Source organism: Macaca nemestrina, chromosome 2 (assembly GCF_043159975.1).
Source record: "Macaca nemestrina isolate mMacNem1 chromosome 2, mMacNem.hap1, whole genome shotgun sequence".
Taxonomy (NCBI): Eukaryota; Metazoa; Chordata; class Mammalia; order Primates; family Cercopithecidae; genus Macaca; species Macaca nemestrina.
The window spans coordinates 101,748,062-101,892,240 of NC_092126.1; the positions used below are offsets into that span (position 1 = coordinate 101,748,062).

General features: G+C 48.5%; 1 protein-coding gene across 5 annotated transcripts; it reads right to left on the minus strand.

Annotated features, from left to right (window-relative positions):
• Positions 1-3,676: 3,676 nt before the first annotated feature.
• On the minus strand, positions 3,677-106,383 carry LOC105480210 (sodium voltage-gated channel alpha subunit 5). 5 transcript variants are annotated; one of them, XM_011738775.2, is made up of 28 exons: positions 106,228-106,383; positions 89,725-90,049; positions 87,000-87,118; positions 79,071-79,160; positions 77,536-77,664; positions 70,418-70,509; positions 66,415-66,645; positions 64,831-64,894; positions 63,366-63,507; positions 62,651-62,848; positions 61,515-61,694; positions 60,497-60,868; positions 55,886-56,018; positions 54,698-54,936; positions 43,908-44,081; positions 42,187-42,537; positions 37,401-37,841; positions 35,854-36,015; positions 32,667-32,787; positions 31,333-31,487; positions 22,123-22,296; positions 18,146-18,268; positions 15,914-16,195; positions 13,318-13,371; positions 12,529-12,666; positions 11,743-11,847; positions 10,413-10,683; positions 3,677-7,703 (listed from the first exon to the last, which is right to left on the minus strand). In XM_011738775.2, exons 2-28 carry the CDS (start codon positions 89,995-89,997, stop codon positions 6,466-6,468), a joined length of 6,051 nt encoding a protein of 2,016 aa, XP_011737077.2. In that variant the 5' UTR covers positions 89,998-90,049; positions 106,228-106,383; the 3' UTR covers positions 3,677-6,465. The 5 variants fall into 5 exon arrangements, with proteins under 5 accessions (XP_011737077.2, XP_011737075.2, XP_070947559.1 ...); XM_011738773.3 differs by having other exon boundaries at positions 35,854-36,018; XM_071091458.1 differs by having other exon boundaries at positions 11,743-11,843; positions 12,525-12,666; positions 35,854-36,018.
• Positions 106,384-144,179: the final 37,796 nt, after the last annotated feature.

Here is a 144,179-nt window from a genome sequence, read left to right on the forward strand (position 1 = left end):
GAAGCTTCCCGCTGGCCCAGACCAAGGCGGTAGTTAGGATCCCTGGAGCTTGTGAGAAAGACCTGACTCCCCCACAGCCTCACGGTGGGGTCGTAGTCTCCAGCTTCCCTCCTCTCCTCACACACGCAATAGTCATTGAGTTACCACCATGTGCCAGCCACTGAGCTAGTCCCAGGATGCAGTGCTGAGTAAAGCAGACATAGACTCTGTTCTTGTGCTGCTTTTAAGTTCTTTTCACTGAGATTCCTAGTAAAAAGTTTATTCTCTGTCACTCACCAGGACACACACATGGGCACTCACCCAACTTTTATATAGAGCTGAATCAACAGTTTCGCCAAACAACACTCACTCTTACCACATGAGATACACCGCTATTTTAAATTCTGATATTCTTTAAAAAACAAAAAAACCCAAAAAACTGGACACAGTCTGCCATTTGAAAAAGTTCTTGTGTGGCTGGAGAAAGATGGTTAACCCAGTGGTGAATGGACTATCCCTGTCCCAGTTTGGACCAAGGAACCAGTATCGGAGGTTTCAGGGCACTGAACCACATGCCTCTCCTATGAAGTTGGTTTGCAAGGGAAATAAATGGTGCCACCCACTTGGGCCCCTAGGCACATCAAGGATATAAAAAGGGGTCTGAGAGAGTGGAGAGCTGCGGGACCCTGGGAGCCAGTTTCTTCGGAGAGAGCTGCTGCTGTGCTGTTTCCAGGACCCGAGCCTTCCTTTGCAGGAGGTTCTGGCAAGGCTTGTGGCAGGTACACACCACCTTCTAACTCCGGGCAGGCCAAGGGGCCTCCAGAGCTTCTCAGAGAGCTTTGAGGTGTTGGAGACACAGAGAACTGGGCCTGCAGGATCCAAGAAAGCTCAACTGGATGAGTGAGTGTGGCCTGACTCCTGCCCTGAGAACCCAGAGGAAGGGTTGTGGGCCAGCAGTGCTGGGGCTGGCTGCAGAAGGCACTGCTGTCAGGGCATGGCCACTACCCAGAGTAGGTGGGCAAGTGCTCCAAGTGTTTCTTATGGGCCAGAGGTGGGCAGATGGAGAGAGAGCCAGTGTGCACCACTGTGACAGGGCCACCTGGAGGGACAAGGGGCCTTGCCAGGAAGGGCTAGGCTCATGGTTCCCATGGGCAAAGGAAGAGATCATAAGGGGGCACCCAGAAGAGAGATCCCACAAACATGCCTTGTGTGACAGCATCCCTAACCATCTGCCTGGCCTGGGGAGGAGAAGCCACCAGCCACCCTGTCTCTGACAAGTCATGGGATCAAATGCTCTCTTGGCCCGGCTGAGTCTGTATTTACAACACAAACTGACTAATTAGGTAAAATAACCTAAGACTGAGCTGCAAAGCTACAGGATCTGCCCAGGTTTTCCCCAGGGTCAGGGAAGATGATCACCACTGAATGAAGCTGAAAGGGACAGGAAGGGATAGAGACCAAGCCTGGGTTCTATTACATCCGGGATCGTGTTTGTTCACACAATGGCTTTGCAGGGTTTGCACAGAGCGTGGAGGGCTGTTGCAGGGAAGCATCGAGAGTGGGCACATTGTGGGGAGGGGCCGGGCTGTGTCAGGGGAGGTTCCCAGAGGAAGGGACACGCAGGGAGGCGTGAAGGCCAAGTGGAAAGGAGAAGAGTGTTCTGGCAAGGCTGGGAGGAGGAAGAGTCTGGAGACTTTGAGGGGTTGGAAGAGATGCAGTTAGAGGTTGGCAGGGCTGGGAGGACCTCTGAGGGGGTTGCCTTGATCCTAAGGCAACAGAAAGCCACTGTGCAGTCTTCTCCAGGGGGTAATTATATCACTCTGGTAGCTGAGTGGAGAAGAGTTTGGAATGGATGAGGTTAGAGGAAGGAGCTTCCCTGGTGGCCTCCATGAGGTGAGATGCTGGCCTCACCCAAGGAAGGGACAATAAGATGGAGCTAAAAGGTGGGATTTGAAAGACACGAAGGAGGTGGAGCCAACGGGGCTTGGACCAGGTGAGGGGTGAGAGGTGAGGGCTGCATGTGGCTGAGGATGGATTTGTAGGAGCACCTTCACAGATAGGCTCAGGGTAAGGCAGAGGAGCTCAGAGTTGGCTGGGCTGGGCCTGAAAGCTCTGGAGATGTCCAAAGTAAGCAGCTGAATCTGCTGGCCTGGGGCTCCAGGGAGAGACCTGGCCTCAGGAAAAGATCAAGACTCTTCAAAGCCATGGGAAGGGAAAAGAATGTGTTTTCCAGTCTTTCTAGGATAGAGCACAGGGCCTAAAGAACTTGAACATTAGGGCCGGGCGCGGTGGCTCAAGCCTGTAATCCCAGCACTTTGGGTAGGCCGAGATGGGCGGATCACGAGGTCAGGAGATCGAGACCATCCTGGCTGACACGGTGAAACCCCGTCTCTACTTTAAAAATACAAAAAACTAGCCGGGCGAGGTGGCGGCGCCTGTAGTCCCAGCTACTCGGGAGGCTGAGGCAGGAGAATGGCGTGAACCCGGGAGGCGGAGCTTGCAGTGAGCTGAGATCCGGCCACTGCACTCCAGCCTGGGCGGCAGAGCGAGACTCCGTCTCAAAAAAAAAAAAAAAAAAAAAAAAGAACTTGAACATTAGACACCAGAGGATGTTCTGCCAAGGGAGGCTGAAAAAACAGTCAATAAGATGGGAAGAGGCACAGGCAACAAAGAAAAAATAGACAATGGAATTCATGAAAATTAAAGTTTTGTGCATCCAAAGACAGTATCAACAGAGTAAAAAGGCAGCCCACAGAATGGGGAAAAATATATGCAAATCATATATCTGATAAAGAATTAATATCCAGAATATATAGAGAACTTCTAAAAGTCAACAGTGACAAAGAAAACAACCACATTCAAAGGACCTGAATAGACATTTCTCCAAAGAAGAAATACAAATGACCAATAAGCACATGAAAATATATTCAGCATAACTGATCATTAGGGAAATGCAGATCAAAACTACAATGAGGTCGGGCACAGTGGCTCATGCCTGTAATTCCAGCACTTTGGGAGGCCAAGGCGGGTGGATCACCTGAGGTCAGGAGTTCGAGACCAGCCCGGCCAACATGGTGAAACCCCATCTCTACTAAAAACACAAAAATTAGCTGGTGGTGGCTGGTGCCTGTAGTTCCAGCTACTCAGGAAGCTGAGGCACGAGAATCACTTGAACCCGGGAGGCGGAGGTTGCAGTGAGCTGAGATCGTGTCATTGCACTCTAGCCTGGGTGACAGAGTTGGGACTCCATCTCAAAAAATAAAAAACAAACAAACAAACTACAATGAGATACCATCTCAGACAGATTAGGATGACTGCTCTTTGAACAAAACAGAAAATAACAAGAGTTGATGAGGATGTCGACAAACTGGAGCCCTTGTGCTGTGGGAGACAGTATGGCAGTTCCTTAAAAAATTAAAAATAAAATTGCCATATGAAACAGCAATTCCACTTCTGAGTACCTACCCGAAAGAATTGAAGGCAAGGTCTCAGAGAGTTGTGCACTCATGTTCACAGCAACATTATTTACAATAACTAAAATGTGGAAGCAACTCAAGTGTCCCTCAGTGGGTGACAGGGTAAGCAAAATACATACAATGGAATCTTCTTCAGCCTTAAAAAGGATGTAAATTCTGAAAATTTATGAAAAAAATTAAGAAAAAATTCTGAAAATTCTGAAAAAAAAATCCTAAAAGAGAAGGAAATATATTGTAACCTGGATGAACCTTGAGAACATTATGGTAAGTGAAATAAGCCAGTCACAAGAGGACAAATATTGCATGAGTCCACTTATATAAGGCACTTAGGATAGTCGAATTCATCAAATATTGTATGATTCCACTTATATAAGGCACTTAGGGTAGTCGAATTTGTAGGGATGGAAAGCAGAATGGCAGTTCCCCGGGCTGGGGGAAGGGAGGAGTGGGGAGTTAGTGTTTAATGGGTGCAGGGTTGTAATTTGGGCTGACACAAACGTTCCTGACATGGACGGTGGTGATTGTGGTACCACAGTATGCATGTGCTTACTGCCACAGAACTGTAGGCTTAAACCATGGTTATGATGGTCAGTGTTATGCTCTCTCAGCAAGTTCCCCAGACTTGCTCGGGATGAGGCCATCTCCCAGGCCCTCGGGCCTCTGCTACCACTCTTGTCAAATCTCAGCATAAGGACAGAGCCTAGACCAGGTCATGTAAGCCATTTATTGGTTTGTTTTAAAAATATGTATTTTATTTATACATGAAGTTTGGTGAGAAGTGCTCTATTAATTCAGACAATATCTGGCACTTGATGTCTGTCTTTCCCTCCTTTTTCCTACTCTCTTTTCCCCTCCTGCTGATCATCGTGCAGTTCTGGAAATCAAAAAAGTGACAGCCAGGCTAAAAGCTAAGGGTTGGGTCCGGCTCACCCCTGCCCCCAGCCACACCGTCTGCAGCCAGCCCCAGGCACCTGTCTCAAGGCTCACGGGCTGTCCACACACATAAAACCACAGTCTCCTTCCGGCCAGCTGGGCTGGCAGCCTGGCCTGCCTCCCAACCGCATTCTTGCCTGTGCAGCGGGCGGTGAGCGCCCAGCAGGGGCACACACCTCTCCAAACCTTGAGAGCAAAGCACAGAGATCTACAAAAATAGGATTTCCACTTGGAGAAACGTCGCTGGGACAGTTAAACCATGCCCCACACTGGACTCAAAGGGAACACAGGAGAAGAGAACTAGATCTGTCGGGGGCATGGGTCGGGTCTGGGGTTGCCACCAAGGGAACTGGGGTGACAAGAAGAAACATAATACTTTACTCGCCGGCAATGCCCCCCCTTCAGCACTGCCACAAATGTCCAGCCCTCCGACAGCTCGGCGAGGTAGGTTAGGAGCAGCCAGCCCAGAGCGGGCAGGTGAGACTGAGGTGGCCTGGGAGGCATGCGCCTGATGGAGGGGCTCTGTGGGAGAGCTGGAATGGGGCAGCCAAGCCCCTGCCTGCTCAGGCTCCGCCAGTTGACCCTGTCACCCCAGGGTGACAGTTCTCTATGTTAAAAGATTTGCATATGCTAAATAGGATTGTCAGCAGCTGAAGAGGTCCTAGGGGTGATTGGACTAGTAAAATATTTTTCCCTGAAAAAGCCTTTTCACAAGACCTATAGGACCACCTGGACCTTGTCCCAAATAGGTCCTGTGTGTGGGTGCCATCAGGATCCCGGGCTGAGCCAGAGAGTCTGGGCCTGACCACAGTGCCCCCTCTCTCAGAGGAGCCATGGTTCACTCCCCTCTCTGGACACGAGAGCTGGGCCTGACCATCCCTTTCCCTGCAGAGGGCACAGGGCCAAGCTCCCCTCCCCACTCCCACGTCTCCGTGTCTGGAGGGGAGCTGGGGGCCACACAGAAAACTCCTCCGCACATGGTCCAGAGAGCCCTGGGAGATGGCCAGTTTTCTCTCTTCAGGTAGGCTGAGGGGCCACCATGGCTCAGGGCTGGTGAACTTCTTAGCCCCAAACCCACATGGCTCAGCCTTCTCTTCCCTTGGCCTGTTGGGCAGGGCCTGCCAGGTTCCAGGAGCAAGGACAAGCTGTATGCCAGGCCGTGAGTGGGGCTGGCACCCTTGTGCCCTTTGGTTTTATGGTTAATACTCTTATGGGAGGGGAAGAAAAGGCAACTATCAGTGCCTAGGGCCAGCCCTGGGACCCAGGCCACTCTCCTCTGGAAGCCTTTTATTTTTGTAGGACTGACAATATGACCTGCGTGAAAATGCAGGGGGAAAATGGGACCTTGGAGACAACAGAAAGCCAGAGTGAGCCCCGTGGACAAGAGCCCCATCCTTGGGGGGCCGGCAGGGAAAGGCCTGTCTCCCTTAGAGTGGGAGTCTGGGTCCCATGGCCTGTGTCTGGCCTCCATGTGTGAGGACTGTGTGTGTGTGCTTGTGTGAGTGGGGGGTTCAGCCCTCCCAGCATCTCAGGTCACGTGGGAGGGGCCCTCATTCGACCCCTGGGCAATGAAGACCTGTGGGAGCCACACTGGATTCCACTTCTGCTTTGAGAACAGAGTTCCGGCTGCTCCACAGACACTCTTGTTCAGGGTTAAGAAGAGACAGCATGAATTGCTGCCCATGTCCATGGAAAAATCTTTAGCTCTTTGCTCAAGTAAAAAAATATCAAATATAATAAATTTATGAAAGCCCATTCACAACATATACAGTCTCAATTTTATATTTCGTCTCAGCAGCTGGGATGAAGTTGCTGTCCAGAGCCCCAGGGCATTGCCTGACCAGACCAGGTCACAGGTCTGTCTGAGGCCTCCAGGCACAGGCCAACTGCTCCGGCTGTCCACGCAGCACCACAGAACTCTGCCTGGTTGATCCACGGGGCTGAGGCCCATTTCTTACTCCCAAAGCCAGGAAGGCCCCAGGCTGTTTGTGACTGACTGCATTTGGGTTTGCCGCGGTGCAAAAGGCTGCTTTTTGGTGTGTCCTGGCCAGCTCACATGATGTGTCCAGGCCGAGGCTCACACGATGGACTCACGGTCCCTGTCTGGAGACGGGGGGAGGTCGGCGACATCTTCGCTGTGGCTGTAGTCAGAACCCGGCACCTGGATGTTATCGCTGGTGGCTCTAGTGACACTGTCATAGGAGGGTGGGAAGGAAGTGGAGGAGATGGAGGAGCTGGAGGGTGGGCCAAAGGGCCGGGAGAAGTTCTCATTCATCACATTGGCGATGAGGCCCTCTCGCTCAGGGGCATCCTCTTCGGAGAGGCTGCTGCCCGTCTGCTGACGGAAGAGGAAGGAGGCATGCTTCACAGAGCGTTGCAGCAGGTGCCTGCGGAAGGCCCTCTGGATAACCATGGCTGACACCTCCTCGTGCTTGCGCCGGAGTGTGGTGGTGATGGGCTCATAGGAGATCTTGGATGGGTTGGCTGCCATGAACTTCTCCTCCATCTGGATCTTCAGGGCGTCCATCTCCCCAGACTCCCCCAGAACCCTTTTGGTAAAGGCAAAGAGGATGTCCATGCAATGGATGCGGTCCCCACTCACCATGGGCAGGTCCATGTTGATGAGGCTCATCTGGTTGGGCTTGGCGATACGGAGTGGCTCAGACAAGGCATCGGCAAAGTCAGACAGGACTGAATACTCAATAAACTGAGTGGCCTCTGGGTCAAACTTCTCCCAGATCTCATAGAACATGTCGAAGTCGTCCTCACTTAGGGGCTCGGTGCTCTCCTCTGTGGCCACACTGAAGTTCTCCAGGATGATGGCAATGTACATGTTGACTACGATGAGGAAGGAGATGATGATGTAGGTGGTGAAGAAGAGGATGCCCACAGCTGGGCTCCCACAGTCCCCCCGAGAGCCATTGCTGTTTGGCAGAGTGGGGTCACAGTAGGGGGGCCCGGTGTTGAGGATGGGGCTGAGGAGGCCATCCCAGCCGGCTGACGTGGTGATCTGGAAGAGGCACAGCATGCTGTTGGCGAAGGTCTGGAAGTTGAACATGTCGTCGATGCCAGCCTCCCACTTGACATAAGCGAAGTTGGCCATGCCAAAGATGGAGTAGATGAACATGACGAGGAAGAGCAGCAGCCCGATGTTGAAGAGGGCAGGCAGGGACATCATGAGGGCAAAGAGCAGTGTGCGGATCCCCTTGGCCCCTCGGATAAGTCTGAGGATGCGGCCGATTCGGGCCAGGCGGATGACTCGGAAGAGCGTCGGGGAGAAGAAGTACTTCTGGATGATGTCCGAGAGCACAGTGCCTGTGGGAAACAACAGAGACTGTGGCTACTGGTGGTACCTCGGTCCTCTAGCCAGCATCACTGTGCAGGGGTGGGGGAGTCTCTGTAAGGCAAGGAGCCAAGGAGAGGTGGCCCTTCCAGGAGGATTGCGTCCACTGGGCATGCTAGGACTCTGCCTGCTCCTGCCTGTCTGAGTCTCCAGGTCTGCATCTGTCACCCAGAAAAATGGGTCCTTTGCAGGGTTCCTTCTCAGCCCCCTCATTCCTTAATCTTCAGTGTGTACCTGCACAATAGAGCTGTCCTAGGCCCATCTTCTGTATCTTGGGTTCTCAGGCCAGAGGGGCTCTGCTTAGCATCCTGCCCGCCCAGCTTGGACTAGCACTCAGGCCTTTTAGCTCCTTGCTATTCAAAGTGTGGTGTGAGGACCAGCAGCCTTGGGATCTCCTGGGTGCTTATCAGAAATGCAGAATCTCAGTTCCACCGCAGCCCGCTGCATCTTAATACACCCGGATGATTTATGTGCCCATCGAAGGGCATGAAACACTGGCCCAGAAGTCAGTGCTCCCTGATGCCACACCATGGCCAGTGTCTTCTCTCAGCCTCTCTGTGATGGTTCTTATCACCCTCCTAACTCTGCCACCTTTGAGGGCTTCACTACCCCTGGGTCTCCAGTGACTACCTGGGTTTGGAGTTTTAAGGGGCATGGATATAAATGACAGAATAAAGAGTGAAATAAACTTGTCTTATATGGCCCAAGTGCCCTTTCCAGACTCCTTATATAAAAATGTCACTGACTGACATGTGTCCAGGGTTTACGGTCAGTGGAGCAATGGGCCAAGCACTTTATAGCCATCATTTCATTTAGTCCTTCCCGTTGTCCTAGGAAGTGAGCAGATGCCATCATTCTCATCTTCCAGAAGAGGAAACAGAGGTGAGGTAACTTACCCAAGTTGCCACCTAGTGAGCGAGAAGCTGGGATTTGACTCAGACATTCGGGCTCCAAGTTCATCTCTTAACCACTCCTCTCTGGTACTGCCCAAACCCCGGGCCAGGAGATGATCCTAAAGTACATGCTGCACCTTCCAAAGCCTCTGAGACTGTCCCTCAATGGTTCCATTCCTGTTGCTCACATCCTGCATTCTCTAAAGTTCCTCTCCAGTCCCATGAGGCACGCTCTCACCCTCACCCTGCTTGAGACCCCCCAGAGATTCCTGACCCTACTCTGTGCTTCCATCTGCCCATCACTATAGCCACAACAGTGCCTGCCTTAGCCCCTGCATTATCCTTTGCATTTACCAGTGGCAGAGGTTGTATATGGCAGAAAGATGAAAGTTACAGTCACTGTAAGGCAGAGTCCCATGGGGGTGGAGTTAAGAGTTTGGGCTCTGAGCACAAGTGACAAAAGAAAAAATGTAAGTAAACTGGACTTGATTAACATTTAAAACTTTTGTCCTTTAATAGACACCACGAGGAAATGAAAAAACTCACAGACTCGGAGAAAATATTTGCAAGTCATATATCTGATAAGAGACTATGATCCAGAATATGTAAACTCTTACAACTCAACACTAAAAAGAGAAATAACCCAATTAAAAAATGAGCTAAGGATCTGAATAGAGATTTCTCCAAGGAAGATATATAAATGACCAACACACACATGGAAAGATGTCCTGCATCGTTAGTCATCAGTCATTTGGTTTTGCAAATCAAAACCTCAAGGAGATATCACTTCACACCCACTAGGAGGGCTCCCATAAAAAGAATGCAGGCAATAACAAGTGTTGGTGAGGGCGAAATAATCGGAATCCTCATACATTGACAGTAAGAATGTAAAAAGGTGCAGCCAAATTGAAAAACAGTTTGGTGGTCCCTCAAAATTTTAGATAAGAGGCTTTCAGGGGCTGAGGGAGAGGGGAAATGAATGGGGAGTGACTATTAAATGGGTAGAGTTTCCTTTGGGGAAAGGAAAATATTCTAAAATTAGATAGTGGTGATGGTTGCAAAGCTCTGTGCATATACTAAAAAACACTGAAATGTATACTTTAAAGTGACTTTAAAGTTAACCATGAATTTTATGGCATGTGCATTATGTCTCAGGAAAGCTGTTATATAAAAAAAAAGATCTGAGCTCTGAGGTCAAACAGACATGGGTCAGGATTGGGTCTCTGCTTCTCCCTAGCTGTACAATCTCCCTCCTTTAGTGCTGAATTGACTGGGTGAATTGCATGAGGCAGGTATGTCTGAAAGAGTCTGGCATACACCTTGGCGGTTAGCTCCAGAATTTTCCATCTTCAGGGATAACTTCTACTCTGGAGGGCCACCTACTCCCCATCCTTGGGGACCCACCTCATCCTTAGTGAGCTTCCTTCTCCTTCAACCTAAGTGCGGGCAGAACTAGCCTCCACAGCACCCACTCCCATTCCCAGACTCATCCTTGAAGCTATCTAAGCAGTTAGAGAACTGTGTTCCCAGGTCCTCTGGAGGGTGGGGCCAGGAGGGAGTGCTGGGTCCTCTGCCAGGTTGGTCTCCTTGACCCAAGTGGACCCTTCCAGATAAGTTCTCTCTGGAGAGGTGTGTGTGTGCATGTATGTATGAGGGGAGGGGGGTGAGAAATGCACTGAAAAAAGAATGAAAGAACCTAGGGTTGTACGTGGCATTCAGCAGAGACTCAGGGGCCGGACGAGAGGCCTGGCTGGGGAGGGCTTCTGTCCAGCTGACTTGTATACCCACCCACGATGGAGAGGATGACAACCACGAAGTCGAAGATATTCCAGCTGTTGGTGAAGTAATAGTGGCGCAGGGCAGCCAGCTTGACAATACACTCGCCTGTGAAGATGGCCACAAAGAGCAGGTTGATCTTGGCCAAGATGTTGATTTTCTCAGGACTTTGGTCATCTGTCTCCACCATCATGGTCACCATATTCAAGCAGATCAGAAACATGATGGTGACATCAAAGGCCTGCTTGGTCACAATGTCGAATATGAAGCCCTGGTACTTGTTCTGAAAGGAGAGGCAAATGGAAAGCGCTCAGCAGGGCGCTTGGGAGGCTGGCAAATGCCCGTTTCTGCCTCTCATCCCAGGCCACCCACCCTCCCACTCTACCCTCTAGTGAGCCCAAAACCCCTGCCACACTGCCACAGAGAGTGCAGAGGAAAAACTCCTGGAGGTTAAAGCCATTGGCTCTCCTGCTGAAATGCTTCCTGGGCTTCAAGGCCCAGCTCCAAGGCTCCATCTTCCATGAGGACTTCCATGATGGATCTTCAGGGGGAGATTTTTCCTGCCCTGAGCATCCTTAGCATACTGTTCACTGTGCTTCCCTTTCAGTTGCCACAGTCTGAAAGCTCAAGGGTAAATTTCAACTTCAACCCTAGTAATTATGTCAGTGCTTAGATTAATATATTTTCTCTACTTTTTAATGTAATTTATTTTATTTATTGTACTAACCATATTTACATGTGTCTTTAATTGTAAATCAGCCCAGATTATTTGGGGAAAGAAATAAGATTTTTTATATATATATATATACACATTTTTTTTTTCTGTTCTCCCACTTAGAAAATATTATAAACAAACACACACACACACACACACACACACATTTTTTTGGATAATGGCTTGATTGGGCCAAGGGAGTCAGTCTTTGAGAGGATCCCACTCTCCAGAGCTCTTGGCTCTCCCCACCAGCTAACTCAGGAATCCGGCTCCCTGACTGTTCTGGGGGTCCAAGGATGAGGCTCTGAGTGGGGCGGGGTGGGGCCGTGAAGGCTGCCCTGCTTTTCCCGAGGAAAGCCTGCATCCTTGAGGGGAAGGAGGAGACCTGCTCAGAGACAGAGGGTTCCTGTGGGAGGAGAGTGTCCCGGGATGCTACATCCTTCTCATACCTTCCTCCCTATCTGTATGAGGCTGGGACCTCTCTTCATGCTCAGACATCTGATAGCGTCCCTCAGGCTGGGCTGAAAGACTGTGAGGTGGCCCTGAGGGCTGGCCGTGCGGCATGAAAGCTTCCCAGGGACCCCAGAAGATCCTCCCCACTCCCACAGAACCAGGAGCTTAGCTCACCAGGGGCCGTGGGATGGGCTTCTGGGGCTTCTTGGAGCCCAGCTTCTTCATGGCATTGTAGTACTTCTTCTGCTCCTCTGTCATGAAGATGTCCTGGCCCCCTAAGTGCAGAGAGAAGGCACCAACCTCATTCTGGGGTTCTCAGAGGCCCCAGCATGGAGGGCACCAGGATCTTGCCTCCTTGATGAGGATGCCAGGGTCAACCACCTCCTGGCTTCCTCTCCTGGACAAAATATGTCCCTATTTTGCACCACAGATTCTTCCCCAAATCTATTTATCCAGGAGCCCTGTCCCCTTTCACCTTGAGATCTCTCTGGCTTTATGACCTGCAAATCCAGTATCCACCCCCCGCCCTTTCCCCCTCCTAGCTCAACCAGCCTTCATGTTCTCTCTGTTCACTTAGTTTGTCTACAACCCAGTTATAGCCGCTCTGATGAAGCTCTGGGAAGACCCAGGGCCTCTGCACAGGCTTTACCCATGACCTCTGATCATGGACCAGGTGAACAGATGCAGCTCTCACACCAGCTTCTCCCAGGAGTCTCATCTCTCAGGTGGATTAGGGCAGACATGGGGCCTCCCACCAAAGCCCCTTCTTATGTTCTTACAGGCCTAGACATGTTACATCCCTGGACACACCCTTCTCCCCACCTCATTCCAGCAGCAGCAAGAAGAGAACCATCCCCAGCAGGGAAGGTGAGATGGGGCCCGGAGCCCGAATGGCCCCTCAATCCCCTGGCACCCAGCCCTGCTCTGCCCAGCCCAGCGGGGAGCTGGTGCTCTACGTATCTTTTTCTTCTGTTGGTTGAAGTTGTCAATGATGACACCGATAAAGAGGTTCAGGGTGAAGAAAGACCCGAAGATGATGAAAATGACAAAATAGATGTACATGTAGAGGTTGTATTCCCACTGGGGCTGCTCTTCATACTGTGAGGGAGAAATCACACAGGGAGATCAGACAGGCTGGGGTCTCGGGGGTCACATGGGGAGGGGTGGGGGGTGGAGGCAGAGGGCTGGCTAGGGGCATCCATTCTGTGGGAGAGAGGATGTATCTAGAGGAAGGTCACTAGCCCAGTTATGTGAGTCTGTGGGCCAGAGGTGGGTGGCGATAGAGGTGAGAGGAGTGGATGGTGGCAGGTGAGGACAGCAGACATGCTGGGCTCAGGGCTGGCAGAGTATCAGTGCCTGGCTCTGGCCCTGGGTCAATGGGAGGCTGGAGTACATGGGGACCTCTTTCAGTCTTCACTGAACTGTCAGTGTGACCGGGTGGGGTGCTGGACAAAGAAGAAGCTTGATTTGCATCTCTGTTGCTTCCACCCCATCCTCCTGGGGGTAAAAGTCAGTAAACTACAGTGAGTTTAATTAAAGACATTTGAGAATTTTGGGACTTTTTAGGAGACCAAGCAACCTTGCCCCAGAGCCAGGCTTGGGCATTCCAGAGAGGTTGTACTCCAGAGTGACACGAGATCTTGCCCTTGTGGGCTGGGCTTTCAGATGCAGACGTTGATTCCCTGGTGGCCAAGCAACCAGAAGCCTCAGGTGCCTGACTTGGTGGAAGGGGCCACTGTGGCAACCTACCCCCCTGGAGTCCACAGCTGCATACATAATGTCCATCCAGCCTTTAAATGTTGCCTGGGAGGAAAAGACAAGATTAGGACAATCATTTAATTCTGCACCTCGCTTGAGTTACTTAGGGCTCTGGTCTGGACGGATGAAGCCAGAAGCAAGCTTCTTATGAAAAGCAAGCCACCCCACCTCACCCCTTCAGCAGCATCCAAATGCCCAGGTGGTCAGAGAAAGACCTTGTTTAGGGCTAGGGGTGGAGGGGAAGCAACTGAGCGGATGCCCCAAGAAGGCCATGCAGCAGGGAATAAGCTTCTTGATTGAGGCCAAGAGTCTGAGGGGGCTTGCAGGAGGTCTGTCCTTCAGATCCACACTCATTTCCATTTCTAAAACATCACAGAATCCTGCCAGCGATTCTGTCAGGGAGACAGAGGTGGAGCTTAAACTCTGTGTTCTAGACTCCAGGGCTGACCTGGTCCCTCTTGTCCTATGTCTCAGAGAACCATGTGGCTTCTGCTCCATGGACTTTCAAAGGAAGTTCCCGAAGAATCTCAACCTTCCCTTGTACTTAAGGGGGTTCTTTTGTCAACGGTGTATTGGTAAATAGTTAACAGCTGACTTCCCAGAAGAAAAGAAAAAACCCTGATTGTTGGTTTGCCAATTTCTCTTGTGTAAATATTCCCACCATGGTTGATTTCAGGTTACCAATGTGAAGTTACTCAATGGAGTTGAGAAGAGATGCATAGGAGCTTAGCATTATGGTACTCCCACTATACAGACAAACTAGATGTAAAAAACCTCAAAAGCATAGATGATAACACTAAAAAGTAATGATGAATCTTGAGTGTTTATTACCTTTGCTTTAATATCATTTAGTTAATTTTGTAAGTTTATAGAATTAATTTTTTTTAATGGCTATGTTTAATAAATAGCTTGCAAAATTTCTGAAAATGTAACGATGAGCTCTTGTGAGCTGGCACAAGCTGGCTCCAGCACACTACACCAAGGGAGCAAAGAGGGGGGATGAACCAGAGAGGGCCCTGGTGCTGGTGGCACCAGCCCTAGTCTGGGCTGCTATGCAGAAAGAGCCCAAGAGACATGCTTGGTGGTGAGACTGACTCCCCAGTGAAGTCTCATTTGTGTTTTTGGCCAAATCCAGTCCTGTCCTGCCCCAAGCCTCTTTTTTTTTTTTTTTTTGAGACAGAGTCTCACTCTGTCAAACAGGCTGGAGTACAATGGTGTGATCTCAGCTCACTACAACCTCTGCCTCCCGGGTTCAAGTGATTCTCCTGCCTCAGCCTCCTGAGTAGCTGGGATTACAGGCATACACCACCATGCCCAGCTAATTTTTGTGTTTTTAGTAGAGACGGGGGTTTCACCATGTTGGCCAGGCTGGTCTCGAACTCCTGACCTCAAATGATCCACCAACCTCAGACTCCCAATGTGCTGGGATTACAAGTGTGAGCCACCGTGGCCAGTCCCCAAGCCTCCTTTCTAAGCACAAGCTCAGTAACACAAACTTCCTGTGTCTAAGAATTCTTATGAGGCAGGTAAGGCAGAAGGGGAAGCTGAGGTCGCCCATATTAGGCAAGCTACTCCAGCTCCCTGTACCAACAGGCCCTTGCCTATAAAGATAGGCCCGGAAATACTTTGGAAACTGCTGGGGACCACCCAAGGGTATGAGATACTTATGACTGAATTCTTCCCAAACACCGAGCGGCTGTGTCTGGAAAGGTGAGCAGTTCTTAGTCTACAAAACGAGGCCTTTTATTCCAAAGTTCCAACATTCTGAGGGACAGTTGCAGGAATAGACAGATCCTTGGGTTTGGCACTAATCTACCGTTCTCCAGTAGGCAGTGCAGGTGAGTCTTTGTGGGACTACCACTGGGGCTTAAGGGATGGGTGGAGGTGTGAGTGGATGCCTCAAGTTTCCAGGTAAGAGTCTGCTGAGTTTTCCTCTGCTTTGGGAACCAGAGACAGGTGTCTGGGCTTAAGATTGGAATAGCAAGACAAGCAAGTTGTAGCTTTTTGCACTGTGGTTCTGCTGCATTAGTCAAGGCTAATGGTAGGTTAATTTTATGGAATGTGCTATAATCACGGAAGCCATCGTACTCACAAAATCAATGAAAACCCTAGAAGGATTGTGTGTGCTTAAACATTGCACATCAAAGATGGAAATATGTTCTTTTAAATAACACAAGAGCTAACACTATCTTTTATAACAGAGGGTGGCCACAGTCACAACTTTGCTAACAGTTCAGTTCCTGAGTAGTCTATGGTCTTTCATTTTTTAACCTGTGCCATCACACTGCCTAACTGATAGCCTGAAGAGGTCAACTTGACTACTGGCTGGGGAGTTGGTTCTATAGCACCACGGAGCCATCCCTATACTCTGCAATTTGGAGAATGTGGTATTGGTTCTAGAACTGAAAGTCTGGGGATTTCCCAAGGAGCCAAATCCCTGGAGAGTCCTGAGTCTCCTTTGGGCACTACGATCCTCCTGTGAAAATCCAGCATGGCCCCACTGCCCCACTCCTGCCCACATCATGGGTGATGGCCATGCTGCTTGACAGCTATTGGGAGGAAGGATGTCCCTCTCTCCAGGACTTACCACCTGCAGAAGGGCCAGGTACCCGGCCCCCACGTTGTCAAAGTTGACTTTCACCTTGGTCCAGTACAATTCTCCAGTCATGTTCAAGGACTCACACTGGCTCTTGTTGTTCACGATGGTGTAGTTCAAAGGCAAGTCTCCCTCTGTCTGGTTGATGCACCTCCCAAACTTCCCCGCGAAGAGGTTCACGCCCATGATGCTGAAGATGAGCCAGAAGATGAGGCAGACGAGGAGGACGTTCATGATGGACGGGATGGCGCCCACCAGGGCATTGACCACCACCTCAAGTGGACAGAGAAGTGGCTCAGTTCCTGGGGGGGCCCAAAGCGCATGCCTTTTTCAAGACCCTCCCCCATGAAAGAATGAACTCCCTGGCTGCAGGGGGCTGTGCAGGTGGGTGTGCAGATCCCACACTCATGGGAGAGGCCAGCTCCATGGCTGGAAGCCCTGGTGGGGAGTGAGGGGAGTACACACTAGAGTCTGGTGTGGCTTCAGAACATCTGCTTTCCCTTCTTGGCCCTGCCCTGATTCTGTGATCTTTAAAACCTGATTTTCACCACGGTGTGTGCTGGTTGAGGATGCCAGCAACTTGATGGGAAAGACCTCTCAAAACATGTCCCCAAGACTGGGTTTCCTAACAATCCCAAGAGTCCTTACATTTTTGGAGCTAAATTCTGGTTTATTTTAGGTTGTTGCTATTGGGATGGATGTGTGTTCTCCCCTGAAGTAACCCAGGGGACCTCAGTGCAGTGTCTAGAGGGTGTTGTGGCAGTTCTCCAGTGCTCCCATAAGAGCAGAGCCAGAGAGCAGGTGGCATGGGCACTCCCTGTGATACCCGCTCCCTAGTGAGGGGCTCTCAGATCCCATGGAGCCACAGCCTCATGTTCTGCATCTAAACTCAGAGCACCCTGTAGAAGATTCCCTAGTAGAGGCATTTGGGACCCTCCACCCCACTCATGGACCAAGTCCCCAGCTGTCCATGCACCAGGAACACGAGCGCCACACAGACTGGAGGTGAAGCTGGTGTGGACCGTGTGGTGTGGCCCAGATGCCAGGTTGGGGGATGCTGGTCCCCAGAAGGCATGCTGAACCCTGGAACCGGGTGGGAAACAAGCTCTTAGGGCACCGAACATCTGGGTGTAGAGTGAGGCGGGGAAGCCCTGGGAGTTTGCCCTTGGCTGGCTCTGTGGCCAACGGCCACCGCAGAGGCATCCCTGGCACCTAGTGTCTCCTTGCGTCCCTCTGGAATCAAATGTCCTTGCTCCCAAAGAGATATTTAACTCTGAATAATATCTTGTGGATGGTTTCCCACCAGGAATGAGCTCTGTGTGTCTCCATGGACTGGGGGCGTGGGCAAAGTTCAAAGCCATCAACCTGAGCTGTGTGTGGTGCCTGCTGGGTCAGTGAGAGACAAACAAACATGTCTTCTGAAGCCACACAGAACTGTGTATGTTTTGTTAAAAAAAAATACCCCACACAAGTACACACAAACACACACATGTGTATTTGTTTTCTTGCTATATATCACGGCTGATGTTTTTCTTGGTGGGTTTTCAAATCTGACTTATCTGTTCTTATTCTTCTGTAAAATGTGGTGACTTGAAAAATGCTTAGGGATCTGCACTAGGAAAATGGTGCACAGGAGATCACTAAGCACGTGGTCATTTCCTGTACATCCTCTGTCTGATGCTGGGAATGCAGCTTGCTCTATGCCTCTTCCCTCACCCTCCCGACCACAGCCCCACTGCCCATCACAGAGGGCTGGCAGCCTGTGTCTGCCAGGAGGCAGGGTATGCAGAGGGGCACACCGAGTGGGCACACAGAGATGCAGCCCCACGGGACAGCAGAAGCACAGGGGCCCTGGTGCCAGTGGCCTGGGGTACAGCTGAGACCCCTGTGCCCAGCAAGTCTCTTGCTTCCTCTCCTTTGTCCAGTGCTCTCTCAGCCCGCACAGGAGCTCACAGGGCTGGAGGGTGAGCCCTGGAGGTGGGTTCTCACAGCTGCCTACCCTCAGGGTGCCTCCATGTCCAGCTGTGCCTCTCTTGGAGGTTCTGGGCCATGCTCCTACCAAGTCAGCCTCAGTCACAGTCTCCGTGGCCACAGGACATCAGAAACACAGGGAGGGGCCCTGGGTAGCAGTGCGCTGGGCCTGTGGGTCAGCAAGCTGAGGCTGGGGGTCCCTCCGTGGGACCGCCTCCCACTCCCTGGTGGGAAGGCAGCCGCCTCTCTTACCCTCATGCCCTCAAATCGTGACAGAGCTCTCAGGGGGCGGAGTGCACGCAGCGTCCGCAGTGACTTGATGGGGCCCATCTCGGCAAAGCCCAGGGTGTTGGCCACCAGGCTGACCAGAGAGACCTGGGGGAGGCAAAGTAGAAATGGGGAGGATGGGAACAGCTCCCCACTGTTGGGGACAGACAGTAGGGCTCCTGGCCCTGCTAAGATGGCGCTGGGTGCCAGAGAGCCACAGGCCTCCCATGTCCACTCTTTATTAGTCCTGGGGTGGACTGTCATCACAGGCCAGCTCTGCACTGGGCCAGGCTTCCCAGAGCCCAAGCTGGGGCGAGCCCAAGAGTGTCCTGGCTTCTGGGCCTTTACTGAGAGGCTGCTATGTGCACTTCACATACATACTCTGTAATAACCCCACTAACCCTGCGATGTTGCGATGTGTCACCTCTGTTCTACAGATGGGAAAACTGAATTCCAAAGCCACTTCGCTGGTGTGGCGGAGCAGGGACACAAAGCCTAGGCTTTTGTTCTCCACATTCTTTCCTTCAATTCCAATTCTTGGACCTATCTCCTTCTTCGCCAAAGAAGCCTTTTTTGAGGAAGGAGAGACAGTCCTGGGTTGAGTAGGAGCAAATAGACAATTGCGGGGCATTTCCCCAAGGCCAGACTGTGCAGCATTTCAACATCTTCAAAGGAGGAAAGCAAAGGTGGGGACTTGGTGGCACCAGGAGCCTCAGCTCTCTGTTCCCTCTGGCCCACCCCTCCCAGGGCACTTCCACTCTGTGGATTTTGTCCTTCTAAAGCTCCGTGGGTATCCACTCCCTTCTTACTTCACCGCTGGCCTGTGATTACAGGCCAAAAATGGCCTCCTGCCTGACCTCCCCTGTAGTCACTATTCACACTGCCCTGGTGCTCAGGCCAGCCTGGGGTTCGGAGAGGCTAGGGGCAGGGGCCTGACTCCCACAGCCTCCTCCCAGGCTTGGCAGCACCACGTCGGAGGGAGCTGAGCAAAGAGGCCGAGGGGAGGAAGACACGCCAGACTGATTTCGGTGTTGTCCGCACTCACCCCTCAAGGATGCTGGGCTATGGGCCCTCAATCCTGGAGAGTCGGGGGGCATCTCTCAGGGACCTCTCCTTGAGGGCAGGACCTCCAGAGTGCCAGGTCCAGCTGGTCCATCTGCCCAGTTCCTAACAGGCTGCCTTGCGGTCTGTTCTTTGCAAAGCTTGCCCCATCTGCCCCGGTGATGGCCTCCCGTCTCAGGTGACGGCAACTCCATCCCTCTAGCTGTGCAGGCCACGATCCTTGGCGTCCTCCCTGCCTCCTCTCTATCTCTGACACCCTGTGTCTAACCCGTCAGGATTTCCTGTTGGCTCTGCCTTCAAAATACATCTGAAGTCCAAATATTTCTCACCACTTCTACTGCCACCATCCTGGCCCAGCCTCTATTGTCTCTCCCTGGATCATGGCCTGAGCCTCCTAACTCTTCTCCCTGCTTCTACTCATTCCTGTCTCCCCTGGCCTCCATGACCGAGTGAGCCCTAAAGAAAATCAGTCAGTTCACGGCACTCTTCTGTTCAGAGCCTTCTAATTCTGCCCCGCTACCGTCATTTCATTCTAAATCAAAGCCCATATTTTTTCAAAGGTGGCAATCTGGCTGCATTCCCTGCAATCTGGCCTCATCTCCTGCACTTCCTTCTGCTTAGTGGCTCTAGCCTCCCTGCATTTCCCCCAGTATGCCAGGCGTGCTCCCGACACACCGTCCTTGCACTGCTCTTCCAACCTCTGCTTGGAACGTCTGCCAGACACTGGCCTGGCTAACCCCAACTTCAAACCCGCTCAAATGTTACCAAAGTGGGCCTACCCGGATCGTCCTATTTAACGTGGTAACCTGCACCTTCCCCTCCACCCCACCCACTTCCCTTCCCGAGTTCTCTTTGCTCCATGATAGATACCACTTTTCCACATAATGTAAAAGTGGCTTGTTGGTTATGCTGATTGTTTGCAGCCACCTTCCTCCATGTGGGGAAGCGTTCTTGTTTTGTTCCCTAAGATCCCCAGCACCATAACCGTGCTTGCACACAGTAGAGACCCAATAGCATTTACTGAAAAATAATGCAGAATTCTTCTTGGAAATATCCTTCCCTAGACTCTGTCATGGGAGACAAACTTTCCCATGAAGCATGTGGATGGGGTAGAGGCACAGCAGTGTGGCCAGTGTCAGGAAAGCTGCATTCCATACCCACTTCCTTCTGCTCAGCCTTGGGCAAGGCCCCTCCCTGCTGTGAGCCTTGGTTGCCTTCTCCACAGGCTTCTTCTCCTCTCTTGGGCCTGAGCAGGGAAGCACTGCCAGTTCCCTTTCCCCTGCCTTGGCTCTGAGCTCCCCAAGGTGGCCAGCGGCTGGTGGATGGGCTTCTGCAGATGTCTGTGCAGATTCCCTCTGGCCTGCCTTGCTGGAGACCCTCAGCAGACCCAACTGCCCAAGATGCTTCAGGAACAGCGGGTCAGGGAGCCTCAGGGCTGAGCGGCCAGGATCCCAGGCCCTCCCATGTTCCCTCAACGGGAAGTCCTCAGGGGCCTCTCCTTCATCTCAGGGAGGCTCTGAGGGCTGGGCCAGGCAGCCCAGTGTGTCTAGAGCTCTCCTCGCCCCTCTTCCACCCACAACACACCCTCACCCCAGCATCAGCATCCTCTTGGCCACCTGGGGTGATAGGAAGAGGCCTGAACTGCAGGTTCAAGGACCTGGATCTGCATTTCTGCGCATCCCTCTAGCCCAAGGTGCCTCTGCCACCACGGCCACCCACACTTTGACTTCCCATCCAGCCTTGGTAGCCTCAACCTGGACTCTGACCAGGCTTATTGGGGACTGAGCCTCTGAGTGGGGTATGGAGACCGCACAGGCCTGAGTCTGTCCTGTAAGCACAGGAAGGATAGCTCCTGCTGGTGTGCAGAGCCCGATGTCAAGGCCAGAAGCCATCAACAAAGCCTTCTGGAAAGCCCTTTTCAGTCTGCAGATCCTGACCCCCATTCTGTTTTGTTTGATCCCCAGAGAGGTCCCTCTGCCTGCACCCTTTGCCTTCTCTTTCTTTGTCCTCAGTGAGTGCAGACCCAGAGCTGCCCTGCACCGACCTGTTTCTCCCTGCTTGGTTACTTTCCCTGTAACCCTGCATTCATGCTGCCTGGCACCCAGCAGTGTCTTGGGGCCTGGGTAGCTGTGGGGCAGGGGCTTCACACTCCATCTGCCAACCGAATGTTCAGAAGCCATGCTGACCTCCTGCCCCAGGCCCTCCTTGGACACAGACTGGGCAGGCAGACCTCACAGCTACCTGATCGTCTAGGGCAGCAACCCAGAGCCCCCGAGCCAGTGTTCACGGCTTCCTCCTCCTCTGGGGTGACTCCACCCCTCTCTCATCCTCCCCAGCCAGTACCTTCCCCCTGAGCTGGAGGCTCTCCCCTGCCTGCCCAGCATCCCTTCAGCAGCCTTCTCCCCCTGGCATGTGTGCATGGAGGCTCTGAACTGTGCCCCTCGTGTGTGCATGGAGGCTCTGAACTGGCCATCTGTCTAGTGGGCCCGATGGACACTTACAGTCTGCTGTGGTGTGTGCTAGAGCACAAGCTTGTCTGCTCACTTCCCTTTCTGGACCCTGAGCCCCCAGCCCCTGCCGTGGCTCACACCCCTACCTTGACTACTCTCGAACGATCTCCCCTAGAAGCAGGGGCCTAGGTCTCTGCCTGCTGTGGCTCCAAATTGGGGGCTCTAGAGGCAGGACCCGTCTCCTATTTCTTGTCTTCCTCTGAGCCTGGGAACCTGAGGACAAGGCCTGAGTCTCAGACTCACATCCTCCTTCCTTTCTGTCTGCGCTGCAGCACTGCCTCGTGCCTCCCCTTCAGCCTGCTGGCTCCCACCGGGCCCTCTACCTCACCTCCTTCTCCCACACCGGCAATGGGGTTCCCCTTCCTGTTCCCTTCGGGTGCCCACACTCACATCCACGATTAGGAAGTCGAGCCAGCACCAGGCATTGGTGAAGTACTTCTTGAAGCCGTAGGCCACCCACTTAAGCAGCATCTCCAGCACGAAGACATAGGTGAACATCTTGTCGGCATACTCAAGCAGAACCTTGATGGTCTTCCGCTCCTCCAGGTAGATGTCCTCGAAGGCCTGCAGACAAGGCCGGACAAGGCGGACATGAAGTCTGGACCACTGCCGATTCCACCCTGCACCAGACACTGTTTCGTTTCATTTCTTTTTTCTTTTTTTTTTTTTGAGACAGAGTCTTGCTCTTTTGCCCAGGCTGGAGTGCAGTGGTGCAATCTTGGCTTACTGCAACCTCTGCCTCCCGGGTTCAAGCGATTCTCCTGCTTCAGTCTCCTGAGTAGCTGGGATTACAGATGCCCACCACCACACCCAGCTAATTTTTTGTATTTTTAGTAGGGAAGGAGTTTCACCATGTTGGTCAGGCTGGTCTTGAGCTCCTGACCTCGTGATCCACCCACCTTGGCCTCCCAAAGTGTTGGGTTTATAGGCGTGAGCCAGCGCACCTGGCCTAGGCACTGTTTCTGACAATACCTCCTGCTGCCCAGGAGAGCAGGGAAGGGGTGAGGAATGCTGTGGACAGGGTTCCTCCTGGGCAGTGCTGGACTAGATGAGAATGCCCTCCAAGCGGGGCCTGTGCCACTGGCAGGCCATGAGATGGCCTTACATGGTAGATGGATAGTAAGGCGAATGAATGGTGTGATCCCCTCTCCCTGCGCAATAAAGATCAAGTCTGAGTTTTGGGCTAGGCCTTTCTAAAACTTGCCATTTTAACAAGGAGAGAGGGTGTGCAGGCTCAGCTCACAGCTTTCTGTTGGAAACAACATAAAATATTTTTTGTTTTCACTCCATTTTGCTTTAGCTTTGTTTATACGGTTACTTACTTTTCGTGGGAAAAATATTGGTTTCCAATTAATAATAATGATTAAGTTTCACTTTACAAAACATTTATTTAAATAAGCAAAAACCAATGAGAGTTGATGTAAAGCTGAATTTTAAAGAAATTAGAGTAAAAGTCATTTGTAGATATGATGTTTAGGAACCACAGGTGTAGATAAAGTCAAATCTGCAGTTCTCAGGCTCTAAGAGTCAGTTTCCAAAATCCTAGGAGTTGTAAGTCTTTCTCCACTTCCTCATTTCTGCCTCAACTCAAATTCCTGAGCTGACAGAAAAATTCCAGTGGCTCCCAGATGGCTTCTACCTCCAGCCTACTGATTTGTTCCTGTTTCTGTCTCTGTCCAGAGTGTGCTCTGAGGTTCCTGTCTAGGCAACTGAACGCGTCACTAGGGCTCTGGGGGAGCTGCCTCCACCTCCCACTCCTGGGCCTCCCTATCCGACTTCAGGGCCTCTGTGAGCGACAGTGACCCAAGAGACCAGTGCTGTTGGCACTGCCGAGGCATACATATGGCTCACTGGGTCACTGTAGACGGCACAACAGGATAATTCAGCTCCCAAAATGGATTTTGGGAGTTGTTCAAGATAAAAAAAAAAAAAAAAAGTAGGGGTATTGTATTTTTTTTTTTCTGAGTATAAAAATGGGTGCATCTTATAAAAATTAAATAATATGGAAATGATAAAAAAGAAAGTAAAAGGCATCTCTAATTTCATGACACCAAAGTAACCACTGCTAACATTTAGGTGAGTATTATTTTTGACAGTGTGTACATGTGTGCACACACAATCACCACAATTTTATGAGACACACTCAATATTTGCCTTGAAATTACTTTCTCCATCAAACAATATGTTATGAACATTTATCCACTCAATAATATGAATACATACAATAATATCTATCACTATTTTAAAGGGCTGCATATTTCATTATTTGCATACACTGCTATTTATTTAGCCAATAACCTTATTAATAACGCACATTTCGGTTATTTACAGTTTATCTCTAGTAGAAATAAAGTTGCATGGACAGGGGATTGTTGAGGATAAATTGGGTTGCCAGGCGAAAGGTGCGCTTTCGGTACAGTCTGGGAATGGACCTCTCTGAAGGCAACACCAATTGACACTCCATCTCTGGGCCAGGAAGGGGGCCGTTCTCCACCGCCCCACCGACATTGCTGTCACTTCTCCTTTTTCACTTTTCCCAGCCTCATGAAAGAAACTTGTATTTCGTTACATTTTCATTTATTTTATTAGGAGTGATGCTGACATCGCTTCTTTGGATATTTGCTGTGTTTTTTGGGGGAATTACCTCTTCATATCCTTTGCCTATTTTTGTACTTGGGTGTCTGGTTTATTTGGGAACATTAACTCTTTGTTTGGTAACACAAGCCTGGGTTGTGGCACCAACCTGCCTGTAAATCTCACTTGCTTTTGTTTACCATACTGAAGTTCTAGGTACTTCATTTTCAATTATTATATTATTTAATATTATCATATCATTTATTATAATTTTCATTTAGTAAAATTTTTGGTGCTGCATTTAGAAAGCCCTATTCTGAGGCTAGGAAAAACTGAGCTTCTGAAAACAATTTTTGTGGTTTCATTGTTTTACATTACCATTAAAAACATTAAATATAGTTTGCTAGGAAGTAAATATCCATTTAATACTTTTTTTCAGAATGTGGCTCATCAAATGCCCCAACACTTTATTAAATAATCCATTTAAAATCCACTGATTAAAAGTCAACTTTATCATATAGTACATTTCTCTATTTACTTAAATCTACTTCAGATCTCTTTATGTGGTTCTACTGTTCTCTGTCTATTCCTGAATTAGTATCACATGAATTTCCCTGGACATTTAAATGATTTTCAGGATAAACTTTACCAATGTTTTGTCAGATTTCCTCAGAAATGTTGCAAACTTGTTATTGCATTGAATCTACTAATTACTTTAGGAACTAATATGAAGTCTTCCTACCCAAGATGAAGGTATGTTTATCTATTTGTTCTGTTTTACACTGCTTGGCAAAGTTTTACAGTTTTCTTGATGCATCTCTTATACATTTATTATTATATTTATTCCCAGTTATTTTATGCTTGCAGTGCTTGGCATGTAAGAAATATTTGAGAGATGTTACTTGTGACTAAATGGTTTCTCTTAGGATAAAACAACAACAATAGTAATTCTTTGCATATTTATTTCATAACTGGCTATATAATGTTTTTAAAATAGGTTTAAATTCTTTTTTAGGCAATCATATTATCTATAAATAATGATATATTTCTATCATTTTTAACTCTTGCTTTTATACTTGACTGGATTAACTTCAATTATTTTATTACCCAACTTTTATATCATGTGTTCAATTTTCTTAATTAATTACACTGGCTATAATTCAATACTATTATTAAATAATGAGCAATAGCTAAAAAGGTAGTTAAATCATCCTTTTCTTATTCTTCACTTTAATGAAAACATTTCAAGTGGTTTTACTACTAATGATGATATAAGTTAATTTCAGAGTCAGTTTTTTACTAAATTGAGAAAACACGTTTTATTTCTTTTTTTTTGTTCTTTGGATTCAGTAGAATAAAATATATTTTATTTCTATTCTTACAAGAGTTTTGAAAATCAAGCATTCATTGAAATAATTATATGGTTTTTCATCTTTGTCCTATTAATATAGTTTTCTTAATATGGTACTATTTTCACATTTTAGGATATGATACATTTGTCATATGATGTACTCAATCTTTTTTTTTTTTGAGACGGAGTCTCGCTCTGTTGCCCAGGCTGGAGTGCAGTGGTGCCATCTCGGCTCACTGCAAGCTCCGCCTCCCGGGTTTATGCCATTCTCCTGCCTCAGCCTCCTGAGTAGCTGGGACTACAGGCGCCCACCACCACACCCGGTTAATTTTTTGTATTTTTAGTAGAGACGAGGTTTCACCGTGGTCTCGATCTCCTGACCTTGTGATCCGCCCGCCTCAGCCTCCCAAAGTGCTGGGATTACAGGCGTGAGCCACTGCACCCGGCCTAATCTTTTAAATATATTTCTAGATCCTATCTGCGTGTATTTTGTTTAAGATTTTTGCATCACTAATCAGAAGTATGGAGTATGAAGCATGAAAACTGGCCTAGGTTTTTCTTTTGGTATATGTGAGGTTTTAAAAATCAGCATTATTTAGCTGTTAAAAAAACAATTTCTAGGCCGAGCGCGGTGGCTCACATCTGTAATCCCAGCGCTTTGGGAGGCCGAGGTGGGCGGATCACCTGAGGTCGGGAGTTCGAAAACAGCCTGACAAACATGGAGAAACCCCATCTCTACTAAAAACGCAAAATTAGCCAGGTGTGGTGGCGCACATTTGTAATCCCAGCTACTCAGGAGGCTGAGGCAGGCGAATGGCTTGAACCCGGGAGGCAGAAGTTGCATTGAGCTGAGATCATGCCACTGTACTCCAGCCTGGGCAACAACAAGAGCAAAACTTCATCTCAAAAACAAACACACAAACACACACAAAAAACAATTTCTAGATTTTCTTTTTTCATGCACTAGAGTACTTTAAATAGCATTGGAATTATTTTCTTCCTTGAGAATGTGAAAGAATCTGTTTTTGGAGATGTGAGAAATTCGATGAGCTAGTGGTTATCAATTTGGTTGCTTTACATTTTCAAGGAATCAGCTTTGGAATTTCATGTCAATTTTACTATTTATTTTCTAATTCATTAATATATGTTTTTATTACTGCAGATCATATGGGGCAAAGAAAACATGTTTTTATTTTATTAATTACTTGCCTAGGTTTCTTTAAGATTATTTTGTTATATTTTTAATTTCTTGAGTTAAATAATTTATGTTCTTTCTATTTAATAATAAAAATATTTAAGTAATGAATTTTCCTTTTATTACAACTTTGGCTGTATTCCACATGCAGTATTCTCAATATTGTTATTTTCTAGTTTTTTTCTACCAGTCACAGCTTTTTCTCTACCTCTACACTTTTCTTATTTTTCCAGATCTCATGTGGACAGAATTAATGGAATCTCAATCTTTGATTTACAGCACACTATCACCTTTGGTGCATGAATGGCCTTCTTTTGTTAATTAGTTAATCAATCAATTGAACCCCCTTAAACTACCACCAAACTATTTTCTGTTTGATCCAGGTTTTACATTTTAGCTGCTTTTTTTCTTTTCTTTTTTTTTTTTTTTTGTGGGGGATGGAGTCTCGCTCTGTCGCCCAAGCTGGAGTGCAGTGGTGGAGTGCAGTAGCCCGATCTTGGCTCCCTGCAAGCTCCGCCTCCCGGGTTCACGCCATTCTCCCGCCTCAGCCTCCCGAGCAGCTGGGGCTACAGGCGCCCGCTCCCGCGCCCGGCTAATTTTTTGTATTTTTAGTAGAGACGGGGTTTCACCGTGTTAGCCAGGACAGTCTAGATCTCCTGACATCGTGATGGGATTACAGGCATGAGCCACCAGGCCTGGTCAGATGTTTGTTTTTATCCTCCTATTTTTTCCATTTCTAGTACTTTCCATATCTGTAAAATAGGATTAATAATAGTACCTATCTTATAGGGTTATTGTGAGAATTAAATGAATTAATGCTTATAAAATGCTTAAAACAGTATCTGGAATATAGCAAGTGCTATTTAAGAGTTAGCTATTGTCTTTATTATTATGATGTTAGGTCAAATTTATTATATATAAATATATATGTATTTAGATCTCTGATTGTCTTGTTCTTTCCACTGGAATGTCGAGAACTAATAGAAATATGGCAGTGTTTCCCAGTACTAGTGCACTGTTGTCACTTTTTCCTGTTTTTTTTCTCCAGTGGTTTTGGTTTTGTATATTGAAGTGCTATGCAATCCCAAGCAAATGTATACATAATAGCTATACCTATAATAATATATATGAACTTACATAGGTATACATGATTATATATTATAATATATACTTATATTTATATAGGTTTATATAATTGTATATAATTATATAAATATATATGTATATATAATTATATGTATAATTATATAAATATATATTTTTATAAAGATATATTCATATATTATATGAACATATTTATATAGATTATAGTTACATATTTAATACACAAATATATTTTATATATTTATATATTTCTACATATATTTATATATTTTGTATAATCTATATTTATATATTTTGTATAAAGCCATATTCTTTTATAGATATTTATATATTATATTTATGTGTGTAAATATATATGTATTTTATACACACACATACACACACATTTTTTTTTCTTTTTTTGAGACAGGGTTTTGCTCTGTCACCCAGGTTGGAATGCAGTGGCATGTTCATGGCTCACTACAGCTTTCACCTCCTGGGCTCAATCAATCCTCCCACCTCAGTCTCCTGAGAAACTGGGACTGCAGACATGTGCCATCATGCCTGGCTAATTTTTCTTTTTTGTAGAGATGGGGGTCTCACTATGTTGCCTAGGCTGGTCTTGAATTCCTGGCCTCAAGCGGTCCTCCTGTCTCAGCCTCCCAAAGTGTTAGGATTACAGGCATGAGCCACTGCACCCAGCCAATAGTTATATTTTCATTATAGGTTGGACCCTCTGTGTCTCATCTCAAGCTTTTAACCTTGAATTCAATAAACAAAAAGCACCCTGAATTTGTTGTCATTATTTGCATTTGCCTGATCTACTTTATTAGTTCACTATATATATAACATATATATGTTATATATATATATTATATATATATATAACATATATATGTTATATGTTTATAATATATAAACATATAAATATATATATGTTTTATATATATATATATATTTGTGTGTATGTGTGTATATATATATTTTAGACAAGGTCTTGCTCAGTCACCCAGGCTGGAAGGCATTGGTGTGAACAGGGCTCACTGCAGCCTTGACCTCTCAGGCTCAAGCGATCCTCTCCCCTCAGCCTCCTGAGTAGCTGGGACCACAGGCATATGCCACCATGCCCGGCTAATTTTTAAAAATCTTTTTGTGGAGGTGGGGTCTTACTATGTTGCTCAGGCTAGTCTTGAACTCCTGGGCTCAAGTCACCCTCCTGCCTTAGCCTCCCAAAGTGCTGAAATTACAGGCGTGAGCCACCATGCCTGGTGGCTTTTAATATTTCTGAGTCACATTGTTTTAGGTTTGTCATTTGAGAGCACATGGCTGAAGATTTTTTTTGATCCATTCTGAGTCCTTTCCTTTTAAAAGACGAATTTTATCCAGTTACATTTATTATTAAAACACATGTTTGATCTTGCCTCTATTATACTATTTTGTTTTCTGATTTTATGTTTTCTTGTTGCTTCTTTTTTCCTCTATCTTTTGCTGTGAGATCTCTGTTTTTCCTTTAAAAAAAAAAATCCCTCAGCAATTTGGAAAGGATATAGTTTGCTTTCTGTTAAACAAGTTTACAACTTTAAATAACACACTCAGATTTCTCTTTTTCTCAATATATCATTGACGTGGTTTTTTAACAACAGAGCTTGGCTGTCTACCCTGATTAGATTCACCAGATGCTTGCCAAAACTCCTCCTCACTTATGCCAAGCTGAGCTTTCCCTCCACAGCCCAGACGAAATGGCTCTGGCTGCCCTTGTTTGTGGCTGTTTAAAAACAAAACTCGTTAACATATTGTCAAACCATCTTTCTCTGAAGCCTACAGAGATTTGGCTCTAGCTGCCAATGGTAAAACAGCAGGCAGGCTGCAAGTCATGGCTCCAGGCCCATTCTGGAACAGGGGCGGGGCAGCACGGGGTCGGGTGGGAGGCCCAGAGGTTTCCAAGTGACAGCCACAGTGCTTCCCCATGGCCTAACCCCACAGGAGGAGGCAGCATGGAATGGAGGCACATAGCTTTGGATCAAAGTGCCCTTTCTCTCACTCTGTGGTCTAAAGCATTCTGTTAGTTGCTCATCTATGGGGTTCTCACCTCCCCAGCAATACAGGCTTTCCCTGGTCCAGCAAAGTTTCCACAGGCTCTTACTTCCCCTGGTCCAGCAAAGTTTCCATGTCTCTCTCTTTTTTTTTTTAGACTGAGTCTCGCTGTGTCCCCCAGGCTGGAGTACAGTGGCATGACCTCGGCTCACTGCAACCTCTGCCTCCTGAGTTCAAGTGATTCTCGTGCCTCAGTCTCCCCAGTAGCTGGGATTACAGGCACCCGCCACCACACTTGGCTAATTGTTGTATTTTTAGTAGAGATGGGGTTTTGCCATGTTGGCCAGGCTGGTCTCGAACTCCTGACCTCAGGTGATCCCTCGGCCTCCCAAAGTGCTGGGATTACAGGTGTGAGCTACCGCGCCTGGCCGTCTTCTGCCTTCTTAATCACCCCTCTCCCTGCTTCACCAGCATCTTTCAGAACCCCCTTCAGGGCTGTTCCATCTCTTCCTGGAAATGCTCTGAGAGATTAGAGCGGCGTGCCTAGGACCCAGATGGGGCAACCCTGGAGGGCCTCACTGCTCCTCCTGGCTTCAACACCTCCCTGCTCTCCACAGTCCAGCTCTATCTGCTCCCTCCAGGGAGACTACCCTGATTGCTCCACCTTCTCTGACCTCCCATCACCCTGATTGGGTGTTTCTGAGGCCAGGGCTGAGGCCTCCTCCTGTGGCTCCCACATGGCTGAATACACAGAACTAGATACAAAGAGAGCTTAGAAGACTGACCGAACAAATGAGAGGTCAAGACAAAGGACTCTGGAATCTGACTGCTTGGGTTCAAATACCAGATCTGTGGTTCCTGAGTGGTGGGACCTTGAGCAAGTTACTTAATGTTTCTACAAAGAGTTGTCATGGGGATTAAACATCACCATGTGTGAACTACAGGGCGCAGCCTCCAGCCTGAAGACATGGACTCAGTGGAGCCAGCACTGTACTATGAGCCAGCGTGGTTAACTGCACCGTGACAGCTTGACCGAACACTGATGCTGTGTGCAGGTGGGTGTGTCACCAGAGCTCTGGTGTAGGAGGCTGGTGATCTGGGGCAAATCATTTCCCTTTTGTGGAACAAAGACGAAGGCCTGGACACATGCCCTCTGCGAGCCCTTCCTGCTCTGGCTTCCATATGTGCCGTGGGTGTTGAGAGTTTGTGAGCTGTTCCCTGCTCTCGGGGGCTGGGGAGCACATTTTCAGCAGAGGCTCTGCCCCAGTTTCTGATCTGACTTTCCAGCTGGAGACCTCCTTTCCCTGCCCTCCCCTCCTCCTCCAGCCGTCCCTGCCCCAGCCCTGCATCCCCAGGAGGGTACCAGCGCTCCACTGCTGAGCAGGATCATGAAGATGATGAATGTCTCGAACCAGCTGTGCTCCACGATGTGGTAGCAGGTCTTGCGCAACCGCCACCAGACCTTCCCTGGGGCCTGCGAGGTGTCCACCGCACAGCAGGGACAGCGCCGGACACAGCCTATGGGAGAGGGTGAGGGTCAGGCCCAGCTCAGGACCTGTGAATGCCCACGTCTAATGGCAGAAGGTTGAATGGTTGAAGAGATGACTGACAGAAAGAGCTATGATGGTGGGGGTGGCGAACAGGGCAATATGGTGAGCAGGGCCGTGTGAGCGAGGGCCGTGGGCACCACCCAGGGGGGCTGCACACTCTGCAGACACCCTGTGAGGAGGATGGATGGACTGAGCATCCAGTGAGTGGGTGAATAGCCTGGCAGGCCTGGGCAGGGACAAGGCTGGGCTGGGATAGGTTCCAGCTTGTCTGCTGCTCATCTGGGAAACTGTCCCCCTGGGGAAATGATAGGAACTCCTGGGCATTCCCTGGGCCTTCTCCATGTTTGTAGTTCCTGAGCCTTGGGAAGGGCAGACCCCCCATGGAGGGCAAGCTCTCATTTTTTTTTTTTCTCTCTCTCTCTTTTTTTGAGATGTTTCACTCTTGTTGCCCAGGCTGGAGTGCAATGGTACAATTTTGGCTCACTGCAACCTCCGCCTCCTGGGTACAAGCGATTCTCCTGCCTCAGCCTCCCGAGTAGCTGGAATTGCAGGTGCCCGCCACCACGCCCAACTAATTTTTTGTTTTTTTAGTAGAGACAGGGTTTCACCATGTTGGCCAGGCTGGTTTTGAACTCCTGACCTCTGGTCATCCATCCACCTTGGCCTCCCATAGTGGGGATTACAAGCGTGAGCCACCACGCCCAGCCAAGCTCTCATTTTATCCCCAGTTACCCTCCAAATATACCACCAATCCATAAAAACTATAGATGCCAGTCAGCATGGCCACATGTCATACCTGCCTCAAGGATTTACAGAGGGCCTACTATGTGTCAGGCACTGTGCCAGGGCCTGGTGGTACAGGAGCGAATTAGACCCAGACCCTGCTGCTGTGGGGCACACAGTGATGCTAACACACCACAAACACAGTGTTTCCAGTCCTTGGTGCAGCTGTCCAGCCCAGCACTCCGTAGGCAGACACGTCAGGCAGATGGAGGAACCCCCAGGGTAGCAGAGGAATGGAGGAGGTGAGCAGATATCTAAGGCAGGGTGTTGGTGCCACGTGGCCCTGGGCTCCGAAGAGCTGCTGGTCCTCCTGTCCCTTCTGGGTGGAACTGAGACTGGGGCAGAGGGTTGCCCGGGCCGTTACCTTCGGTGAAGCAGTCCTCTGGATCCTTGACATCCTGGCCCAGGTCAGGGATCTGCTCCAGGAGCTCAGCGGTGTTGGTCATGTCTGCTGTGCTGCCCTCGGAGCCACTGTCCTCTTGGGTCTGTGGACAGGGGTGTGGGGCAGGGTGGGAAAGGGTGTGAGTGTGGGCTGAGTAGCAGCCTTTGGCCTCGAGCCCAGAGTCTGAAGGAGCTTGGGGCTCCCTGACGGGAGGCAGCATCTTCATGACGCACCCTGGGACCTGCCACAGAGCCACCATTGGCCGGTCAGGGCTGGGCCAAGGCTGGACCTGGGAGCTCCCGGGTCTGTGATTCTGGTCTGCTGGAGTCTGGGGCTAGGGTGTGGGGGCTGTGAAAGGGGTCTGAGAAGCCACTGGGGATGGGGACTGCATCTAGCTGGGAGCAAAACGGACATGGGGTAGCAACATGGACACACGGTGGGACATGGACACATCGTGGTGGCATGGCACACACAGTGGAAACAGGCATGCCACATCCAGAACAAGTCAAACCCGGATCCCGGGCAACACACAGGAAGCAAGGTCAGACTGCAGAGAACAGGCCAGCAACCCCACCCACACGTTTTGCCCAATTCCCACGGGTTCTGGTGTGCTGGGCAGAGCCTGGAGACTGGGAAGGTGATGGAGCCCTCCACTTCCTGCCCTTGTAAGTCTGCTGCCTTGACCTCAATAACTTGATTATAGGGAGGCTACAGAGAGGCATGTGCATGCAGGTGTGCCCTCGTGAGTGTCCGTGTGTGTCACTTGTGGGTGTGGGTGTGGAGGGGTGTTACAGGGGCCACTGTGGGTACCCTGCCCAATTCCATTGCATGAGACTAGTGCACCCATTCCCAGCCACTGTGAACACTAGCTGCTCAGCTGGCCCTCCTCCAGAAAATCATCTTCAGCTGGGGGCTGCCGTCCCAAGGGGTGGCCAGTGCCCAGCAGCCACTGATACAGGAATACAGAAGGCCAGCCCCTAGCCTTGAGCTGGGACAATGCTGTGGTGCAGTTCGTGCCCCAGAGCTCTACTTGGGACAGGATGAGGCTGACTCCAGCTGGAAAGCCCTTCCGTAGCTTCCTCCTTTGCCTCATCCTGTTTCTCTTACTTTCTCATGGGTTTCTCCTGAGAACACCCTCAACAAGTCATTTGCACAGGAATCCCTCTGCTTCTAGGGAACGGGACGTAAAGATGGGTATGTTGGGGGAAAATCCATCATTCCCTTCAGGTCAGGTCCAAAGCCCCCACCTTGGCTGCCGCCACCTCACATGAGCTCAGGCCCAGGCTCCATTTAGAGAGGGGCTTGTCTGAATTCCTGGGCATGGCTATGCTCCTACGGCTGCCTTCTTTCTTTTCTTTTCCTTTGATGAATCAATCTGCTGATGCCTCAGGGGCTTCTTTTCCATTTTTGAGATCTGTGATGGGAAAGGGATGGATTCTGGAGGGAAAACAGAGCCTACTGTTCAGTGCAGGTGGATCCTTGGCCAGAGATGGGGCTCAGCCTTTCGTGGTCCCCCGTGGCTTTGAGGGTTCCTTCCCCTCTCCTCCCAGCTCAGTTAGGGGATGAAAGGAGTTGGGGGATGAAAGAGGCAGGCCAGAGGAGAGCAGCATGCTTATTTTTTCTTTCCAAACACTGGAGCTGTCTGAAGTCCATGGGGCTGTCATGTGAGAGGAGTGAGAGGACATATTCTCAGGTCCTACTGCAGGTGAGACGAGGGAGTCCCTTTTCCAGGAAAACCCCAGCCTATCTCTCCCTTATATAGGCTCCCCCATGAACTGATTTGAAGAAAGGAAGACTTTTAAAATTCATTCAAAGGTTAGCATCCGTGTGAGAGCCTCTTCTCTCCCATGACATTCTGCCTCTCTCCTGTGTCTTCCTGTCCCCACGTGCCTTCACGGCTCAGACCATCAAGTGGAGAACCGTGATCTGCACAGTCAGGAAGATGACTCTAGTAGGCCCTTGTGCTCCAAAAACTGACCATGCTTGCAAAACTTACATGGGCCCATCTCACAAAAGAGGAAAAGGCACAAGTGCTGCACTGAGTGAGGTCGGGCTGCAGGACAGTGGCCACCAAGCATTCTGAACATGTGCCCTCCACCTTCTGTGGGCTAGATGTGAGTGAGGCTGGGCGGCTTAGTCAGCAATGCCACCAGCCTCTTGCTCAGGGGTTGCAAACTCCAGTGCTTACAGAATCAGGCAGGTAACAAAATGCAGTCAGGCAGGTGGCTCTGTGGCAAACTAGAGAACTCCAGCCAGCATCCAGGAGGTGGCTCTCACTTGCCTCTGGCAGGGTGGCACGTCTTCTGATTTTTCAAGAGAAGCCGGAAATGCAGATTTTTACATAAAAGCTCCCAATTTTTAAATAGTGGCAGCTATTTTAAAGTAAAACCTTTCTGTGACCAGATCAAAATGCAGTGGTAGGCTGGGTGGGCCTCCCACTTGTGGCCTCTGCTCTGGTGCGGATAAGAAGCTGCTGGTGGGCAATGTGCTCATTCTCAGAGCTCCCTGAAGTCTTCTTTGTTCTTTGTTTTTGTTTTTGAGACAGGATCTCCCTCTGTCACCCAGGCGGGAGTGCAGTGGTACAATCTTGGCTCACTGCAATCTCCACCTCCAGGGTTCAAGTGATTCTCAGGCCTCAGCTTCCTGAGTAGCTGGGATTACCAGGCGTGCACCACCATGCCCAGCTAATTTTGGTATTTTTAGCAGAGACGGGGTTTCACCGTGTTGGCCAGGCTGATCTTGAACTCCTGACCTCAAGTGATCCACCTGCCTTGGCCTCCCAAAGTATTAAAATTGCAGGTGCGAGCCACTGTGCCCAGCCTCCTGAAGTCTTTGGATGAGGAGATTCACAGGACAAACATTTGCCAAACAGGACCAAAACACAGGGATGGAGTGTGTGGAGAAGGTGAACACATGGAGGTAGTAGGTTAGTACTGCATCAGAGTTTGGGACCAGAATTTCCAGAATTTCCCCTTGGCCTTGGGCCCTGCACCATCTCTCCCCTGTCAGGAGAGGGATGCCCACTCTCCCCTCTGCAGATTGGTCTTCCACGCTGCCTGTGACAGTGGCTGTGGCTCCCAACAGCAAATGCAGGCGTGCACCTCTCACAGCCTGGCTCTGACCCAAGCAGCAGTGCCCTGCTGGCTTCATGGACAAAGGCATGCATTACCTCACCACACCCTGGGGCCTGGGGTTCCTCTTTCCGCTGCTGCTGCTGCCAGTCAGCCTGAGATACACTGGCCTCAGCCTCGGAGGAGGCAGTCGCTGACACCTGGCTCCAGGTCCTGGAATCCGGAGGGGCCTCTGGGCCAGCGGACACAGGCTGGGATTCCTGCTGAAAAGATCCCAGCCTATGAGCTGAGTCCACACACCCAGCCAGAAGGTCTCCAGGGCCCTGACCCTGGGGGTTTCAGACCCTGCCCGTGCATCTCGCTCACTGCCTCCAGCTCTCTTCATGGGGCCTCCATCTCACTGAAGACCCCTCCCTCAGGGGGCCTGAGCAGGCAGGTGGGAGGTTCCTGGTAGGTTCAGGCAAAGGGCCTAGAGCCAGACGAAGCCCCTGGCCAGCCTGGCGTAACTCCCCCTCCCCAGACTCCCTGGAAGGGTGCAGCTGGGCCGCGATGGCCAGCTCACAAATGCTGGCCACTGTAGGAAGGGCACATTGACTTCCCTCGTAAGTCCCCGTGGCACTCTCAGATGAGAACACACACACATCCCCCAGAGAGCCAGAGTCGACGGGCTCAAGAGAAGGAACGGAGAAGGGAAAGCAGAGGCAGCTGGAATTCCCCTCCTGTGCTAGAGATCATTGGAAACTGTGGTCTTGGCAACACCAACACGCCCCCTCCCTGAGCAGACATTGCCACTGCCCCACAACCTGACTGAAAGGGTGGCCTCTGGGACCACAGGGAGGCTGGAGGACGTGAAACCAAGCCCAGAGCCTTAGATCAAGTTCCACACATGGGGAGCCGCTGCTCTCCACAGCCAGGCCCACCCAGTGCAGCCCCAGAGGAAGCAGCCAAGATGGGCCGGACTCAACAGGGAGAACACTCCTGGGGGCTTGACCTAAAGCCCTAAGGAGAAGCCATCTGAGCCTGGCTCAGGCCAAGGGAAAATGGAGGGGAGGGGAGGGGAGGGGTGGGCCCTGCCTGCTTTGTGCAGACTCTGGTCCCCAGTGTTAAAAATAACAGGTTGGGAGATAAGATAGTGCTGTCCCTGACACCTCAGTCTTAGGGATGCTTATTTTTAAATCTCAGAATGAGCCCTGGCCGTGGGAGGAGGGGAAGGGGCAGTCTGGAGGTCAGAAAACTGTACTTCTCCTTCACCAAGACACTACCTTGCCAGTCCTGGAGGGGGACAATGGTCAGTGTGGGGACTGGGGGCTACAGGCTCTGTTCTAAACTCATGAGGAACACCTAGCAAGTCTCTCTTGCCATGCCTCAGTCTCCCTGTCGTACAATGAGCTCCCCATGCCCAGCCAGGGCGTGAGTGGTGGACAGCAGCGCCTCCCCAGGTCGGCTTCTGGACTGAGTTAGGAAGAGAGGGTTGAGGGCTGGTCTCAGCACCGCTCTGAGAGGCTGGCTGTTGTGCGGAGGGCCTGCCTTCTACCCCTACCCACTGCCAAGGCAGTCTGGCCGAGGCAGCCGCTTTGAGCGAGGCTGGGTGGCCCGGACAGCAGAGCTCTGGGCCCTGTATATACATGCAGGGGTGGGGGCCCACCTGCTTGCTGGACTCCTCCTCCGTGTCCAGGCTGTTCTCCTCATCCTCTTCCTGGTCATCTGTGTCTGACTCGGCCACAGCGATGGGCACACACACAGGCTCTGGATCCCTGGGGGTGCCCTGACCCGGCTGCTCGCCTTCCTCAAACCGTGTTTCCTTGCGGGTGGGAGGCACCTTCTCTGTCTCTGGGGGTGGTGCGGAGTAGGGGGTGGCAATGCAGCTGGGCAGCTGGCCCTGGGCGGCAAGGGCTGCGGGCTTTTGAGGCCGCTGCCGCAGGAGCCCACAGCAGAAGTCCCAGGTGGTCCGCTTGACAAAGCGCAGGCCCCGCTGGATGCGGGCCAGGGCCAGCTGGAGGTTGTTCATCTCTCTGTCCTCATCAGGGGCTGTGAGGTTGTCTGCACTGAAGGAGCTGAGCAGCAAGGCCAGGAAGAGATTCAGGACCTGTTGAGATAATGGGTCAGGCTCACCAAGGCACTGCGTCATGCCAAGCCATCCAGTCCCGGTTCTATGATGGGGAAACTGAGGGCTAGAGACCTTTAAGACTGCCTGTGACAAACAGCTCCGAGGCTCGAATCCAGGGCCCTGAGCCCTCATCCTAACCCCTCATTTTCTTGAATATGGAAGGTTTGGCTATAAAAGAAAATACAAACTCGAATTCTTCTTTCCAAGGGCTCAGACACAGTCTGAATTGAGGATGTCGTGTCCTGGCTCAGGTTCATGGGAGAACTATGCGTGCATTCAGTGTCAAAGTGAGGGGCTAGCCCAGTCACACACACTGAGCCCTGTCTTGGCACCAGTGGCTTCTACACACAAGCCTTCTTCTCCCTTTTCCTCTTCCTGCTGCCTTACGAGTAGTGAGGGGCAGTGGGGTTAGGATGGGCACAGGTCTCCTTTCTGGGAAGTGTGAGTCCAGGGACAAGACAGAATCCCACTGAGAAGCCACCCAGAGCTTTTGGGACTTTGTTGGAAAGAGGGGGAGCAGTGACCTGCCTCTGAGTTCCCCACTGAAGCCAGCTTGGTGCTCAGAGGCCTGGGGCTGCTGCTGTAGGGCACATGCCACCTGAGGCCCAGGTCTGCCACGCTTTCCAGGTGAGGGATGCTGGGACTGGGCAGAGAAAGGTGCAATTACTGGAAAAGAGGTCAGGAAGGCACACGCAGCCCTCAGGCACTTGGACTAACCATGGGGTCAGGCCACTGAGAGCTGACCGTATCTAGGCTGTGAGGGTAGGCTAGGAAGGGTAGTCTAGGCTAGGAAGGGTACTGTGTGAAGGTCAAGGCCTGCTATGCTGCAGGGAGCCAGGGGAGGGTGCAGTGTTGGAGGTTCCACAGGGTGCAGTATTTTATTGAGGTCTATCATCAGGGCTTAGGGACTTGAGACTTCTTAAGAGGGGTTGCATAACCCTCTGCCTTTGGATGGTTCTGGAGAATTGCTTGCCGTTAAGCCCTCCTACAAGAGTGAAGCTTTAGCTTTTGTTTAAAAAGAAGGCCTTTGCTGTGTGACAAGGGGCTGGGCTTGTGTCCATTTCCCAGTCTCATGGAGGGTCAGTTAAGATGGCGGTGGGCTGATTCCCACATGCATGGGTCAGACTGGCCCATGGCTCACCAGGCCGCCAGGCCACCATGGGCTTGGTGTCTCCTCCCTCCCAGCGCCTTTATGGCAGCGTGGTGTGTGAGGATGGGTGCACAGTTCTGTTTGGAAATCCACTCTGAGACTCTGTTCTGGTTTCTCAAGAGCCTCTAAAACACGCCACTACCAGGGACTTCATCCCTATCAGCAGGCTGGGAATGAGAATTCTGACAAAAGCAGCCTCAGAAACATGCCTTTGGCTTAAAAGTAATACATATTCATGCGGACAGTATGGAAGGTGAAGAGGTAGGCTCTCCCATACTCTCTCTACGGAGAGATGATCACTTTTGACACCTGGCAGCCTTCTTTATCATTACTACGGGGTAGAGCATGTGATGCAATTCTGAGCTGCTCTCTACACCAACCTCTGGCCTGGCCCCTGGCCTTTGTCCACAAGGACCCAGGCATGGCCGCCTCTATTCCCAGGAAGAATGCCCACTGGATCCTTCCCCCACAGCCCTCACTCACACCAGGCCCTGCATCCTCCAACCTCTAGGAGTCCTGGGCCTAGGCTGGGAGTAGGGTGGGGGGGCGGAGGGTGAGTACCTAGGCAGCCATGCCCACCCACACAGGAGTCTAGGGCCCTCCTTGTCGCTGGCTTCAGAAGTTCAGCTTCTTCCAGTGCTTTCCCCATCAATCGTGCTGCTGCTGCTCCCAGCCCTGCCTGATCATCACTTCCCATTTCAATGGCAATCTTGCTTCCTCCCACGCCCAGCAGAGGCCCAATTCCTCAGGCGGCCGGGGAGGGGGCTGCGTGGGCTGGCATTAGCTCCCTCCTCCAGCAGCCTCTAATTTTCTCATCCTCAGGCAGATCTGCTGGGAAATCGCAGGGCTCCGTGTGAGGGGTGGCTCAGCGTGGCCCTGGGCTGAGTGCTTGGCAACTCTCATTCTCCCTAGAATAGACAGCCTGGCAGGCCCTGGGGTTGGGATGGGCTGAGCAACCGTCCACCCCAAGGGATAGCTAGTTTGAGGGGACATAAGCGGGGGCTGGGGGCAGGGTTGTAGTGGCATTGTGCACTGAGCCCTGGCTCCGCTCTCTCTGGACTCCACATTCCTTTGGCCTCTGGGCTCATGGGCCGGCGGGGGAATGATCCCAAATTGGCTGGCCCTGTCCTGGCCTGGATAAGGCACATGGGAGAAGAAGTCAGACAGGTTTGGGGGAAGACTCTGGAATCTATAGCCGATAGTACTTGCCCCACAGCAGGCTGAAAAAGTGAATGTAAAACCTCTCTATGAGCTGATGTGACCGCACTGCCCACAACAGAGACATACAGCTATGGGTGGGAGCCAGACAACGAAGGTATGCTGCTTGAGCATGTGTGGGCCACCTGTGTACCCAGGAAGGTAGCTTCACATCCAAAGTGGACACTGATTGCTGCCTGAACCAGACTGACCCCAACCTTGCCTCTTCCTAAGGCACCTTCTCTGGTATTTAAATTTTGACCTTTTTCAGTTCCAGAATTCCCCACATTGTAAAGACACAAGACAAGATGCACCTGCCCAAGGACAGACAGGTACCCACAGGAGCAACGGTGTGGGCCCCTCATGATGGGACAGCAGAGACTCCTACCACACTACTCAGGATGACATATAAAGCTCCTATGGGCCCCACCTTACCTGGACCACCACCTGTCTGCACCTGTGCTTTGCTCATCCTGCTCCTTCCCTCTTCAGCATTGCCTGTTTATCAGATCAGCTCCAAAATCCCTTCCAGGAAGCTTTCCTTGATTTTCCTAGCTGAGTGGGAACAGTACCCACGGTCTCCTCCTTAATGGCTCTGATCACTCTGACCAGTCTGAGAGTTATTTCAGGCCTGTTTGAACTCTCCACCTCCCCAGTCATCTCTCAAGCTGGTGAGTGATGTCAGGGCTAGTGCTAGACCTCATTTGCCTCTGTATGCCCAACAGCATGTGGCACAATGTTTTCCATGCAACAATGGCTTAGCAAATGTTTAAGATAAATTGAAAAACCATGTGATAATTCATTGATAGTGTGTGACAGTAAAACAATGGGTAGATGAACAGATAAGTAAATGAATGAAAACAAAATGAGTAAATAATGAATAATAGGTAAGTAAGTGGGTAAATGCATGAATGAGCAAAATGCAGTGAAGAGGCCAGGCACAGTGGCTCACACGTGTAATCCCAGCACTTTGGGACCCCAAGGTAGGCGGATCACCTGAGGTCAGGAGTTTGAGACCAGCCTGGCCAACATGGTGAAACCCTGTCTCTACTAAAAATACAAAAAATTAGTCAGGTATGGTGGTGCATGCCTGTAATCCCAGCTACTTGGGAGGCTGAGGCAGGAGAATCACTTGAACCTGGGAGACAGAGGTTGTAGTGAGCCGAGATGATGCCATTGTGCTCCAGCCTGGGCAGCAGGAGTGAAACTCAGTCTCAAAAAAAAAAATGTGGTGAAGAGTGAGTGAATAGATGGATGGGTCAATGAGTGAGTAAGTAGACAACTAGATAGACGGATGAGTAGATAGAAGGAATTGGTGAATGAGTGAATGGTGAGTTCATAGATGGGGGTGGATGAATGAGTAGAGGAGTGAATGGTTGGGTGAGTGGACAGATGGGTGATGGATGAAGGAAGGGATGGATGGTTGTGTAAGTGAATGGATGGGTGGATAGATGAATGGGCATATGGATGCGTGTGTGAATGGGGGTTGATGAATGGATGACTGATAAGCAGATTAGTGAACGGATGAGTGAATGAGCAAAAGGGGGTTGATGGATGAATGACAAGGTGAATGAGTGGAAAATGGATGGGTGGCTTGGTAACTAGGGAAGGATCTGCTGATCCTTCTGATTGCTGGAGTGCTGAATAGATGGATGGGTGGGTTTGTTGGTGGGTGGGTGATTGAAAAGTGGATGATCAATAGGTAGACAGCTGTATGAGCATATAGGTGCAAGAATAAATGGGTACATTGAATAGATGGTTTGTTGATAAGTATATAGATGGATGAGTAAGTGAGTGCATGGCAGGTGGATGAAATAAATGAGTGAGTAGTTAGATGGAAATGTGGGTAAATGAATAGATGGATGGATGGATGGGTAGATGGAGTGATAGAAGGGTAAGTAAATGGATAATTGGATGGGTGGGTAGCTGTGTAGATGAGTGGATGGTGTGTGTGTGTGAGGCCCTTGGCCAACTTACCACAAGGTTGCCAATGACCATAACAAGCAAGAAGACCAGCAGGCACAATGACTGCCCAGACACCTCCATGCAGTCCCACATGGTCTCGATCCACTCTCCACAGAGGATGCGGAAGATGATGAGGAAGGCATGGAAGAAGTCCATCATGTGCCAGCGAGGCAGCAGGCCAGAGTCGCTGTCCCTCAGCTCTGAGTAGTTCTTGCCAAAGAGCTGCATGCCCACCACAGCAAAGATGAACACAATGATGGCTAGCACCAGCGTCAGGTTCCCCAGTGCCCCTACTGAGTTCCCGATGATCTTGATGAGTGTGTTCAGGGTGGGCCACGATTTGGCCAGCTTGAAGACCCGCAGCTGGGGAAGGAGGAAGAGCAGGGGACCTTGTGAGGGTCTCTGGCTCCTGCTGCCCACGGTCACCCTCACTCTCTCTAACTCCTGCCTGAAAGTCCAGGGAGTCCTTGGAGGGCACTGACACCTATTTTTCCCCCCATTTTTCCCAGAGCACCCACTACTGTTTGTCTCCACAGCCTGAGGGCAGCTTCACTGGGCACTGCTCTGGGAGTCAGGTCAACAGCTCCAGCCTCACCTCCCCAGCTCAGCCCTTCTCTTCGTCCCCACACCAGCCTCCTCTCTGCCTTGGCCTCACTTCCAGGGACTGCCCACTACATTCTCTCAACAGGGAGTGTCCTTGCTCTTTCATACCTGTCCTCATCAGGTATCCTCTGGGGCAGCTCAAACCATCTCTGAGTCGTCCAGTCACCTCTGCCTCTCAGTCATCACAGAGAAAGGGGGGAAGGTGCTTAACACTTACTGAATGTCTGCGTGCCAGGCCTTGTGCTTAGAATGGATGAACTCAGTCAGAACTCCCAATAACCACATGAGGTTGGCACTGGCATTACCTCATTTGACAGAAGAAGCTGCCAACCCTCACAGGTGGAGTAACTGAGGTCTAAGTCCCTCCCTTGGTTCATAGCAGTGGAGTCAGGACTAGAACCCACAGCCTTAGCTTTCCCTCCTGCCTCCACCATCCTGCCTTCCTACACACTCCCCGCTGCTCCACACCCATCCACTGTATGTGCAGCAACCCACAGTGCTCAGGACCTCCTCCAGGAAGCCTTCCCTGACTACACCTCCCTCCCCATGTCTGGACCTCTCAAGCATTTCAAGCTCCAAGTGTAGTCCACAGACCAGCAGCTTTGACATCACCTGAGACTCACTGAATCAGCATATGCATTTTAACAAGATCCCCAGGTGATGTGTGTGTGCATTAATATTTTAAAGATGCTGATTCAGAAACCAGCAGGCAGAACCTCGGATGAGCAGTTAGCAGCCCAGCTCCCTCTGTTATCTGCCATGTAGCTGTGGGAAATTTGTGTCATCTCTCTGAGTCTCCTCATCTGTGAAATGGAAATGTAGTAATACCAGCCCCACTCCTGGATCCTGTGAGGGCTAAAGGGGTCACATTGGACCACAAAGGGCTTTGCAATTCATCAGGATGGCCACCACAATTGCTCCTCTGGAGAAATGTCTCCTGCCTTGCCTGCCTCTGTACCCTACCATCACCAGCACCGGGCCAGGCATCCAGGGGTACCTAGCAAATGGCTGTTGGGTGAAGGCATGACAGATCAAAGTAGGGATGAGCAAGTGATGACCTCAGATTGGGTTGTGCCCGGCCCTCCACCCCATCCCGCCCACCCCCGCTTGCGGTGGGTCCAGCCAGGTACCAGGCGGAAGGAGCGCAGCACCGACAAGTTGCTCATGCGGGACAGGCCCAGCTCCATGAGGCTAAGGATGACGATGATGCTGTCGAAGATGTTCCAGCCTTGTTGGAAGTAGTAGTAGGGGTCGAGGGCAATGATCTTGAAGGTCATCTCTGCTGTGAAAATCCCTGTGAAGACCTGAGGAGGGAGCAGGCATTGTTCAGGATGGAAAGAGCCCCTGGCGAGCAGGGGCACCTGCCTCCTGACTCTCGCTGTGGCAGGGGCTCCCTCCAGGGCTGCCAGCTCTGACTGTGCCCAGGCTCCCAGTGGGGGTTTGCTTGGCCATGGCCCAGCCCTTGGGGACAGCTCTCTTCTCCAGCCTGCTCCCCCAGCCCTTGCAGCTGCTCACCAAGCACACCAGGCACACAGCTTGGCTGTCGGGAAGGGCCTGGGCCCTTTGCAGGCTCCACAGAGACTCACAGCTCTAGGGGGCACCTGCAGTGGACAGTGACATGACCTAGCGCTAGACTTCTGATCTGTGTGTCCACAGGAAGGGCTTTCACCCAACACATGCCGAAACCACGCATCACCATGACGCTCATGGCTCCCTGACCCAGAGTCTCTGTCCTTGCTGTTCCTGCTCCTCAGGAGGCCCTTCCTCCTCATCCACCTACTGGACTCTGCCCGCTGTGATAATCAGCAGCCACTGCCTCCCGAGGGCTACGTGCCAAGTGCTGGTCACAACACTCTGCACATGTGGTTTCTTTTGATTCATCCAACAACCCCATTAGGAAGTATCATTGCTTGTAGTTTACAGGTAAGGAAACTGAGGAACTGAGAGGTTAAGTAACTTGTCTGGGGCCACGTAGCTATTAGGTTTGAGAATGAGGAGAGGAACCCAGTGCTGCTCTCCAGAATTTAGGGAAACCTCCTTTCTCTTCCAGAAACATTCCTGAGTGGGCAGAGGCTGAACTTTGCCTGGACTTACGAGTCCCAAGCTGCCCAGCCTTGGCCGGCAGAACCCTGTGGTCAAGGATCCCAAGGTGCAGAGGACCAGAGAGCCGTGCCAGCTGCCCTGCAGTGTGCCAACTGAGGAGAGAATGTTCTGTGACGGTGTGGATGGCAGGAAGTTGGGGTCCTACATGCAGGGCCTCTTGACCATGCTGAGGAGCTGGGGGGGCTGTCCTGAGGGCAGTGAGGAGGCACTCAGGGTCTTTTGGAGGGGAGGGCTAAAGCCAGAGGGCCAGAGGACCCCTGAGAACAGTGTCAGGCCTGCAGCAGTTGTGAGGAGGTGGGGGTCAGAGACGGGCATTGCCGAGGCACCTCACCGGGGTTGGCAATCAGGTGGGGAGGTCACTCTGGTCTGGGCACCTGCCCTGACAGAGCTCTGTGCTAGAAAGAGAGGCATTTGCTGGCCACCCCAGTGCCATCCTCTCCCCATCAGCTCAGAAGGGGCCCTGTGGAGGTGGGCTGGAGGGCAGCGGGATGCTGTTGGCTCAGGGGTAGGCACCAGGAGGGCAGGTGGGCGGGCTTCTCAGCACTGCCACACAGGGCACCACCCACCAGCCCAGCCCTCCTGACTTCAGGGGTCCCTTTAGTGCTTATGCCCAGAGGGAACTGCTCCTCCATCAGCCAGGTCTTGGGAAAGGGAGGGACCCTGAAATCCTCCAGCCTCAGTTTGCATTCCTCACATAGAGAGACAGCCTTGAGACCTGCTTCTCTCCCCAGCACCCAAACCTGTTTCCATACATTTTCCAACCCCCGCCCCATTGCCTGTTGCTCTCCTGTTCCAGCCACGCCTGTTCCTTGCTGTCCCCTCCTCGGGGCCTTTGCACTTGCTGCTCCCTTTCCCTGGGTCATGCCTCTCCCCAGCCGCATAACTCACTCCCTTCAGAGCCACCTGATCCATGGGTGTCCTGGTAACTTAAAATGTGCCTCCCTCCCACCAAATTCCTTATTTCCCATCCTTGCTTCATTTTCCTCTGCCTCACACCACCATCTAACAGCTATTTGTTTATCGAGCCTCGTCTGTTTAGAAGATAGGCTGTGTGATGGCAGGGACCTTTCCCTACTGTACCTGGAACGATGCCCAGCCCATAGGTGGTCCACTAGTATCTGTTGAATACATGAACGAATGTTTGAGCCTTTGACCTTCCGTGCGCCACGTCCTGCCTGTCCTGTGCTGCTCTGCTTACTTCCAGGAGCCTTCCCTACCCAGCCTCAGACACACACAGCTGTGCTTAGAGCCCTCACTCAGCAGCACAGCCTGCGCAGTTTCTCTGAGAGCCCCTACAGGTGGGGCCCGGGTAGCGCCTCCCTTGGACCCCCACTTCTGATCTTCCCCAGCACTGCCGGGGTGCACCAGGGTGGGTCTGACACCCATGAGTGCCGACACTCATTTCTAGAGAAGGCAGCTCAGGAAAAGCCCTGCACCTCACTTTGTCCAGGCTCCCGGCTGTTTTGGTGGCGAGATGGCAGTGATCAGGTGGAGCTAGGACTCAGGAAAAAAAAGACAGGAGAGGCTCTTGGGGAGTGCCCTTCGGGGAAACAATAAAAGGTTTTTCAGGGACCTACAGCATCACCTGGAAGCTCTTTGGAAATGCAGAATCTTGTAAGGCCCCAGACCTGCTGAATTAGAATCTACGTTTTGACCAGATTCCTGGGATTTAAAGTTCAAGTGTTGTTTTTGACCATGAGCTCTCAAACTTGGTGCACTCTGTAATCACGTAGGGAGCTTTAAAAATATGGATGCCTGGGTCGCATCCTAGAGATTCTACTTACATTGGACTGGAGTGGAACCCAGTTATGGGGATTAAAAAGAGAAAAAAACTTCCCAGGTGATTCTAATGTGTAGCTATAGCTAAGCTTGAGAAGTACATACATTTTGGTAACAGACCTCCTCCTTCCACAGGCTCATGCCAGGCTTTCTAAGGCCATGTGAGCAAAGCTGGATGGTTTAAGATATGCAGAGAATGGTGGCCAGGCCCGGATTCCAGAGCAGGGGCTGCCTCTGTGTGATCTTGGGCCAGTTTCTTCAGCTCTCTGAGCCTTGAGGGTCCTCATATATAAAATGGGGATAATAATAACAACTCCATAGGAGGTTTCTAGGAGTTATAGCTAATGGCTGTGAAGTGGATACTCTGCATGAGAGGGTGATTACTGTTACTGTCAGCAGCATTTATTGTGATTGCTGAGAGTGGCCAAGAGCTCCAGACCCAGGCAGGGGCTGCCTTCAGATATAAACAACTCTGCATGTTTTATAGGCTCACTGGGATCTGGCAGATGGAGGCTCTGAGCATGGTGACCCACTTCCCCTAACTCCTGGCAGGAGGTTCACTGAGCAATGAGTGCAAATGGCTGCTTTCCAGGAATTGGGGGAACTTATGGGGAACCCCAAATTATCTTTGACCTTGGCATATGACTTTAATGGGACCATATTCCATGCACTATAGACCTGTATCTAAAACATAGTACCTTGTGAACATCCTTCCATGCCAATTAAACACAATCTATAGCATCATTTTTCCTTCCTTCCTTCTTTCCTTCCTTCCTTCCTTCCTTCCTTCCTTCCTTCCTTCCTTCCTTCCTTCCTTCCTTCCTTCCTTCTCCTTCCTTCCTTCTTTCTTTCCTGCCTCCCTCCCTCCCTCTCTCTCTTTCTTTCTTTTTTTTTACATTTGTGGCATATTCCACTGTACAGATATGCTATAACTGGTTTAGCCATTTCCCTGTGATAGTCATTCCTTTTCCCCTATTAAAAACATTGCCACAATAAATATCCTTTTACATGCTTGTTTTAAAGCAACTTGTCTAATTCTTTTCTTAGGAAAGATTTCTGGAGATGAAATTGTGTAGTCAATGAATGTTTTTCAGAGATTCTGACACATAGTGCTAAATGATCCTCGGAGAAAGGTTTTAACCAATTCCACGAGCTGCATGTGAGTAACTGCTTCCCTTTAACTATGCTAATACTGGGTACTCCGTTCCCATGACCTTTTCTCATCCAACAGGACATTCTTGTTTTATTGGACATTTCTTTTTGTTTTGTATTTCTTATTTGGTGAAATTTTCTGTTCATATCCTTTGCTCTTAATTGTTCTATTAAGCTGTTTCCTTTTTTATATGGTTTATAAACATACTTTATATATTAAGGATATTACCCTTTTGTCTATTAGTACTATTTGTATCGTCACAATTTTCCTGATTTGTCATTCACCTTTATTGTATTTGTTTACACTTTAAAATACTTTTTAAGTATAGGATAATAAGATGATTACCTGTGCACCTACCACCAAACTCTAACGAATGTTAACATCTTGCCATATTTGTTTCAAATCTTGTTTTCTTTTTCCTTACCAAAAAAAAAAAAAAAAAAAAAAAAAAAAAAGCAAATACTTAAATAGCATTTGATGTATGCCAGGCACTGTTCTAGTGTTTTACATATATTAAATCATTTAACCCTCACAGTAACCCTATGAGATATGTAATGTTTATCATCCTCATTTTACAGATAGGGAAACTGAGATATAAAGGAGTTAAACCAGTAATTCAAATAATGGCTTCCACTATGAATTCTTACCTATCATATGCCATCACAGATAAACCAGGAGCCACCCATAGTACTGTATTCATTCCAAGGTAATCACTATCCCAAATTTGATGTTTATCATTTCTACACATTTTTACATTTTTAATGTATATAACAACACCACATAGTATTTTTGTATTCTTTTTTTTTTTTTTTTTTTTTTTTTTTTGAGACAGAGTCTCGCTCTGTCGCCCAGGCTGGAGTGCAGTGGCTGGATCTCAGCTCACTGCAAGCTCCGCCTCCCGGGTTTAGGCCATTCTCCTGCCTCAGCCTCTCCAGTAGCTGGGACTACAGGCACCCGCCACCTCGCCTGGCTAGTTTTTTGTATTTTTTTTAGTAGAGACGGGGTTTCACCGAGTTAGCCAGGATGGTCTCGATCTCCTGACCTCGTGATCCGCCCGTCTCGGCCTCCCAAAGTGCTGGGATTACAGGCTTGAGCCACCGCGCCCGGCCAGTATTTTTGTATTCTTTTAACTTTATGTAAATAAGCTATGCTTTATATATTCTCTTTCAAGTTCCTTTTATTTTTAACATTGTGTTTGAGATTTATTGACACATGTATATGTATCCATTCTAATTGTGTACAGTATTTCATTGTATGAGTACACCACAATTTATTTATCCACTTTATAAAATTAATGGACATTTATATTGATTCTAATTTCCCCTATGACTAAACATACTGTAAAGAACTTTCTTATACATGTTTCTTTGTACAGATGTGTGAGACTTTCTTAAGAATATATATATATATATATATATATATATGGAATTGTTGAGCAGTAGGGTATACAGTATATATCTGTGATTTAGCAGATATTGTTCAATTGCTCCCCAAATGGTTGTACCAAATCCACACTCTTACAAGCTGTGAATTCCCACTGTTTCACATCCTTGTCAACACACAGAAGCCTAGTTTTTATTCTGTTAGGGCAAGAAACAGTATTTCAATGTTGCTTTAACTTCCATTCCTCTGTTTCTCTTCATTTGTTTATAACCATCTGAATTACCTCTTCTGTGATTTGCTTGTCATTTCCTTTGTCCATTGTTGTGGTTGTGTTTTTATCATTTTATCACTATCCCTCTTTTCCTATTGATGTGTAAATCTTCAATATTGCCTGGATTCCATATATTTCTAGTTAAATACTTACTATAATATCAATTTCCAGTTTGTGGTAGTGATTTCACTTAGTTTGTAATATCCCTTGTTGTACAGAGATTACAAATTTTAACAATTTATAATTTAGCAATCTTTTCTTTCATGATGTAAGCTTTTTTGGATTATTGAAGGCCTTCCCAACCCCAAGATCTTAAAGCTTTTTCTCCTGTTGTTATTCTAAAAACTTTAAAGTTTTGCTTTGTCACATTTAGGTGTTAAGTACAATTCCCCTGCATCTAATTTATGAATATGATGTGAGGTAGGGATCTAAATTGATTTTCTTCCACACAGATAACCATTCTCCCAGCATCATTTATTAAACAGTCCCATCCTTTTCCTACTGATGTATTGTATTGTATTGTATTGTATTGTATTGTATTGTATTGTATTGTATTTTTTGAGAAAGGGTCTCACTCTGTCACCCAGTCTGGGGTGTAGTGGTGCGATCTCAGCTCACTGCAACCTCCACCTCCCAGGTTCAAGTGATTCTCCTGCTTCAGCCTCCTGAGTAGCTGGGACTACAGGTGCATGCCACCATACCCAGCCAATTTTTGTATTTTTAGTAGAGACATGCTTTCACCATGTTGGCCAGGCTGGTCTCTAACTCCTGACCTCAGATGATCTGCTCGCCTCGGCTGGCCTCCCAAAGTGCTGAGATTACAGGCATGAGCCACCACACTCGGCCTTTTCCTACTGATTTATAATACCATCTCTGTTATTTATCAAGTTACCAAATATGGATTGTTCTATTTCTGTGTTCTCAATTCTGTAGCACAATCTTTTTTTCCATCCCTGCACCAATACTATAATATTTTTAGCTTTCTAAGATATCTTAACATACTATGGTAAGTTCCCTACCTTAGTCCTTAATTTGTCTTGATCTGCTTTACTTTCCATATGAGTTTTAGGATTATCTTGTCAAGTTCCATTAAAAAAAGTATTGAGATTTTGACTGGAATTACATTGAACTTATAGGTTAATTTGGGAAGAATTTGTATCTCTACAATAGTCATACTTTCATTCATGAAAATGGCACATCTCTCCACTTTTATGTCTTCTTTTATGTTTTTTGGCAATTTCATATTTTTTCATATGAAATTTGCATATCTTTTGTTATATTTATCGCTAAGTTTCTCATGTTTTTATTGTGATCATAAGTGATAACTTTAAAAATTTATTTTCTCCAATTGATTGTTGATGGTGACTAGGAACACTATTTGGAATACTGAAGCTGTACCCACTAATATTGTTGAACTCTCGTATTAGTTCTAACAGCCTCTCTGTAGATTTTCTAAAATGATTTAAATAGACAACAACATAATCTGGAAAATAATGTCAGATATGTTTTTCTTCCTTCTTTCTTCTATTTCTTCTCTTCATCTCTCTATATTACATTCTGGGCAACTGTATTAGATCTAAATTTACAATCATTTAATTATCTCCCCAACTGTATTAATATACTATTTGATGTGTACATTGAAATTTTAATCTCAATGGCTATATTTTTCATTTATGGAGATTTTATTTGGTTCCTTTTCAAAGCTGTATTATTTTCTTATGTTTTTAATCTCTTATTTTATGTCTCTGGTTATTATGAACTTTTTTTTTTTTTTTTTTTTTTTGAGCAGAGTCTCGTCCTGTCACCAAGACTGGAGTGAAGTGATATGATCTCAGCTCACTGTAATCTCGGCCCCACTGGGGGGTCCAAGTGATCCTCCCACCTCAGCCTCCCAAGTAGCTAGGACCACAGGTGCACACCACCATACCTGGCTATTTTTGTGTATTTGTAGTAGAGACAGGGTCTTGCCATGTTGTCCAGGCTGGTCTCGAATTCCTGAGCTCAAGCAATCTGCCCGCCTCGGCCTCCCAAAGTGCTGGAATTACAGGTGTGAAATACCGCACCTGGCCAATTATGAACATTTTTATAATCTCTATCAAGCAATTCTACTATGTGACATTTTAAAGGGGATAGCCTGATTGTGTCTGTCCGTGTGTGTGTCTGCTGACTCTTCCTCATGGTGGAATATTTCCTTCTGTGTTTTATAATTTGGGAAATCCAGTTTGACCTGGGCTAAAGGTGTGTCCTTCCAGAGAAGTTTTGTTCCCTTTTAGGGGCCCCAAGACATTATTCTAGGATCACTTTCTATGTTAATTTTTTAGATGTAGGTTCCAGGACTACTCAGGTGTAAATATGAACCCCAAATCTGTATGAGGCCAAATCCATAGTCACAGCCTTTCAGGGGTTACTTTTTTCCTTTCCTGCCCTGGCTAAGACAGGGCTTCTTTATCATTTCCCAGGGTTTGTGTGTAGGTTTTTTCTGGATCACCATTTTTCTGAATGTATGGTCATATTCTTATGGGGCTACTCAGTTTCGACCCCTACTCACACTGTCCCAAGGTTGAGTGTCTTGTCTCTACATGCTCATTAAAATCCAAGCCTCCAGATTATGCAAATCAACACCTCCCCACCCTACCCACGGCAGCTACAGAGCCATTTCACAAGTTTACTGCTATGGTTTTTAAGCTTCTTTTTGTTTTTGGCACTTCGGGTTTCCGTTACAGTAGCCCCCTCTTATCTATGGGGAATACATTCCAACAAGGCTCCTAGTGAGTGCCTGAAACCATGGATATTACTGAACCCTATATATACTATGCCTTTTCGTAAATCTACATACCTCTGATAAAGTTTGATTTATAAATTGGGCACAATAAGAGATGAACAACTTCTCTTTGTTATATATTTGGCTTCTCTTTGGCACATCTGTATTGCCAGCATCATTACTCTTCTGCTTTGGAGAATAACAATTAAGTACAATAAGGGTTACTTGAACACAAACACTGTGATACCACAACAGTCTATTTGATAACAGAGATCGCTAGTAAATGACTAATGGATAGGTTGCATATAGAGCACGATACACTGAACAAAGGGACAATTCATGTCCCCGAGCAGAATGGAGCAAGACAGTGTGAGATTTCATTGTAATACTCAAAACGGTGTGCCATTTAAAACTAATAAATTGTTTATTTCTGGAATTTTCTATTTAATATTTTCACATCATGGGTGACCATGGGTAACTGAAACCATGGAAAGCAGAATTGTGGATAGGAGGAACTACTATACTTTCTCATGCACTTAGCTACATAATTCAAAGACTGTTTGCTGTATTTTAAATTGTTTATTAATAGGAGACTTTTCAGATTTTCTTGTCCATAATATTGCTGGAAACAGAAGTTTCATTTGCCTTTTATCTTTATTTGTGTGATGGGCTAAAAAGTTAGTTAAATCTATCAATCTTCTCCTTTATGGAATTTGTCTTCAGACACATGCTTAGAAAGGCTTTTCCTAAGCTGATTATTTACTCATGCTTATTTTTATGGTATTATTTCTTAACACTTAATATTTAAACTACCTAGAATATATTAAATGCAATAAAATCAAAATCTTACATACTAGCAATAAAGCTATTCAAACAGAACAAAATATAGCTATAACCCAACTACACCGCCTGTTATCTATAATTTACTGACAAGTTTAATACAACTGCAGTTTAGCCACAACTTGCTGACCCAGTGAAGCCACCAGTGCTGTTCATCACACCTAACTTGCTGCTCAGTCCAACCCAATGGTCACAACCCGATAAACCACACTCAACTGAAACCCTGCATAACTACCATCTGAAGACCACCCAACATTCCCAACAGTGCCATGAGACTTCTACCCACTGAGATGTAGCTTTCCCTTCTGTTTGCACATAGAAGGAAAGAAAAGTAAAATTACAGCAAGTGGACTCAAATTGGTGAAAAAAATCTCAATAGGCCCTGCAGAGAACTATCTAGAGTCCTGGGTTTGGAAAGTAAGAAGAAAAGAAAATCCTCATACCCCACAGTGTGAGAGACCTACCTGCCTGTGGGGGTCACTTGAACAGCTGGGCCTGAGACAGGCTGGGTCTGCAGTAAGAGCAAGCTTAGATCAAATGGGGCCAGAAGTCCCCCTACCATCCTCACACCAACCTCAGTGGTGATCTCAGAAGCTCCTTTTTGAGGCCAGTGGGCTCATGGCAACTCTGCCCTGGGATCCTCTGAAGATGAGCTGACTCTGTTTACCTGGACTGATCCAATATGGACCTGTCCTGGGAGTTGAGAGATGCTCATCTCTGCCCCTGCCATGTCATCCCTCCGGTCTCTGGGCCTCGGTTTCCCTATCCGTATAATAAAGAGGCAGGACTTGATTTAGTATCAAGAAAAAAAAAATCGGAATTAGAACCCAGACATTCTGACTTCCAGGAGCAATCTAACAACAACAACAATAGCACAGCTATCATTTGTTTTGAGTGCTTACTGCTTATCAATCTATGAGCCAAGCAGATTATAGATATTATCTTATTCAATCCTCATTACCTTCCTATGAAGTTGATATTGTCATACTAATTTCCCATTTATTGAATTCAACAAATATTTATTGGGCCAATTACTGAGTAAATTGCTTGAGATCAGCTAGTTAGTAAGAGCTGAGTCAGAATTCAAATCTGGCTCTGCCTGATTTACTTACTACACCCAGCTATCCATCCACCCATCCATCCATCCATCCATCCATCCATCCATCCATCCATCCATCCATCCACCCATCCACCCACCCATCCCTCCATCTTTCCCTCCTTCTATCCAACCATTCATCCACAATTTCCCCCATCCAACAACACTGATGCAAGCTCGGTCCATAAGAGAACTGCCTCCTGCACACACTCTCCTCCATCTACAAATTACAAAATCTCAAGTCTCCACACATTTCAGGTTTACCCCCAGCTCACTTTTGTTTTCTAGACTGTGAACATCTGCATAAACTTTTCACTCCACCCTCCCACTCCAAATCTACATTTCTCAGCTCCTTAGAAGCCGACCTTGAGATTCCCTCCCTCCTCCAAGATGAATTCTATGATGATTCCCACCCCCAAAAGATCCTTCTGTGTGCAGGATCCCTTCTCCCTTACCCATGAAGGCTGTGCCAGCTGCCCGAGGTTCCCTCCTGCCAGGATGCCCATTTGATAGCCAGCTGCAGGTGGCTCTTACCAGGTTTCCGACCTGCAGCATCTCCTCGAATTCACTTGTCATGTTGTAGTGCTCCAGCGCCATGAAGAGTGTGTTGAGCACGATGCACATAGTGATGGTGAGGTCAGCAAACGGGTCCATGACCACCAACTTCACTCCCTGCTTGATGGACATCCACAGTGGGCAGCACTCCCAGATCAGGTAGCGCTGGGCGAGGCGGTTCCAGCATGGTGGACACTTGCGGCGAGACTCCTCTAACTCTGAGGGGACAGCCAGTGAGTTAGTTTGATTCTGTTGACTGAGCCATAGGTATCTGGAATACCTTCCAGAAAAGATTTATGACTTGCTTTGGGAGATGACAGGGCTGCTACATGACAGTGGGACAGTGGGGGCAGCAAAGGCCGAGGGAATGGGTGGCTTGTGTCTTGGCTCCTTAGTCTGGAAATATGAGAGAAGAGGGCCATAGGGACAGGAAACAAAGATGGAGGCGGGGAAAATGGGGACAGGAGAGATTATTAGGACAAACGTACAACTGCTTAAGACAACAGTCCCACATAGACCTGGGGACACTCAGGGGAGGACAGGCTGAAAATGATGAAACAGTAATGGGGACAGGCAACTTCGGACACAAGGACACCTGGGACAGAATGGGTAGGGACAGATGTGGACATCTGGGATGTGTCAGGACAAATGGGAGAGGGGATGCCGAGGACAGGCTGGAAATGATGAGAATACATCTGAGATAGGAGGGAACAAGATCAGGATGGGGGTGCCAAATTCAGACTGGAAGGGATGTGGAGTTGCCTAGGGCAGGAATGGCTGGGAAAGATGTGGGATGCCTGGAATAGCCTGAAGTAGATATGGGAATAGCTAGAACAGATACGGGTGTGCTCAGGACAGGATGGTCCTAGACAGACATGGTTATGGTTGGGAGACGATGGAATGAGACTGATAAGCATCTGGGACAGGCCAGATGTGGGAGTGTTTGGGAGAAACACAGACATAGTGATGCCCAGGAGAGAACAAGCTGAAACAGATGAGAAGGGACGGAAGGACAGGCAAGGCTCCACAGAACAGAGAAGGCTGGGACAGTGTGGGGATGTCCAAAGCAGGCCAAGACAAATGGGGGATGCCTGGATCAGGCTGGGATGAAGGTAAGGGTGCCTGCAGCAGAGGTAGGGAGTATTTAAATGACCTGGGGGTGCTGACCTTCCAGTGCGCTGGTGAGGACACTGACTGCGCTGAGAGCCCGCTGCCGTGCTCCTGGCTCCTCGAAGCCATCTATACATGGAACCTGGGGGGTCAGCATCTGGGGCCCGCCTGGCTCCTCCGATGGTGTGGTCTGAGTGCAATCAGGAGATTTGCGTCAGCCTGGGGAAAGGGGTCCTGACTCTAGCTCTAGTCCTGCTGGAGCTGGGGTGGCCAGTCCAGACTCAGGCTGGGGATGCCATCAAGATGAAGGTCTTGATGGGACACTGGATGCTGGGCTTCTCTGTTCCCAACTCCCTCCCAGTTAAGAACTCCCTCCACCCCTCCTGCCAATCACTGTCTCCTTCATTCTCGTTTCTTCTTCACTGCCTCTCATCAGCAGTGATTCCTGAGTGTGTTCAGGAAGCTACATATATCACAGGTCCTCCCTGAGCCTGATGCTGTCATACACATTAGTACATGCAAAAATGATCTGGGAGTCTTAATTGACCACAAGCTTCCTAGCGTCAAGAGCATAAAGAAGCTGAAAAAAAAAATCTAACATGCTCTAAGATAATGCTAATAGAAGGATAAAGTACAATGCTTACACGTGGCTGGTGGGAGGCTGTGTCTTTTGTGGGGGCAGTTAGGCTGGATTTACCAAGAAAACTTTAAATTGGCCCTCCAAGTCCTCATCTGGTAATCTAACTTCATAAATAATTACATATATGCATCAGAAATACACATAAATGATGTTCATTGCAGCACTGTTCCTAATACCATAAGAACAAAACAACCAATCAATAGCAACCATATTCAAATCAATTATAGACACAATCCAAATCTGGGCTCTGATAGACAACAAAGAGAATGAGGCAGTTCTTTGTATGCTCCCATGGGGACATCTCCAAGGCAAACAGTTTGATGAAAAAACAAGAAAAAGATCTGGAAAATGCATACCAAATGATTAAAGTGGACATATCTGGGGAATGGGATTGTTGGGGAGGGGAGAGGGAGAAGGAGGGCCAACAAAGCCTTCACTTCAGCAGGGCCCTGCATGACCACAGCCCAGGCGCTGAGCTATTCAGCATGCAATAGCAAGACTCTGTAATCTTCGCAGGGCAGAGGGAAGATGGGCCTAGACTACCCAGGGCAGAAGAAGCAGGGCATATGGTGGGTACCAAATAGATCTGGGCTCAAGTTAAGGACATCCCGGCCATTGGTAGGACTGCTTTGAAATGTTGCCTAGGGAGGTAGTGAACTCCCAGTCATGGAAGTATTCAAGTGGAGGCACCTGAGAGGGCTGAGGTGGCTGGTGCAACGGTACTACCCTAGGTCCAACGCAACCATGAATTTGGCCAGCTTAACTCACAAGCAAGTTTTAAAGTTTTCCAACTTCTCCCCTCCTTCTTTGCCATCTATCATAGTTTGGTTATCACTTGGCACAAATGCACTCTCTTTCCCCTCCCACTGAGGGTGAATTAAACTTCCCTGCCCTGGGCATGAATGGCTTTCTTTGGACAACAGAATGTTAGTGGACACGCTGTGAACAGAAACCTCAACTGGGCTAGTGCTGTTTATCTTGCTCTTGTGCTCCAGGAATTCTCCATGAAAAGAGCTTCCCCAGGTAGCTGTCACCCTTTCAGCCTGGGCCTCAGAACAAAGACGTGGAGCAGCCCTGAGCCTAACCCACAGCATGGAGCCCAGCCCAGCCAGTGTGCAGTCTGGAGCAGGGCTTCCCAGCTAAGCCTAACCTACATGGGCCACACTGTAGTCAACCTGCAGATAAGTGAGCATGAGAATAAAGGCTTGTTGCTAGATATTGACTTCTGGGGTAGTTTGCTACATGGCATTATTATGACAGTAGCTGACTAATACACCATCCTAGTCCAGGTGGTCATCATCCCTTTCCCAAAACCACTACAACAGCCTCCTAACTGGCTTCTTTCCTTCTTCTCGTCCCTCTATTCTCTGCATAGTAGAAAGGGATTCCTTTAAAAAGTGAATCAGGTAATGTCATTCCTCTGTTCAACAACTCCTCCCATCCTACTCCTCCCCATATTACTCACACAGTATATCCAAACTTTTCTATGGTCTAGAAGGTCCTGCACAGTCCAAATCCTAACTCATGAAACTCATTTTAATGTTTCACCACACCTGGCCCTGTTAGTCACTCTCATCCCTTGGATGTGTCCTCCTCAGGGGCTTTGCACTTGCTATTCCCTCTACCTGAATGCTATTCCTCTGCATCTTTAGGGCTGGCTCCCTAAAATCATTTGCCTGTCAATTTTAATGTTACCTCCTTGGGAAGGCCTTTCCCAAGTATTCTAATAGCCCTCACCCTCATCCCTCCCCTTAGCAACTTGCTATCACATGACTTATTGCTACCTGAAAATATTGATTAGTTTACTGTCTTCCTAACTATGGTATAAACTCCAAGAGGACAGTGATCTTGCCTTCTTTGTTTGCTGATATAACCCTGGAGTCTCAACACTGCCTGGCACTCCACATGGCAGGCTGGCACTAGATAAATATTAGATGGATAAATTCTTGGGAATCAATCAGAAGGCTTGGGTTAGAGTTCCAGCTCTGTTCCTAACTTGCTAGGTGGCCACAGGAAATGAGGATGAAGATTTAACATGCAGGGGGAGAAAAGGAATGGATATTCAGTGTGCGTCTCCCACCTACATCTAGACTTTTGGAACCAGGCAGTCTCATACAAGCAGAGGGCAAAGTAAGTCTTCAGTCCCTACCTCCCAATCTGGATAAACTGAACGTGAGCTGTCTGCTGGGCTGGCCCTTCCTCCCTATCCTTGTTGATTAGGCATCCACAGTGTGCCCAACACTGTGCTCTGTTTTCAGACTAGAAGTGGGCAGGAATGTGTCACTGGGGACCCAGTGAAAGCACAGAAGGCATTCCCAGGGCCTGCAGCCTGCTAATCTCTTTGACTCTTCAAATGTCTCCATCTTGGTTCGCTAATTCCTTTAACTTTGCAAATGACCCTGTCTTGGCCTGCTAATCCCTTTAAGGTTACAAATGGGCCCCACAGAAGTGAGAATGGGTGAAGTCAGAATTCCTGGTAATGAAGTGCTTGAACTTGGATTCCTCCCGACATGTGCAGTACAATGAGATGATTTTCTCCTTAACGAGATTAGGAAATTCTATTAGCGCTCGCAGCTGCTGACCTGATTCCATGAGGCTGAAGCTCCAGGGCTGAACCTGCCTGGTTTAGTGTTCCTGGAAGCTAGACACCCCACCCTTCAGATGGGCCAGGGCCTCCCCAGCTTTACCTAAAGCTGTGGTCTGCCCCCAGGGGTGCCCAGTTTCCTCCCTTCACACTGTGCTCCAGAGGAGTGTGGGACCCTGGGCATTCTGAAGTGTGCCCCAGGAACCTCACTCCTTCCTGCTCACTAATACCGATAACAGATAATACTGATGACTCCAACACCAGGCAAGTCCGGGTCTCAACACTGGACCTAGTTGCACTCTTTCAGTCCTCACCACAACTTGCTGGCGTATAATTTTCACTTTACAGATGAGGAAATTGAGGCACAAAGAGATTAATTAACCTGTACCATGTTCCACAGACTGAGCAAGAGTCTGAGTGGCATGAAATAAGCCATGCGGCTGGGAGCCCTGCATCTTCAGGCCACCCTCCACCTTCCTGGTCAAGCCTCCCATCCATTCTACCTTCCTCTCCAAGTGTACCCTGCAGGCCTCGGGGGCTGAGCCAGATGTTCAGCTTTTTCCTGGGTGGGCTGCTCTGGTCATTGTGTTGGGGGCCCAGGGTCTGCAAGGACACCTGATGGCTGATTGGGCAGCCATGAGTCTGTCATAGGATTGACTAAGTGACCAAAGTTCTGATTGGCCTTTCACAATCTGGCCAGTCCCTTCCTATCACCTTTGGAACAGTCACTGCAACTTCTCTCGCCGTCGCTCCCTCTGTTCCAGCCACACTGACCTCATGGCATCTACTCCAACAGGCCAGGCAGATTCTGCCTCACGGCCTCCACACTTGCTGTTCCTTGTGCCCGGAACAGGCTTCCCCAGATGATGGTCATGGCAGCGTTACTAGCTGTGACATATTTAACTATTATCCTTCTTTATCCCCACCACACACAATATAGACATTTTTTCTTTTTTGATTTTTTTTTTTTTTGAGATGGAGTTGCCCAGGCTGAAGTGCAATGGCGTGATCTCAGCTCACTGCAACCTCTGCCTCCTGAGTTCAAGTGATTCTCCTGTCTCAGCCTCCCAAGTAGCTGGGATTCAGGCATGCACCTCCACGCCCAGCTAATTTTTGTATTTTTAGCATAGATGGGGTTTTACCATGTTGGCCAGGCTGGTCTTGAACTCCTGACCTCACGTGATCTCCCCACCTTGGCCTCCCAAAGTGCTGGGATTACAGGCATGCCCCATCGCACCTGGCTACCTTTTGATTTTTGTCTGTCTGTCCCCATTAGCATGGATGCTCTATGAGGGCAGAGATTTTTTTTGTAAGTTTATGCACCTAGAGCCCAGCACATAATAGGTGCTCAACAAATATTTGGTGAGTATTTTTGGACTTGGCACTGGTGATCGGTTTGAGAGACCAGAACTGCCCTGGTGCCTGCATCTCGGGGCTGGCTCACCGTGTCTGGTGGGTGCTCTAGCATCACAGGGAGGAGGAGGTGGCTTCCTGGGGATGTGGCCTCTGGGTCACCTGCCCCCAGTAAGGAGACCACTCCATTGCAGTCCACTGTGCTGTTCTTTTTGCCATTGAGGGCGTGGCCAGGAGTCGAAGTTCCAGGACTGGGCTGTCCCTGGGCACTGGTCCGGCGCAGGGGCCAGGGCACCAGCAGTGATGTGTGGTGGCTCTCGCTGTCCCCCGCTGTGCTGTTTTCATCATCTGCAAAATCTGTTTCGGAACCCAGGTCTCGCCGGCGAAAGGTGAAAATGCTCCCGCGGCTGGAACGTGGCTTCACAGAAGTCCTGCTGAGGCCGTGGGTGAGGCTGAGATGATTCTAAGGGCACGAGGAGAGGGGACACGACCATGACATGTGCTCTTCATGTGCTCCCAGCCTGTCTTTTGTGCCATTGGCCTCAGCCAAACTTCTCGGAGCATTGAGGGTTTTTTTTTGCCACACAGGAACTGGGTAGGTTGGGCCAGGGGTACTTGGAAAAGGGGATGTGGGGTTAGAGATAATCCTGTATCTTCTGGGATCTCTACTCCCCTCAAATCTATGTCTCTGGAGCTGGGAGCCTGAAACTTAACTGGGCTTGGAGTTAGAGCTCAGGTTGGGTAAGGGAGAAGGAGGCAGGAAGGCTCCTGGTGTTGCAGACAGGCCCGGTCTGAGCAGGACCTGGGGCACTCGGAATGGCCCCTCACTCTTATGGGCATGTCCTTGAACTCCTACCAACCCATACCATGGGGCCTCGTCCCCCGGCCCCAGCTCCAGTGCTGGGATACTGGCCTCAGGTTGGGGATATCACAACACCCAAAACTAGCCTGTCCCTCTGCCCAGAGCTCCCCTACTCTAAGGAAGGCCATGGGAAACAGGAAGGGCAGAGAGGAGCAACCGCGGGGGCTGTGACTGTACAGGGGCCTAGCATGATGGGCTTTTCATGCCAGACCCACCCTGGAAAAGCTAGAACCACAGCTGGGATTACCATTGCTCTGGGACCATCTTCTGAGTCAGACTTGGGGAGCCTGTCCTCCCCACACTCCTCAGTTCCTGAAGACATCCGTTTTCTCCTCTTGCTTCTTCTCTCATGGCTGTTTACTGGGGCCAAAGGGGACATCTCCAAGGAGCTACGGGACACGGAATCCACACCCCTGATGGTGAGGGCCTGGAAAAGAGTGGAGGAAGGGATGTTTCCATCATTGAGACTTTGTGCAGCCTCAGGCTCAGGCAGGCCAGGCAACTCTCAGTGACTTGGATTTCTCTATCAGTAAGTGGACTTGCACACCTACTCCAAAATGACGACATCATGGAGATAAACTCAGACAGCCCCACAATATTCTGGGAAAGATCAAGATCCAGGAAGGAAAATAGGAGTGGCTAAAGTGGGCAGTCTTGGAAGAGGGGAGTGTGTGGAACAGGTGGGAGGTGGGTGTGGATGAGCAGAGAAGTGGCAGAACCAGAGGGCAGAGGCTCTCCTAGAAGGTTTAGCTGGCCAAAAGTGTACTGGAAGATGTGGCATGGGGCAGTGAGAAGAACAAGTGGGTGCTTCTAATAGCTCACTCTATAGCCAGCCTCCAGGCTCCACCATGTGGGGGACTGGGGACGGCTAGGGCAGCATTGTCAGTGCTTATTTTCTGAGACAGCTCTGTTCTCTGACACTGGACCTTCTTCACTACCCCACCAGAAGGCATCCCTTGACCGGAATAAACTATGTGCATGGACACACGGATCTCTTATCCAGCATGCACTGTGCTCACCGAGACCATCTTCACCCAGGAGCTACCACCCAGCAGGCACCATTTTTACCCAGCTGGCGCCACTTTCATCTGGAAGACAGGATGACCATAGGAACAAGTTTACCCAGCACAAGCCCCACTCATAGGACCCACCTTACCCAGCAGATGTCACTTTTACGTGGTAGGCTCCTCACTAACAGGCATGTCTTAACCCAGCAGGTTCCAAATTTTTACTCAGCAGATACCACATTCACAGAAAATACCTTTACCCAGCAGGGACTGCACCATGCCTGCAGGCACCAGCTTTACCCAGCATATACCCCACCTATAAGCACCCACAGTCAGGTGAGGGCTTAGAGGCTCCTTGGTGGCACTGCTCACCCACCTCGTGTTCTTTCTTGAGCATTTCCATGGCCTCCTGGAAGCGCTTTTCCTTCTCCTCGGTCTCAGCGATGGTGGCTTGGTTTTGCTCCTCATAGGCCATGGCGACCACGGCCAGGATCAGGTTCACCAGGTAGAAGGACCCCAGGAAGATGACAAGCATGAAGAAGATCATGTAGATCTTCCCTGCAGACCTGAGGGTCTGGGGGAGCAAGGGGGCAGAGGTCACCCTCACTGGGGCCCCTACTGGGTTATGGCATTTCCAAGTCACCTGGTCTAGTTGTACCAGGAGTTCAAATAGCCATAGCCTAGGGAGGAGGGTAGAGATGTCCCACCTATAGAGAGGGACATGTACTGACCTGCAGAGAATGACCTGCACACAGTGGGGCTGTGTCCCACCCAAGGAGGGAGGCAGAATGTCTCACCCAACTCAGGGCATGCTGTGCCCACAGAGGGAGAATATTCCATCCTACAGGGAGAAAGAGTGTCCCACTCACAGAGCAGACAGCATCCTATATGAAGGGACTGGTGCTTCATCACCAGCAAAAAGAAAGTTCCTTTGCTTGCGGATCCCTTCTCCCTCAGAAGCAAAGGTCCTTGTCCCCTGTCCCCTCCAAAGCTCTCACCAGTGGGGAGGCTGCTGGGGCCGCTTCTGGCTAGTCACTCGTGTAGCCTGGACCCTGAGCCCACAGTTGCTGTCCCTCTGTGGGCACACACACCTGCTGATAGAGGCGCTCCCAGCAGTCCTGCGTCATCAGGCGGAAGAGTGCAAGAAAGGCCCAGGCAAAGGAATCGAAGCTGGTGTAGCCGTGGTCAGGGTTCTCGCCTGCCTTTAGGCACCGGTAGCCCTCGGGACATGTCCTGCAGCCACACACAGAGACTTTGTTCCATGCTGTCAGGGGTCTGCTGCCCTTGAGACCCTTGCTGGGCTGGACTTGTCGCCCTGGGCAACCCAGTGTATGCCCCACTGCTCTGTGAAGCTGAGCTTCACAAGCCTAGTGCCACATGGCTGGATCCTGCCTCTGTGACTTTGTTCGTGCGTGCCTCCCACTGGGACACTATCTTCCTCTTTACCTATCTGTACTCTGCTAGGCCTAAATCAAGCTCCCTTCTGCCCATATGACACACCATCCCCAGCTACTATTAAGTTGCCTCTCCTCACAGAGAGGAAGCATGCAAGCCTGGCTCATGTCTCTTCCTCTGCCCGTCTACCCCATGAGGAGTTGCGTACAGCACGGGCATGGGGAAGAGCAGGGTTGGGGAGAGCAGAGAGCCTCGGCTGAGCTGAACGGGATGAGCCCAGGGCAAAGGCAGGGCCATGGGGTTGAGAAATGATTCTGGAGGGGATGGGTTGGGGCTTGGCCATGTCAGGAGCCCATTTGCACAACTGTGCACACAGTCACTGGTTCAGTGAGGCAGATCCACAGTTCACAGAGCTGGAGGTGATAGCCTCTCTCCCAAAGAGGAAATGCTGGTCTGGAGTCATGTGTGCATGTATGTGTGTGTGATACACACACACATACACACACACACACGGACTTAGCAAGTGGATGGATGCATCCAAGGGACCTCTGTGTCTTGTTAATGTCCCAAGACCTTTCAGACAATCTCTTTGGTGACAGGAAGGAGGCAACAAACTTGGTACTTCTCCTTTGAGGTGACCCTCTGTGATCCCCTTCTCCAACACTCCATGGCACTGTCACACTGATCCAGACCCTGGTGTGCACAGGGCCCTGGAAGCTGCACGTGGCTACTGGGGCATCTCAAGGAAAGTCCAGGCTGCTGGGGAAACCACATTCACTCCAAGGGACAGCTCAGCAGCGAGGCAGGGAAGACTGGAGCTGGAGGGAGCAGTTCTGGGGAGCTTCTGGAAGGGATGGAGTTGGGGGTGGGCTGGCTGGGGGGCTGTAGAAGGCATCCCGAGCTATCCCGCAGTCCCAGCCCACCTTCAGGGCTCCGTTAGCTCTCCCTGCAGCTCTGTCCCTGACCTTTCTCCAGCAGCTGTCTCCTCTGTGCTGGGGGCAAGGTGGGAAGCTGGGGAAGGGTCCTGGCAGGGAAGGGAGACAAAAGAAGGCCTCACTGTCCCTGGGGTCAGGGCATCAATAGAAAATAGAATCAGTTGAGAAAACACCAGGAGACTCCCCTGTCAGGACAAAGAGACCCGGGGCGGTGGGTGCCACATACCCAGCGTCAGAGCTGTTCCCACACAGCAACACGTCGGAGGTGCCGTTCTTGAGCAGGTAATTTTCTGTAAGAGAAACATCATGCTGGTGAGGGGCACGCTGGCCCAAAAGTTTCTCCCTTGCATTCAGGGTTTTGGGGAGGTGGAGACCTCACTAGTGGTCTTCATTCTTCTCTGCCCCTTCCCTGCCCCTACCCTCTGCCTGGCCAGGCTTCAGGCAACTCTGGCTGTGCCTCTGGCCTTCCTCCTGCTCCTCTGCAGGCATCCTGCTGCCAGTGTCCCCAGAAGACACGGGAAGCCTTAGGCAGGGCCTCAGCTGTCCCCACAGGAAGCTTCTGCACCCCACCCGAAACCACTCAGGGGGCCCACCAAGGTCAGGAGGCAAGGGTCTGGGCAGAGTTCCAGCTTGGCTGGCGAGTCACCATGGGGCCTTGGCCGGCTACTGCCCAATTCTGTACTCACTTCCATCACATAAAATGGTAGAAGTGATGCCTGCCATAGTCACCATGCTAATGCTGTGGTCTGTTTGGATGGAGCTGCACCAAACAGGACTGCCTGTCTTGTCCTCTCCTCTCTGTGGCAGTCATCAGTCCCCAACACTCACCATTACCTGGCTTTGTCTTAGGCGACAGTTGTCAAAGCGTGGTCCTCGAACCATCATCATCAGTGTCAACTGGAAACTGCTCAGAAATGCAACTTCCTGACTGCCACCCAGACCTCCTGACTCAGAAACTCTAGGGGTGGTGGGGCCCAGAAATCTGTTTTCCAGAGCCTTCTAGGTGACTTGGGTGCACATGGCAGTTTTAGAACCACTGTTATGAGGCCACTGCTGAACCACTCACTGAGTGTCTATGTTTCGTTTTCCAAAGTGGACTGCTGGTGTATGTAAGAGGCCCTAACCTCAGAATGGCCCTCAGAGTCATTCTGGCCCAGGGTCCTGTGGCCTGGAATCTGGCCTCGCAGCAGCATGTACCTCTGAAACAGACCAATGGCTCTCGTCAAGAGTGGTGCTGGCCCTCAGCCTGGAGAATGGAAGTGTGAGCCACAGGGCGGTGAAACAACAGAGGGGCTCACACAACTTGGCACAATCACTGGGCTTGTTCCAACTCCCTTGCAGGGTTCTGGGGTACACGTACATGGAATTAGCATCCTGGCAAGGAACACTGATGTCAACCGGGAGATCTCCATGCCAGCTAGGTGGGGCTTCACTCTGAAGCCTCATCAACTACTCCGGCTCCGTGTCCAGCCCTTTCCTAAGCTGACAGTCTGTGGGCAGGCTGGTCACCTTGCCATTGCAACACTCTAGGGTCAGTCCCATCTCCAAATGCTGCAGCTGCTCTTCCCCCAGCTGGCCCTCCATCTAACTCCGTACTTCCCACTCCTCAAGCATCGCCTCCCCATCTAGCCTGGGAAGTCACAAGGCAGGCCCTAAGTCTGCTCCCCATCTGTCCTCTGTCTGGGTCTCTGGGGGATCAGACAGGGCTCGAACAACCCTGGAGGCCTGCCCGCTGGTGACGCATGTGTGGGAGGTGACCCCGCCCTGCTGGTCTCGCAAAGCCTTCCCCAGCTGCGGAGAGAGTTCGCACCTGGATCACTGAGGTAAAGGTCCAGGGATTCCCACACCAAGCCATCGGCCTCCACGGAGCCGTTGGTGCCGTTGAGCGCTGTGAAGTTGCGCACGCACTTGTGCCTTAGGTTGCCCATGAAGAGCTGCAGGCCGATGAGGGCAAAGACACTGAGGCAGAAGACCGTGAGGACCATCACATCAGCCAGCTTCTTCACAGACTGAATCAGGGCCCCCACGATGGTCTTCAGCCCTAGGGAAGGCAAGAACAAGCATGGGGTCACCCAGGGGCGCTGAGCTCTGTGCTCCACTGGTGGGGGGCTGGGCCTGAGATGAGCTGGGTTGGGACCTGAGTAGGCAACCAGAGGTGGGGACAGAATAAGGGCGGCTTCTCCTGGGCTTGGAGACCCAAGCCCCACTTTCCTCAGCAGCTGAGATTCTGTCTTGATTTCCCTGGGCAGGAGTCTAGGCTGGCTTTGTAGTTTCAGAGGGAACCTGCTCCTCTCTGCTGCCCACCAGCCAAATATATGGCATGGGCATGGAAAGTGCTGTTTTCTTGAGAAAACACATACTCAGAGCATCACCCCCTTTGGCTGATCTGAAGGTGTGCCAGACCTACCCCTTTTAATGTAGTCCATGGAAAAGGAGATGGAGGCAATGGAGGGGCCTCAGCCTTGATCCTGAGATGGGGAGAAATAGAGCCATTCCTGCTGGGGTTCCCCCTGCCCCACAGCTGGGATTGGTTCTATTTGATGCACAGGGAGTGTGGATTGTTTGGAGGAAACTAGGGGCCCAGGGTCTCATCGGGTAGGGGATAGGGGCTGTGGTCGGGTGTGTGCTGGGGGCTCTGGGTGAGGGTCTGGCAGGGTCATGGTAGGTGATGTCTAAGGGGCCTGCGCTGGCTCAGGCCCACCTTTAGGGAAGGTTCAGAAACAGGGCTGACCTGCATTGCATCTTCCCACTTACCCTGTCCCTCTAGGACCTCCCCACGCCCCCATCCATCCCATTCTCCATAGCTGAGAGGCTGTGATCTGTTAGTTGCACAGCCTAGCTCCCTGCAGAAGCCAGCACCACATAGCAGAATGACAGAAAAGCATGTGTAGACACCAGTCTGGCCCTTAGCGACTGTCCTAAGACAAGTGCAAGCAGAGCATGGGGAACGAGGGGGATCCTCTGCCAGCAGCAGGGCCCTGCCCCTCATGCCCCTGTCCCAAGCGGCCAGATCTCAGATTAAGCTCCATCCATCCACTGTCCCGCTGGTTAATGTGTTAGGAGCATCTGTGGCTTCTGTGCCTGCTGCTGCTGGGCCTGTGACCCACAGGCAAGGAGGCCATGGTGGGCAAATACAAGATGGGGAGACGATGACCTCCCCATGGTGCCACTGACACTGCTGCCTGCCCAGCGCTCAGAGGCACTCAGCCTTCCTTGTGGAAATCGTCCTGGCAGATGTTGGCAACTGCCTGGGCAGTGGGTGGACCTCGCAGGTCTGGGCCCAGAGTAGTGGTGGTGGTGGGATCCACAAGCTCTTCATGGTCCAGTGCTCCTCATCTGTAACGGAGCTTCCTGTACCCTTTGGTGGGTTTACTGGGCTGGACACCTGCATGTCTCGAGGGGAATGAAGTGAAGACTGATGGACAGCAGCTCGAATACCCAAACTGGTCTCTGCCTCAATTGTTAGGCTAAAGTCTCTTTGGCCTGAAGTATCCCATTCAAGGCCAGCAAAGTACCCCCTGACCTGGTCTGTGGACATAGTGGCCAAGGATAACTCACCCCTTTGAACATTTCTCATACTGATGATAGATTTCACTTCTGGCAAGAATGGTTGCAACAGAATTGCAGGATTCTTTCTGAAAAGAGCCAGGAAGGGATGCGCCCCAGTATATCAACTGGGAAATCCTCCTGCCACTGAATTAACGGGCTGGGTGGAAGAGCCCTTGGAAACCACCAATACTGATTTCACTCTCATTTTATGGAAAAGCGACTTGAGTCTAGAGAGGACTAGGGCTATTTCAGACTCAGATCAGAGGACACCTCCTCCCGAGAGCCTTCCATAATGCCAACCACAGCATTTTTCTATTGGCCACTTTCAGAGCCTGCTGGCTCACTAGGTTGCTGGCAGCTTTGAAGAGGTCCCATGGAGCTAGGCTGAGATTGGTGGGCTTCCTCCTTTTCCCCAGGACAGAGAAATATTTCCCTTTGTAAATGTTTCTTATAAAACACACCAGGAATATGCCTTAAGTCCTGTGGTCAGTGTTTGTCTACTTTGGTGGGGTGTGTGCTTGTGAGGCTGTCCCCTGGCCCTAGAGGAGAGACCATGTGGTTTCTGAGTCTATGCATGCCAAGGCCCATGATGTCTGTCTCAATGCAGGTGGCTCCGTGGGACTGAGCGGGAGCAGACTGTCCCCTTGCTACTGGCCCTTGGCAGGGGTCTGGGCCACTTGTAGGAGCCCTGGGGGAGATGCGGCCCTTACAAACAGTGGGTTTAGAGGTTAGAAAGCTCAGTGTGAACATAGCATAACTGGGGACTCCTCTGGCAAGATAACTAGCCCTACCACGGGGAGTCCAGATTTCTTACTGGAGCTTAGAGCAGTGCTTCTGACTCCTTGGGGGCAACATAGCTCAAAGCAGGCAATAGGCCTGGGAGCCACCAGGTTCCACATCAGGAGTGGATGTAGCCATCTGGTTCAACCGATCCTCCTGTCAGCTCTCACACCTCCCCAGAATGATGGCATGCAACCTATTTCCAGCCGCCTTCTTCTTCTTTTTTTTTGAGACAGAGTCTCACTAGGTTGCCCAGGCTGGAGTGCAGTGGTGTGATCTCGGCTCACTGCAACCTCCACCTTCTGGGCTGAAGCGATTCTCCTGCCTCAGCCTCCTGAGTAGCTGGGATTACATGAGTGCGCTACCATGCCCAACTACTTTTTCTATTTTTAGTAGAGACGGGGTTTCACCATGTTGGCCAGGATGGTCTTGAACTCCTGACCTCAAGTGATCCACCCGCCTCGGCCACTCAAAGTGCTGGGATTACAGGCGTGAGCCACCGCGCCCGGCCAAGCTGCGTTTTTAAAAGAAGTGCCTCCCCCAATTCTAAGTGTGGCTGCTTTTGGAAAAGACTTCTGGAATGAACCTCTGGGCACTGCCCCTCCAGAGCAAATTCCTCCAAACAGGAGGAGCTTTGAGTCTGGGGAGAGGGAATACAAACTTAGGACAGGAATGTCTCCTGGGTGGAACTCAGCTTCAGCACCGGCACATCGCACAAGCAGGCTCAGAAATCACAAGTCTTTTCAGAGTTTTCCTGAATGGACGGGTGGAATGATTTCTAGAGAGGTCATCTGGGCCTAGGAGATTTCCCAGATGCAATTGCCAACATCTGTCAAGGAGAATTTCTTCCTGAGGCTACCATGCATGGTTTGCTAAACCTCTACCGCACCATGCAGCGAGGGCTGTTAGACACCAAGGCCCGATGATGCCTGTCCACAGATTACACTTTGTTTCGCAAAATGGGGCTGGGGCTCTGGCCCTACTTATATCACCAGATGGGGCACAAGGCGGGCCGAGGCACTCAGTCATGAAAGACCGTGCTGGAGTTTTCCTCTTTCATTCCAGGTGTGTATGGGGGTTCCCGCAAATGCATTTCTTTTGGTTTCCTCATCAGAAGCTGACATTTCAGGCTGAAGCAATTCGTGTAAAACTTTTAGCTATTCAAATAGCTGAGTGTGGTTTGGAAAAGTAGTCCACTATCTTGGAAAAAAATTGGGTTCAATGTGGGCCCCACCGTGGGGTGCTCTGTGCCCCCTGGTGTCTGTGAGAGTGGGCTTTGCTGCGGTGGGCAGCCTGAAGCCCATTCTGAGGCTCCAGGGGGACAGGCATGTCCACTGCCACTAGCCCCTGGCACCTGAGCCCTAGGAAAGGTATTCTGGTGACAGGCACATTTGAAGGGCCTTCTGGAGGGTTGCCTTGGCTCCCAGGTGGCTGGAAAGGCCCAGGCGTATCCCTCCAGCCTTGGCGTTTAACCTGATTTTCACCTGAAATGACTGATATAGTTTTCAGGGCCCGGAGGACTCGGAAGGTGCGTAAGGCTGAGACATTGCCCAGGTCCACAAATTCAGTTGTGTATCTGTAACAAGGGAAATTCACACACGAGACAATGACAACACGCCAATAGGAGACACACAGTCAGAGGAGGAAAGGGGGTGGGGAAGACAGAGAGAGAGTCACTTGTAGCTGAGATCTGAGAGGCAAACCTGGGCATCTTACCTGGGATAACTGAAATAGTTTTTAGAGCTCTCAGGACTCTGAAAGTTCGAAGAGCCGACAAATTGCCTAGTTTTATATTTTCTGATACATACCTGCAGAATCAAACCACAGTTATTGGGAATTACAAAGCAGAACCTCCGCCTGCCCTCCCCGACCTGCCCTCTCCCTTGGCCCCCTCCCATGGGGGTGCGGGGCAGTGCTGTGGATAGCCCAGGACCTCCCTCAGGTTTTCTTCTGGATTTCAACCCTCCTAACACAGGACTTCAGCTTCAGTGCCGTAAGGATGTCCACACGGCAAGCTTCCCGGCGACTCTCTTGGTGATGGTGCCATGGATAACTGGTGCTAGGAGGCAACCACTTTGCCACTCTCTCCACACCACTGGGATCCATGACATGAAGCCACATGTGGGGTCTGGGGCTGGGGACACATCAGAGTGAAGAGAGAAGCCTGTTTTCCAAGAGGCTCAGGTCAGGTGATACAGGAAGCAAGTGCTTTTCTGGTCCTAGTTTTGGTCTACTTCTTCTGTGGAACCTCCATCTGTTGATCAGCTTGTGCCTGGCTCAGAAGTCCTTGAAGTCACGAGGCGGAGGTGGCCTGAATACTCATTGGAAAAAACAGAGTTCCCAAGACAGAGGCGCTGGAAGATGGGAAGAGAGGTTGCCTGAGTTCTTCAACTACTCACAGGCAAGGAGCAACCCAAGAAGAGAAAAGGGCAGGATGAGGGGCCCCAAGGCAGTGGAGTGCCTTCCCAACAAGTCTACCGGTCCCACCCCCAGACCCTTGGTATCTTCCAGGGATGGCTCTGGATCTCCACCGGAGGACTGGCCTCCAGAGGCAAGATGCCCTTCCTGGGGTCTGTCCTACTTGGGTCCGAGCGAGGCTCAACAGGGTGAGCGGCTGTGGGCCCCCTCCTGGAACTTGGACAGTTGCTGATCCGTGGCCTCCACAGGGACAGGAGAAAGAAGGTGGTCGCTGGCGGGCAGGGACCTGCCCAAGCAGAGCATGAGAACATGCAGTAGATGGGCCACATGACCACGAGGACCATGGACAGTGTGTAACCAAGGCCATCGGGACAGTGGCAAGTGACTTGTGACATTTAATCAAAGGCTTTGCATCCAGGGTGTGTGACATTTAACCGAAGGTGTCTGGTGTTTAACAAAGGACACTGGACTCGGGATGTCTGATGTTTAACCAAGTGCGTCTGACGCAGGTGTCTGAGTGATGTCAGACATAGGACGTCAGCCCTGTGGCTCTGGGTGAGTGCAAGGGTGGGCTGGCACTGTTGCCAGACTCACTCTGCTGGGCAGTCTGGACCTCCAGGCCCTTCCAGTCTGCTCCCAGCTTCCCAATTCCCCTTCGGGCTTTGAATATCTACAGGAAAGAACTTGGCCAGCTGAGTCAAGGGGCTTAATGCCCTGGGGTCCATAGGTCCAGCTCTAACTGACACTGGGTTGACAGCAGATTTCTCTACGTCCACTGGAGGAGCCCCTCCATCTTCACATGGCCCTATGCACCACGCTGATCTTTCCTTACTCACAAAGCCCTACACAGATGATGTCAGCAGACACATTGCCAAAGCTTGCTTTCCTCTGGCGACACCAGACCCTTTCTGTGGTGTGGTTTCCATTCCATCTCCTGTATTCACTTCAGCATGTACATCTTTCTCCAGTGTGGCAGTCAGATGCAGTCCCATCGTCTGCTGGGGAGCAGAAGTCACCGTGCTTGTTTTGGTCCACATACACCTGCTAATTTGATCCAAGGTCCCTCTCAACTTCTGAGAGCTATTCCATTCTCCATGATGGCTCAGACCCTAAGGCCTCTGTCCCACATTCTTCTCTCGGTCTCTCTCCAGACATGGTGCTGCCACAGGACTTTCTGGCTGAGCCTGGGATATTGCTGACATTGCCATCCCATGGAAACCACGGCTCTGGCCTGCTGGAGGCTCTGGGCTCCTTTTTTGGTTGCTGTTCTACCAACTGTGCCTGGGGACAGCAGCTCCTCTTGCCCAGGATACTGGTTTCAAGGCTGTCTCTTCTAATTACAGGGAGTGAGTGGAATACTGTGCAGGTCAGAGAGGGAACCAACCGTCCTTGCTTCCCTCCTGTCCCTTACAGACCCAGTCTGTCCCCTGGTGTCTCCATTGAAAACTCTGCCTATCTCTAGCTTAGATTCTGCCTATCTTTGCCTGTCCTGGGGTGGAACCTGCCCCCAGCACAGTGTCCCCAGCACAGACAGTGCTTGGCCTCCATTCATTGTCTGCCTTCTAGGCAGCTGGTGTCCCAAGGTGACAAGGACAGCTTAGTGACAGAATAAGGGAGGACCATATCTGTGCTCCTGGCAGGCTTGCAAAGCCAGCTGAGTGGCTGGAAATAGGAGTGCAGCTGGTGGCCGTGTGTCTGTCTGGGAGAGCAATCATGAGTTAGAGGAAGTCTTAAAAGAGGACTTGCAGGGTAAGGGTGTGGAATGTCTGGGACCATGTTGGTGACATGGTGGGCTGTTGCCTCTCTTATTCCACCCAGATCCCCACCGAGGCCTCTTTTGGGTCCTCTGAGTGTGGCAGGGCAGGAGGAATGCTTGGTATGACACAGGGCCAGTTGCAGAGGTGGCAAGTGTGGGGTCACGTGAGGAGACAGAGCATTGCCCCTCTCAGGCTGGCAAAACTCTCCTCCAAGCCAGTCTGCTCCTTCAGTGATGGCTAAGCTGCTGACCAGGGGCAGACCGCTGGACAACAGACAGGGGCAGAAAGAGCAAAGGGTGGTGGGTGAGAATCCTATCCCATCACCAGCCCCAGTGCAGGGAAGCCTTCTTCCTGCCCACCCTTATCTTGAGATGGTGAAGCCCACGCCGTTAGTGACTGCAGGAATTGCCACCCTCCTCTCTGCCCTCCTCCCTTCCCCTCCAGGTTTGGTTTCCATAACAACCCCAGGAGGTGGGAGGCTGTGCTAACTAGCAGGTAATGCCCTTCTGTGAGTGGGGCCACAGGAAGAGCTCTGGCTGGAGGGCTGCAAGCTGAGCCTGGCAGGCTTCCCAGCACCCTGCCCCAGACCCTCCCACAGCCTCTAAATCAGTGGGGTGGAGGATCACCCCAGCAGAAACATCAGACTCGGCATGCCTCTCCCATCCATCCCATGGTTTGGAGTTGAGAGACTTGGTTTTAGTCTCAGCATTGCTTCTGATTCAGTCTATAACTTTGGACAAGTGTGAGGTTCTCTGAGCCTCAGTTTCTCCATCTGTGTAATGGAGGTCAGATGGAGGATTTCACTGAATGGAATGTTTCCCTTCACTCAAGTCTCCTTTGATTATCCTGGAGTCCCTTGTTACTGAACCATTGCATCTCTAAGAGAATGCATTTCAAATGCAGTAATTAACTGGTTTTCACAAGCCAGAATCCCCATCAATCGAAGCTGCCAGGCCAGGCCAGCCAAGGGCCCAACAGCTGATGTGCCAATAGGTCACACAGCCCTTTGGGAAGTGGATGTGCCATTTCTGTGAGGTGCTTGGAAACATGGAGAGTGTCTGAGCTTCTGAGGCTGAGTTCTGCCTTGTCAGCCCTGGCCCTGGCACACAGCGAAGGCAAGCAGGTTTTGGCGAGGAAGGCACACCTGCTTTGTGACTCCCAGTGGAAGAAGTGGTTTGGGAATGAAACCAGGATTCTCCCAGGAGACAGGGCAGAAGACTGCTTAAGGGCCTGAGGTCACTCAGGGCATCTCCCAGAGACACAGCTTGAGCCAAAGCTTGGGCCAGGGCAATGACTTCCTGGGATCTGGGGCTGCCTCTGTGGTGACATTGTCTTGCCCAGGCTCCAGGTTGGGGAGCTAGGAAAGGCTCAGGCAGATGCTATATCCTCTCCTGCCCGAAGCCACCTTCCTTCCTGTGACACTCAGCCTCAGGACCCCATGGATTACTGCTTCCCACCCACAGGGCACCCCAGGGCCCAGCCTGGCAATCTTACTCCATTCCCAAGTCAGTGCAACCTCCTCGGCTCTGACATGAAAAGTTCTCCCTCTCTCTGAGACCTCAGATGTGCCCCCCCACTCTGTTCTCAGCTGATGATCCAGCTTCTTACTTCACTGAGAAAACAGAAGCAATCAGAAGAGAAATTCCTTTCTCTTTCATCATCAACTCTATCAATCTACCTCCATCTCCACCTGAAATTCTGCCTTCCCCGCTCTTCAGGTTGACGCTCCCCCTTGGCACTGGATTCCCAACCTCTTGGGCCAGCTCAGGGGCTTTGCTCCTGCAATCCCCTTGCTCATCTACATCATCTGGCATCCCCTCTCTACTGGATCATTTTCACCAGCCTGCAAAGATACCCCCCTTCTTTAAAAGCCCTCCTTTGATTGACCCACATTCCGCACGGACCACCACACCATTTTCGGTCCCATGTTATAGCAATCCCCACAAAATAGATGTCTCTACTTGCCACACCTCCTCTCCTCCCACTCTCTCTCGAACCCTCCTTAACCAGGTGCATGTCCTTTTTCTCCACTGGAATCCCTCTTGTCAAGGGCACCAGTGACCTTCCCACTGTGAAATCCTATAGTCCATTCTTATTCATCACCTTCCCCAACCTCCTGGTGGCAGGTTTCCATTGGAATCACATTCCTTCCTAGACATTACCCTCTTCTGATTTGCCTCTGCCCTCCAGTCTTCTCTCTTGGCCTCCAGATGTTGAAGCGTCCCACAGTACATTCAGGCTACAGGTTACACTCATGCCTAGGTGATCTCATCTGGTCTCCTGGCTTTAAACACCATCTGTATCCCCACGGTTTCTAAATTTATACCTCCACCTTAGACCTCTTTCTTGAACCCTATACTGGAATATCCAGTTGCCTACTCAATATCTCACCCTGGGTGCCTTCAAATGTCATACATCCCTAACTGGATTTTTGATTCTCTTCCTACTTCAGCTAGTGCCGCTCTCTCCAATTTTCCATTTCAACCAATGGGAACACCGTCCACCCAGCAGCTGCTCAAACCAAAAACCACCTTGGGGGCCTCCCGTCAGCCCTACCTGCAAAATATGTCCAGAATCTGACCAGGTGCTCCCCTTCTCCACTTGGTCCTTGGTTCCAGTCACTATCTTCTCTCTCCTGGCTACCAAGATATAGCCTCCTAACTACTCCGTCTTTCTCTACCTTCTCCAGTCTGTGGTCCACACCATAGCTGGGGAAGTCTCTACAGAATGTAAAGCAGGTCACAGCTCTGCCTGTTCTTACACCCCAGTGACTCCCATCACACCTGGCTTTTACCACAATCTGTCCTCCATCCCACTACTCTGCAACTTCATCTCCCGTCACTCTTTCCTTGCTCGCTCAACTCCACCCAGGCCTAAATCCATACTGGGTTTGGGGCAAGTGATGTTGTCTCTCAGAGTCAGTTTTCCCACTTGTAAAATGGAGGGCTAGAGTTGGCTCACAAATAGTATACCTAGAAACAGAGATTCTGATGCATTTTCCCACTACCAGGTTCTCCATCTAGTTTGAAAGTGCCCCATTCACCAGGGTATAGCTTCCCTCTTTGTCCTCTCTCCCCGACAGCATGGCTGAGCTCAGGGCTGTTTATGCCTGGGGTTAAAGGCTGTCTTCAACAGGTAGATTCAGGCATTCCAAGCATCCTAGAAAGTGAGAGCTGAACTGAGCTTCTGATACCACAGCACCCAACACTATCCTTTCACATGTTGGGAAACTGAAGGTTTGCAAGGGCAGGGGGTATGAGACTCACCAGCTCTGCTCCTTGCTGAGGTGCAGTGCTCAACCCTGCACACACTAGGTCCTCTGCTTCAGAAAGGCTTTTTTCTTTTTTCTCGAGACAGTCTTGCTCTGTTGCCCAGGCTGGAGTGCAGTGATGTGATCACAGCTCACTGCATCCTTGACTTCACAGGCTCAAGTGATCCTCTCTTGCTTCAGCCTTCCGAGTAGCTGAGACTGCAGGTGTGCGCCACAATGCCCTGCTAATTCTTGTGTTTTTCATAGACATGGGGTCTTGCTATGTTGCCCAGGCTAGTATTGAGCTCAAGTAATCTGCTCACCTCGGCCTCCCAAAGTGCTGGAATTACAGGCATGTGCCACTGCACTCAGCCTTCAAAAAGGCTTTGGTGGCTGAGCCTCTGATCACGACTTCTGCAGATGTCCCATCAGAACCCAGCATCTGTTCCCTGACACTTCCATGGTGGAGTGCAGCCTCAACACTGACCCCTCAGCAAGAGTTTCTCCTAGGCAAAGAGGCGGGGCCTCGGCCTGGGCTGCGGCAGGCCTGGGGTCACATTTACTTTCTGGCAGGCTCCCTGTGTTCTTGGCATCAGTTTTCTCACCCATAAAATGGGCTAAGCCATCCCCATGTACCCTACTTCTCTGGCTGGTGTGAGGATCCACTGTATTGTGTCAGTGGCCGGGTGCTTTAAAATGTGCCAAGCATTGAGTCTCTGGATGGAGCAAGCTGATGTGCTGGTGTGCCTGGTGCGAGTTCCTGGGGATGCTTAGTCACTTCTCCAGGCTCCTTCTCTTGACTGCAATTTCATTCTTAATCATCTTGAAATCCAGGTCACCATTTGCAGTGGGCCAGGGATTGAAATATTGTTTTCTCTTGGTGGAAAGAGCAGAGGATGCAAAACCAGAATCTTAATGGTGTCCCTGGAGCCCAGAGCTGCTGTGGAGCCCCAGGTGAGCCAGTAGGCCTGACCACCAAGGCCTGCCTGAGCCATCTCTCCCCACCAGGATGAGCTGAGGGCCTCCACCCTACCTTCCTCCAGCCTGTGTACAGAGCTGCATGTGGACTGCAGGGAGGAAGCCAGAAAGAGAGGGGTGGTCCGGGACCTGGGGTGTGCACACTCCACCCTAGTGTGGCCTGCATGGCATAGCACAGCATGGCAAACGAGATACTTACGCCATGACAATCACACTGAAGTCCAGCCAGTTCCATGGGTCCCGAAGGAAGGTGAACGCATGCAGGCAGAAGCCTCGAGCCAGAATCTTGACCAGAGACTCAAAGGTGTAAATGGCGGTGAAGGTGTACCTGGGCAGGAGAGGCCGATGGGGTTTCTCAGGGAGGCCTGAGCAGGCCAGGTTCTCCAGGTTCCCTACATGGTGCGAGCCCACACAGCTCCCTTCAACAGGGGCCATCAAACGGGGCTCTCTGCAATGCCCCCATGGTAGAGCTGGAGTTGGGGATGGAGCTTTGCTCTAAACATCTGGCTAACGAATCCATCGTCCAATTTGTTTATTCCATATTATCTTGTAACTGCCATGTGTCCATCTGAACTCTCTGTGTTCTCTCTCAGTTGTCTTAGTGGAAGAAGACCTCCTCCCAATCTCCTTACCCTAGCCCTGGGGGGCTGTGCATCTAACAGGCATACAGTGGCCACAGGGTCTGTGCTATAGGACATATACATGGACCCTCACCTCTGTTTGTGGGTCCTCAGCAGCTAGCAATGGGCCCAGTCAATCCTCAACTGCTTACAGGGTAGGTGGGTCCAGCTGTCCACCTTGGGCTTGAAGGGTGATGTTATAATGCATGGGGCTGGTGGGAGTTGGGGTGCTGTTCTCTCTGCCTAGGGCAGCCTGAAGAATCCAAAATGCCTGGATGCTAGGACTGGGGCCCCCAGGGCTGAAGCGGGATAGGACTGCATCCCAGGATTCAGAGCAGCTGCACGTACCAGCTGAGAGCACTGCTAGGATCTATGTGAACGTGGAGAACAACCAGGCAGGCTGCTTTGGGAAGAGAGGCTGCCCCAACATTCTGCTGGTCTCCTGAAAACTGCAGGCAAATGCAGTAAGCGCCTATCAAATCTGCTTAGAACCTCCAGGCAAGGTACTTTTGTTTGGGAAGAAAAGACCAGAAGCAGTTTCTGGAACTGTGCAAATGGTTATAGGAGGCAGGACTTGGGAAAAAAGGCAGCGGACTGTGTTACTGAAGTGGGGATAGCCCTGGGGCACCTCCTAGCTGTCCACTTCCCAGCTGCATGACATCAGGCCAGCTATTTCTCTAATTCTTAGTCTTATCTGTGGAATGGGGAAGGTGGCTGCCCCCACCCTACTGGGTGGCCATCAGGGTTAAAGGAGATGATGCTTATTGTTCTTATGACAGTGCCTGGCGTGTACAAAATGCTCAATAAATTATTATTATTTCAGAGCCTTCTCCAATGTCATCATTCCTCTTTAGGCAGAACAGGGAGAAACTCCCTGCTTTGCCAATCTGGAGAGCTTCCTCCCTAGAAGGCATGACTCAAATGAATGCCAGAAGTTGGCAGGACTGGGAAAGGCAAAAGAGGGTAGAAGCTGAGCCAAGGGCTGCCCCACCACCGCGGGTAAGTTCCTGGGCCTGGACACAGCCCCCTTCCGGGGCAGCTTCAGGAGCCATGGCATGGAATGGAAAGGAAGAGAGAGGGCCACATGGAGAAGAGGCCCTGAAGATTTACTTACTCGACATACTTGGTCCAGGGTGGAGGGTCGTGCTGGGCCATGAACACGCAGTTGGTGAGGATGGTGCACATGATGAGCATGCTGAAGAGCGTGTGTGGGGTCAAGGAAAGCGAGCAGTGCAGGCCGGCCACGCCACCACCGCTGGGGGGTCCTGCCCCTGGGAGTCATCACTGCCAGGACAGTGCTACCACAGCAATAAACAGGGTCTCCAAGGAGACACATTGGGGCTGTGACCAGTCCATGCCAACCCCCCTCCACCCAGGCTGGTCTCTGTCCCTTCCCCGGCACTGACAGCTGGCCCCCGGCCTGCTCCATGACACCTAATAGGCACCAGAGACCTGAAACCACACTGCTGGTAGGGTCTTGTGTGGAGGGAAGGCAGGAAAGGCGGGCCCTAGACCTCAAAGGCTTTTAACCGCAGTCAGGCGAGGGGCCCTGTCCTCAGTCACATAGGAGAGAAATGGGCATTTATAAATTGCTCCTCAGGGGAGGGCAAGGCCAGAGTGGCAGGGCTCTGAGTTCCCTCCCCGACTTCTAGGGGAGCAGCCCAGGCCAGGCTTTCTCTAGAAGTTCTCTCAGAATGCTCTGCTGCCAACCAACTGCACACCTGGCCAGGGCCTGCTACCCCTGGGGAGGCAGGGGACCGTTCCTCTGGCTGCTTCCTGCCTGTGTACCTACTCTTCAAGCTAGCCCTCTGCTCCACCTGGGAATCTCCTTCTCACCCTGCAGGAGCCCCTCAGCAAGACCCCACCCAACTCCCCAGCAGCCTGTCCTGCCTTTCTGGTAACACAGTGCTACCTCTGTGCCCTGCGGGCTTTGGGCACCCCTCTTTTAGCCATGGTGGCTCACTGAACGGCAATGTCCGTCTGTCTCCCATCACAAGGGAGTGCTTCCAATGCCAGAGCTGTGCTTCAGGTCGACTTGTGGGCTCTTGGCCTTGAACTGAACTGCCCAGGCCTTCTCTGACCCTGACTCTGGCTACAATTCCTAGCTGCTGCTTCAGGCTAGACAAAGCTCTGACCACCCTCCTCCACCTCTGCCTCACTTCTGCAAGGCCTGCAGAGGAACAAAGGGGCAGACTCTGGGCCTCCTGTGGGCTTCACCACCCCTTGGGGCCTGGCCTAGAGCAGGGACACTGTACTTCTCTCACAAATCCCTCCCCAGCCCCCAAGCACTCAACACCACGCCTGGCCTCAGCCCCGTGTGCACAGCTGCCAAACTGGTGATTCCCTCAGGCCGCCCAGGAGCTGCAGTAATTGAGCTCCAGGGACTGCCTCTTTCCTCCCTAGCATAGCTCCACCTCACCCGACGGGGAGGCCGGTGCAGTCAGACCACAGACCAGGCCAGGCTGCGGTGCCGACTGCCCCAGCTGGGGACAGTGGGAAGGCCTCTCAGGAATCTAACCAGGTAGATGCCCTCCGTGCTGCCAGTCCTCTTCTAGGGAGTCAGGCAATCAGGAAATCAGCATCTCAAACCAGCCTCCAGTTTATAATTATCTAATTTCTCATCTGGGACGAGAGGGAATTAGGCTTTGGGAATCTCCCTTAGTCAAATGAGGACTGAGCCAACAGGACTGCTGGGCTCCAATGCCATGGTTCCAGGAAGACTTGGTTTCTCCCTGACCAGAAGGCATCACTTCAGGCCCTGGGGTCTCTCCATCAGTTTGGTATCTGTCCAGTCCTCTGTCTGTGTGAGGGTCTCCAGGGCCAGGCTTATGTCCCTCTCCAGCTTTCAAGGTAGGATCAGATAATCATCTCAGTATCAGTACGCTTTCTCCCTTACACACACACACACACACACACACACACACACACACACACACACATACTGCCCACACGCGGGCTATGTGCCAAGGCTTTCCTCACTGGGCAGATGGTTAACAAGCCCCCCAACCAGCCTTGGTTCATCCCCACAGATCTACTGCTAAGCGTCTACTGAGGAGTCCAGGTGACTCCTAAAATATGCAAGCAATGATACCAAGAGTGAATATTTATTGAGCCCTTCCTAGGTACCAGAATTTGCTCTCCGTGTCCATCAGCTAATTCAATTTTCCCAACAACAATATGTGGTGCAGACTTTGTTTCCGTTTTAGGTGATGAGAAGACTGAGGCACAAAGAGGTTAAATTGAAGGTCACTGTGGTAGGCAGAATAACGCCCCTACCATCCCCAAGGTAGCCATGGATGAATCCCCGGAAACTGTGAATATGCTAATTTGTAGGACAAAATGAGACTGTGCAGACGTCATTAAATTAAGGATCTCCCGTGGCCTCCACGAGACAGGGTCTACCTCTGTCACTGGGGCTGGAGTGCAATGGTATTATCATAGCTTACCACAGCCTTGATCTCTTAGGCTCAAGAGATCCTCCCGCCTCAGCCTCCTGAGTAGCTAGGACTAAAGATGCGCACTACCATAGCCAGCTAATTTTTAATTTTTAATTTTTTTTTTTTGTAGACACAACGTCTTACCACATTGCTTACGCTGGTCTTGAACTCCTGGGCTCAAGCAATCCTCCCACCTCGGCCACCCAAAGTGCTGAGATTACAAGTATCAGCCACTGTTCCTGGCCCTAAATTAAGGATCCTGAGGTGGGGAGATCATTCTGGCTTATCCAGGTAGACTCAGTGTAATCACAGGGGTCCTTTTAAGCGGAAGAGGGAGAGGCAGAGCTTTGTGACATGAAACTTAACCGGCCATTCCTGGCTTGATGATGAAAGGAGACCACAGACCAAGAATCCGGTGCAGCCTCCAGAGGCTGGAAAAGCCTCAGAAACACATTCTCCCCTAGAGCCTCCAAAAGGAGTGCAGCCCTGCCAACACCTTGAGTTTAGTCCAGCAAGAACCATTTTGGACCTCTGACTTCCAAAGTTGTAAGATGATAAATTTGCGTTGCTTTAAGCCACTGTGTTGGTGGTAATTTGTTACAGCAGTCCTGGGAAAGTACTCCCGGTACCAAGCTGATCAATGGCTGAGCCAGCCCGCACCCTGGCTCTCCTGATCCGGGCCCCACTCTGAGGCCCCATGCTGCACCACCTCGGCAAGATGACATTCAAGGCCACCTGGTCCACTCTCCTGCCTCCGGACTGGAGGGCCTGCATGAGTCATGCTGCTTCTGGCTCTCACGTGCCAAGCAGGTAAGCTATTCCACACCTGGCCTCTGCCACCCATGGGGCGGTATGAAAACCAAACGAGGTAAAGAGCACCGTCGAATGTGGGGAGACTACCGTACAGGAAGGAGGAAATTATTTGTTATTTGTAAAAGGAAATCCCACCTGAGCATGTGTATCTGGCTCTGAGTGGGAGCCAGGGGGGCAATGGAGCCATGTCCCCAAAACGCTCTGACATGGGATGTTATGAAAAAACCAGACAGGCCTCTGGCTGGGCTGGGCAGGAAGGCTTCCTGGAGGAGGCATTTAGATAAGCACCAAGGCTGGCCAGGGTTGCTCCAGCAACCAGTCAGCCCAGTTGGTCATGGTGAAGCAGCGTGGGCTGAAGGCTGGGTGGTGGACTCCTCTCGATAGAGCCAAGTCCCTCTAGGGGAACCACTCACAGCTCTCCTTAGAGTGGGGAACAGGCCCCACTGCAGGGCGCAGTGGTGTGAACAGGCTGCCTTGTACTACAGGACTTGGCTGGACCCAGACAGAGGTGAGTGAGAACTTGAACACCCAGACTCAGGGAAGAGCCAGGGTACACAGCCCTCTGAATCCCACCAGTCAGGGCCTGGGTCCCATGGTGGGCAAGGACAGGAGCTATCTACCTGGGTTTTATCTTTTCCAGACACAGCAATGGCTTAGGGTGACGTGTAGCAAGCTCTTGTCTCTCTGCCACTTCACTGCTCAAAATCCTTGCCTGGTTCCCATGGCCTTGAGGACAGCACTTGCACAATTGTCAGTCCTTCTTCTGCATGTATGAGATCTCTTCCTTCCTAGACTGAGCCCCTGGTCCATATGACTCTGCCTAAAGCATACCCAGGTCCCCCATGGCGCCCAGCATGTAGCCAACACCAGAGAGATGAATCAACTGAACTCCTGGCCGGGGCACACCTGTTTGCACTGCCTCGTAATTTCAGGCTGATGATTGAGCTGGTCCCTTGTGTGGGCCGAGGCAAACGCCAGCTCTCCAGGTCTATGCTCAGCTGAACATCTTCAATCTTGTCATGTCATTGTCCCCAAACACCCACTCCGAGGCTCGTGATTAAAATGCCAGCAAGGACTGCCTGAGTTGTAGGGAATGCCTGACACTTGGGCTGCCTAAGTCTTCAGATCCCAGGGAGTTAAAACAACAACAACAACAACAACAAAAAACTCCCAAAGAAAAGGTAATTAACTGTGGAGGGGTGTTTTCATGTATTTGTGCTATTAAATCAACATGCGCACACACATACACACACGGACATGTGGTTTGATTGCCCATTTGAATCCGGTAGAGGAACGTGGGAGGATTTTGTGCACAGATCCTGTACAACCAGGAAGGCAAAATGCTTCTTGGTGTGTGTGTGAGGCCTCTCCGAATGTGACTGCGGTAGGATATAGAGTTCAGTTGGTTTCTTTTATTTAACCCCAGCAGGAACACATTCTGCAGGATTATAACAAAAATACATACAAAAAATCATTCCACATGCCCATATTTACTTTTTGGTAACTTCCCAGAGACACACTGCAAGCATGGAGCCAAGAACAAAGCCAAGTGGAATCACCGCACACTTGCTGTAGTCTGTGAGCTCCTGGATCGTCATGAGTGAGCAGGTTTTCTCACCAGGCTGCATTCCTGTCCACTTTTAAGTTTGTCTTTGCCCCACTTACCCTTCCCAAAGGGCGTAGCACAGAACTTTGCACATATAGAACTTAGTAGATGTTTGAATGAGTATAAAAATTTAAGCAGAGCAAAAGTTCACCATTCAAAACATGAGATCTGTGTTCTTTAGAAATGCATAGTGACTGATAAGGGGCATGGAATTTCTTTTGGGGTGATGCAAATGTTCTGGAAGTAGATAGTGGTGATGGTTGCACAACCTTATGAATATACTAAAAACCACTGAACTGTGCACTTAAAAATGGTAAATTTTGGCTGGGTGCGGTGGCTCATGGCTGTAATCCCAGCACTTTGGGAGGCCGAGGCGGATGGATCACGAGGACAGGAGTTCAAGACCAGCCTAGCCAAGATGGTGAAACCCCATCTTCACTAAAAATACAAAAATCAGCTGGTTGTGGTGGCGAGTGCCTGTAATGCCAGCTACTTGGGAGGCTGAAGCAGGGAATCGCTTGAATCTGGGAGGCAGAGGTTGCAGTGAGCCGAGATTGCACCACTACACTCCAGCCTGGGTGGCAGAGTGAGACTCCGTACCCCCCTCCCAAAAAAAGAAAAAAAAGATAAATTTTATGGTATATGAAGTAGTATACCTCAAATTTTAAAAACCTTCATGGAGTGCTTATAGATTTCTAGGCCTCACACTGGTAATTCTGGTCTTTCCAGAGCTAAAAATTTGCATTTTTACAAACTTCCCAGGTGAGACTGAGGTGGCCCTCAGACTGGCATTTGGAAGCAACTGCCCTAGGGTGGCATGCACATGGGACCTTGCTAAAACACAGGTTCTGGGGTGAGGCTCCAGATTTGGCCACTCCTATAACATCCTGGTGAAGCTAATGCTACTGGTCCACACACCACACTCAATGTCAAGGCTCAACAGTGTTGCAGAGGGGCTGCTCCCAAACCCCACAAATCTAGACCTCTTCTTCCCCCCAGTGCCCACTGAGCCCACCAAGTGGCGCTGTCGAGGTCCAGCAATGTGCTCCCATCCCCAGGCAGCAGCAGTGTCAAGGCAGCCACTGGGAACCCAGTACAGGTCCTCACTGATGCTCGACACTTCCCTGGGGCAGCTGTCCTGGGGGAGGGAGGCTGGCTCCGAGCCCTCAGGGCCAGTTTTTCCAGGTGGAAGCAGCACCGCACAGCCTCAGAGCCATTGCTCAATGGACACTCTGGCCAGGCTGGGCACTCGAGGGCCCCCCACTCCCTCCCTTGCCCACCTACCTCCCTGACCTTTTATTTCCCTCAAGACCCAGCTCAGCCCCTTGCAGGAGCCCTGGAGCTTCTGCTACATCCCTGAGGGCTTCTGTGGCTGCCAAACAGTACTGGGTTGGTTAGATACCTGGAGGAGAAGCCCCAGGTGAGAGCTGGAGGATGCTTTTAGAGAGGCCACGCCCCTGGAGTGAGGCCGGAGACAGGCTCAGAGCAAGAAAAGCTGGCTTTTCCTCCTCCTGCTGCTCTGTTCTTCTTACCACGCTGTGACCACACTCTGGCAGAAATGATAACTATTTGCAATGCTGCCTTATTACTTTTAGGGGACGATAAAATTGCCAAGGGCCCAGACAGGTCTTATTTGGCTCGATACCCCAGCGTGTCCAGCAAACAGTCTGACACCTACAGGAAACTCAGGATGGCTCAAGACGAAATCTACACACTTGCCCACACTTGCCCCACAGAATAAGATGCAGCTGTGAATGGCAGGCTGCCCACGACACACGGTCTCTCTCCACAGTGTCTGCCTCCCACCTTGCTCATGCCACAGCCATGGTTTGCATGTGGGGTTGTCTCAGGAACCCCACCAGGAAGGCAAGGGTGGGCCGGAGGAGAGCAGACAGTGGTTGGAAGCAAGCATGCATTTTACTGCACATCTGCATGCAGACACTACTTGCTGTGCATGCCCCTCCAATGAACCCCTGGGGTCAGGATCAGGCACTGGGAACAGGTGGGAAGAAAGTGGAGCCATAGGAGGAGCATCCCCCATCCCTGCCCCAACAGGAAACGCTCCTGACCTGCCAGCCTCAGTCCCAGTTACTTAGTCCCTCATTAGGTATCTGTAATCCTGATGCCTCCTACCTTGGCTGGAGGTTAGTGAGTGAAGTCTTTGTCTTGGCCTCAAAGAAGTCCATTCAGAGAGGGGGCTGAAGGGGACCTTGAGGAGCTCTGTGGGGCCAGCCCACTAGACCCACAGTCAGTCGCACTGCTGAGCCTAGCGGCATCACTTAAATGAACAGCAGGGCCACCTGCACGCGTGCACTCACCCCGGTTGCCACTGGCCAAAGGGAGGCCTGCCCAGGCCCTCGCAGTGAAACACTCATGCCTCTGACTCTGCAGCTGGCACCGCCCTCCTGGAAGGCTCCATCTATGGTGCCCCTTCTCTGAAGTCCAGAGAACAGAGTGATTAGGTGCTGGCGCCCCATGCCGTGTGCTGCCCAAATGACGCCCCTCTCAGGCCCAAGCCCGGTAAGTCCCTCATTACGCTGCATCACTCCAATGGCTCTCCTCTGCAGGCTGGAGCTTTTTTCAGCTGTGGTTTATATAATTTAATGTTAACCAGAGTTCTTTGAGATACTCTGAAACTGCAAACATTTTGTCAACGCCTAATCAAAAAGCGAGTGTTGCCGCCCTCGAAAGATGCCCACATGTGAATAAACTGGAGGCCTCTTTATTGGGAAATGAGTTTTCCTTGGCTGAGTTCTGGTGACCTGCTCGAAGGTCCCTGCAAGTGGGTGGGGAGAAGGATGGCCCAAGGGGGTGTGGTGGGAAGGGACATTTGGAGCCAATATCAGAGCCTGACAGATGCCATTTATTCTGGGATCCTCAGTAGCTTAGCTTCTAGAATGTTCTCCTGAAGAATCAGAAGAGGGTTTCTCAAACTTTCACGTGCCCAAGAATCCCCTGGGAATCAAATGCAAATGCAGATGCTGACTTGGCAGGTCTGAAGGAGGGTCAGAGGTTTTTCATTTCCAACCAGCTCCCAGGTCATGACCATGAGTTTGTCTTAGGACCAGCAGGGAATCAGCACCACTCTCCTAAACTAGAATGCAGGTGGGCTGGGGGCAGCACCCCGTGCACATCCCCAGTGTGGGCCCCCAGGGGGTACTCAGCAGGTATTAACTGCAAAGGATATGAGTGAACCAGAATCTTCACAGCCGCTCTCCGGATGGGGTGGAAGGGACTGAGGACATACAAGGCGTTGGTGGCACTGAACCGGAAGATGGTCTTGCCTTTATTCAGTACGATGAAAGTCTGGGGACAGACAGTAGCATTAGGCCCTTGTGTAGAAAGGCTTTTGGGGGCAGCTTTTGGCTCAGAGCCCTCAGACTGTGGCTGAGGGGTGGGGTGGGAGGAGGAAGAGAGGGACTGAGGGAGGAGACGGGGACGGGCGGCTGCCAGCACATTTGGCAGGTCAGTGGACTCACTGCCTTGCCCACGGGTGGAAGTGAGGGAGGTCTCAGGGGAATGTCAGTTTGGTTGAGATTTAGTTTCAAAATTATAGTCACAAAAAGAAGGGATCTTTTCCAGTCCTTGCCAAGCTGTTGTCACAGCAGAGGCTCAGCACACCTGGGGATGCCTCCTCCCTCCCCTTCTCCCTTAGCTGACCCTTCCTCAGCCTGCGTGGGGTCCCCACCAGGCCCACCTGGAGGGAGGACGTGATAGGGAAGCTGGGTCAGCAGGGAGGACTTACAGGTGAGGAGAAGAGAAAAGGAAAATGCAGAAGCAGTCCCCCGAGAGCTTTTCTTGGGACCCTGTCTCCTGGAGTCTGGGACAAATGTCAGCCCCATCCCACAGGACACAGCCTACTGCCTCCCTCCAGGGGATCATGAACAGCAATGCAACCCCTCCCTGAGCTTCTGGAAGATCCTTTCTACACAGCACAATGGGGCCCAGGAGCGGACAACGAGAGCTGAATGCTGAGACATGTGCACATCAGGTGCCCAAGCAGCCCTTGAGGACAGCGGTGCCTCCCCACCTGCCCCGGTGTGTGGTGGTCACAGCTCTGTGGCCTCACAGAGGTCTAGGGGAATATCACAACCTGACATTCCCCTGAGACCTCCTTCACCTCCACCCAAGAGCAAGGCAGTGAGTCCACTGGCCTGCCGAATGAGCTGGTGGGACAAGGTTCTACCTAATCTGGTCTGGAGAGACAAGCTGACTGGATAGATTAGGACCAAAAGTTCTGCTGTGGTGCCTCCATTGCCTTGGGAGGCTGCAAGCAGTGTGGCCAGGGATCAGCAAGTGGAAACAGCAAGTGAGAGGCCGGGATCATCCCTGGAGCTGCTGTTCAAGCATTCCCAGACCCAAGGCCAGAAGAGATGGTGCCCCTGACCCCTCACATGCTCAGCTGCCACCAGCCCCCAAAAGCCCAGCCCAGTCTTGACCTCAACCTCAGTCGGGTCCACCTGCTGTGGAGCCTGCCTGTCCCAGCTAACTTCAGCCTAATTGCCACTCATCCTCTCCCCATAACCTTGACTTACTACCAGCTGTGGCCTTAACCCCAACCCCAATTCCTACTTCCATCTCTCACCAACCATGACCTAGGCCTGCCCACCTTGACTAAGCCCACCTTCCAGCCTCACTCTGACCCCAGCTGTGGCCCCAACCTTGCCTGGACTCCACTGGAGTCACTTGTACCAAGGGAAAGTTCAGCTGGGGGCTTGGGAGCAGGACCAAGTTCAAGGCCTCCTCCCCCACCTGTTTATGTGGACTGGGTGGGCTTTTACTTCACACACACACCCACTCACACATCCAATGCACGCATGCACACCCAAAGATGCACCCCAGGCTCATCCCCAGGCTCTTGGTCTTAAACCACAGTCACACACCTTTGCAGTCACATTCTTGCACTGGCCACACCAGCCCTGTCTGACCCCCACAGGCTTCCTCAGCCTGGTGCTGACTGCAGTACTGTGCCTGGCCACTGTCTTCCTTGTACTCAGCCTTCTGGGAAAAAGACCTCCCCCAAATTCAAATCCACCTTCCTCTGGAAGTAAGGCCCAGAAGCGTGGGCAGCTTGGAGACCAAGCCTCTGCAGGAGTTCTGTATGTGGTAGGGTGCAGGGCTGGGGCACAAACGGACCTGAGATCTGGAGGAGGGAGGCCAGGCAGGGGATTCAGACAGGGGCAGTTACCTCTTGGGTCGGAGCCATGCTAGGAGGAAGCCTGAGTCTCCCTGCCCTAGTGGACAAAAGCCACTTCCCTTCCCTATGATCAGAAGGGACAATGGCAGAATGTCACACGCCACCCTCCTCCAAAAATCCCCCAGTGATCACTGCCCTCTCCATCCCTCTTAGATTTTCCACTGGTCTTCCTGGTCCCATTGCCAGCCCTCAAAGCTCAGGAAACTGTTGCTGTGGCTGTGGCCTGAGCCAGTCAGCGTAGCCATGCATAGTTCGTGGGTGTGGGGACTACATGCTGTCCCCAGTAGGGAGAAGGGACTACGTGCTACGCTTTGTGGCCCAAACTCAGGCAGGGCCCAAACGCAGGCCAGAACTCAGGGCTTGACTCCAATTCACACACACACCACACAACGGGGAGGAGTCCTTCAGGGGTGAAAATCTAACCACAGGTAATTCCCAAAGAAGGTAGTCACAGGAGGCATGTTTTCCCTGAGGGTACCCTCTCTTCTTCATGACACCAAACCAGCATCTCAGGCTGCATAATTCCTGTTTTTTATTCCCAAATTCCAAAATTAAGGTGGTTGGAATATAGATCTCCAGTGACTCATTCCCCCAAAGCCTGGTGAGCCCCCCTAAACAGAGCCCCATATGCAGGCCAGGCCCTCTTTCCTCTCTGCTCCATGGACAAGGGAGTTGCACAGAAGGGTAGGCAGGGCTGGAGGTGGGTGGTAGTCACCTTTTGGGTGCTATAGAAGGGGTCCAGGTCCTCCAGGGGCTCTCCGATGAGCTCTCGGGGTGGATTGCCATAGAGATCTGGCAGCTTTTTGGAGGCCTGCAGGTCCAGCTGGGGCCGGGGAGCCTCCTCCTCAGGCAGCCCCTCTCGGCTCTCCTGCAAAGTGGTTGAGCCGCGGGCTTGCTTCTCCGCCATGCGCTTCTCGATGGCTGCCAGGGACTCCCGTGTGAACCTGCGGAAGCTGCTGGTGCCCCGAGGTAATAGGAAGTTTGCCATCTTCTCATCCTGCTTCTGGGCACAGGCTCTCCTCACGTTGCCTGCGGGGAAGCTGGAAGACACAGACAATGGGCCTGATGCTATGCCCAGGGACAGAGGGCAGGGTGGGCAGACCTCCTGGGGGTGGCTGTGCTGATGGAGGGAGGGACACCATCTGCAGAGAGGCTCCAGACCCCAGGATGCCAACAACTCCACAGGCACACCTGGGCAACACTGGCGTGGGTAAACCCAAAGCCCCCCAGGCTACGGGGCACACATGTGGACAGGCAGCAGGGTCACCTCCTCTTTCCCCTCCTAACAAGCATGTCTGAATTCAAGCAGGCAAGAGTGACTGTGTCATCCAAGCACCTTCTTTTTGTCCCATTCCACACAAGAGGAAACACTTGCATCTTTTGGTTTCTTAGCTGTCATCACCTGAGACATTTCTCAGCTTGGAGTTGTCATCCAGATGTTGGCACCCTGGTGTACACAGCTGTGGTGGAGCCCCTGCGGAGAGGCTCCCAAGGAAATCCCCAGGGTGCAGAAACCTTCCGAAACAATCTGGCTCAAAAAATGGGCAATGCCTCCCTTGCCCATCTGAGCTATTTCCCTTCCTTGGAAAGGTTAAAATTAGCCTGGCACTTTAGGTAACTTGAACTTCAGGTAACTCTGCCTTCCATCTCCCCCATCCCTTTTAAAAATACATACATGCTTACAGATTTTGTAATAACCAAATAAAATTCTAGCAATAAATTGAATCATATTGCAAAAAAAAAAAAAAAAAAAAAAAAGGGAAGAGCTGATGGAGTATCTCTGGCTCCTCACACTGCTCCTTGCTCCCCTCCTTCCAAATGAGAACAAATGAATGCTGATCCCAAGTGACAGCAGAACTGGAAAACGGTGACCACTCATCAGCGAGGACATCCAGCCGGCACATGCATGTGACGCCAAACCGGGAGAATGTGGCCCCTGGTGGCCTCAAACAATCCAGAACCTGGTGTGAACACACTCTGCCTATGACACCGAGGCAAAAGAATGCAGCCCCAACTGCCCCACCAAAACAGGATGTGGTCAGAACAGCTCCTGACCGTGACACCAAGCCGGCAGGCTGCATCGCTAATGACCACATCAAACCGGGGAATGGTGGGCACCCGTTCAAGAGGGCACGGTGGACACCTGTTGGACATCTCTGCCAGAACAAAATCCTTTTCCCTCGCGAGGGTCAGCTTTGCCTTGATCTTACTCCTGCAAAACACGTCACTGATGACCCCAACGAGCTGCTGCCGTAGCAACCCCTGCACATGGCCGCCAAAGGGCCTGGACTCTGGGGCCGCAGCCCTGAGCCCTGGATTGCTGTGAAGCAGGCACCTGGCCAAGAGACAGGTAAACGGTGAGCGAACACAACACACTCAGACCTCACAAGGGCGCCTCTGGTCCCTGGGGAAGTGTGGATTGAAATTTGTGAAGGGAGGCAGGACAGAGGTCCCAGGACTTGCACGTGAAGAGCCACTCTATGTCTTTTTCTTGTTTCATTCAAGTAAAGTTAAAGGAACATCTTTGTTAAAAATAGCAAGTGAGGGAGTAGGTTTCCACTCTATAAAAGCATTTCCCTGTCTCCCTTCCATCTTTGCGTGAACAGACAGACATCCGTAACACTCATCAACGCATGTGAGTGAGGACTTCTTTTTCTTAGCTTGTGGAAATTTGGGTTAATTTTAAACTATTTTCTTTATACTTATCTTCACTGCTTGAATTCTTTAAAATGAGCTTGCATTATTTTTACAGAAACAATAAAACTCATTCGTCTTTTTATTTTAAAAATAAAAAAAAAAAGTCTGGATGACAGCAGCTTCTTACAGGGCAACCCTCCCCGCTATGAGCAATCAGTTCCATAAATTGGGAAGCCACCTCTTTTGCTTAGACTGACTTCCTAAAAATAGTGTTCTCTGTCTCACTGTATCCATCTGTGTCCATATGCCTGCAAGGGTTGTGGGGACACATGCACGCCCATGGATCTGCAGAGGCTCACTGGTACACACTGGCAAGGGTTTGTGTGTGAGAGAGAGAGGGAGTGCGCCTGTGCGGGTGCAAGCTGACACCTGCACATACGTCTGTTCCAGTAAAGGTGTGTTTTTAATTTGTATTAAACAAAGGATTCACGCAGTTACGTGCACATAAGTGTACAGATGGATGAATTTCCACAAACGGAACACACCTGGTAACCAGCACCCAGAAAAAGAGATAAAATGCTCCCAGTCTCTCAGACTTAGGCTGCCCTCCAGTCACTAAACACCCTCCTTTGCCCAGGGAACCACTCTCCTCGCTGCTAATGGCATAGATTAGTTTTGCCTGTCTATGTATTAATAGTTCAGGGGGCCCTTCTTAACAGACTCCGTGAAGGGGTGGTGGAGAGATTTAGGGGAGAAATCACATCTCCTTCTCATTAACCTCTCATTCAAATTGACCATTTCCTTCAGTTGTGAATGTAGGCAACAAAGCAGAAATTGTGACCAAAAGAAACTGCAGATATTTCCCTGTCGTGTTACAGTTGCTGCTGGCCTCTCAAATAACATTAATACTCATCACGACTTCAAAATTACAGCACTTAGATTTGCTGCTAGATCTCAATATTTAAAACATGAATAAAGACATATACTATCTATCAAAAATTGGTTTCTGTGTTCTGAGAGCTGTATTTCAATATAGGTGGTTTCCTTTTAAATCCTATGTGTTTTCTTTTGTCTCAAAATATGTGCTTCTGAGATAGGCTTCATTCAACTGGTAGAGGAAGGTTAAGACCCTGGCTTGGTCCTTGCTCAGATGCTGACCGTGGGGTCCCCTCCTCTGCACCTTAGCTTCTCATCTGTAAAGAAGGATGAGGCGAGCCTCCAAGTCCTTTCTGGGATTCTATAACGCTCTTTATCGTGAGTGGTTTCAGCCACTACCCTGGCCTCTGGCTCTGACTTACCTGGACTTTGTGTCATTTCCGGGTGTGGATTGGGACCCCAGTCTGCCCCACCCTTGGACCTGAGAAATTCCGTTCTGAGTCTTGCAGTAGCCCTGTGGGATGGACGAAGACCAGAGAGGCAGATGTCCTATGTCCAAGCACTTCCATAACCTCTCCAATCTTCTCCATCCAAGGCCTGGTGAAGAAGCCCTAGGTCCTAAGGAAGATCCTATCCCGGCTGGCCTCCAGCAGAGCATCCACCCCCTCGGGGCCCTGGCCTGGGAGGGGTATAGTCTGTCCAGGGGAGCTGCTGAAACCAGATTCCAGATGAAGCTCTCTGCTGTAGCAGCTGGGCAGCCTCATGTTCCAAAGTAAACCTACCAAGAGTGTCCTTTGTCTCTGGGGCCCCCAGGCAGCTCCTGGTGGGTGGGTGGGATCTGCTTTCTCCCTTGTTCTCCAGCCACCTGCACCTGGCTCCAGCCCTGCCCTTCCTTTAGCAACTCAGGGCCCACGCCCTGCTGTGGCCAAGCCTGGCTGAGTCCTGGCTGCAGGGTTTCCGGTGCTGCCAGGGTGAAGAGGGCTCAGGGGTGGTCTGAGGATGCTCTGTGCTCAGGTTCAGCCACACCTCTCAGGCCTAGGATGTCAGGCCTGCAGATTTCAGAACCCATCCCCTGGCTGTGGAAGGTTGCAGGGGAAAATAGGTAAGCAGGGGCCCCTGGTCTTGGTCTCACATAGCCCCAGCGTTTGGGGAAGCTGGACCTGGCTTGATTGTAAGACCACAGTCGCTCATCCCCTAGATGCCAGCACCTCATGATTCTCCACCCCCCAGGACAGCTGCTCCATATGCATCAGCTTGGCCATCTGCACCAGCCCTACCGCAGCTCATCAGGCTGGGACTGCTCCATCCGGCTATGCACTCTTCCCGGGCCAGGCTTCCCTGTCCTTTGGGCTTCACTCTAGAGCTCCACCCCCAACTCCATCCTGCCCCAGGTTCATCAGCTTCTGGAACTGGATGCATCCCTCCCTGCATCCGGAAGGTTCCTGAGAGCACAAGATGGGAGCAGACTGTGAATCTTCCTTTCCAGACTGGCTCCTCCTGGCACCCTTTCTTCTGGCACTGGCCACAAGCTTCCAACCCTCACCCAACATCACTGCCCTGGGACAGGCCTCCTTGCCCCTGCTTGGACCATGGCAGTGCCTCCCTCTATCCTTCTATCCCACACATGCAGCCCCCTGCTCCTAGATTTAGACATTCTCCAACATTCTGTGTGCCCTGAGTGACGCCAGAGTCACCTCCTGCTCTCTTCTCCACTCCACCTCCTCCAGGACACCTCTCCTGACTGCCCACTCACCCAAACTGACTCGTTCCTGTGTGCCCCCTCACCCAGCTCTGGCCCCTTCCTGGCCTCTGCTGGTTACTGACAGGCCCTGTAGTATGTGTATTCACATCAAGGTAGAGATGCTGCACAGGGAGAATATTAACTGTTCACACCAGAAACTAGACCCCCCTGCACTGTTTTCTCAACTGGCTTTCCTGAAGGAGGGTTTTCTGAATGCAAAGGCACAGAGCTGGTGCTCAATCAGCAATGGTGCCACTGCTATGACATGGACACAACAGCCAGGCAGGTAGAGTGCAGCTGTAGGCACTGTTTGAGGTGGGAGATGGATGTGGGGTGAACTACTTGTCCCGGTTTACATGGGACTTTCCTCATTTTGGCAGTAAAATTTCTGCACCTTGGGACACCCCCAGTCCTGGACAAACCAGGGTAGCTGGTCACCCTGGGGAGCCTTCCCTTTCCTTGCAGCCCCTCCCTATTCACTCCCCTCCCTGATCCCAAAGGAAAGCACACTTCAACTTCCTGAGTCACGTCTGGCATTTTGGTCTCCTTGGAATCGGAGCCTCTGGAACACAGCATGCAAAGAATATTCTTTGCCACGTAAATTTATGCAAAGCATTGTGTGGAAGTGGTTCCCAGGCTTCCTAGAAAATCTCTGTGGGATTCCTCCACTCTGTGCTCCTCTCTCCTGCCCTGCAGCTGGGGTGACCTTGGGCTGGAGCACACAGCACCTAGGGTTTGCAGTCTCACCAACCCCAGAACACAGTGCAGCTTTGCCCGGCCACAGGGCACTCCCCTTCTGCCTGCCCCTCAGTGCTAAAGAAGAGGCTCAGGAAAAGGGTGTGGATGCCCTCAAAACAGGAGCTCACTCCCCAAAGGTGGAGGTCAGGACTCCCTGATCATACTCTGATCACACTCCACAAATGAGCACAGGGCCCCTGCTCTCTACCCTGGCTGACTGGAAACCCTCCAAAGACGAGTCTGGGTGCTCCTGGACTGGCAACACCAGGGACAGGAGAATGGGACTAGATGTAGCTTGACAAGCTGTAACTTCACCCCAGTCATCTACGGGCCTCCAAATGGGGAGACGACAGCTAGGAACCTCGCTCACTCCAGGCTTCCTTGCCGGGAGTCGCCCATCAGAACTTCTAGCCCTGCTTGTAAGGCAACTGCATTTCTTCCTTGAGAACATGTCAACCCATCAACACCTCACAGACTCATTTTATTAATTGAATGATTCAGTGAACATTTAATCAGCACCCATTATGTACACGGTCCTAAAAATGACTACACAGAATACTTTTCTTCCCAAAGTGATGGATCCCAAATCAACAAGGCATAATGGGGGGATGAGGAAGAGTCATCAGGAAAGAGAGTCTGTGGTGGCTGGCAAGGAAATTCACCCAGATTTGCTGACATTGGCAACGAGGAAATGCCCTGAGCCAGAGAACCAGGCCTTGCATCCACCTCTGCCTCCCCCTCTGGCCTCCCAACTCACCCTCTTGAAGATTTCCTGTTCTTAGGGATAAGGAAGTGGTTAGGGCTGTGCTTGGAAGTCAGCTCACCTGAGTGAATCTGGGCCCTGGCCATGCATTTGTCTTGTGTCTTTGGGCAGATGAACTGATTGATGTTTCTCTACCTCAGTTTTTCCATTCGTAAAATGGGGTTAATAATAATATCTATTTCACAAGGCTGCTGTGAAACATAAATGTATTGATATTTGTACATGCTTGGCACACAGAAAGTGCCAAATGAATTTAGTTGCGACTGTGGTTATTGTTATTATTATTCTTAACGAGAGATCCACCTCAGAAGGCCTCCTTGTTGCCCACACCAGCCCTCCCTGCCTGGGCTCTTTCCCTCCTCTCTGTATTCCTGGCACACTTGAATTCCCATTCCTACCTCAGCACAGGATGGATTAGTTGACTTGCATGCCTGTCTCTCCCCTGGATTTTTGTCCTGGTCTCCCAAAGCAGGGACTGGTGAATGAAGGAATGAAAGAATGAGGGAGTGTGAGATTAACCTTCCTATTGTCTGGATACACACTCACACTGTTGTGACTCAGTGCCCTTTCTAGACCTCAGTTTTTCCAATCCCAGGCACTGGACTAAGGACCGCCCCAGCAGCATCACATGCTCATTCTGTGCCCTGTGCTGCACTTAGTACTGTTGGTGGATCACCTTACTTCATCCTTGCAACAATCCTAGGAAGATGGGGGTTATTAGCCTCGTTTTACAGATGGGAAATCTGACTCTAAGACGGATGAAGTTGTCTCAGTCTGTCTGAAGCCAGGCCTGTGAGCCTACCCATTGCACCACATTGCCTCCTACCTCTGCGTGCAGAGAGTTGGATAAAGGCTCATGGCTTGCCTGGACTGGGTCTGTGACCCCCACTTCAAGGCTAAGAGTCAGCCCTGTCAGCCTCATCTGGGCCTGGTTCTCCCTCTATGCAGCCCAGATGCTCCCAGGGAGACCTAGCTGATTTCTGCCCATGCCCGAAGAGTCAGCAGTTTTCCTGGCAGAACCGATTCCCTAGCAGTTTTTCTCTCCAGCTCAAGCACTATCCAACAACAGGGCGGCCACTCATTCACTGCATGTGGCGACCAAGTGCTACTGTGGACTGAGTTGTGCTATTGTAAAGTCACACCCATTTTGCAGGCTTAGTACAATAAGAAATGTTGACTATTTCGTTAATAATTTTTAATACTGATTACAGGTTAAACAGATAATATTTGATAGTATTATACTGGATTAAATAAAATGTGTTCAAGTTTAATTTCACTTTTTTTGGTTTAAAAATATGGCTATTAGAAAATTTAAAATTGCAAATGTGGCTTGCATTTGTGACTCATATTTCTATTGGATGGCACTGACATCAAGTTCCAGCCACCAGGCCCTAAGCCCTTAAAAAATTCTACCTGAGGCCGGGCACAGTGGCTCACGCCTGTAATTCCAGCACTTTGGGAGGCCAGGGCAGGTGGATCACCTGAGGTCAGGAGTTTGAGACCAGCCTGGCCAACATGGTGAAACCCTGTCTCTACTAAAAATACAAAAAATTAGCCGGGCGTGGTGGCGGGTGCCTGTAATCCCAGGTATTCGGGAGGCTAAGGCAGGAGAATCGCTTGAACCCGGGAGGTGGAGGTTGCAGTGAGCGAAGATTGCACCACTGCACTGCACTCCAGCTTGGGTGACAGAGCGAGACTCCATCTCAAAAAAAAAAAAAAAAAAAAAAAAAAAAAAAAAGATTTCTACCTGCTTTGGGGCTGAACCTCAAGCTAGTCTCTGGGGGAGATAAGTGATGGGTAGGGGTGGAGCTGGGAGGCTGAGGCTGTAGGGAAGAATTGAAAGAACATTGTCCTCCACAGACCAGAAAGTGGCCATCCTGGTTTCTGGCAGTGGCTGTGGGTGGTTGTGGAGGCTCAAGCCACAGGTTGGGATGGTGGGGGATGTAAGTAGGAGGGATCGACAGTAAGTTTCAGACCATCCCTCCCGCCCAGGCAATTATCTGCACAGTCTCGGCTCTCCCGGGCTAACAGCTTGGACAAAGGCTCGGTAGGGGTGCCAGCTGGTGCTGGTGGCCTGTGCTTTCAGGTCCTTGCTCCCAGATCAAAGGCACATTGGTCCGTCCTTGCACGGGGCCTCAGCTAACCAGCTCCCCACAGGCTCCGCTCCTTTGAGGCTGCATAGGCATTAACCCTGTCCAGTCTGCAGCCCAGTTCTAGGGGAGCTGGGAGTCTGAGGAGCCTGTCCTTCTCTACTCTTAATCTCTGCCTCCAGCGATCTTGCTAAGTCCTTCAGAATCATCCCCATCCCTCCCGGAGGTGGAGGAGAACACACCCACCCTGAAGCCGGGGAATGCCCTCATTTACATGCATTTGCATCTCATTTATTCCAACACCCAGGCTGAAACCGAGGCTAATTCAGCTGACAGGAAAACCCTACCCACTTTAGCTCTGTTGCTCTGCTGAAGTGATTCCCCCGGCAGGGATGAAATGAAATGGGGGTCCCTAAGACAGGGTCCTCCTCCAGAGGTGAGAACTGAGGAAGAGTGGGCCCTTCGGCCTGAGCCCTGAATTTAGCCCACCTCCCAAGGACAAACTGGCCTAGGGGTAGCCACTCTCTTCCCTGAAAGGCGGGCTGCCCTGATTTTTTCTTCAGAGCCCTTCCCCACAGTAAGGATGGGGGTCGGGGGCTTGGCAGCAGCTTATTCAACCCCTCGACTGTTCATCAGTGTCTGAGTGTCAGGCCAGGGGAACTGCAAAAGGCCCAGATCGTTCAGGTACCCCCTCCACAGGGTACAGGGCATCCCCCTCCCTCAGGCCTGAGTCTTCTTTGTCAGTCCCTTTACACATGCCCAGGTCCATCCACAGGGGATCTAGAATATGCTGAGTGGCACTTCGCTGTCAGCCAAGGCAGCACTGCCCTGGCCCTGGGTCTCCAGAGTGGGGACCTGGATGGTCTAATACCCTGAAACCACAGAGATCCAGAGTTGGAGAGCCAGCTCAGTCACCAAGGGCATCCCACCCCAGACGCCAGACCATCTCTGTGTACACCCACATGGTACACATAATCAGGCCAAAAGGTGCCCACATGTGGCCCAGGAAACACCCTCATCATGGCACACAGGTGCCTGAGACAGCAATCAGCATTCTAAGTCTCTTTCTAGCTCAATTCCTTCCAACTCATTTTTCTCAATACTTGAGCTGAAAAAGAGCTTCACAGAGGAACTGTGCATTGATGCCATGGCAACTGAGGCATTTATGGGGGTACCTACTGTGTGCACTAAGGGAGATGGAAACCTGGGAGGCCCACCTCTAGGGTCTCTTAGTGTCCAGAGGGAAATAAGCCAATCAACCAATACACTAAACTTATGCCACAAAGGTGTCCATGATGTATTATAGCCAAATGTGCAACCTTTTTTTCTTAATATTCTTTTATACTGAGGTATACTTTAAACACAAGAAAATGCTTCGGGTATACAGTTGGATGAGTTTTGACAAACGCATACACCTGTGTAAGTGCCACTCCAAAAAGACAGTAAACATCCCCTCACCCCAGAAAGTTTCCCACTATTCCTTTCAGTCAACTGCTCTGATTTCTATCACCTAGGTTTGTTTTGCCTGTTCTAGCACTTCATGCATATGGAATCCTACCTTATGGGCTCTTTTGTGTCAGGCTGCTTTTGCTCAACACTATGTTTGAGATTTTTACTTTTTATTTGCTGGCGAGTGTGAGCTAAGCTCCCTGTGTAATGCACTGTGAATACAAGTCACCCATCTGGGAACATGTCCTTAATTTGATCATAAAAGGTGAGGACTGGAAGGGACCTGAAGTCCAGCTATCTCTGGGGACCGTAGGCCTCAAGGGATCCTTAGGGAGATTTTTTTCTCTCTTTTCCTCAGACTTCCTGAAACAGAAGCTCAGTAATTAGACATCTAATAGGCACCTGGGCTCAGCAAGCAAGTGGGGGCTTTCTTTGGGTTTTCAGTTTTGTTGGCAACTAGCTGTCGCTTTATTGAGCTGGCAGTCTGTGCTGCATCTGACCCAGCACAGTGGTAGGGCTGTCGCTGCAAACGGCCGCCTGAGCTCTGTGTCTTCTTCCGATCACGTCTATGAGCAGAACATGAGGAACAGAGGCTGGGGTGGGTAGCCTCTGGCCCTCAGTCTCCTTGTACTCCACACCCGCTGGTGTCCCTTGAGTGGAGCCCTGGGCTCAGTAGAGAATGAACACGGGCTGGGGTTCTTCCTATGAGCAAGCCCAGAGGCAGCGGAGCTGGGCAACCAAGGGCTGGCGCCTTGGCTCTGAGGGGCTTGTCTGGGCCACTTTCCTGCGCTTGGCCCAGGTCGATGAGGCTGGGGTTTTGACGGCCAGGCAGGGTGCACTGATTGGGCTGGGCTGGGCTGGTCCCACCCATGGTCTGATTTTTTTCCCCCATCTTAGATCATTTGGGGTACCTCCCGGCCTAGCCTGAGTGTAGGGGAATGGCTAATGTAGCTTGAGTACCCTGAGAACTGATTTGGTGCCCGAAGCCAGATTACTTCTCTCTGCTCTGCCATCTCTTTGAAAGCAGCCTCTTGCCTCGCACAGGCCTTCGAGGAATCAATACCCACCAGAACGGCATTTACCATTCTCCTGGTGCCAGGAGAAGCCTCTCTCCTGTTCAAAATCCATTCCCAGAAACCACGGGGGCTCCCTGGGCAAGCGCAAGGGTGAGGTCCTGTCTGAGCTCTGCCCACATCCCCGTGTGACCTTGAGCCTATGGGGCAGCCAGCACCAGCCTCGGCCACCCAGCGCTGTTCAGAGGCCAGGGAAAGCCCTTGGTGATGATGACAGGGGGTTCTGAGTGGACAAGGGACCCTCCTGGGTGCACATGGACGCTGAGAGCATCTCCATCCCTCCACTCTGCTAATAGCTCTGTGGGGACATGACTTTCCACTGCCACCCTAGGAGACTTAATCAGGAGAAGAAACTGAAGAGGAGAGAAAGAACTGAAGCCTCAGAGCATAGACATTCTCTCTCGACAACGGGCCCAGCCACATGATCTGAGCACTCACCTCTCCGAATTCTGTGCATCCTCTGTGGAGGGGTTCCAGTCCCACCTCTTCCAGGCAGCTTCCCCTGGCTGCTCTGGGCCACACTGACTTCCCACCAGGGAAGCTCAGCCCCTAAGTTCAACCTTGCATTCTTCCTGTCCTGGGCAGATCTCTCCCTGGCCCTCTGAGGCGAACCTAGCAGGTCCTAAGGATTTTCACTGTCCTTTTCTGCCCCTCCAGAATAGTAAACAGAGTGAGGAATGGACAAGAGAGGTTGAGAAACTGTTCTATCAGACTCTGGCTTCGAAAATCACAACTAAATTTTATGTTGGGCCTGGGGCACACCAGGTACCCCTTGGGGAAATGAAGTTGCAGGGGGAGGCTGTGGTACCAAGCTCCCCAGCCCATGGCTGTGGTTCTTCAGGGAAGGCAGGTGACAGCAGGCAGGGTGGAGAAGGTAAGATAAGTGTTAAATAATTGATGTCAGACGGCCCCAGTGATGTGCCAGGGGTGGTGCCTACCTCCACAAAGCCTGGTCCTGGGACTTTCCCCACACTGGGGGTCCCAGGCTCCGAGAATTGACGTGGGGTCTCTATAAATAGCGTCATTCCATATTGATCATCTTAAAAAGACACGGTATGTTCTAGGCCCACGGAGAGGAGAGTTGTGTCTAAAAATAGTCTCATCCCTAGGAACCGCTGCCAGCCTGAGGCAAGTGGTGTAAGCTGTGTATAGCCGAATGGGCAGTCTGAAGGGGCGGGTCAGAAACAGAGGCACAGAACCTCTCCGTCCCCACCCCATTCCTTCTGCTCCAACCCACGGAGCTCGCCCCTGTCTCAGGGCCTTTGCACTTGCAGTTCCCTCTGTAACATTCTTTCCCTAGATCTCCTCAGGCTTGGTTCTTTTCATGTTATTCAGGTCTCAGTTCAGTCTCCTCCTTCAAGGGGCTTTCCCTGCCCACCCAGTCTAGAGTCACCCCCATGTCTCTCCATCACATTGTCCTGTTGTATTTCCTTCATAGCACTAGCGCCTATCTCAAATTATCTTCTGCATGGATTGGTTTAATGTTATCTCCCTACTTGCATGTAAACTTCATGAGAGCAATTGTTATAGCTTGTCCACCTTCTAGAACCTTCCGTGGCCCAAAGGCATGAACTCTGCCTCAGACCTCTGCATCAGGGCAGACTGGGCTGGCAGTAGGCCATGGGGCTCTCCCATCCCAGGCTTCCCCTGCAGCCCTGGCCAGCCCTGTAGTGGGTCTGCTTCCCACAGGGCCCAGTCTCTGTCCACAGGCTACCCACTGGCCCTGCTTTTTCCTCTCTCTGCCTTCTTCATGTATTTAGCCACAGGGCTTTTCCTCCAGCTCCCTTCTCCTAATCCTATCACCCTGGATACCTGCCCTAGACAACCTCATCTTGTCCCCACAAAGGGCTTTCTGGAACACCCTTCTCTCTGCAGAGCAAGGGCTCCCTTCCCTTCTTGCCCGTCACCCACAGCAGGAATCACAGTTCCTGCCATCAAAATCTCCCTCTCGGGGATTCACAGAAAGAGTTATTCCCCCTACCCAGGCCTTCCCAACTGCCCCATGAACAAATAGTAACCACTACACACTTCACTGGCACAATCTTAACTCACAGACCTGAGGCTGAGGGAAAGGCTTTCCTCCTCCCGCATGGCGATGTGCTGCACGGACACGCATGTCTACAGTGTCCACTCAAGGCTCTCCCGACAGCCCTCCCTGACCCCACCCCTCGCCAGCTCCCTTCTATCTCTCTCCTCCCTCTTCAACCATCAAACTCTTTGAAAGAGCTGTCTACACATGCTGTCTCCACGTCCTCACCTCCAGCTCGCTTTCTGGGTTCCTCCCACTCCAAACTGGGTTCCATTCCCACCAAGTCACTCATTCATTCATTCAACAAGAACCTGTCTGTGCTGGGCATACATTCTGCGGGCGCTGAGTAGAGTTTCTCCTACCAAGGTTACCAGCACCCTCACCGTGGCTCGATCTAATGGACACTTCTTTTTAAATTATTCATTCTTTTTCTATCTATTCATGAACTTATGAGAATGCACCTTAAGTCTCTCAGCAGAAGGAAACAGGGCACTTTCCCTCCCCCCCTGAGCGGGGCACTCTCCTTGTCTTCTGCAGCACCTCCTACTCCTGGCTTTCCTCCTACCTCTCTGGCTGCTCCTTCTCAGCCTTCTCTGCAGACTTCTCCTGCTTTGATGGTTGGAGTGTTTCTGGGCTCCTGACTCAACCCCCTTCCTTCTTACCCTCTACACCACGTTAGAATCACCTGAGTGCTTTCAAAACTCCTGATGCCCAGGCCCCATCCCAGGGCCAAATGAATTAGCACGTCTAGGGGTAGAGCCTGAGCATAGGTATTTTTATTTAAAGCTTTCCAAGTGCTAATGTCGCCAGGATTGAGAACCCCAGGTCTGTACTCTCGCTGGGCAATCTAATTCAGAGCCATGTCTCCAATGACCAACCTCTGCTGAAGACTCCAAGTTTCCATTTCCAGCCCAGATCTCCATCCTGAACATACTTCCTTCCTGGGCCCTTCCCTCCAACTACCTTCTGGATGTCAGCATCTGTCCCCGGAAGTACACCAGGTTCAAATCAGAACCATGAAACATCTGTCACTTCTCCTTTGCTCTTCATCAAGTTTGCCAACCCAAATTTAACTTGCCCATTCTTCTTCTCATGGTGCGCCAGGGGGCAGCACATCTCACTTAGTAAGACATTGGAGGTGGGGAATGGGAGAGCATCATGTCACTTGACAGAGAAGGAAGATGGGACACCATAAGTTCTATTACCTGTGGTAAACTGCCAGTCACCTCTCCTTCAATGGAAAGACTTCAGATGGCACCCATGGTCTGAGCTGGGGAGGTGGTAGAGTACACAGCAGATATTGACACTTGGGCTCAAACCCAAGTTCTGCTACTTAGAAAATGTGATGGTATGCAACTATTTAACCTTTCTGGACCCCCAGTTTCACCATCTGCAAAATGGCCGTTATGATGGTCCCTATCTCTAGGGTTGATGCAAGGATTCAGTGAGATTAACCTTATAAAGCGCTTAGTGCCATGCCTGGCCTGCAGAAAGCACTCAGTGAATGTTAGCTATTTTTAGTAACACTACTGAGGATAAATTCCCAATTCCTGAGCAGAGCTCACAAGGGCCCCCGTGACTGTGACCTTGGCTTTAACTCCGCTCTTCTCTTCCTCACACCATGGGGCCCAACGAATCACTCAACTAATAATTGTGCTGTTTCACATTTCTGTGCTTTTGTACACACTGGTCCTAACAGCTAGACTACATTGTCCTTGCCTGGAAAACTCCTATTCACCCTTCAAAACCCAGTGTGGAAGGTTATTTTTGTTAGAATAAGACTCTTGACTATCCCAGTCAAAGGTAACCACCTCTCCTGTGAGTGGGCTCTGGGGACACACTTCTATCACTGCACACCCTTCCAATAACCTTCCCAAGAGTGAGCAGAAGCCAGCCTCCTCTGAACAGAACACAGACTGCAATTTGGCACTGTCCCTGGCTGCCCTCAGGACTCCCTTCTCTTTGGATTGCCTGGGCACCAGCCTCCGCTGTTCCCCCATCCCCAGCTGTCTTGGTGCTTCCCACCAGTCCTCCGAGCCCAATCTTCATGCTAAGTGAGTCAATCCTAGAATTTTTCCAGGGGAGCTTTGATCAACACACAGAGAGGGGGCTGAGCACCTTAGAGCCCAGCAGCTGCCCATGCTGCATTGGGCTGAATGCTGGCTCTTGGCACCCCAGGGCCAGTTCCCCTTCTGCCCAGATCCTCCTGGCTCAGTTCTAGGATCTCAAGGTATCTTCACACTGAGTGGTGCCCCCAAACCACTGATTCTCTAGATGACTTTGAATAAGTCCTTGAGCTCCTCTGGGCCTCAGTATCCCCACTTGTACAATATGGTGGTGATGATATGATTAAAAGTTTAATGAGGCTCTTTTCAGCACAGAGTTGGACACTGTAACATAGAATCTGTGTTCCACACCCTGGCTGTCTGTCGCCTGACTTCAACCTCTCCGTGCTCCTGCGACAGCAGCCTGACCACCCTCATTCCACCTCTCACTCATTACCATCAATTCATGTGCACCTGCCCAATTCTAACCGAATGGAGTTGAGGGCAGTGGCAAGGGCCTGGGCCCCCAGTAGCTGGGGCCTCTGCTGCTCAGGGTCCCACTAGATCCTGAAGGATGGTGGGAACTTGGGAGAGGGCTTTGGATGCCATGGCATGGTGGGGGTCACGTGGTGTGACTGTCGGGATGATACTGCCTAGGCTCACTGGGAGAGACACCTGGGGTCTCAGCAGGAGGCAAGCAGATGCCTGGGAATGGAACATAGGCCCAGGACCTTAAGAGGAGATAGATCCCATGGCCCGGGGCTCGGCTGAAGGCACTAAGGAGCACAAGAGTGAGTCCTGCACCATCTTAGCCATAGCGTCCTGATCTGGCTGTGCGCTGCTCTCCAACAGGTGTTTGCAAGTCAGGCCTACAGCCAGCGACTTGTCCCCAACATCATTTCCCCCCATCCTCATCACCACCACTAACAGTGCCCACACCTCTGGCCCCCACCAGCCCTTGGCGTCTCGGACAAGGCTTGACACCTCTACTTTCTTCCAGGGCGCCACCAAAGACGATCAAATAACACAGAGGTCAAGAGCCACCTCCCATCAGGGTGCGTGGATCTGTCCGGCTCAGAGAGAGGGGGGCAGAGAACTCTCTCCAATCTCAGCGCACAGAGATCTCTACCCCTTCGAGAAGCACAGAGATCAGATAGAGGAGATGTGGCCCCTTTAGGGCGTCAAAGGGCACCGAGATCTCTACGTGGTCTAAGCGCGCAGAGATCTCGTCCCACAGAGAGGACAGCCCCAGCGGACGGTTCCCCCTGGGCCCAGAGAAAGGGGGTGCGTGGCTTCCTCCCCCATATCCAGCCCTGCTCAGTCAGCCCCCGCAACTCCCGCTCTCTGAAACCACATTCACTGCGCGCCCAGTCGCCGCTCTGACCTTGGGGTCTCCGGCCTCCGGAATCCGGGTCCCAATCCCAGACCCTCCCCGAGCCTGCGCCAGGGATGACCGGGAAGCTGGGGCCGCAGCTCCCCCTCCCCCGGCCCTCGACAGCGCACCGGGAAACCCGGAAGGAAAGAGAAGGGAAGGGGGGCGCACGGTGATTAGAGACGTCTCCCCCGGGGATCCCCTCCAGCCAGGCGGATCTGCGCCCCTTCTCCCCCTCCGTTTCTCTGGGGCACTGATCGGGGAGGGAGCGGCTGGGTGGACCCGGGCAGGGGAGGAGCACGCTGGGGCTGGAGGCTTCGGCCCTCGGGGAGGAAAGTTGGGCGGCGGCAGGCGGAGGGGGCTCCGGCCGGGCCAGGGCTGCCGGGCGCGGGGGCGCTCGCTCACCTGCTGGTCCCCCGGCCCGGCCCCGGGGTGGGCGGCTGCTGCTCGGCGCGGACTCGGCTCGGCGCGGGGCTCGGGGCACTGGGCGCAGGCTCAGTGGCCCCGGGGGAGCGATCCCCGCATCCTACGGGCGCCGCCGCCGTCTCGGCTCCGCGGCTCCGTTCGGGCTCCCGGGCTGGGCAGGCGGCGCGCGGGCTCGGGTTGGGGGCGGGGTCGGGGGCGGGGTCGGGGCGGGCCCCGCCTGGGCTCGGCCTGGGGCTTGGGGCCCCGGGCTGGCTCCGCCCCAGAGCGACGCGCCCGAGGCTCCGCACGTGGCGCTCCGCCCGCTCGGAGGTGGGGGATACACCGGCTCCCGCCGGGGTGCACACTCCCACACTGACCCGGGGGCGCACAGCCACAGACAACCGCCCACGCGGCCGCGGACAGACAGACACAGGCGGGGGTACACACACGCCGACCCGGGGACGCTTTGCCACAGATGGCCACCCACGCGGACGCGGACAGACACACATTAACAAACACTGGCATATACACCAGCACACGCCGGAGTACACACACACACACACACACACACACACACACACACACACAACCTTGCTGACTTGGAAAGGCTATATCAGACACCCACCCACCCACGTGGACATGGGCGTATACTGACACTCATGCCGAGACAGACACACGCTGCCATAGGCATACCTGCACTGACACAGACACACACATGCACCCTGAGACAGATACACACCCCCACACACCCACACAGACCCAGACAGATACATCATTGACACACACTGACACTGAGGAAGACACTCTGACAAACTTAGACACCCACATGACTTAGACACACATCCACTGACACACTGACACAGAGACACACACACTCACTCGAACCACACTTTCCTGGAGACACACTTAGTGATGCCACAGAAATCTGCACAACGGTACACACTACCTGAACATACTGACGCACATGCTCACAGAACCAAACACACACCCAGACCCAGAAGGAAGCAGGCAACCAACACAGAGACACCCACACGCGCACACACAAACACACACACACATATATACATGTATACACACATATATGTATGTATATGTGTGCCTGGAGTCACATACCCACACACCAACTGTTTCTCACTCAGAGACATGGTCACAGGCACACACACACGGAGACATATGCTGACAAACAGTTGCTCACACGCCCATGCCCAGGACCTATGGGGACACACTTCTTGTTTAAACAAAACAGGCCATCAGGGCAACCCGCTTGGGTCCCCTTCCACGCTGTAGAAGCTTTGTTCTTTCCCTCTTCACAATAAATCTTGCTGCTTCTCAAAACAACAACAACAACAAAAAAAACAAAACACAAACAAAACAAAACAGGTCATCAGCTTTTGCCCACAGATCACTACAGTCATTGGTAGTGATGGTACACTTTTCTGCCACATTTTCAGGGCTCCCAGAAGCAAGAACCGCTCTTAGAGAGCCAAATGGGTGCCAGGGTGGGCACAGAGGTGCTGGGTTTGGGAGCCCAGAGGCTGGGACCTGCTCCTCCATGATGGGGATCTTGGAGAGGTGGGAGGGCAACGAGGTGGGTGAGGGACAGTATCAGTTTGCGACCTGGGTGTGGGGCTTCGTTGGACACCTTAGGTACATACGGAGGGGCTGCTCTGCTTGCGGGAACGGATCAGTAGGAAAGTCAGTCTACGGGAAAGTTCAGGACACGGGCCTTTCCGGCCCTGAATTGAGTGGGGTGTTTGGGGTACAGACGGATGGACTACAGGTCGGCTGCCAGTCTTTAGCGCCTGACGAGCCTCAGGTTGGCTAGCAGCTCCCACTATCGGCCAGAAGGGGAAGTGCAGGCAATGTCAACGTTTCAGCCCCCGTGCGGTACCGCCTTCCCAGAGTCACACCTACCAGGCAGGAGAGTACAGTAGCAGGAAGGTCCTACCTCCCCTAAGAACTTCCCTCACGGGCTTCTCGGCCTCAGAATGAAGATTCTACTTGCAAACCGACATTGGGTCAAGCAGGAGACAAGGCTCGGATAGAAGCTGCTGGGGGTAGGGTTGGAGACCTGCCTCTCCTCCTTCCATATGTAGCAGAAGTGGAGTTTTCAGTCTCCTGTTTAGTATTGGGCAACTGGATGTTGCCAGCAGGAGAGGTGGGCTGAGCCTGGTAAGTCTACATGCACCCTGAATTTAAACAGGGGGAGAGAAGCCCAGGGGATGGGGAACCAGAACTCTGACCCTGTAGAAGTTCATCCATAAAAGCACACCTTGTGGTCCAAGAGAGGCCTCAGAGTGCAGAGAAAGGCAACAGGTGTCTGGAGACAGGCACTTCCTACAAAGAGCCCTTGCCAAGATCTTGGCTACTCCCTTCTCTTTGCCAGACCCTATTTAAATTTTTTGTTTTGTTGTATGAGACAGAGTCTTGCACTATCTCCGGGGCTGAAATGCAGTGGTGTGATCTTGGCTCACTGCAACCTCCACCTCCCAGGTTCAAGCAATCCTTCTGCTTCAGCCTCCTGAGTCTCTGGGATTACAGGTGCTTATCACCATGCCCAGCTAATTTTTTGTATTTTTAGTAGAGACGGGGTTTCACCATGTTGGCCAGGCTGGTCTCGAACTCCTGACCTCGTGGTTCGCCCACCTCAGCCTCCCAAAGTGCTGGGATTACAGGCGTGAGCCACCATGCCTGGCTAACCCTTTTTAATTAAAGCAATAAGAGGAACATGTCATTGGCTGTCAGAGATAAATGTTTTTAAAAACTAGTATTTCCTTTATTCACCCCTCAGTTCCACCCAAGGTTTGCCTTTACTTTGCCTCAGGTTCAAAGTTGGGTTAACCATATCGTTACTCCTCTCTTGTGTTTTTGTTTTATTTCTTCCCCCATCATCACTCCACTGCCATCTCCTTCTCCACACAGGCACCTCTCTAAGAGCTAAAGTAGGTCTTTATGTGCACATCCTTGTAAAACAGGTAGTATTGTTGTTTGTGCATATGCGTTTTCTCTTCTAACAGCCCAAAGCTTTCCTTTTTATATTTTACTTCTATTGAACCTACATAATGGAAAAGTGCACAAATCCTAAGTGTTCACTTGAAAGGGTTTTCTGTTGTTGAACACATCCGTGTGACCAGTACAACACAGAAACCAAACGTTATCAGTACCACAGAAGACCTCTTTGTGCTATCTTTCCGTCACCACCACTACACCCACCCAGAGTTAACTACTACAGTCACATCAAATTCCCCTTGCTAGTTTTGCCTGGTTTTGATATTTATTTAAAGTGGAGTTGTATAATAGGCTCTTTTGCATCTGGCTTCTTTTGATCAGCTTTATGCTCACGAGAGTCACATGTTGCTGCTTGTTGTAGTTCATTCTTGTTGCTGTACAGAATCCTCTTGTATGCATATACAAGACTTTACCCATTCTACTGCTGATGGGCATTTGGGTAGTTTCTAGTTTGGGGTTCGTGAGTAGCACACCTATGAACATTCTAGTACAGAAATTTTGATGAACATATGTACCCATTTCCGTCAGGTACATATCTGGGAGTGGAATTGCTGAGTCACAGGATAGTGTTTGTTCACTTTTAGCAGATGTTGCCAGACAGTTTTCCATAGTGGTTCCACCAATATTCACTCCACCAGCAGTGAATGTATGCATTCTTTAACACTTAATACTTTTGTCATTTTCATTTTATCCCCTTCAGTGGGTGTGCAGAGGTTTCATATTCTGGGTTTAATGGGCATTTCCCTGATGACTAATGAAATTGAGCACATTTTTTATGATTAATGGCCGTTGGTGTGTATGTGCTTTTTATTTATATGAATGGGTATTGTTCTAGATTTCCTTCTTTTCCTTATGTTTCTCCCTCAACACCCTGCTTTTGAGTTGTATCTGTGATAGCTGCAGAATGTTCTGTATTCTGCATCCATGACACTTTATTAATCCATTCCCCTCAACATGAGAGATTGAAGAAGGTAAGTAACTGTTTTGTGTTCCTATTTTCTTTACTCTGCTAATTCCAGGAGTGGAGGTGGACAAAGAAGCAAGTGGGGTCTCAGATCCGTAAACAGTCAGGACCAGGAGGCATCTTAGACTGTGGAGGTGCAGGTTGAGGCTGAGAACAGGAGGCCTGGGGGAAAGGCCACACAAAGGCCAGCAGACCCAGAAATGCCTTGCTCAGCGCTCCCCGGCAGAGGCTGGTCCTCCCTCATACAGATGGCTATCTCTGAGCTCTAGATGGGGGGCATCTGGCACAGTGGAGGCAGACTCGAGGAGCCTTACTGAAAGTAAGGGAGTCTAGTGAGAACCCTGGCTTCCTCCTTCTGCTGAGTGCTGGAACTCTGACTCTTAACGTGCACTTCCCACTAGGCAGGGGGCTGGGAAATTTCACACTGAGACACTGACCAGCCCAAGAGAAAACATCTGTGATACTGGGCACCAACATTACCATCTATACTGCCCACTTGTCAAGAGACTCTGCCTGCTCCACATTCATCCCCACCCCTCTTTCTCCTTGCCTGCCTCTCCCATGAAGGCTGTAAGAGGCAAAGAATATTTGCCTTTCCAGTTTTTCCAGTACCCAGTGGTGGCCATGTAACTTGATGAGGGCCAAGGGTCAGAAGCAAACCTCTGCTGGGGAAGGGCAGCATCTGAGAGAGCATTTGTTTTCCTGGTAAAAGAGGACAAGAGCTGCTGACTCTACTGTCGTCCTCTTCTTGATTCTCCCCACCTTGAATGAGGACGTGATGCTTGGAGCTGACAAAACCTCTCTCAGCCTTGAAGGGAAGGCTGAGAGATTTGCAGAAACATTGGCCCTGATAACAGTGAACCATAGAACTAATGCCTTTGTACTTCTCTTTCACTTTTTTTTTTTTTTTTGAGATGGAGTCTTGCTCTGTTGCCCAGGCTGGAGTGCAGTGGTGCGATCTTGGCTCACTGCAACCTCCACCTCCAGGGTTCAAGCGATTCTCCTGCCTCAGCCTCCTGAGTAACTGGAATTACAAGCATACGTCACCACACCCAGCTAATTTTTGGATTTTTAATAAAGACAGGGTTTCACCATGTTAGCCAGGCTGGTCTCGAACTCCTGACCTCATGATCTGCCTGCCTCAACCTCCTGAAGTGCTGGGATTACAGGCGTGAGCCACCGCGCCCAGCCATCTCTTTCACTCTTTGTTTAAACAAATAAGACAGGATTCTCTGCCACCTGCAGCCAGATTGTGTTGGGTGAGGAGGGGCCTGGTAGCTCAATTGCTCTGAATACAAACTGTTTACCAGGTCTCGTGTTTTTAACCTCACTCTTCCTCCCCATTTTTGAAGATACCCAATGCCTGGAATCCTGAGAACTTTCCAGGGTTTTGAAGAGAGTGGCTACCCCTTGCTTTCTTTTGCCAGCTTTCCCTCTGCAGGCACACTCTGCTCTGGCAGTTACGGCTCAAACTTCCAGGAAGTTGTCATCATATCCGCCGTTGGCCCCTCTTCCGTACATTTTGTCCTTTTAGAATGATTTCACTGTTGGTTGGGGACGGTGGCTCATGCCTGTAATCCCAGCACTTTGGGATGCTGAGGCGGGCGGATCACCTGAGGTCAGGAGTTCGAGACCAACCTGGCCAACATGGTGAAACCCGTCTCTACTGAAAATACAAAAATTAGCCGGATGTGGTGGTAGATGCCTGTAATCCCAGCTACTCGGGAAGCTGAGGCAGGACAATCACTTGAATCTGGGAGGCAGAAATTGCAGTGAGCCGAAATCGCACCACTGCACTCCAGCCTGGGTAACAGAATGAGACCCTGTCTCAGAACAAACAAATAAACAAACAAAATTATTTCACTGTCATTTTAGTGACATTTCAATAGATATCTTCCACTATATTTTGAAGAAAGTCTTCCATTTCAGTTTCTACCCCAGGTAGTTTTAAGTAGTAACCAGATACTACCCTCATGGGTTATGAGCATTCTTGCTTTATTTTGAAGGCCTGAGCAGTTGAGACCCTCTATCTTAGAAGGGGCAGAGAAAAAATAAATGTATTCAAGGTCAAGGCCATGACCTGCTGCCAAAGGGCTGGTGACCCGATCCTGCCTTTATACCTAGACAATGGACAAGGTAATGCTCTTAGCTGAGGGACCATTCCCATGTGGGAAGCATCTGCTGTCTCTCACATGTAGCCTCAGCCCAAGTCAGACACACATGCTCTTGCCTCTACCGGTGGCCCCAGTAACTCAAATAATGCCAGTCTGCAAATCTGCAAATGAGGAGGAGTCGCCCCTTCCTCAAGACACTTGACTGCCATCTGCTGGAAAGTTGAGAGAAAATAAAAATCTCTGATGAGTAGGAATGTGCATAGTAACCCAGGTTATGTGAAGCATGACGGTCCCTGGCATCGGCTCCTGCCTCCACCTGTCTCATCTCCTTGCTACAAAATGCAATCTTCACCCATCAGCTCTGGCCATTGTAGTGACTAGGGAGCAGGATTTGGAGGGCCAGAAGCCTAGATAGGTTTCTTCACTTATAACCCATGTGACCTTGTATTAAACACACAACCCTTCTGGGTCTTACTCTACTCATATATAAAATGAGATAATTCTATACTTACCTAGTTGAGTTGTTAAGAGGAGCAAATTAAATAATATGGGAAGATGTTTTAAAAATAAATATTTTACAGATTGAATTTGACAGTCATACTATCTAAAGCCTATTCATCCTTTGCTTTCGATTGGGTTCCCAAAAAACCCTAAAAACAGACTCTAAAATGGAGATTTGCACACAGGAAGTTTCTAGGGAGTGCACTTGGAAACAATATTTGTAAGGATGTGAGAGAAGCAGGGTTGGGCAGAGGAAGTTGAACTCTAATGCAGTTGCAACCAAAGCCTCAGCCAAGCCTCCTAGAAGCTGGGATGATCAGGAATCAGGATGACCCCTTGGAGTTGTCCCAATGTTAGGCCAGAGTCGTGTGAGCAAGCTTGTCTACCTCCATTTCAACCAGTCATCGGCAGTGGCCTGCTCCTGATCAGAGGCCATAACCTTGGGTGAGCAGCTCCCATGAGGCAAGGGCAATGTCCAGAGAGGGGCACAGAGGATTACAGCCACACTCCTGGCAGCTGGAGGAGGAGCAAGATGGAGAAACTCCATCCTAAGAGGGGCTCTGGGCAACTCACTGCAGCATGCTCTCTTCCCTTGGTTGGATATGTGGAGTCGGGGGTGTTGTTTGTGCACACAATATGGAAGCCATAAGAAAAAGAGCCAACCATTGATTCTGTACATTACACAGCCTTCTTGGGTCTGAGCTTTGTAGGGTAAGAAGCACCAGACTGCTGTGGCCGGGGTGGGTCTCCTGGGCATTATCCCTTTCACTCAGCTGGCCTTTCTGGCAGCTGACTCTGCTCAAAGCATATTCTATTCAAAGCATATTCTCAAGTCCACATGGGGTGATCTGCTTCCCCATGTTCCATTACATTCCACTGGGGACATATGATCACCCTGAGTTCTGCCACCTTCATAAAGGTGTGATGGTTGTCCTTTGTTTTGTCATATTTCACATCAGGGCAGTAGTGTAGTTGTGTAAGAGGGTCAGGGTGAGAGATTTAGAGGCTGCAGATCCAGAATCCTGGTGCCTGAATTCATCCCACAGATGTATTTTTGGGGGCAGGGAGACTGGTGTGTAGGTAAAGTGTGTCAAATAGTTTATAGCAATGTGAATATCTTTGTCTGTGACATGCACTCGCCGGGTCTCTTTGATCCCCACCATTCCGTGTTGTATTATGTTTATTAAATTACCTGCCTGGCTCTGCCAGCATTTGCGATTTTCTCTCTTGGATTAGACCAAGCAGCACCAAGAGGATTGTGGAGCACCCAGTGTGACCACACGAACTAGGCTCAGAAGGAGGTGGGTAGGCTCTGGGCAGGCTGCATGCTGCAATGAGCAAGCAGACAGGGACAGGAATGGGGCTGAGGATGGAGGGGAGGGTGATGTTGGTTACAGAAGAGCTAGTGAGCTGTGTTCAGAGCTGGAGACTCTCACTGGATGGGAACTGTGGTTGGGCATTGGGTTTCTACCAGCGTTTTATTTTTATACATTTGAGAAGTGTTTTTATTGATACACACACACAACATGGATGCATCTTAAATTTGTTGTGTTAGGTGAAAGAAACCAGCCTCAAAAGGTTTTGTAGATGTTATGAATTAATTTATGTGGCATTTTGGGGAAGGTAAAATTAAAGGAACAGAAAACATCAGTGGCCGTGGGGGCTGGGGATGGAGGGAGGTGTAGGCTGACGACAGAGGGGCAGAGTGAGGGAGGGAGCATTTTAGGGTGATGGGATGTTCTCTATCTTGACCTTGATAGTGGTTCCATGACTCTGCATTTGTCAAAACTCACAGAACTGGACACCAAAAGGAATGAATTTCCCTGAATGTAAATTAAAATATAAATAAATAAATGGTTTAAAAAAACAAGAAAGGAGGCATTTTTACCTTTGTGAGCGGAAGTGGTGCTTCCTTCAGGAATGTGTGAGTGTGTGGGTGTGTGTGGAGTGGAGGAGAAACAGGAGATATCTCTGGCTCTTAGAGAGATGGTAGTCAGAGCTGCCGTTCTGGAACAGTCCCTGGATTTCAGGTATTTCATCTCTGCTGCTCTGTACATAAGCCTGGTCTAGGGGCTCTCGTTGCCCAGAAACAGGAGTTTGGACTTTGAAACAAAAGACTGTGTTTTGTTTTGTTGATCAGACGTTTTCTCCCTAACGCACTCTTCCCTCTCTCTTTGGTGGTAGAGAAGAGGGAGGGAGCCGATGAGCGAGGGAGCCAGTGATCCCACGCTGGGGGCACTCCTGAGCCTCCCCCTCAGTTCCGTTCCTTCCCCAGCATCCAGATTTCTAAAAATAAAAACATTAGGGATTTGGAAAGAGGGTTGGATACAGGGTCAGCAGAACCATTGACTTAAGTCCCAGTACTACATAGGATAGCTGAGAGGCTGCCCCAGGCCTCAGTTTCCCCATCTCTAGGGGCAAAATTGTGGGATTCTGAAATCCTCCAGTTGCCCCACCCCACTCAGCAAGAATGCAGTCATAATGAATGAAGGAGGCACACAGGGAGCAACTCAGCGTCTCCTGCTGCGGTTCCCCTGCCTGGGGCTACCTCCTTCACTTCTGCAGCCAAATGCTAACAGGAGTCCCGGGTGTCCTAGCCTACCCCGTGCTGCCTGAGATTAGTGAATGAACAAAGGTGTTAGACCTGACAAGAGAATTCAGGAGACTTTGGTTCTTTTTTTTTTTTTTTTTTTCTTTTACTGGAAGTCAATGCTTCGGGCCAGAAAATGCTTAGACCTGGCAGTGGCTGACAAAAGCTGCCTGTTGTCAGCAAGTGTATCGGCTTCTGAAAGAGATAAGAGGCAGGGTGCTGGAGTGCAGGCTTCTCAAGTGAACGCTGACAGGAGAACAGAAGAGCTGCCTCCCACTCTCACCAGCACGGAGATCCGGGCTGCCAGGGCGGAGACGTCAACCATTCCAGCCCCCACACTGCTCTGATGAAGGGAGACAGGTCTGGGCACCGGCAGTGACCTGCCCAGGGCCTGCAAGTGGCAGCGGCTGTTGCTGGGGTCCCTGGGGAGAGTCTGGGGACCTGTCCGCCTAAATGTGCACTGGGGAAGAGTGGAGCTACTCTGGACTTAGCTGTGAAATGGAGGCAGCCTTGTAATTTCTGAGTGCTGTGGAGAACAGAATCCCTGTGGCTCCCATTCTGAGAAAGGAGTGTGGGGGCCCAATCAGCCACAACTCCCAGGGAGGTTGGCCAACTTTGGGCCCTGGGCCAACTGTGGGACCACATCCTTATTGATGGACCTTTCCATGGGAACAGGGTGAACACAGGGCTTGCCGTTTGTTCTTTTGGAAGTTTCTACTGAATAGCTCTCATTCATTTCCAGGGTGCAGACATTAGCTGTAATGCCTTTTAGGGCCCCACCTGGGATGCTTCTCCCAGGCAGATAAATATCCAATAGAAATGCATTCTCCTATGGTTGTTGTCAAGCCTCTGGGGGTGGATAGCAGGGAGAGGCCCTCCATTTGCCTCCTGGCTCATGTGCCTGGTCTATACCTGTTGGATCACACTAAGAAGCAAAATTGAACTGTTTAATGCTTCTGAGGCTGAGTGGATGGGACACTCAACCTCAACTTCAACATCCTTCTAGTGCACCTTTCTGAACCCAAGCCAGAAGGCTAGCAACTAGATTTCCCAGACTCCTTTGCAGATAGAGTTCTGGATTTAAATTTAGATTCCACCAATTAGATGTGCTGGCATGAGATTTGAATAGCAGTTTAAAGCAGAAATCATCTTCCTACTGTTTTGGCTGTTTCTCCTGGCAAGCATAGTCAGAGAGATGTTGGGCTTTTCTCTATCAGTATTCCAGTGACCTGTGACTAGATTTATGAGTATAAAAAAATAACATGTAGCAGGTGTAATGGCTTTCCTATCATGGTGAATTCTCCCTTCATGTTTTGAAGCACTCTCTTGGAAGTCAAACATTATGTAGAAAGTTTGATCACCATGCTGTGAGGAAGCTCAGAACTGCCATAGGTAGAGAGATGGTCCATGTGAAAGAGCAATGAGATGCCAAGATGGGAGTAAAGCATTCTTGGGTGTTCTAGCTCATCCTAAACAACAGCTGAATGCAGCTGAGTGAATGACCCTGGCTTATGCCACATGCAGCAAAAGAACCACTCAGCTGAACCTGCCCAGGTTCCTAACACACAAACTTATGACCAAATTAGAAGGTTTTTTTTCTGTTTGTTTTTTGTTTTTAGATAGAGTCGCGCTGTGTCACCCAGGCTGGAGTGCAATGGTGCGATCTTGGCTCACTGCAACCTCTGTCTGCCAGATTCAAGCAATTCTCCTGCCTCAGCCTCCAAGTAGCTGGGATTACAGGCACCCGCCACCACGTCTGGCTAATTTTTTTGTATTTTTAGTAGAGATGGGGTTTCACTATGTTGGCCAGGCTAGTCTCAAACTCCTGACCTCAGGTGATCCATCAGCCTCGGCCTCCCAAAATTCTGGGATTACAAGCGTGAGCCACTGTGCCCAACCTAGAAGGTAATTTTTTAAAGCCCATTAAATTTTGGGATAGATTGTTGTATCTCAATAGACAACTGAAACACTGATGCTTGGATTAAAGCTATTGTAATTAGTACTCTTTTTTAAATGGAGACATAATTTACATGGGGTAATGTTTAAAGTGTACAACTTGGTAAATTTTGACACATGTGTACATCCATGAAATTGTTACTACAATCAAGATAGTGAACATACCCATTACCTCCAATAGTTTCTTGTGCCCCTTTGCAATCCTTCCCTCTTGTCCCTTCCTGCACACCCACCTCCTCACCCCTGTCACCAGGGAACTGCTAATCTACTGCCCTTGCTTTCTGCTACTACAAATTAGTCTGTACTTGTCTGGAGTTTTCAATAATGGGATAATTATTATTATTATTTTTTATCTGTCTCTTTTAAGTATAATTATTTTGAGATTTATTTATGTCATTTTACGTATTGATAGCTCATTCTTTTTTATTGCTGAGTAGTATTTCATTGTATGGTTGTATCACAATTTGTTTACTCATTTACCTGTTGATGGACATTTGGGTTGTTTCTAGTCTTAGCTATAATAAATAAAGCTTCCATGAACATTCATGTGCAAATCTTTGTATGAACATAGGCTTTCATTTGTGTTGGGTAAATATCAAGGAATGAAATGAGTGGATTGTATAGTAGAGGAATGTCTAATTTTTTGAGAAATCATAAAATTATTTTCTAAAGTGGTTACATCATTCCCACCAGCAGTGGCAAGTTCTACTTCCTCCATTACCTCCCCAAAACTTGGTCTGGTCTGGTCAGTTTTTAAAAATTTTTGCTGAGTGTTTAATAGTATATCATTGTGATTTTAATTTGCATTTTCCTAATCACTGATGATGTTGAGCATCTTTTTGTGTGCCTGTTTACTATCCTGGTATCTACTTTTTGAAGTGTCTGTTCAAATCTTTTACCCATTTTAATATTTGATCATCATTTGCTTATTATTGAGTTTTGAGAGTTCTTTATATATTCTGAATCCTTTATCAAATTTGTGTTTTACAATTTTTTTCCAGTATGTGGCTTGTCTTTCCATTTTTTTTTTTTTTTTTACAGTGTTGTGGACTTCTGGTTTCAAAATGGCAGCGTAAATTCAAGCTAGCTTCACTGCCCTCCTCACAACAGAAAACCAAACCCAAATTATACAGTGCTAGGATTATCACCAGCAATATCCCAGAACTCAAATATGAGAATGAGTCAATTCCTGGGGCCACAAAGAGTGAAAAAACTCCAAGCAGACAGTAGGAGAACCAGATTTTCATATCTGCAATGCCCCTTCCCCCAAGCTGCCAAGCAGCAAGCATGCAAAATTCCACGCCTTCTTAACTAAAAAAAAAAAATTTTTTTTTTTTTTTGAGAGAGTCTTACTCTGTCACCCAGGCTTGAGTGGCACGATCTCAGCTCATTGTAACATCTGCCTCCTGGGTTCAAGTGATTCTCATGCCTCAGCCTCTTGAGTAGCTGGGACTACAGGTGCAGACCACGGTGCCTGGATACTTTTTGTATTTTTAGTAGAGACGGGGTTTCACCATGTTTACCAGGCTGGTCTCAAACTCTTGACCTCAAGTGATCCACCCACCTTGGCCTCCCAAAGTGCTGGGATTACAGGTGCCAAATCATAGTTTCTACATTGGGAAAAGTGATACCAAGGTGGATAACCAGCTTCCCCACTTTCTAGATTCCCTGGCAGGAGCTCTGTCCATGCCTCAACCCACAGGAAGTAGTGTGAGCGCCTAAAGGGGACATATTCCTGAGGACAGCAAGAGACAAAGTGGGGAGGTAGGATTATCACCCCTGGCTCTAGAAAATTTGCTTTGTAACTTAGCCGAAGGAGATGGCAAATCAGAGTGGTTGTTCAGCAGCGATGCATTGTAGGAGGTACATTGCACAGGTCCTCTGGGCACAAACCCCTTGTCAGCCTTTCCACATTGCTGAATATCCCCTTTGGGACCTCTTCCTGACTGGCAGCTCTCTGATTACTTGCTAGGGCTGAGGCAATCCTGGACTTAAGGTGCCATCTAGTGCCAAAAGGGAGGCAGTGACCTAGTATAAAAAAAGTAAGAAATTCAACAGGTAGATTATGAAGAATGTCTGAGTAAATATACCCAACAAGAATGAAAGCAAGTCATACAAAGCATAAGTAAGTAACTAATCCTTCAATGCAAAAACAGTTGTATACAGGGAAATATGACCTCTGCAAATGGACAAAGCAAGGAAACAGTGAATGACCCTAATGAGACAGTTATATGTGAGCTTTCTGACCAAGAATTCGAAATAGCAGTTTTAAAGAAACACAGTGGTCTTCAAGGTAACACAGAAAAATAATTCAGAAATTAATCAGAGAAATTTAGTTAAGGCATTGAAATAATTTTTAAAAAATCAAACAGAAATCTTGGAATAGAGAAATACACTTGCTGAATTGAAAAATTCACTGGAGGTTCTCAACAGCAGAATGAATCAAGCAGAGGAAAGAATCAGTGAACTCACAAACAGGCTATTTGAAATGACATGGTCAAGGGAGAAAAAAGAAACAAGAATAAAAAGGAATGAAGATTTCCTACAAGATATAGAGAATTACCTCAAAGGCCAAACCTAATAATTATTGGTGTTCAAGAGGGAGTCGAGCAAGGGCAAAGGGTATAAGGCATATTCAAGCAATAATAATGGGTTATTTTCCAAAACTTGAGAAAGATATAAATATCTAGGTACAGAAAGGTCAGAGAGCACCGAACGGTTTCAACCCAAACAAGACTACATCAAGGCATATAATAAGCAAACTCTCAAAGGTCAAGGACAAATAGGATTCTAAAGGCAGAAAAATAAAAACAAATGATATATAAAGCAACTCCAATTCATCTGGCAACAAACTTCTCAATGGAAGCCATAGAGGCTAGGAGGGATGGAATGACATTTTCGAAGTGCTAAAAGAAAACAACTGCCACCCAATAATACTCTATCTGGAAAAGTGATCCTTGAAATATGAAATAAGGGTGAAATCTTTCCCAGACAAACAAAAGCTAAGATAATTCACCATCACCAGACCCATCTTACAAGAAATGCCAGTGGAAACCGAAAAAGAGCAGGAATAACTATACTTGTATCAGATAAAACAGTCTACAAAAGGATCAGTACAGCAAGAGAATATAACAATTACAAATGTCTATGCACCCAGTACTGGAGTACCCAAGTATATAAAGCAAACATTAATAGATCTAAAGGAGAGTTAGACTGCAATACAATAATAATAGAGGAATTCAATGCCCCATTCTCAGTAATGGACAGATTATCTAGACAGGAAAACAACAAAGAAACACCAGAGTTAAGGTACATACTATACAAAATAGGCCTAATTGACAGTTACAGAACATTTCACTTAATTGCTGCAGAATACACATTCTTTTCCTCAGTACATGGAACAACTCAAGTCTCAACAAATTAAAAAAAGTAGAATTCATACCAATGATACTTTCTGACCACAACTGAATAAAACTAGAAATCAATAACAAGAGGAACTTTGGAAACTACGCAAACACATCAAAATTAAACAACATGCTCCTGAATTAAAATTAATTAATGTTAATTAATTTTAATTAACGAAAATTAATTAAAAGGAATTTAAAAATTCCTGGAAACAAATGAAAATGGAAATACCACATACCAAAAAGATGAAATACAGCAAAGGCAGTACTAAGAGAGAAGTCTGTAGCAATAAACGCCCACATCAAAAAAGTTGAAAGACTTCAAATAAACAACCTAATGGTGCACTTGTAGAAACTAGAAAAGCAAGAACAAACCAAACTCAAAATTAGCAGAAGGGAAACTAAAAATCGGAGCAGAAATAAATAAAATTAAGACTAAAAAACTTATAAAAGATCAATGAAATAAAAAGTTGGTTGTTTGAGAAGAAAAATAAAATCAACAAACCTTTAGCTAGATTAACAAAAAAAGGAGACCCAAATAAATAACATCAGAAAGGAAAAAAGGGACATAACAATTGAGACCATAGAAATACAATGAATCATTGAGGACCATTATGGAAAATTATTGCCAACAAATTGGAAAACCTAGAAGAAACGGATGTATTTCTGGACACATACAACTTACCAAGACGGAACCATGAAGAAATAGAAACCTCAACAAGTCAATAATGAGTAACAAGATCAAAACTGTAATTACAAAGTCTCCCATCAAAGAAAAGCCCAGGACCTGATGGCCTTACTGCTGAATTCTACTAAACATTTAAAGAAGAACCAGTACCGATTCTACTCAAACTCTGAAAAACATTGAAAAGACAGAATACTTTCAAACTCATTATATGAGGCCAGTATTAGCTTGATACCAAAAACAGACAACCAAAAAAACAAAACTACAGGTCAATACCCCTGATGGATACAGAAGCAAAAATTATCAACTGTTGTGGGAAGCCAGGGACTCCGAAGAGAGGGACTGGCTGAAGCATGGCAGAATAACATAAATTGTGAAGATTTCATGGACGTTTATTAGTTTCCCAAATTAATACTTTTATAATTTCTTATGCCTGTCTTTACTGCAATCTCTGAACATAAATTGTGAAGATTTCATGGACACTTATCACTTTCCCAATCAATACCCTTGTGATTTCCTATGCCTGTCTTTACTTTAATCTCTTAAGCCTGTCATCTTTGTAAGCTGAGGAGGATGTATGTCACCTCAGGACCCTGTGATGATTGCGTTAACTGCACAAATTGTTTGTAGAGCATGTGTGTTTGAACAATATGAAATCTGGGCACCTTGGAAAAAGAACAGGATGACAGCAATGTTCAGGGAACAAGGCAGATAACTTTAAACTCTGACTGCTTGTGAACTGGGAGGAACAGAGCCGTATTTCTCTTCTTTCAAAAGCAAATAGGAGAAATATCGCTGAATTCTTTTTCACAGCAAGGAACATCCCTGAGAAAGAGAATGCGTCCCTAAGGGGAGGCCTCTAAAATGGCCACTTTGGGGACGGCTGTCTTTTATAGTCATAGACAAAGGGATGAAATAAGCCCTGGTGTCCCATAGCACTCCCAGGCATATTAGGACAAGGAAATTCCCGCCTAATAAATTTTGGTCAGACCGGTTGTCTGCCCTCAAACCCTGCCTTCTGATAACATGTTATCAATGACAATGTGCGCCCGAAACTTCATTAGCAATTTTAATTTCGCCCCATCCTGTGGTCTTGTGATCTCGCTCTGCCTCCATTTGCTTTGTGATGTTTTATTATCTTGTGAAGCATGTGATCTCTGTGACCCACACCCTATTCATATACTCTCTCCCTTTTGAAAATTGCTAATAAAAACTTGCTGGTTTTACAGCTCAGGAGCATCATGGAACCTGCCGACATGTGATGTTCATCCCGGACACCCAGCTTTAAAATTTCTCCTTTTGTATTCTTTCCCTTTATTTTTCAGACCAGCCAACACTTAGGGAAATACAAAAGAACCCACGTTGAGTATCGGAGGTAGGGTTCCCCTGATAATCAACAAAATACTAGCAAACTGGAGTCAACAACATATTAACAAGATCTTTTATTATGATCAAGTGGGGTTCATCCTAGGGATGCAAGGATGGTTTAACATGCACAAATCAATAAATGTGACATATCACATTAAAGACTCAAGAACAATAATCATGTGATTATTTCAGTAGATGACAAATCCAATAAAATTCAACATTCCTTTAGGATAAAAACCCTCAACAAACTGGGCATAGAAGGAACATACCTGAAAAGAAGGCCATATATGACAAACCCACAGCCAACATCATACCAAATGGGGAAAAAAATGAGGTCTTTCCTCTAAGATCTGGAACAAGACAAGGATTACCACTTTCACCACTTTTATTCAATACAATACTGGTAGTCCTGGTCAGAAAATTAGTCAAGAGAAAGAAATAGAAAAACCTAAAGAGCACATCAAAAAATTGTTAGAACTGATACAGAAATTCAGTGAAGTTGCAGGATACAAAATCAACACACTAAATCGGTAGCATTTTTATATGTTGATATGGTTTGGCTGTGTTCCCACCCAAAATCTCATCTTGAATTGTAATCCTCTTAATCCCCACAATGTCAAAAGTGGGTCTAGGTGGAGGTAATTGGATCATGGCAGTGGTTCCCCCATGCTGTTCTCTCTCGAGATCTGATGGCTTTATAAGCACCTGGCATTTCCTCTGCTTGCACCGACTCCTTCCTGCTGCCCTGTGAAGAAGGTGCTTGCTTCTCCTTTGCCTTCTGCCACGATTGTAAGTTTCCTGAGGCTTCCCAGCAATGGTGGACGGTGAGTCAATTAAACCTCTTCCCTTTAGAAATTACCCAGTCTTGGGTATTTCTTCATAGCAGTGTGAAAACGGACTAATACATATGTTAACAGCAAACAATCTGAAAAAATTTCAAGAGAGCAATCCCACTAAAAATAGCTACAAAGAATATAGAATACCTAGAAATCAACATAACCAAAGACATGAAAGTTCTGTACAAAAATACTCTATAAAACATTGATGAAATAAATAAAAAAGATGGTAGAATACTTCATGCTCATGGAATAGAAGAATTAATATTGTTAAAAATGACAGTACTACTCAAAGCAATGTACAGATTCAATGCAATTCCTATCAAAATACCAAGGATATTCTTCACAGATGTAGAAAAAAAATCCTAAAACTTATATGGTGATATAGTTTGGACATTTGTTCCTGCCCAGATCTCATGTTGAAATATAATCCCCAATGTTGAAGGTGGGGCTTGGCGGGAGGTGTTTGTATAATGAAGATGGATTCCTCATGAATGGCTTGAGCCATCTACTGGTGATAAGTGAGTTCTCGCTGTGAGTTCACTTGAGGTATGGTCATTTAAAAGTGTGTAGCACCTGCCCCCTCACTCACTTTGTCTCTTTTTCTCTCTTGTTTCTGCTTTTTCCATGTGATGTGACTGCTCTCGCTTCACTTTCTGCCATGATTTTAAGCTTCCTGAAGCCTCCCTGGGAGCAGATGTGTGTCATGCTTCCTGTACAGCCTACAGAACCATGAGCCAGTTAAACCTTTTTTTCTTATAAGTTACCCAGTCTCAGGAATTTCTTCATAGCAATGCAAGAATGGTCCAATACATATGGAACCACAAAAAACCCTGAATAGCCAGAGCAATCTTGAGCAAAAAGAATGAAGCTGGAATTTTTACACTAACTGACTTCAAGATACACTACAAAGCTATAATAGCCACATTTAAAAAATCTGATTTAAAAAGGGGCAAAATATCTAAATAGAAATTTCTCAAAACAAGGCATATGAATGGCCAACAGGTATATGAGAAAATGCCCAACATCTCTAATCATCAGAGATATACAAATCAAAACCACAGTGAGATACCATCTCACTCAAGTTAGAATGGCTTTTATTAAAAAGATGTGGAATAACAGATGCTGGTGAGGATCTGGAGAAAAGGAAACCCTTGTTCCGACCCATGGAAGGAATGTAAATTAGTACAGCCACTATGGAAAATAGCATAAAGTTTCCTCAAAGAACTAATAATGGAACTATGATATGATCATATGATCCAGCAATTCCACTACTGAGTATACATATATATGTATGTATATATAATACACATATATGTATATATTTCATATGTATGGAAATAAATATATCAGAGATATCTGCCCTTCTATGTTTATTGCAGCACTATTCACAATAACACAAGGAAATATTATTCAGCCACCAAAGAATGAAATCCTGTCATTTTCAGTAACATGGAAGGAACTGGAGGTTACTATGTTAAGTAAAATAAGCCAAGCACAGAAAGACAAATATCACATGTTTTCACTCATATGTAGGAGCTAAAAAAAGTGAATCTCTTAAAGATAGAGAGTAGATTAACGGTTACCAGAGGCCAGGAAGGGTAAGAGTGAGGAGAATGAAGAGCTGCTTAATGGATACAAATACGTACTAAGATAGAGAGACCTGGTGTTGGATAGTTATTAGGGTGACAGTAGTTAACATTAATTAATTGTACATTTAAAAATAGCTAGAATAGAATAATTCAAATATTCGTAACATAATGAAAAAATAAATATTTAAGGTGATGGATATCCCAGTTTCTTTGATTTAATTATATAAATGTATCAAATTATCACATGTACTGTAAAAATATGTACAGCTATTATGTACCACTATAAAAAATAATTAATTTAAAAAATAAAAAATTTGATTACAAAAAACAAAAACAAAACAAGCAAATAAAAAGTGTCTTTTGCAGAATAGAAATTTTAAATGTTAATGATTTATAATTTATCATTTTTTTCTTTTAAATTTTACTGCTTTTGAGTTTATATCTAAGAAAGCTCTGCCTAATCCAAGGTCAAAAATATATATTCTCCTACGTTTTCTTCTAGAAATTTTATAATTTTATGTTTTATATTTAGACATATGGGCATATATTAGGCATAGTTTAATATTTGTATAAGATGTGAAACACGAATAGAAATTCTTTTTCTTTGCATATAGATATCAAATTGTTCCAGCACCATTTGTTGAAAAGGCCATCCTTTCTCCATTAAATTGTCTTTGTGCTTTTGTCAAAGATAAATTCACCATGTATATGTGGGTCAATTTTTGGAAACTATATTCTTTTCCATTGATCTGTATGTCTCGTCTTTCATCAATGCTGTGTTGTCTTGGTTACTAAAGATTTATAATAAATTAATCAAGTAACAAGAATTTCTTTCCTTTTTTCTTTTTTGGAAAACTTCTTTTGACTATTCTAGTTACTTTACGTTTTGATATAAATTTTAGATTCAGTTTGTCAATTTCTTATTTTATTTTATTTTATTTTATTTTATTTTATTTTATTTTATTTTATTTTATTTTTTGAGACAGGGTCTGGCTCTGTTGCCAAGGCTGCAGTGCAGTGGCATGATCTCAGCTCACTGCAATCTCTGCCTCCCAGGCTCATATTATCCTCCCACCTTAGTCTCATGAGTACCTGGGATTACAGGCATGCACCACCATGCCTGGCTAATTTTTGTGTTTTTTTTAAGAGATAGGGTTTTCGTATCTTGCCCAGGCTGGTCTCAAACTTCTAAGCTCTAGTAATCTGCCTGCCTCAGCCTCCCAAAGTGTTGGGGTTATAGGCAAGAGCTATTGTGTCTGGCCAGCTTGTCAGGTTCTACAAAAAATCCTGCTTGGATTATGACTAAGATTGTGTTGAATCTATAGATCAGCTTAGGGGAGAATTGATATCTTTGCAATATTAAGTCTTTTAATTCATGAACATGGTATATCTCTTCATTTATTTAGATTTTACTTGATTTTTTACATCTATATTTATAGTTTTCAACATACAACTCCTGTACATACTTTATTAGATTTATACCAAGTGTTTGATGATTTTTGGTGCTGTTATAAATTTTACTTTTTAAAATTTCAATTTATATTTCACCTTGGAAGGGATATCTCAACATGCTTCAGATCACTGGACTCTTGGAATCTGAGATTACGTGTGCTTGCATTTTAATGGGGTTTACTCTCATCTTTTGATTCACATCCGTCTTACTAAGGCAACTAAAAAACTTGCTACTTGTGTTCATCATATCCAATCAGCATAATATCAAGAATGATGTGAATCAGTTTGCTGTTATGTAGAATACCAATATTATGAAAATTTCTTCAGACTATATAATTGCAGGGAAAGCAAGTTTAAATAGTCCTGTAGCAAAACTGCAGGTGCATTGTTAGTCATGCTAGGTAAAAGCAGGCTGCTTCTGTTGATCTTTGCAAATTGATGTGAAGGAAAAAGCATTTGCAAGGTCAATAACTGCATCCAGGACTCAGAACCTGTGTTGATTTGTTCCAGTAAAGATACTACATCTTAAATAGCTGTTGCAATTAGAGTAACTACGTAATCAGGCTTACAGTAATCCGCAGTTATTCTCTAAGATCTGCCTATCTTCTGAACAAGCTAAATTAGCGAGTTAAATGGGATGTGATAGATAACACTACCTGTGCAACTTTAAAGTCTTTGTTAGTGGCACTAATCTTTGAAATTCTCCCAGGGGTTTCAAAGGGCTACAGTAATAGCCCTTACTCCATGTGTCAATGAGCCAATATGAGGATTCTGCCTGCTTCCAGGTATGCCTCTCCCAGCTGTCAGGGGTCAGGAAACATCTCCTGTGAAGGACTAGATAGTAAATGTTGCAGGCTTTGTGGGCCACATTGTTGTCATCTCCTCCTCCTCCTCCTCCTTCTTCTTCTCAGCCTTTAAAAAAGATAGAAGCTATTCTTTGCTCACAAGATGTACCAAGAAAGAAAGAAAGAAAGAGAGAAAGAAAAAAGAAAGAAAGAAAGAAAGAAAGAAAGAAAGAAAGAAAGAAAGAAAGAAAGAAAGAAAGAAAGAAAGAAAGAAGGAAAGAAAGAAGGCTATAGGCCATAATTGGCCCAGGTCGTAGTTTGCCAACCTCTGGTCTAGACCAGCGCTATACAATAAAACTTTCTGTGATAGCATGATAATGGAAGTTTAAATTTAAGTAGCCACAGGCGGCTAGTGGTGACTATATTGGACTATGCAGATCTAGATCCAGTAACCATGAAGTATGTCAATAGACCTATTGCGTCCACTATGATTTGAACTTTGGTCACATCTCCATAATCACTGACCTCCATAAGTACCCGTTTTCCATTTAGATTGCAGTGGCATTTTGGGTTCCCAGGAATTACTGTCAGTTCAGAGTCAGTGTCTTTTAATCCCTCTGGATATTTCTTTTTCACCAGTGCACAATTACTATAGTAAATGATTGCAAGTTCCTTTGGAAAAAGCCTGGTGAAAGATTTATAGTATATACTTTTGGAAATTCTGCAGAATCTTTTTTCAATAGCACTGTGTCTCTACAATCAAAGGAATCTTAGTTTGTGAACTGCTTAAGGTTTGGAAACTGGGTGACAGGCTATGACTCTTTATTGCAGTGACTCTTCTTTGCAGTAAGTAGTTTCTGTCGACCTATCTTCAGACTCACTGTTTCTTTCCTCAGCTGTTTTGAATCCACCAATGCAACAGTTGAAGTTATTCTTCACTGCTGTTGTTGTGGTTTAAATTTATACTATTTCCTTTGACTCTTACAGTTTTCATTCCTGCTGAAATCTGATCTTGTATATTGTCTATATTTTCCATTAAACCTTTCAACATATTATCCATACATATTTTGAATTCCCTGTCTGGTATTTCCAATTTCCATGTCATATGTGAGTTTAGTTTTGGTTATTGCTTTTTGTCTTCAGGTTATGTTTTGTCTTGCCATTTTGTATGCCTCACATTTTTTTTATTATTAAAAACTGGGCACAATGTGTAAGTCAGTAGAAACTGGGGTAAATATTTTTATGCTTGGACATGCACATGCTTTTGTTTTTGCTAGGGCTTTAGTTTGGGGTTTTGTGTTAATCTAGTTAGTAGTTGGGCTGGGTTGAGGGCTGCTCCCCACTTGGCTTTGAGTTATCTCCCTGTGCTGCCCCTCAGAGAGAATGAATTTCTTGCAGCTCTCAGTTGTATTCCACTGTTATTTTTACATGACACTTGTTAGCATGGTGCTAGTGGACAGGAGAGGGAAATGTTTTTTGATGTATGAATTTAGCTTCATTCTTAGGCAGGTACTGAGAACCTGGGTCTTGGAAGTGTGGTCTCCAAAAGTATTCTTGCTGCTTCTTATAATACTAGGCCTTGTTATACTCCAGTTCCTCCGCTCTGGGGATACAGGATTTTTGTTTGTTTGGTTTTATTTATTTATTTGACCTCCCCTGGCTGCAGTGAGTTTCCACCAGTGTTTTAAGGCTATCATTTTGTTACCTGTCCTCTGTGGACTAGGGCTTTTTTTAAAAAAAACTAGGGGAGATAGGGAACATGGGTCTGGGTAGAGGTTTTCTTTTCTTTTCTTTTTTTTTTCCAGTGACTGCTGTTTCCCTTCCCCAGGCAAAGATGGGGAGAGAGCTTTAGCAAGTTTCTTACCCATGTTCCCTGTGAGAACCAGCTGGGGTTCCCGGAATAAAAAGATGCAAGAGAATGTAGACTCCTCTGTTTATGTGCCTCTCCGCTCCCTACAGGCTTTACTCTTTCATGCTACCCTCCCATTGTACTTTACAATTTATTAAAAATTTCTAGTTAGGCCAGGTGCTGTGACTCACGCCTGAAATCCCAGCACTTTGGGAGGCTGAAGCAGGCAGATCACAAGGTCAGGAGGTCAAGACCATCCTGGCCAACATGGTGAAACCCTGTCTCTACTAAAAATACAAATATTAGCTGGGCGTGGTGGCACACGCCTATAGTCCCAGCTACTCGGGAGGCTGAGGCAGGAGAATCATTTGAACCCAAAAAGCGAAGGTTGCAGTGAGCCGAGATTGCGCCACTGTACTCCAGCCTGGAGACAGAGTGAGACTCTGTCTCAAAAAAAAAAAAAAAGAAAAAAAAAAAAGAAAAAATTCTAGTTAAATCTTCTCATTGGCTTATATGGTATTTAGCAACATCTGTCCTAGGTAAGCAAATGCTTCGGTCTTGTTTTTCCCTACAGGCACCTGTTTCTCTCCAGATATTGGGTTAGTTGTTCTCTGTGATCTCAGTTCTCTCATAGATTTAAGAAAAGTCACTACTTTTTTGGCTTTTTTCTTATAAGGGTGGGAGCAATGCTGTTTCCAGTTCTCTATATCTTCAAGCTTGAGCTGGAAGTTCTCACTATTTTAATAGAGATAAATTAGTAGATATAATATAATATAGAGAATTATGAAGTAGGTATTAATCTGTTAACTAAGTAACCGAAAAGGTAAACAGAGAACATTAAGGTCTCACAGCAGTAGGATTTACAGGAAGCAGATATAATTATAATTAGATAGAGCTGGAGGTACAAAGGAAAGACCTGGAAGGAGGGGTCCTGAGGAGCTGAAACTTGGACTTTTAGGAGGTGATTATGGCTGGCTAGTAGAGGTGATTCTAGGGTAAAATCATGAAGGAGTTGGTTCTGCAAGTGCGGAAAAAATGCAAACTAGATTTAATTGCTGCTTTGGGAAGGCTCTGCTGCTCAGCACATGACTAGGAGAAGTTTCTAAACCTGTGTATCTGCTAACATAAAGACCAGTGACTTAACAAAACTTCAACATAATAGGGGATTAAACACAAGAGAAGTTTATTTCTCCTTTGTGTGAATTAATTTTGAAGATAGGCAGTCTAGGCCAAGTTTTGTGGTTCTGTGATCATCAGGAACCCATCAATTCTGTCTTTCTAATTCACCATCCTAATTCACAGCTTCTGTCACCTCATAGTCCAAGGTGGTTGCTCCATCTGTCTCATTTGCATGGTAAGCTGGATGGAGGAGTTAAAACAGAACTCAAAATAGTTCGCCTCCTCTCTTTTAAGGAGCTTTCTGAAAGTCATAAAAATGCCTCTAGTTATATCTCTTTTAATCAGAATTTAGTTATAAAGCCACACCTAGCAGCAAGGGAAGCTGGGAAGGCTGTGTTCTAGCTGAGGATACTTGTCAGAATTCTGTTACCAAGGCAAAAGAAGAGACTGGATTTTGGGAAGCAGTTAGCTGTTTATTCCACTATGTGATTGAGGAAACCTACCAAAAACTGATAGCAAATATCTCAATAAATTCTGAAAGGTTTAGATATACGTGCTAAAGTCAGAAACAAGATTATGATACCCACTCTTATCATTTTCTATTCCACATCGTGCAGGAGGTCCTCCATGCATTAAGACTAGAAAAGAAATGGTGGCTTAAGTCTTGAAAGGAAGAGACAAATATATTATTTTTTACATAAGACCCAATTATCGACAAGGAAAATCTAAGAATGTATAAACTTGTAGTACTTAATAAGAGAGTTCAGAAAAATTTCCAGACACAAGATCAACTTTTGAAAATCAATAGTGTTCCTATACAATAGTAATAATAATCATAAAAAGTAATAGGCAAAATATGCCTTTTGTAGTAGCAACAAACTATGTCCTAGGAGTAAATATAATAAAGTTGTGCAAGTACTTTATGAAAATTAATGTCATGTGTTATTGAAGGGCATAAAAGATCTAAGTAAATGAATAGGCATATCTTGATATTGGATTGGAAGATTGAATATTTTTAAAATGTTAGTTCTTTTCTAATCTATAAATTCAATGTATTTGCAAAAATTACTCTAATAGATGATTATATGGAACAAATCATAATTCTAAGATTTATATGGAAAACTAAAAGGTCACAAATGATAGTAAAATTTTGAGTAAAACCAAGTGAGAGACTTTGTTGATCAGATTTATTACAGAGCTATAGTAATATAGTGTTTTTCCTGTAAAAAGGCAGAGAGGTACATTAGTGAGATTGAACAGAGTGTCTATAAACAGGCCCAAGCATGGATGGGAACTTGATATTACATGTGTCAGAGGTGATATTTCAAATTTTAGGGAATGGATGGCTCTCTACAAAATGGTGTTGGAACAAATAACTATTAATATGGAAAAATATTGGATTCTGTGTTGAAGATGATTGGTTGTCTTCTAATATCCATTATCCTTCCCCTGTTTTCATAAATTAATATATTTTCCGTTGGGCACAGACCCAGACCCAAGGCTGAGATTAATACCTCTTTGAAAATGGTGTGGCCACCACAGGAACACAGCCTACTGGTAGTGAAGAAATTTGCCACAGAGTGTGGACAGGAGCTAGTCTTTACAAGTGGCCCGCCATTGGCATAATAAATGGGCAGGCCAAGCCTGTTCTGTAGAAGTCACTTTCCATTGTGTGGTATGTCATTGCCTGAGGGTGCAGCCAGAGCTGGTCCTCTGTGCTAAATAGACAGAGTGAAAGACCAGAACCTGGAAGGGAATGTGTTCTTGCCAGAGCTTAGTCAGGTGGCAGCACCTAGCTATAAGGGAGACTATGAGAGAAGAAATGTGGGTGACTTCCAATCATACCTTTAAAGGGAGAAAATGTGCCCTCCACTTTTCCATTTCCCATTGGCTGAAATGTGGATATAATAGTGGGGTCCAGAACAGCCCTTCTGGGACTTGAGATGAAAGCTTCATGATGCAGATGTCAGAGCAGCATGGTAAAAGGAGTCTTTGGTTCATGGTGGCTGTGGAGCCTTCAGTCCTATACTTCCCACTTGGATTTTCATATGACAAAGCAATGCACCTCTAACTGTTTAAGCCTCTGTGATTTGGGGTCTCTTTGTTACAATAGCCAAGGCTATATCCTAACTAACATAAATATATACCTTGTGTATTAAAATATAAAATTCAAGGTGAATTAAAAAGCCAAAACAAAACACAAAATTTGAAATTTTTAGAAGAAAAAGAGAATATATTTAAAATTTCAATTATATAAGGAATGATTTCTTATATAGACCAAAAGAGGGAAAAGATTGACAAATATGACTATATTTATATTAAAATCCTCTTTTTATAAAAATCATTGAAATAAAGCAATAGTAACTATATATGATGAAGGCTTATTCTTTGCAAGTGACTCTTCTAAATTTCTTTTCAGTGATTACATATTCATGGTCAAAACAGTGCTCTGAGGTGTATGCTATTACCATCTCCATTTTGACAATGAGGAAATTAAGACACAGAGAGTTCATATACTTTGCCCAAGGTCACAGGGCTAATAAGTAGTAGAAGGGGGTTTGAACTTTGGCAATCAAGTGCTGGAGGTTACACACTTGACCACAACTTTATGCTGCTCCTTATTGATTTCTAAATGGACTAGAAAGACAGACGATAGGCTGGGAGAAGACATTTTCAATTTATAGCAGGTAAAGATATATGCAAAGAATACCCGAAAGTGTGTAAGAAAAAGACAACTGATGCAATAGACAAGTGAACAACAAGTACAAACAGGCAGTACATAGAAGAAAAAATACAGAACCAAAAAATGTTTTTAAGAGTAGTCACATTCACACAATAGTCTAGAAAACAGAAGAGGAGGGAGAACTTCCGAACTCATTTTAAGAAACTACTATTACCCTGATACCGAAACCATACATAGAAAGTACAAAAAAGAAAAAAAGAGATCAGTGTCTCTCATGAGCTTAGCCACAAAAATCTTCACCAAAATATTAATAAACTGAATCCAGCAACACTTAACAATTATTATACACTATGATGAAGTGGGATTTATTTTAAGTATTTAAGGCTGATTTGAAAACGATTTGGAAAATCAATTAATATGATCACCATATCAACAGGCTGAAAATCCTATGATTATATTAATTGATTGAGAAAAAAAGTATTGTAAAAATCCAACACTCATTCATGATAAAAACTCTCAGCAAGTTAGAAATAGAGAGAAATTTCCTCAACTTGATGAAAAGCATCTATGAAAAACCTATGGCTAACATCATACTTAATGGTGAAAGATTGAATGCTTTCCTCCTAAGATTGAGAATGAGGAAAAAATGTCTATTCTCACTGTTCTTATGCAACATACTACTACTGGAAGTTCTAGATAGTGCCATAAAGCAATAAAAAGAAATAAAAGCATTCAAAAAAGAAGAAATAAAATAATTACTATTTGCAGATGACATAATTGTCTAGTAGAAAATAACTACAAAAACAAACAAGAAAACTCCTAGAACTAATACGTGAGTTTAGCAAGATGCAGGATACACGATCAACACACAAAATTTCATCACATTCTATATACTAACAATGAGTGTATAAAAACTGAAATTAAAAACACAATACCAATTGGTGAAAAAAAACCCCACAATATCATTATTGTATTCATTTAAAAGAAAATGAAATACTGTAATGAAACATGTGTAGGTTCTACATTCTGAAAATTACAAAATGTGGGTGCACAAAGAAGAGCTAAATAAACGGGGAGATATACCATATTCATGGATTGGAAAATTTAATATAGTAACGATGTCAGTTCTCTTCAAATTAATCTATAGATTTAATGTGACTTCTATAAAAATATCAGCAGCAGTTTTTGTAGACACTGACAAGCTTATTCTAAATAGTACATAAAAATACACAGGATGTAGAATAGCTAAAATAATTTTGAAAAATAGAAAAAGTGGAAGAAATCACTCTATTCAATGTTAAAGTTTATTACACAGTTACAGTAATTAAGATAGTGTAGCACTGGTGGAGAGATAAACATATATGTCAATGGAGTGGAATAGAGAATTCAGAAATAAGATATACATATATGTCCAACTGATTTTTTTTTCTAGACAAGATCTTGCTGTGTTGCCCAGGCTGGAGTGCAGTGGCATGATTTCAGCTTACTGCAACCTCTGTCTCCTAGGCTCAAGTGATTCTCCTGCCTCAGCCTCCTGAGTAGCTGGGATTACAGACGTCCACCACCATGCCTGGCTAACTGTTGTATTTTTAGTAGAGATGAGGTTTCACCATGTTGGCCAGGCTGGTCTTGAACCCCTGGCCTCAGGTGATCCTCCTGCCTTGGCCTCCTAAAGTGCTGGGATTATCGGCGTGAGCCACTGTGCCCAGCCTTATGACATGCTGATTTTTGACAAAAGCGTCAAAACAATTCGATAGAGAAAGATATCCTTTTAAACAAATGGTGCTGGAGTGATTAGACATCCATGGGCAAAAACATGAACCATGGCCGGGTGCAGTAGCTCAAACCTGTAATCCCAGCACTTTGGGAGGCCAGATCACCTGAGGTCAGGAGTTCGAGACTAGCCAACATGGTGAAACCCCGTCTCTACTTAAAATACAAAAATTAGCCAGGTCTGGTGGCAGGCACCTGTAATCCCAGTTACTTGGGAGGCTGAGGCAGGAGAATTGCTTGAACCCAGGAGGCAGAGGTTGCAGTGAGCTACGATTGTGCCATTGCACTCCAGCCTGGGGGACAAGAATGTGACTTTGTCTAAAAAACCAAACCAAACAAAACAAAAAACAAGCATGAACCGCAACCTCAAAATAAACTCTAATAGATCACACATTTAAGTGTAAAATGTAAAACTAAAAGAACTTTAAGAAAAATATTTACGTAAAAACTTTCAAGACATTTGGACTTAGACTTGATGCCAAAAAGATTATCCATAACGAAAAAGTTGATAAATTGCACCTCATCAAAATTAAAATCTTTTGTTCTGTGAAAGACCATTAAAGGGTTGAAAAGATGAGCTACAGATAGGGAGAAAATCACATATACAATGGAAAACTATTATCTAGAATATATACAGAATTTTCAAATCTCAACAATAAAAAAGTCTCAAACAATCAAATGGGAAAATGAGCAAAATACATAAACAGACATTTGGCTGAAGAGGATTTATAGGTTGCAAACAAACACATGAAAAGATGTTCAACATCATTAACTATTAGGGAAGTGCAAATGAAAACCATAATGAGATATCACTATGCACCTATCAGAATGTCTAAAATACAAAATAGTGATAACACCAAATGCTGAGTAGGATGTACAGAAACCATACATTGCTGGTGGGAACGTAAAATAGTACGGCCACTTGAGGATAGCTTGGCAATTTCTTACAAAAGTAAACATGCACTTACCGTATGAACCAGTAATGGCACTTCTGGGCATTTATTTCAAAGGAATGAAAACTTATGTTCACATAAAATCTGTACATGAACACTCATAGTAGCATTATGCTTAATGAAGATTTAAAATAACCAAGATGTCTTTCAATGGGTAAATGGTTAAACTGTGATACATCTATATCATGAGATGTTATTCAGCAATGAAAAAAGAATGAACTATGAATACACACAACCACTTGGAGGGATCTTTAGGGAATTATGCTGAGTGAAAAAAAATCCAATTTCAAAGCTTACATACTGTATGATTCTATTTATTTGATATTACTGAGATGGCAAAATTATAGAAATGGAGAACAGATTAGTGATTGCCAGAGGTTAGGGGTGGAAAAAGGAGGTGGGGTGACTGTGCCTGTAAAAGGGTAGCACAGGGATCTTTGTTCTGTATCTTCACTGTGTTCGTGACATGAATCTATATGTGACAAAACTTCATAGAACAAAATATACCCACAGGCACACTCACACAAATGAGTGCAAGGGTGTTTGTTTGTTTGTTTTTAAATTACTGAGACTCTGTGAAGAAGTTTTAGGAATCCCTTAAATTTTTAGTTTTGCTTATATACTCTTTCACATATACACATAGAAATAATATATAATCTATCTCTAAATAATATAAAAGAACTATTTCTTTTTTTCTTTTTCTTTTCTTTTCTTTTTTTTTTTTTTTGAGACTGAGTCTCGCTCTGTCGCCCAGGCTGGAGTGCAGTGGCGCGATCTCGGCTCACTGCAAGCTCCACTTCCTGGGTTCACGCCGTTCTCCTGCCTCAGCCTCCCTAGTAGCTGGGACTACAGGCGCCCTCCACTACGCCCAGCTTTTTTTTTTTTGTATTTTAAGTAGAGACGGGGTTTCACCACGTTAGTCAGGATGGTCTCGATCTCCTGACCTCATGATCCACCTGCCTTGGCCTCCCAAAGTCCTGGGATTACAGGCCTTGAGCCACCGTGCCCGGCCCAGAGCTATTTCAATAAATACAAAATAAAAATTCTAAGTGATAAGAGAAAAAAAGGAACCAGGAAAGTATCACTAAAATGCCAACGATTTGTCGTTTCATCATATTTAAAATTGATGAAATTTAATTAAAATTAATTTAAAATAAAAGTTTCTGACATCTAGTACGGATAATGACATGGGCAAGTGGGAGCTTTCCACACTATTGGCATAATTTGGTTTGACCACTTTGGAGTACATACAGTCCTTGAGGTGCAGAATGTACCCCAGAAAACCTTGAAGTAGGTACCCTAGAGCAATTTTTACAAATATGCACAAGTAATTGCTTATAAGATTGCTCTGATCAGCACTGTTTTGAGTAGCAAAAATTTCAAACAATGTAAATATTCATCAGTTGGAAATGGTTTAATTGTGGTGTGTTCAAAAAATGAAAAATAATTAAAACTTAAAATGAATGATGAGCTAAAAAATGTTGAGTAAAAAAGTAAATTATTGAAAGATACAGGAAATATTATGCTGTTTATGAAAAGTGTATAAAATACCCAAAATATCATATATTACTCATTAAACAAATTTGCATAATATAAACACAAAACATTTTTTATATAATATAAAGATAAAAATCTTGCAAAAAATGTGCTCTAAATTCATGACAGTGGTTGTCTCTAGGATGGAAGGAAAGAGAATCAGACTGGGAAGGGATACAAGGGATATCTCAACTCTTTAATGTTTGAATTCTTTCAAGAATAAAGGAAGATATCTGAAACAAATGTGATTGACAGCATTTCTTAAGAAGTTACAATACTCCAGGCACAGATTCAAGTCTTGGATTCAGTCACTTAATATTCATAACAATACACTATCCCTTTTTGCAGGAGAGGAAGGTAAGGCACCAAGAGGCTAGGTAACTTATCCAAGGTCTCACAGTGGGTAGAACCTGGATGTGTGGTGTTTGTGGGTGGACTGCCTGGCTTGTATCTGAGCCTTGTGAGGAGCATTTCAACAGGCCAACTTTGTGACCCCTGAGGGTGCTTTCCCTCCCCTCTAGTGCTGATCACCAACCTATTCCTGAAGCACTGATTTGAGGATGGGCAGTGGCTGGTGTTTCTCATGCCTGGTATGTGATGCATCTGAAGACGGGCTAGCTAACTGTTGGCATAGAGGCCGAATGCAGGGTGGCTGTGTTGGGATAGATAAGCCTTCCTACAATTTGTCATCTAACAGGATGCCCAGAAGAACCAAGGGATCTCAGCAGAAAAAAATCTGTAGGGGACTACCTCAGGGCTTCTCAGGGCTGTGGATGGAAGTAGGGGGAGGGGACAGATGAGCTAGAGGACAGCATCTTACTCCAAAGGAAGAAACTACAGGTGGGAGAGCTCCAGGAATGAGAGCTTGAGGTAAACCCATAAAATCTCCCACAGAGTCATATTTAAACATTGGTGAGGCTCAGAGAGCCGGAGGTCAACTCACAACAGTGACAGCTGGAAAGAATTTTCCAGTTCCCTTTCCTTTCTAACACCCAAACCTCATAAGGGTCAGAGACAGCAGCTAGAAGATGGAGAAGGCAAGTGAGAGGAAACAAGCAACACCCCTTTCCAGGAACTGGAACTTTGAATGAGGTTGAAAGCTTGGTTATTACATAGGACTGGCATTCTAAGTACCAAATTGGGACTTTATTTTGTGACCAAAAGTGATCAGTGGACTTCTTGTTACATAAACGTAATCAGAAGAGGCAAGGGACAATCAAGATTCAATTCAGAAGTGTTACAACTTCCATTCTGAATGAAATTTAAGGGGGCAATGAGTGACAAAAATGAAGTTGCATCGTTGAATACAGAAGTAAGAGGCAAGCAATGTGCCAGGGAGCAAAATTTAAGGAGACACCAACTCTCAGGCTCATGCAACTGCAGGATCAGCACTTGAGAGTGAGTGCCTCCTTCAATCCTGCGTCCAGGGCACCATGCTTGCCTCACTCTGGTCCCCACCTTGACGGGCAGTACTAGAGGAGAAAGCACAATCCCTGCAGGTGGTAAGGGGAAGCCTAGACCTGAGGTACGGATTTGAGGATGTCAAAATTACTGGATGGGAGTTTCTTGAATGGGGGCTCTGCTTCAGGAACATTGCTTCACAGTGCTGAGGGCAATCCATGATGACTGTGGGCACTCAGGGAGGGGAAGGGTTGTTGCTAGATCTAATTGGAAAGCAGCTTTTCTGGTCCAAGATGACTACGGATGCTCAGATGACATACTGCTGAACATCTGCTCTGAAGGCCTCCATCTGTGATACCTTCAGAATCTACTCTACTGTATAATGTTCATGCAGAAGCCATGTTCTTCCCGTGCTGCCTCCATCAATGACTAAAGAGAGTGGGGGTTCTAGAACTAGGCCATTCTTGCCCATTGAAGACCCCTCTGCTGGCCACTCTTTATTCTAAGACTCCTCACCAGCCTGTTAGAGACCTTTCCACTGCTGGCTGCACTGCAGACCGAGGCTTTTCCAATCTAATCCTACTTCCTTCCTTCTCTCCTTTTATAGACATCAGACCTGCATCACATCGGAGGTTTTTCCTGCTGATTCCTGCTCCCCTCCCTTTTATTCTTTATAAATGTCCCCCTCCATGAATCTCTTGCAATATAATTCTGACTTGAGAGACTGGCTCTTGGAGGACCAAGATTGACACAGAGGTGCTCTTCCCACCATGGCAACACATTGCGGGAGCAGTTCATCTTAGTCCTATAGACTCCGTATGGAAGAGATTCAGGGAGGGATTTTGAGAACTATAGGAAGTGTTCAAGCTGGCAGGATAAATATATCTGAAATGTGCTCCATCATCCTCAAGGCGATCCCTATTTAGAAAGACTGTAGAGCTTAGTAAGATACCGTAGAGGCTCTGCCCAAAACAGGGACAGTGAGTGGGGTAGGTGGACCTCATGGTCCATACATATGATGCCACTGGAGTGAAGCCACCAGTTGGAGCCCTTATTTCTCCATGCTTAGGAGAGAGCCTTGGCTGCCCCCTGACTTCTTTTATGAAGTGAACAACAAGGGGAAGCCAAAGAGTTTCTCCCACAGTCTTCTGTTGCTCTGAGCAGCAATAGCTAAGCTGCTTATAAACAGTAAGCCACAGCAACTTAGCCTGATGTTGTGTGCCAGGAAAAGGAACCGTGACAGCTTCTGGGTACAGTCCCAGTTTGGAAAGTCTTGTTGCAAACTGTGACTTCCAAAGTAGTTCAGTACAATAAACTCATGGAAAAAGGGGCCATAGGTGGTTATAGACTTGTTGGGAGTCTTGTCGGTTTACAAGAGGCAGTGAGAAGCTAGAACTTGGGCTTATAATTAACCTTTTCTTTCTCACAGAACAGTTGAGAAGGGAGGTGAGGATCTACTTGGTCCCAAAGCAGTTACCATCGAAATCAAAGCTTTCAATAGTGCTTTGAGAAGGTGTAGAGAGGAGTTTCACCCGCCTCCTTGGTCAGAAGCAGATGGGCGATGGGTGATAGGTGGGGAGCTGGAGATGACAATGGTCAGAAGCAGATGGGTGATGGGTGATGGGTGATGGGTGATGGGTGATGGGTGGGGAGCTGGAGATGACATTGTTATTTCTGGGTAGGACCCTTCAACACCTCACATAAGCTAGAGGAAGTGATTTCCTTTCTCCAGGAGCCATCTGTAGCAAGCCTGGAGATGGGCGCAATGGCATGTGGATGGCATGGGAGAGTGACTTCCCAATTCTGAGCAGCAGGATGTCTGAGGGTTTGTGTTAATTTGTGCTTTCCCCCAAACAGGAGCTGAGACAAGAATCTGGGGACAGATAGTTTATTTGGGTGGCTATTCCAGGAAGTAAAAGTAAAGGAGCAGGGAGAGTTAGCCATGAAGGAAGAAATTCCAAGAAAAGCTGGTTAATGCCCTGGGTAAGAGGGCAGGGCAGGGACTAAGGCGAGTTGAGAAAGTGGCCTGGGGTGCAGAAGTTAAGGAGGCACTCACTCTCAGGTTCATGAAAACCTAGCCCTACACTAGAGCCTAGGCTTGCTGTGGATTCTCTGAGGAGTTTGGCTCAGAACTGTCTCTCCAAGGAGATTAGGATATTTATCTTCTAACTCTTGTCCTCCATGGGTAGAGGGTCAGCCTCAAGAGTGTCAACATCCCCATGTACTCGCCTCTCCACCCTCGTGCATCTGGGCTGCATGTGCCTGGAAAATAGCAGTGGAGAAAAGCCCAATGACTTTGGAGAAGGCCCCGAGGCAGAAGAGCTGCAGAGTTGCATCCCAAGTCAGATGAGGCAAGGGATGTGGCACAGAGCCCCAGTAGTGTATGCTACAGGGTTGACATGGTGGAATTTGAGCACAGCCTCCCACAGTGGGCTCTAGAGGAGCTGCCCTCTATTTTGATGACCCAAGTGCTGGGCATGTTCAAGGAGGACCCTGCAATGTGGTGAGATGCTCCTTTGTGTGTGAGCACAGTGTCCCACCCAACATCCCTCTACTCAATGCGGCAGGGACAGCAGCATTGCCCCTGGGGAGGGGCACAGTGTGGCAGGATGGACTCTCTAATTTCCCCCCCTTTTGTCTTTCTGCTTCTTTCTTCTGGGCAGGAGTGGAAGGCATCTCTTAGCATGAGAACGTTTCGAAGTTATGCCAACGTCAATAAATGGTTGGCCTGTAGGTGCTCCTCCCTAAAGAAAACAGGGTAGGGGTCAATGGGACTTAGCGACTTAACATAAAATGGGAGGGCAAAACGGGGCTATGGCTGGCTGCAAGGCAACCCTAAGTGGGCAGCAAAGAAGCGCCAGCATCATCCTCTGCTTCAGAGCAGTTTAGGGTCAGCTAGAAGCAAACTTGGTCATGGGTGGAGTGGGCATGACTTTTCAGTCACTGTGGGTCGGGGCCAGAATGATGGGAGTTACAGCACTGGACTGAGGTGAAGGTTTTGAGGCTCAATACATTTCTAGGCAGTAAATTTAATATTTCAAAGAGTTTGGGGGAAGTAATCACATTGTTCTAGAGAGAAGGCAAGACCCTGAGTTAGAGGAGTAAAAATAACGGATGGTGAGAGGTAGAGATTTGACGTAGAGACCCCAGGACTTAGCTGACAGAGTGTGTGGAAAGGCAGCAAGCATGGCTAGCTCTGAGTGTCCAAACTGGGTGGATTGGGAGGTGAGTGGTATCTTGAAAAGGGCAGGGGGCACTGGAGACTTGTTATGAGAAAAGAGGTGTGAGTTGGAGTGATCTGAGAACATTCAGGTGGACATGACCAGGAGGTGCTGGAGCCAGTTGAGGAGGGGTGACTTTGAACTCTAGGGAGCACTCACATTTTTCTTCTTTAGAGACAGTGCCTCACTCTGACACCCAGGCTGGAGTGCAGTGGTGCAATCATAGCTCTACTTCATTAGGAGGAAGCTCTGGGAGTTAAGCACTCCCTTGCACATTCCATATCTGCTGTATCCTCAAACTCCTGGGCTCTAGTGATCCTCTCACGTTAGCCTCCCAAAGTGTTGGAACTATAGGTGCAAACCACCACACCCAGCTAATTAAAAAAATTTTCTGTAGAGATGGGCATCTTGCTATATTGTCCAGGCTGTTCTTGAGCTCCTGGTGATCCTCCTGCCTTGGCCTACCCAAAGTGCTAGGATTATAAGCATGAGCCACTACACCTGGCCAGCACTGATATTTAAAGATGGCCAGAGGAAGAGGTGTTCAAAGAGGGAGAGGGAAAGAAAGTGAAAGAAAGAGAATGTTTTCAGAGGAGGGAGTGTTGTAGGAAAGACTCAAGCCCTTTTTCCTCTTAAGGGCCCGGTGTTTTGGAGGCTCTGCCATTCTACTTCATTAGGAGGAAGCTCTGGAAGTTAAGCACTCCCTTGCATGTTCCTTATCTGCTGCAGAATTTCACAATGGTCTCGCCATAACAACCCCTCCCAAAGCTGTTTTTTCTCTTTCAAACCTTGCAAAGCATTTTCATCCCCATTGAACTTCTTTGCTGGGTTTGGTAGGGCAGTAATCTTCCCTCTAGTTGTGTAGATGAGAAAATTTGCTCAAGGAATTTGTGACATGAGCAACAGAAGGCCTGGAATCAAACTGGGACCATCTGCCCTCTCACGCAGAGCTCTGTCTGGAGCGCCATACCGCTTAGCAGATGAGTTTGAATGCATCTGCGTGGATCATTTCCAGATATCTTCGGCCTCCAAGTGTTTCTGAGGCTCCTTGTTCTAGCTTCAAGAAACAATTATTCAACAAGTACGTACACACACACACACACACACACACATCTTTATATTGCCTTATAATGCAATTAAATCTGTAAGCTGGAAGTAGGAACAGCTACATTTCTAACAATCAATTAACTCAGTTCTGGTAAGGAAAAAAAATGAGTCTTCCTCATGTACCCCCCTTCAGAATTTATCTTTGTGTGGTGTGCATATGGACCAGGTTTTGTTGTTGGTTCTGTTGTCAGAACTGGTATTTAAAGGGTCAGCAGTAGACAGGAATTTCCTTGGTGTATATTTGATGCCCCCAGCAGATCCTGCCTTTTTCTACCTGAACTCAGGTGAATGATGATTTATCTGGGTCTCCTCAGGAGGACACATTTCAAACATATTTCCATTTCAAGGAGTCTTTGAATGACTTTCTGGAGCCAGAGTTCACTGCCAATGTTTGGGGCCTAGGGAGCATTTATCCAGACGAAAAGTACTTGGCCATCTCCCCTTAGATGAAGATGGGAAAGGGGAGCCTAGTCCGTGTCCTTGGCATCCTATCTGAGCAGGCTTAGTGGCTTTTAGTTAGTTTGGTTGAGAGACTCAAAAGTCCCTAAATCAGGTCAGCACTGGACACAACCTCCTACCTAATCTCCCTGCACCTAAGCTCAGCTTTTATGTAATTTGTAATTGTGGCCAGACGGGTCTTTACAAAACATGAATACAGCCTGTAACTTGTAATACTCATGGGGAATTTTTGCACACCAGCCTCCTTCGTCCTTTCGGTAACAGTACCTTCACGTTTTTATTGGGGGGGGAGGGGTTGGAGAGAGGAGGTAATTGCATGTGGTCTTGTTGGAACTATCAGTCTAAACGCCCCTGTCTTCCTCCACTGGAGCTGGGCCGATCAGGTGCTCTCTAGCTGAAATTTGAATCCTAACTGGGAGATTCACAAGGGAAAAAAACTGAAACTCCTTGGTCTTGGCCTCTGAAGAGACTTTTTATCAGTGCCTACTGCCCAGAAACTTACCTAGCCTGGGATGCCATCCTCCCTGGTTCTTCAGCATTTTCTTTCATTCTTTGAGCTTCCCATAGCCTTCTAGTAGATTCTTTCTATGCTTGC

Coding starts and splice junctions, on each gene's coding strand:
- LOC105480210 (XM_011738773.3), bottom strand. CDS start 89,997: ATGGCAAACTTCCTATTACCTCGGGGCACCAGCAGCTTCCGCAGGTTC. Junction 36,019..37,400: donor AGGAGGAGTCCAGCAAGCAG/GTGGGCCCCCAC, acceptor GGATCTTTTCAG/CAGGAATCCCAGCCTGTGTC. Junction 32,788..35,853: donor AGGCCCCAGGGTGTGGTGAG/GTAATGCATGCC, acceptor CCCTGTCCACAG/ACCCAAGAGGACAGTGGCTC.